Raw genomic sequence first — 144179 nt, 5'->3', positions numbered from 1 at the left:
GCATCTAAGAGTGTCTTTTTCTGATCCTCATCTTCCTGTCAGTCCCTCTTGGCACGTGCGCACATGGACTCCCTCAATTTGCGTTTCTGCAGCTTTAAGTCTAGTCCCTGCTATAGTCTCTGCTGTGTCTTGCATTTTTTTAATTTCCATTTTGCTTTTCTTCTGCCCGATCTCAGCCGTGCGGTCTGCCCTGCCCCCACGTGGTCAGTCATTGCTGCGTTGCCGTGTCCAAAGGGGTCCCACCTTCCATTGTTTGCTTCGTTCAGAGGCAATATTGCAGCACCTCCCTCCCTCTCTTTCTCTCTCTCTCTTTCAATGTGATGTCATTTACAGTTTGCTGGTATTCCAAGTCACGGTGAGCTTTGATTAGCGCCAGTGTTTATCTGCATGAATGTCGATGAGATGCTGATATTACAATACAGAACAGCTCGTAACTTTGTAACTTTTTAGAATGCCTTGTGCAAATTAATATTCCACTTCTGGTATTTAGAAATAGCTGGCTTAGTTGCCTCCTATTTATTACATTTTCTTTTTTCTGAAACTGCCTGAAATAATGCATTAAAAAAATCTTATTTAGATTCTTTGCTTGTAAAAATGGCCGTTCAATTATATCCTGCTACATCTGTTATGCGTTATAGTTCATACAAATCAAGTCAACCTATGGTATTCCCCTCAAGTTATTATTCAACCTACCACTGGGTTTTGAACTTGCAACGTTCCACCACATGGAGATGTTTCACTGACAGTTCCTACCAACCACACAGGGCTGTTGGTAGTACACATTATTGTTATTACGGATCTGGCCTTATTTAGTCTCACAATTCATGAAAATAAGGGTGGTTCAGAAACGGTGTAACACCTACCTTAACACATGAAAATAGTAAATAAAATATGTTGACCATGATCCAATTGTTAGATCTTGCTTTTGGATTTTATGTGTACCACCATGAGTTATTGTGGTCCAGGACCACGGCAGAATTACACTCATACACATATATATATATTTATATTCACCCTGTTAAATAGCTTTTTGTACTTTTTCTTTTTGTATTATGTTTAAATTTTGACTGTACAAATGTGATACTTGATTTTCTTGAAGCTTCCCATTCTGACAATGGGTGAGCTTTTATAATGTTAAAAAAATGGAGGATCGAAATCTTTGTAAATTTTTTAGGCTTTTTCTTTTGAAAACATGTGATGCAAGTGGGAGTCTTTGTAAATCGATCGTGCTTACACATTTGTGGGTTCAATACCCTGAATAAAACATCGAAAAAGATTAAAAACCTATTTAGCATTGTTTTATTTAATATATTTAATTTAACAGTAATGCATTACTTTATATATATATTAATATATATATAACCAAAATTGAAAAGAGGGACAATAATACTACTTCAAAACCAATCTTTTAAAATTATGCCTATCTATATATTTTAATTAACTTAACACTGAAATAGTTGAGACCGTCCTAAGTTACCCACCACCATAAGATGCTCCGAGAATGGAGATAGGGCGTAGACAAGAATTTGGAAGCACCTCAGCATACTATCAAAAGCTTTGGGAAAGATGTTCCAGGGGCTTCATTCCACCCGAAGGAGAAAGTAAGACAGAACACTAACCAAATCTCCACATCAACCATATAAAAAACCCATTGCCTGACGTGAACAATTCAAAGACGCTTTCCATTAGTTACACTAATCTAAAATATAACAAGCATGATACAAAGCAAAGCATCAACTACGAAAAAATTAATTGATTGACTATTGAATACAACCCCGTAATTAGATAGACTAGGTAGTTCAGATGCCCACATCTCGGTACAGTGGAACGTGTAACCCTCCTGCTGTCCCATTCGACTAAAGTTGTTCCAGTAATCCATAGCTTAACAGAACACGGAACACCAATCCAATCTCGTGGAAACTCCAGTACAAACATCTTACAACTGCAGCAACTACTGAGTGAACGGCCGCTTTCTTTTCTTGGAATGATGAGGGGGCAAAACCGTTGGTTCATAAACACAACACCACCTAGGCGCTCAAATCAGGCTTGTAGAACGTTTGCTCGTTTCATTACTTAGTCTAACAAGCCAATCCAACGAAATGCCATAGGGCCGTTAAGGAGTCCCGACCAATATATATATATATATATATATATATATATATATATATATATATATATATATATATATATATATATATATATATTATGGCTCCTTTGTCAGTGAAGACGACGACCAAAATTGAAAAGAGGGACCATAATACTATTTCAAAACCAATCTTTTAAAATTATTTGTATCTGTCTATCTATTTTAATTAGCTCAACACTGAAATACTTGGCTGGACTTGACATGATATGTTTTTTTGCTAGATGATGTCCTCGTTGTTAGATGCTTCTGCTGATGTTCTTGTCTCTGAACTATTGTTATGACTCGATGCTTGATTATTATGCTTCTTTAAAACCAAACACCTTGTTGAAAACGGGACTCTAAAAATGCATTTTCCACAGGTTTTGCTGCCCCTACGGACTTAAAAAAAAAGGCAAGGGATTGTTTTCATTTCTTGGTTTTTTTTTTATAACTATCAAATATTTTGTTTTTTTAACTTGTTCAACGCTCCCATTATTATTTGTTTGTGGGTCTGTACAAGAGTGTCTCATCGGAAACGACGGGAGACTGCTGCGCTGCTGTCATCATTGTTTCGGGAGATCAGTGTGGCTTAACTGTTGACCTGTAAGGAATAATATGACAGGGAAGCAGGGAAGTGGTCTCTATTCTCTCTCTACCAAAGACAGAGAAAGGACTCGTGGTCTATCGGCTCTATCCTCCTCATCTCTCTCTCTCTCTCTCTCTCAGGGGTGGCCCCCAGTGGGTTCTGTCCCCAACAGTCTAAGTCGTCAAATCTAGCTATAATATGTGGCCCCACGCCCCCGAAACGATATACATGTTGTACGTGGTTTTTTTTGTATTCCACCCCCGTTCATGTGTCTCTCTGACTGTCTTTCCGAAAGCGACTTTGCGAGATTTGTTGTCCCCATGTTTTACTTTTATTATGCCCCTTTCTCACGAAACGACTCTCTTTTTCGTAGAAAATGAGGCCTATTCGTTACAAGGGATAAAACAAACATATCTATGAAAAATTTGTGATAAAATTGGCATAATAAAAATAACAAAAAAATGACGTTATCCATGAGAATAATTTTATATAATAATTGGAAGATATTGCAAAATTTAGAGAGGGTGTTGCTTGTTCTTCCCAGAACACGCAGTGTAGCTAAAGTGCATGTTTCGGGGTCCGATTGAGCGCAGCATGGCGCTCGGGTGTACCGGCACACTGTAAACCCAATTGAATACCACACGGCGCTCAGTCGCCGGGGGAGAACATATAACCTGCCCCCCAAAATTTCTCTTCTACTCGCCCACTCACCCGATTTCAACTAAATCTGAGAGTATTTTTTACAAGTTTACCTTTCAACGAAGCTCACCATCTTAGCGAAACTTGATTTTCACCATCAAAACTTACATTTTTTCAGCGAATCTAAGATTCAGATTAAAATAGCAAAACTCAGATGCAAAACCTGTTGTCACAAAACTAAAGAATCTCAATTGTAAGATTTTACTTTTTTTCTACTCTATCCTCATCGTCTCCGTTGCCACCATCACTTTTCCTCAATCACCACCACTACCCAACAACCATTATCAACATTACTATCACCACTAAAATTGTCATTACATCACTATTAACACCAACATAGCCATTGCCACTACTTACATCCACCATCATCACCATTGTTACCATCTCCATGAACAATCACTATTACCATCACCACCACCGCCACCATTAGATTTTGCTGGTTTTACAGTAACTAGGTTTTATAATTGAGTTTCACATCATAATGCAATTAAGTTTCACAAGTGAAAGTCAAGTTTTATTAAAACTTTAAAGACTGGTGAGTTGTGAAAAATGTTAGATGGTGGTGGTGATGGTGATTGTAATGGATGGTGATGGTGGTAATAATGGTAATAACAATGGTGATGATGGTGCCAGTGAAGGAGGGGTTGCTGATGATCTCTAAGCTCTACTTTTGGTTGACTTGGCCAAGGATAAGTTTGTTTCCTCAAGACAAATTTAGTGGAGAGTCAAATGCACAAGAGGTGAAGGGAATAAAATAGAGAATGGAGAGAAAAGTTGAGAACAATTATGGAGAATGACTTCTAATACTTTTACTCAAAAAAGCTCTTCACACTTTGATACCTACAATGACTCTTAGACTAGGCTTTTATAGCACTAGTAAGACCTTTCTAGATGTATTGAGACTCTAAAAGACTCTTAGAAACTTGTACCTATTTAATAACTCTAGAAGACTCTTAGAAACTTGTACATACTCAATAATTCTAGAAGGCTCTTAGAAACTTGTACATACTCAATAATTCTAGAAGACTCTTAGAAACTTGTACATACTCAATAATTCTAGAAGACTCTTAGAAACTTATACATACTCAATAATTCTAGAAGACTCTTGTTCAAGTTTAATTTATTCTCAACAATGCCTCTTCTAAATTAAACTTGCTCCTTACGCCCAATCTTTCTATATTTCTCTTGAAGACTTGTCCACTAAGTGGCTTTGTGAAAATATCTTCCATCTGATCTTCCGTTCTGCAGTACTCCACATGAACATCACCTTCATTCACAAGTTCCCTCAGAAAATGATACCGAATCCGAATGTGCTTGGTCCTTCCATGAAGAACTGGATCTTTCGCAACTGAGATAGTTGAGTTGTTGTCACAGAAAAGAGTTGTTGGCTTATTTTGCTTCTGCTTCAAACTCTCCAAAATTCCACGCAACCAGATTAACTGACAACCTGCAAAAGATGCAGCAATATATTCTGCTTCCGTAGTAGAAAGCGCAACAATTTGTTGTTTCTTTGAGCTCCACGAAATTGCTCCACTTCCAAGATTAAATACATAACCTGAAGTACTTCTGCTATCATCAACACTCCCTGCTAAGTCACTATCAGTATAACCAATAAGGTTAACTGCAACATTAGTTTCATAAAGAATTCCATAATCGATAGTTCCTTTCACATATCTTAGAATTCTTTTTGCAACTTCCCAATGATTTGAATATGGTTTATCCATGAATCTACTCACCAAACTGACAACATACATAATGTCAGGCCTTGTGGATGTGAGATACATTAGATTTCCAACCAAACTTCTAAACATAGTGGAATTGACAAGTTTTCCTTCACCTTCTTTAGATAGCTTCAAACCTGAAATGCATGGAGTCGAAACTGGATTAGCATTCTCCATCTTGAATTTCTTCAAGATCTCTTTTGCATAGCTCTCCTGTGAAATAAAAATTCCTTTCTTGGTTTGATAAACTTCAATACCAAGAAAATGATGCAATTCACCCAAATCTGTCATCTCAAACTCTGTCATCATTGAGTTCTTAAACTCATTCAACATCTGCATATCATTCCCTGTGAAAATTAGATCATCAACATAAAGACTTACAACAATGAATCTTCCTTCTGAATTGGCTTTGATGTAGAGAGTATGCTCATATGGACATTTTTGAAATCCACACTTTTCAAAATATGAATTAATGCGGTTGTACCATGCTCTGGGTGATTGCTTCAACCCGTACAAAGCTTTCTTCAACTTGTACACTTTGTTCTCTTCTCCTTCCTTAACAAATCCAGGTGGTTGGTCAATATAGACTTCTTCATTAAGAACCCCATTCAAGAACGCAGATTTCACATCCATTTGAAAAAGCTTCTAATTATTCTAAGCAGCAAGAGAAATAATTAAACGAACAGTCTCAAGTCTTGAAACAGGAGCAAATACCTCTGTAAAATCTTCTCCTTCTTTTTGCTTGTACCCTTTTGCTACCAGCCTTGCCTTGTGCTTGTTGATAGAGCCATCTGGATTCATTTTTGTCTTGTACACCCACTTTACTCCAATAGAGCTTTTGTGTGGTGGTAAATCTGTAAGCTCCCATGTATCATTGTTTTCAATTGAAACAATTTCTTCTTTCATGGCTCTCCTCCATTTTTCTTCTTGACATGTATCATCAAAAGAAATTGGATCTTCACCTGCAAAGAAGGCAAAAAATATGGCATCATTTTGACTAATTTCTTCTGTGACATCATATAATTCTTGGATGCTTCTCATTTTTTTTATAGGGCTGCTTGATGAAGTACTTGGGGAAGCAGGAGAATTTCCTGCTTGGGCACCATTTTCATTGTTTTCAAATGCTAGACCATTCTCTTCTTCTTCAATCTCAAAAGGAAAGATAGGCAAATTTTCCTTTTCTGCCTCCAAGTCTTCAAATATAGAATTTTCATCAAATCGAACATCTTGACTGATCACAATCTTCTTTGTCACCGGGTTGTACAGCTTGTAAGCCTTGCTTCTTTCGTTGTAGCCTATAAAAATACACTTCTCTGATTTATCATCCAACTTGTTTCTCATAGCATCTGGAACATGAGCATAAGCCACGCTCCCGAATACCTTAAGATGGTGAACACTAGGCTTTGAACCATACCATGCTTCATGTGGTGTGCAATTTTCCAAGCTTCTTGTTGGTGATCTGTTAATAAGATAAACTGCACAAGAAACAGCTTCTGCCTAAAATCTTCTTGACAACTTCTTCTTCTTAAGAATGCATCGCGCCATCTCCATAATTGTCCGATTCTTTCTTTCACATACACCATTTTGCTGTGGTGTATGTCGGACTGTCATTTCATGTCGAATACCATTGTCCTTGCAATATTTTTCAAACTCATTTGAAAAATATTCACCTCCGCGGTCAGTCCGCAAAGTATTGATTTTCAGCCTAGTAAATGTTTCAACTTCCGCCTTGAAGTATTTGAATTTCTGAAAAGCTTCAGATTTTTCTTTGACACAATACACCCAAACTTTTCGTGAGTAATCATCAATGAAAGAGATAAAATAACGATTACCTCCCAAATATGTCACCGTCATCGGACCACAAAGATCTGAATGAATAAGCTCCAAAGGTCTTTTGAGGAGGAAATGGATTTCTGTGTTGCTTTCCAAGTTGGCATGCTTCACAAACTTCAGCAAGATGATCAATTTGAGGCAAGCCTTTGACCATCATCTTCTTTGAGAGAAGCTTTAAATTTCCATAATTCAAGTGTCCATATCTATCATGCCATAGCTTAGAAACTCTATTATCAATACTTGTAAAACAAGACAAATTTTTATTTTGAAGAGTGAGTGAAAAGAGATTATTTGAAGCAACTCCGACTCTTGCAATAATTTGCTTTTTCCTTGACAAGTAGCAAGCCATGTCATGAAAATGAATGTCATATCCCTTCTTCAAAAGATGCCCCACACTGAGCAAATTATTTTTTAAACCAGGAACGAAATAAATTTCAGACATTTTTTCAATTTTTCCTGATTTTGTTTTGAACTCCATTTCACCAACACCACTAAATTTGTAAGCCTTTCCATCTCCTACTTTAACTTCACCATAATTAGATTCAAACAACTTAGAAAATAAATTTTTGTTACCTGTCATATGTTTGCTAGCACCACTGTCTATGTACCAGACATCATCAAGACCTCCACCATGAGACACAAGCAACAAAGTGTCATGATTTTGCTCTTGGTTTTTGTTTTCATACACCAAACGAGCATCATGTCTTTCTTTCTCCTTGTACCAGCATTCACTTGCCATATGACCAGGTTTGTGGCAATTATAACATTCAAAATAGCTACGGCCTCTCCCTCTTTGATTTCCACGACCTCTTCCTCTTTGCGAGCTTTTGAAATTTTGATTTTGATTCAAGTCATTCTCCTTGCTTTAATAATCGCCTCTTCCACGAGCATATGAGGCCCTTCCTCTAAAGCTTTCACTTCTTCTACGACCACGTCCTCGACCTCTTTGATTTTTGAAAATCTCCTTCTCATTTAGAGACAATTTCGACTGGAGTGCTTGATCCAAAACTACTTCTTTCTTCTTTTTGATTAGCCTTTCTTCATGAGCTTGCAACGAGCCCGTAAGTTCATCAATGGTCATGGAATTCAAGTCCTTTGATTCTTCAATGGCTACCACAATGTAGTCAAATTTTGAATCCAAAGAACGAAGAATTTTCTCAATAACACGAACATCATCCATAGTTTCACCATTTCTTTTTAATTGGTTAACTATAGATAATACTCGTGAACAATAATCAGAAACTGATTCTGACTCTGTTTTGTGCAAACATTCAAACTCACCTCGAAGAGTTTGCAAACGGACCCTTTTTACCTTTTCACCTCCTTTAAATGAACTTTCCAAAATCTCCCATGCTTGCTTTGAGGAAGTAGCACACGCAATCTTCTCAAAAACGACTTCATTTGAGGTTACTCCTTGGTAGATTACCACAAGAGCTTTCTTATCTTTCTTTCTTGACGCTTTTAGACTCTCTCTTTGAGCCTGTGACATTTCTTCTTCATTTTCAACTTCAACATAGCCTTTTTCGACTATCTCCCACAATTCTTGAGATCCAAGAATAGCTTTCATTTGGATACTCCAATTGCCGTAATTTTCTTTGGCTAATTGAGGGACGAAAGGAAGAGGAATAGAGTTGCTCATTTTAATCGAACAAAGCTCTGATACCAATTTGAAGGGAATAAAATAGAGAATGGAGAGAAAAGTTGAGAACAATTATGGAGAATGACTTCTAATACTTTTACTCAAAAAGGCTCTTCACACTTTGATACCTACAATGACTCTTAGACTAGGCTTTTATAGCACTAGTAAGACCTTTCTAGATGTATTGAGACTCTAAAAGACTCTTAGAAACTTGTACCTATTTAATAACTCTAGAAGACTCTTAGAAACTTGTACATACTCAATAATTCTAGAAGGCTCTTAGAAACTTGTACATACTCAATAATTCTAGAAGACTCTTAGAAACTTGTACATACTCAATAATTCTAGAAGACTCTTAGAAACTTGTACATACTCAATAATTCTAGAAGACTCTTGTTCAAGTTTAATTTATTCTCAACAAGAGGTTCTTTCCTGACGACTAGTGACTAGGGCTGGTCATAGTCGATACATTCAGGTGGTCGTTGTAGTGGCCTACCATCGATGATGGTTTTTATGGGGGCGATGATGCTGGCAAAAGTTCACTTTTTTTAGTTTTCAAAAAGGTAATCTAGTTTAGTATTTTTCACCAATTTCTAACAACAAACAGGGACTTCCTGATGACAAATGGAAAGTACCCTTAAGAGTTGTTAACAAACCAATTGTCATTAACAATTCACTAACGGCACAACCGAGTGTCATCAGTAAAAGAGGTGAAAACCCCTTCAAGTGATATAAATCTTAGGTAGTAGTTCTTGAAGTGTCGTCTAACCTGACTGTTTCACTAAAGTGTCGTTAGCAGTCAACTAAAAGCTGTGAAAACCAATGTTATGGGTATGCGAATAGGCTGATTGATGTCATATTGATATGATACTAACCTGAATTGTCTATTTTTTAACAAATATAAAAAATGTTTACAATTAAATTTTTAGTATCCTTTATTATTATTATTATTTTAATGGTTTTATCTCGTCACGTTCTGATTAACACAAAAATATCTTTTTAAATATTTTAGCCAATTCAAGCCAATACAATTTTGACAACATTGGTGAAAACTACTGAGGACACTAGGGACTGCTATAAGAAGACTTTGAATTGTCGGTAGTGTTAAAGAGGGCATAAACACACTTGGGGGTGGTGTGTCAGTTTTAGGACAAAAAGCGACAAAAAATCAATCGATTAAATTGATTCTTTTAGTTTCAGGACAAAAATGGCAATAAAAGGAACCTTTTCTCACCTTAAAATATTGAAAATTGACAAAAATCAAAGGATGGCCCTTGAGTTTTATGGAAGAACACCCTTTCCGATGAACATTTTTTGGACCTTTGCCTTCCGGATTTTGGGTTGGTGGTGATGACAATGGAGAAGTGACGATGGTGATGAGGGTGGAGCGCAAGAAAAGTTATAAAAAGAAAAGCAAGTCTCACAATTGAGATTTGTTAGCTTTACGATGATTAGTTTTTGTAATTGAGTTTTGTTATTTCTGTGTATAGACCAATTTCAGTTTTATTGGCAAAAGTAGAGTTTTACTGAAACAATGTATTTTGCTGCCAAAAGTCTGAGTTTTAGTTGAATTGGAGATGGAGAAAGTCCCTTTAATGGTTTAGCGACACATAAAATCATAAAAAATGCCTCAAAATTCTGGCGAAATCAAGTAGGTGGGTATGCCAGAAATATTATTTTATAAAATATTATCATTCTCAGTGATAGTGCCATCATTTTTCTATATAAACAACCATTTTTGTTAATATGGGATGATGCTCACTTTCCCTTCAAAGTTTCCCTTTCGAAAGGGAGAGGCTTTCTTCAAGTACTCCTTGAGTAGAAACCGTCAGTCTTTTTATAGTTTTGTTTTTAATTATTGTCAATGGAGTCCTCTGTTGTTTAAAAAAAATGGAGTCCTCTGAACATCGTGGCTGTACCTACATATTCTCTCTCTCTCTCTACGTAGAAAATTTTAATTAATGTGTAAATTGAATCCTCTAAACATCTTGCAAATATATGGTTTGTTTTGTTAAAACTTAAAGATATGTTTTAGATTCTTCAAATCAATTATATAAGAAAGTTTTTTTTATTTATACAAAAATCATTAACAGATAATGCATCCGAATTTTCTTAAATTACAATGAAAGAAACCACCCCTATGGTTTAGATGTCCGAGTGTGATGAAGAGTTGCCACGTTAACCATGGACCAAGGTCATTGTCCATTGTGCACAACTCGTACTTTAATACCTTCTCATCTAAGATGGTTTCCCATTTAACTTAGGCCTGGGGCATGCACCGTGAGCATGAAGCTCTTGACTTCCTTGAACCCTTTAAGTTGACCCACTTGGTCAGGTGTGTGGAGCCTTTGTAGGCTAATGCACCATAAATTTCTTGTCAGGACAGTCATGTTCATCCGACAAAAAACACTCTATCTAAAGTGTGATTCTTAGGTATCACAGACACAAGAGTCGGAGGGGGTAGGATTTGACACTTATGTCCCACAAAAATGGGACGCAAGGCACTATTGTCTCATTTTGGCATCCCATTTTGGGTGGGATGCATGAGTACCGTGTTTGATGTAGCACCCAGGCCCACCATTGCGGGATCGCCTTGGCAGACGATGGTGTCCTGATACTAAATCTGTGATTTTTTGTTGGATAGTGTTGTCCTTGTTTTTATGGCAAGAGTGAAAAATGAAAAACAATGCAGAACAATGTCTAAGGGCAAGGGCAGTGAATCTGGAATAATGGATGGATTTAGAATCTTCGATAGTATATAACATAGCCCTCCACGTAGGGATGTCAAAAATGGGATTTTATCTTATATTCGACCGAATTTGACACTGTTTAGCTGCATTTTGTAATCCAAAACCGTAGCAGATCTGGTTTTGATTTTTTGCTACTAAATCCAACAAATATCGGACTTTGACAGATATTAAAATCTGTTTGCATATAACAAAATGGATCTGGTATGAGCTTTTCATCATCCGAATCTGTTTAGCCAACATCATGTTATCATATTGGTTGAAAATGGTATTGGCCACATCCAATCCAAATCCAAACTGTTTTCATTTCTAACGGCATGAGCTCCAATGTGAAATGCAAATCATGTGTCTATTTTCTGCTGAAAATTAGCCTAACTTAGTGGGTTAAGCAACTGAGCTTAAACTAGGTACGCTCAGAGGCATGTGTTACACGTGTTATTTTCAAGCGATAGTTGTCTCACTTAAGATCAAGTTCTCGGTACAATGGGTACTCATGCAACTATGCTATCGGAATACAACCGAGCTTTCACCTATTCGTAAAAAAATGGTCCAACACGGGGTGAGACCGATAACCTCAACATGAACCAACTTGTACAACCTCTTTACTAAGATAAGAAGATCTAGCCTCAAATTGGTTATGGATCTTGAGTTCAGATATGAGTATAGATTTTGAATACAAATGTGTATGGATTCAAACTATATGGATTCTAATAACAACATGACAAGGCATTCCAAATACAACCAAATTTAGGTCTTAAGAATGGATCTTAATTGCAACTAAATCTGAATCACAAGAAAGGAATTGAATTACAATCGGATCTAGATCTCAAGATTCAAACTGTAACTAGATCATGATCTAAACATGAACTCCAAAAAAGATGAGAGAGAGCAGAACTCATGAGAGAGGAGGAGAGCTCAATAGAGAGAAGAAAGGAGAGATCCCTATTTAGAGTTAGGTAATGTATTTGGGTTTGAATCCATAGAGCAAAAACTCAAAATCATCACTTCACTCATCCATCAAATCCCTAGTCCACTTAAACCTTCAAAATCCCTCAAAACCCTCACCAACCCCTCCTTAAATACCCTAAAATCCTTACTTACCTCCCTTCACATCCCTTGTTTTAAGCATGATTTTCTAAAATCCTCACCTACCTCCCTTTACATCCCTTGTTTCAAGCATTAAAACATGCAAGACCCTTATAAATACCCCCTTACACCCTCGCTCACTCTCAAGTCTCTCTCACTCTCTTAACACTCCCTCTCACTTATGTTACAATGAGATGAAGGCAACCACCTTAACCACCACCACTACCACCGTCTCTCCCTCCCTTTCTTTTGAGGTAGCCTTGGCCTAGCTAAGTAGTGCTTAGGTCACTTGAGCCCTTGTGTTTGATTGTTTGCCGCTCTTTCTCATACTTCTTCTCACCTTTCGTCGTGATCTCTGCTACCACCTTCATCATCGGATTCAATTAGAAGTGTGATAGATCATGCACGCACTCCTGTGCTTATGACATAAAACCCGAGGCACATGTAAGACCATATTCACTTTTGTATCCATCGACAAGCGCAATCCACATGGCATATTTCTCAATTTTTTTAGAATTCTTCACTTCTCTCTACACAGATTACGAGGTATGTTTGCTTTGACTTAACTTATATGATAGACTTAGGTTGCACGATTCAAAGTTTGTGTATTTGTAAAATATGAGTATTTTATGTATAAAATATATATGCATGAATTGAATTATGAATTCATGTTTTGAATTTTGTAGAAATACGAATACATAAATCCTAAATATTTAAAAAATATTGGTTATGCATGTTTCACATTTCAAATGATATGATATATTAACTATGCATGTTTTCGATAAGTTGTAAAAATCAAGATTTTATGAAATGGGTTAGCATGACGCTTATGACATGATATAATGCATGTTTAATGATGCATGTATGTGTTGCATAATAATTAAACTTCATCATGATGAAAATGTAATATGCATTTTTTTAATGAGATCAAGTGAATGCTCGAGCCCAAATGGGTGGCTCCTAACCTTGTGTATAATCAACTGGAACGATATGTGTTGGTGCCCCAAAGTGGTGGCCAATAACTTTATGACTGGTTAATTAAAATCATATGTGTTTGCGCCCTGTGGAGGTCATTGATCTTGTAAATGTTTAATTATGTGTAAGTATGTATGTCAAGAAAATCAATTAAATAATGAATGATGTGCATGTTAATTCTCTTATGACTTATAATGAGAAGGTACGTGGTACACTAGGCTCTGTGGGATTTTGTTATGCACGTAGGGTTGCTTCTCCAACCACGAAGATATGATATAGTTACTATTTATGTCATGCAGTGGTAGTGAGATTGTTTCAGTTGAAATTAAATTCTGGTTGAGGGTATTGGGGCCTCTTTCTCGATAGGTTCATCCCTCACCTAGAACCAGAAAAGATGTGCAAAGCCAGGATAATAAATCACATTGATTAAATATATTTTGTGGGTCGTGTCTCTAATCCGGATATTATCTGTGTTATACCTACAGAGTGTTATGAAAGAGAAACAAAAGTGTATTATGCATGTAGTGAATCATGATATGCATTATCTAAGAAAGAAAAATATAAATTAAAGAATTACAAGTTACTCATGCCTAAGGTAAATGTTTCGCTTGCACTAGTAAGTCATGCATAAATTGAATTATCAAACATGAGTAAGATTATTGCATATGATATTGAATTGTTGTGTTACAATTATTTATTAACCAGTTATGCACTAATAATTGTTTATTTATCATATGCGTATGAAAAAATAATTGTTTCATGTATGCATGCTTTTATGCATATATGTTTTATCATTGTATTCTTACTAGAGGCTTGTAGATCTGACCATTTACAAAATTTGAGGTATTGAGTAATCTACTGGAGCGGTTGCAAGAAGTTGTGATGACATCAAGAGCTAATCATTTTTCTTTCTCAAAAACTAAATTTTGGATATATATTATTACTGGTTTTGTAACATATTATGAATTGTTCTAGAATAAAAATACTCTATTTACTGGAACTAAATTATTTTAGAAATGTTATCCGTATTAAAAATTGAGTCTTATCATTATTGTATGATTTGTAACCTATATAAGGTTTTATACTAATGTTAGAGGTTTTCACTGATATAAAAAAAAAAATTACATGTTTTTTGGGTTTGAAATCTTGGGGTGTTACACTAATACCATCATCTCAAATAAGGTTTAGGTTTGGTTTCACCTAAGTCAAAACCCAACCCAACCGTTGAGAGCCCTAATTGTTGGGTAACTCAAGTTGTAACAATGGTGTCTAATTCAAGCTTTAACTGCGAGCGAACAGGAAGGTGCCCATTTTTTTTTATTTTTTTGTTGTTGCTGCTGCTTTCAAGAGGCTTGTTCCATGGTGAGATTCCTAATACTAAGCTACATGGATCTCCTACTCTTGGTTATTTAACTTAAAATCTTTTATTAAAAAATTGGTATTTAGTCATTTTTAAATTACCTGCACCAAACATGAATGATATTTGTGAAAGCAAGAACATTGTTGTATGAAAATATTAAATAAATCACACTAAGGACGATTAGTTTTCTATTTGTAAAGATTAAATATATGAAAATCAAGAGTGAGGGTACAATAAATTACAATGGTTTGACACTAGAATCTCTCTCTCTCTCTCTCTCTCTCTCTCTCTCTCTCTCTCTCTATATATATATATATATATATATATATATATATATATATAAGTAAAATGAAAACCCACAAAATACAAAACCTATTAAATGAAACATGATAGTGGGTTTCTAGTGTTTTTTTCTAAATTGGGACCCTATAGATGTGTTCATCAAAATTGATTTACTAAAAATCAATACTTGGATCATTCATTTTAGATGAAAAAAATGGTATTTGGAGCTTAAAAACACCACAACAAAGCAGAGGATTAGCGACGACCACATTCCATCGCTAACAGGCTTAGCGACGACGAGGCGACGGTATGCTTACGTTGCGAATTTTTCGACGCTAACTGGCGACGAAATAAATTGGTCACCAGGTCCGTCGCTAATTGCGACGGAATAACGAGCGATATATTCTGTCGTCAATCCGCCGGTACTAAACGGCAGCCACGGCTTGGCGACGGATTTACGTCCGTTGCTAAGCCGTCGCTAGATTTATATGCATAGCGATGGATGTTTCCGTCGCTAATCCGTCGTAAACACGAAAAAAAAAAATTTTATTTGAAAATGAAATACCGAGAACTGTACAATTTATATTTCCTGTAAATAAAAAACAAACCACACAAAAATTCCATATAAAAGGAATCTACAACAATTAATTGTTCCACCTTAAAATTAACAAGTTCAATTAACTACAATTCAATAATTACATTTAAGAAACAAAAAAAAATAGAACTTCTTCAACACAGTTCTCTAATCATCACCAAGATTTTGTGCGTCTTCTTCTTCATTGCCTTTATCTGTCCCTTCAGCTCCACTACGTTGATTATCGCTAGCAGCCTACACAAGAAAAGAACAGTCAATATTGATAAACAAAATATAATGAAATAAATTACACACTATATGTGATTCTATCATGTGCTCATATATGTTCTAAGGCAATAAAAAAACTTTATATGTGATTCTATCATGCTCATATGTGCTCTAAGGTAGGCAAAAAGTTATATATGTGATTCGATCATGCTCATATGTGTGCTAAGGCAGTCAAAAAATTGAATATGTGATTATAGCATGCTCATATGTGTTCTAAGGTAGACAAAAACTCTATATGTGATTCTATCATGCTCATATGTGCTCTAAGGCAGGTAAAGCAAAAAACTTTATATGTGAATATATCATGAATGATATATGTTCTAAGGCAGTAAAAAAATTCTATATGTGATTTTGGCATGCTCATATGTGTTCTTAGGCAGTCAAAAAACAGAATATGTGATTATAACATGCTCATATGTGTTCTCAGGCAGTCAAAAAAATGAATATGTAATTATAGCCTGCTCATATGTGTTCTAAGGCAGTCAAAAAAACTTTATATGTGATTCTATCATGCTCATATATGCTCTAAGGCAGGCAAAAAACTTTATATGTGATTATAGCATGCTCATATGTGCTCTAAGGCAGGCAAAAAACTCTATATGTGATTCTATCATGCTCATATGTGCTCTAAGGTAGGCAAAAAGTTATATATGTGATTCGATTATGCTCATATGTGTTATAAGGCAGACAAAAAACTGAATATGTGATTATACCTGAGAGGGACCTGCAATCGAAGATCCTCTATTCAGCACAAGATTGTTGATCTTATCTCGGAGAAAGGGGGCGACGGTGTCATGGAAGTAGTCCTTCATTGTGTCCTTAATGATCTGGCGTACATCATCACCTGAAAGAATAGGCTGCTGCTTGGAGCTTATGTCGGCGAAAGAAGTCTGTGAGCCGTAACTAGAAGAACCAATAACTGGTGAAGTGTTCAGATTACTCCCAAACCCGAACACGCGACCTTTTTTGGGTTCACCTGCTGCAGTCACCCATGCTGCAGGATCAAATGATGGATGCTGAGTAGCGTCATCGCCATATCACTCTACCATCTGTTGCTCATATGCCTCTTACAAAATAATGTTTAAAGTATGCATTAATAATTAATGATAACATTATGATAACTTGCATATTGCAATGATTATTAATAGAATAAATACATACTGTTGTCATTCTCGCCTTCTCTGATACGAAGACTCCTGTAGTCTTCCGTTTATGTGTTTCAACAAACACATCCTTATATGGTACATTGCCTCCTTTTTTTGCTTCCTGCGAAGTTAAAGGACAAAAGATTTAGTTCACAAGTTTGCGACCATACTTATAAAATTAATATTATATATTGATGAGTTACCATTTTCTTCAGGTGGCTCCCAAATGTCTTAGATTCACCTGTGTGTATATTGGCTTCGGGCATTTTTGCTCGATTTTGTGCAGCCTTCGCAAAGTGATTTCGAAATGCATCTCCCGCCCACTTATCGCATATTTCATCCCAATAATCTCTCCTGATAGTAATAGGGTCATCACTACAACAAAGCAATAGATTAGCGACGACCACATTCCGTCGCTAATCCATCGCTACACATGTTAGCGACGGATTAGCGACAACAAGGCGACGGTATGCTTACGTCACGAATATTTCGACGCTAACTGGCGACGGAATAATTCCGTCGCCAGGTCCGTTGCTAGTTGCGACGGACTAACGAGCGCTATATTTCGTCGCCAATCCGCCGGTACTAAACGGCGACCACGGCTTGGCGATGGATTTACTTCCGTCGCTACGCCGTCGCTAGATTAATATGAATAGCGACGGATGGTTCCGTCGCTAATCTGTCGCAAACATGAAAAAAAATAAAAAAAAGTTTATTTGAAAATTAAATACCGAGAACTGTACAATTTATATTTCCTGTACAATTTATATTTCCTGTAAATAAAAAACAAACCACAAAAAAATTTCATATAACAAGAATCTACAACAATTAATCGTTCCACCTTAAAATTAACAAGTTTAATTATTTACAATTCAACAATTACAATTAGGAAACATAAAAAAATAGAACTTTTTCAACACAGTTCTCTAATCATCGCCAAGATTTTGTGCGTCTTCTTGTTCATTGTCTTTATATGTCCCTTCAGCTCCACTACGCTGATTATCGCTAGTAGCCTACACAAGAAAAGAACAATCAGTATTGATAAACAAAATATAATGAAATAAATTACACACTATATGTGATTCTATCATGTGCTCATGTGTGATCTAAGGCAATAAAAAAACTCTATATGTGATTCTATCATGCTCATATGTGCTCTAAGGCAGACAAAAAGTTTTATACATACATATATATATATATATATATATATATATATATATATATATATATATATATGATTCTATCATGCTCATATGTGTGCTAAGGCAGCCAAAAAATTGAATATGTGATTATAGCATGTTCATATGTATTTTAAGGCATCTAGAAAAACTCTGTATGTGATTCTACCATGCTCAGATGTGCTTTAAGGCAAGCAAAAAACTATATATGTGATTCGATCATGCTCGTATGTGTGCTAAGGCAGTCAAAAAATTGAATATGTGATTATAGCATGCTCATATGTGCTCTAAGGCAGGCAAAGCAAAAAAATTTATATGTGATTCTATCATAAATGATATATAGCATGTTCATATGTGTTCTAATGCAGTCAAAAAAACTTTATATGTGATTCTATCATGCTCATATGTGTTCTTAGGCAGTCAAAAAACTGAATATGTGATTATAGCATGCTCATATGTGTTCTAATGCAGTCAAAAAAACTTTATATGTGATTCTATCATGCTCATATGTGTTCTTAGGCAGACAAAAAAACTTTATATGTGATTATAGCATGCTCATATGTGGTCTAAGGCAATAAAAAAACTTTATATGTTATTATAGCTTGCTCATATGTGCTCTAAGGCAGGCAAAAAACTCTATATGTGATTCTATCATGCTCATATGTGCTCTAAGGCAGGCAAAAAGTTATATATGTGTTCTAAGGCAGGCAAAAAAACTCTATATGTGATTCTATCATGCTCATATGTGCTCTAAGGCAGGCAAAAAGTTAAATATGTGATTCTATTTTGCTCATATGTGTTCTAAGGCAGGCAAAAAAACTTTATATGTGACTATAGCATGCTCATATGTGCTCTAAGGCAATAAAAAAACTCTATATGTTATTATAGCATGCTCTTATGTGCTCTAAGGCAGTCAAAAAACTTTATATGTGATTCTATCATGCACATATGTGCTCTAAGGCAGGCAAAAAGTTATATATGTGATTCGATTATGCTCATATGTGTTCTAAGGCAGGCAAAAAAACTTTATATGTGATTATAGCATGCTCATATGTGCTATAAGGCAATAAAAAAACTTTATATGTGATTATAGAATGCTCATATGTGCTATAAGGCAATAAAAAAACTCTATATGTTATTATAGCATGCTCATATGTGCTCTAAGGCAGGCAAAAAACTCTATATGTTATTATAACATGCTCATATGTGTGCTAAGGCAGTCAAAAAACTGAATATGTGATTATAATATGCTCATATGTGTTCTTAGGCAGTCAAAAAACTGAATATGTGATTATAGCATGCTCATATGTGTTCTAATGCAGTCAAAAAAACTTTATATGTGATTCTATCATGCTCATATGTGTTCTTAGGCAGACAAAAAAACTTTATATGTGATTATAGCATGCTCATATGTGCTCTAAGGCAATAAAAAAACTCTATATGTTATTATAGCATGCTCATATGTGCTCTAAGGCAGTCAAAAAACTGAATATGTGATTATAACATGCGTCAATGTGTTCTTAGGCAGGCAAAAAGTTATATATGTGATTCGATTATGCTCATATGTGTTCTAAGGCAGACAAAAAACTGAATATGTGATTATACCTGAGAGGGACCTGGAATCGAATATCCCCTATCCAGAACAGCGGCCTTGATCTCATTTCGGAGAAAGGGGGCGACAGTGTATTGGAAGTAGTTATTCAGTGATTCATTAACGATCTGGCGTACATCATCACCGGAAAGAATAGTCGGCTGCTTGGAGCTTATGTCGGCGCAAGAAGTCGGTGAGCCGTAACTGGAAGAACCAATAACTTGTGAAGTGTTCATATTACTCTCAAACCCGAACACACGACCTTTTTTGGGTTCACCTGCTGCAGTCACCCATGCTGTAGGATCAAATGATGGATGTTGAGTAGCGTCATCGCCATATCGCTCTACCATCTGTTGCTCATATGCCTCCTATAAAATAATGTTTAAAGTATTTATTAATAATTAATGATAACTTGCATATATATTGCAATGATTATTAATAGAATTAATACATACCGTTGTCGTTCTCGCCTTCTCTGATACGAAGACTCTCGTGGTCTTCCGTTTATGTGTTTCTACAAACACATTCTTATATGGTACACTGCCTCCTTTTTCTGCTTCCTGCGAAGTTAAATAATAAAAGATTTAGTACACAAGTTTGCAACAATACTTATAAAATTAATATTATATATTAATGAGTTACCATTTTCTTCAGGTGGCTCCCAAATGTCCTAGATCCACCTGTGTGTAGATGGGCTTCGGGCATCTTCGATCGATTTTGTGCAGCCTTCGCAGAGCGATTTCTAAATGCATCTCCCGCCCACTTATCGCACATTTCATCCCAGTAATCTCTCCTGATAGTAATAGGACCATGGCCCTTCTAACATTTCGCACTTCCATTGCGAAGTTCTGATGAGTACGATCAAAGTGCTTCCAAGTTTCAGCGTCAACAGGATGCGTGATCTTGTTTTCATCGTGTCGAACTTTATTTGCATGCCATCTCATGTGTTTAGCTGTCCTTGAAGACATATACAATCGCTGCAATCTAGGAGTGATAGGAAAGTAGCGGAGCGACTTGTATGAAACTTCCTTTGATCTCGTGTTGCCATTGCCTCTTGTCTTTGGCTTGAACCGAGGATGCCCACATGACGGGCATGATATGTTGTTTTCCTGCTCCTTGAAATACAACATGCAGTGATTTGGACAAGCATCAATCTCTTTGTAACTCATACCTAGAGCGTTGACCATAACTTTCGCACGATAGAAATTTTGTGGCAATTTCTCATCTTTGGGCAACATACTCTTCACAATCATGCACAAACAGTCAAAACATGATTGACTCAAATTATACTCAGACTTCAAATTCATTAGTTGAAGAACTGCAGACAAGATAGCGTGACTCTCACAACCGTTCCAAAGTGGCTCATCAGCATCTCTAAGTAAATCATAAAATCTACTAGCTGCATCGTTTGGTGATTCTTCATCTACGGCAGTTCTTACATCACTAGAACTCATAGCAGAACCCAGTTCTGTTCCTGCGGCATCAAATATCAAATCCGTATATGGATTATCGTGCACCACATTCACCCGTGCATCAAAATCGTTTCTAAATTCTTCTCCATGAAACGTCCAGTTCTGATAATCACTTACAAAACCCTTCATGTATAAGTGATATCTAACGCTATGAGGTTCTACAAGTCGACTATTCTTACAAATCTTGCAGGGATACCTAATCTGACCTGTGGAATCCATTGTACTGACATTTGTCGTTGCAAATTCAATAAAACTGTCAACACCATCCATATATTCATACGATAACTCATTGTCCACTATCCTACGGTACATCCATTCACGGTTTGCAGTCATTTTCTTATGATGTTACGAATAATAGCCTAACGAATTAAAAGAGAACAATCAGAATGCTACGATGAAGAAAATATCAAATTTATCATGCAATATATGATGTCATACAATAACAAGAATTTTGATGCATGCATTGATAACTTAATATTTTCATGTGCAAACTATTAATTACACGATACAATCATTTGAAGCATGCTTTTATTATAAAATTTCACATGGAAGTCAAAATCAAATTGAATGTAACTACATGCAAGCATGAATACAATTACATCAAACATTGCAATACATCGTAATCATTCATATCAAACAAATGGCAAACATATACCTGCAGCAAACACACTTTAATATCTCACTAACTACTACCATGCTTAGCATGGACTCCGTACTTCAAAAATAAGAACACTTCCATATTCATACATTAAAATCATGCTCAGCATGATCTCCAAACTCCAACAAAGCAACCCTAAATATTAACAACTAAGTGAGTGTGTGAACAATAAAGTGTTACATCTAATAAATTAAATAACATGTGATACGCTTGCATCACTTACTCACCACGAGTATTTACCCGATTTGCATTGTTTTTGTCACTTACCACGGGTGGCGGGGCACAAGCGAGTTTCGTTGAAAAATCTACACAAAAAAACACTGTTTTAAAATGAAGTCACCACGAAAAAAAACTATTCTAGCAAGGGATCGACTCCCTTACGGAACATAGGGGGTTAACCCCCTTACGGAACGTAGGGAGTTAACTGACCCCCTGTTCGGGCAGCGGGTCAACCCCCAGCCTGTTACGACAGGTGGTTAACCCCCTGCCTGGGTCGACCCCCTGCAGGAAAGGCAGTGGCAAGGGTCCCCTGCTGAAAAACGCAGGGGGTTAGCCCTCTGCAAGAAACGCAGGGGGTTAACCCCCTGCCGAAAAACGCGGGGGTTAACCCCCTCCATTTTCCGGAAGGGGGTTAACCCCCTGTCGAAAACGGGAAGGGGTTAACCCCCTACCGGAAACGGCAGGGGACGCAGGGGGTTATTACCCTTGAGTTTTCCGGCAGGGGGTTAACCCCCTGCGTGAACCGGGAGGGGGTTAACCCCCTGCCGGCCCCTGCGTGAAAACGGGGGTTAACCCCCTGCCGGAAACGGCAGGGGATTAACCCTTTGCGTGAAAATGGGGGTTAACCCCCTGCCGGAAACGGCAGGGGGTTAACCCCCTGCGTGAACTGGGAGGGGATTAACTCCCTGCCGGAACCGGGAGGGCGTTAACCCCCTGCCGAAAACGGCATGGGGGCGTCAGGCGTCCTTTACCTTTCTTCGGGAGGCGAACGTTGGGACCGACGGACGTTGGGACCGGCGAATGGCGGGAGCGGAACCGGCGAACGGTGGGAGCGGCGAACGGCAGGAGCAACGAAAGAAGAAAAGGAAAAGCTGTCTGGGATTAGGGTTATTCGAAAGTTAGCGACGGCTCAGCGACGGATGAATTTCGTCGCTAAGCCAACGTAAAATCAAATTTACGAAAATAGCGGCGGATTATATTCTGTCGCCACATCCGTCGCTAAATAGCGACGGACTAGATTCTGTCGCTAACGGCGTCGGTAAATGGTGCGATCGTAACGACAAAACAGTCTGTCGCCTAGTCCGTCGCTAATTAGCGATGAACTATCTTCCGTCGCTATTTTCATAAGATTCATTAATTATAGCGACGAATATTTGTCGCTCGCTAATCCGTCGCTAACAACGTATTTTCTTGTAGTGCATGGCCCTTCTATTGTAGTGGATCATCTATTACGCCAGATGTTTTTTTTGCTGCAGTCTTCATATTGTGCAGCATGTCTGCAAATCGATTGGCAGCCACCTTCTGCCACACCTTGTATCATTTTCTTCCACCGTAGTTGCGAAGCGATTTGAAGCCTACAAATATTTTCAGAAAGTTAGTAGACATTACTTAAATAAATTAAATATGAAACACATTAACTATGAGAAACAACTGTATACCATGAATGAGGACCACAATCTCTCTAACACCTCCTTTGGGTACTCTTTCAATTGAGCCACCGGTCCTGGTAGATATTGAAAAAGTGAATTCCTAATCTTCTGTACTACTTCTTGTGGCTCAAACCTCGTGTTGCACATGAATTGATACACAGTAAATATCAATATAAAATATTTATAAGATATGCAATAATTGAAAACGAAATACTTACGGTCGATTATCGATATACACTATTCGAATGAGTATTCTTGTGCCAGACTGAGAAGACCCTGCTTCCTGTGTTGGCTCATGACTTGTGTGATCAACTGATGTAGGTGGGTCGTGTACAAGCGAAACATCATCTATAAAAAATTACGTTAGACTTTCTCAGAATACACATTTGAATTAATCAAGCATCCAATTAGTTAAATGATATACCTATCACAGGAGCCCGTGAAGATGAAGGCTGAGCCTGGCTACTACTGGATGAGCGACTACTGTAACCTCCACGAACTATATTCTAAGAAATAACATATGTTATACAATACATTCAAATAATTCATATCAAGTATTATAATACATTCAAGTCATTCACATTAAGTATTACAATAATTCAAATCATTCGCATCAAGTATTGCAATACATTCAAATGATTCACAACAAGTATTACAATACATTCAAATCATTCATATCAGGTACTACAATGCATTCAAGTCATTCACATCGAGCATTGCAATGCATTCAAATCATTTGCATCAAGTATTATAATGCATTCAAATTATCATTCACATCAAGTATTACAATAATTTAAATCATTTGTTGCATAAATTACAATACATTCAAATAATTCAAATCATTCACATCAAGTATTGCAATGCATTCAAATCATTCGTATCAAGTATTACAATACATTTAAATAATTCAAATCATTCACATCAAGTATTACAATACATTCAAATAAAATTTTTAATCATTCATATCAAGTATTGCAATACAACTCATTCATTCGCATCCAGTATTACAATACATTCAAATAATTCAAATCATTCGCATCAAGTATTACAATGCATTTAAATAGAGGTTTGTATTATAAGATTTTGCTCACTAGCTTGAGAATTCTTCCTCGTCACTTGTTTGACTTTCTTCTGCTTCTTCTTCTTTTTCTTCTTCTTCTTCATTGTTTACCCATCCACTCAGTACATCATTTGGATCACATTCCTCTATGAATGTTTCATCGGCCAATGGAGATATGACATGCATATCATGCGCAACATCGTGACCATAAGCGAAGTCATAGACATCATCTGATTGATAGTAATCACAGTCTTCAGCTAACTCATCTTCCTGTAACTGATCATACTCAGGGTATAGTTTGGACTTCACCTTGCAAACTGCTCACCATTCATTTCTATCTGACTTTTTTATACTCGGATATGAAGTATAATAAACTTGTTGAGCTTGCGAGGCTAATATGAATGGTTCATATGTTCCAAACCTGTATTTATGATTCAACTCCACAATGCCTGAAGCTTTGTCGAGTCTTGTTGCAGTTGGATCAAACCAATGACACTTGAATAAAGTTACCCTGTTATTTATGCCTAAGTTAGTCAACTCCATTATTTCTTCTATAACACTGTAGTAATCATGTTCATTTTCACCGTAGCTGCTACCCTTGACACACATGCCATTATTCATCGTTGATTTGTTTATTCTGTAATCTTTTGTATGGAATCGATAACCATTTACGATGTACCCGTTGTAGCATTGCACAACTTTGGTCAGACCATTTTCTAAATTACATATTTCTTAATCTTTAACATCACCATGGCGGACCTACGCACATACATAAACAATGATTGTGATCACGATCAATTAAGTAACTTAGTGTTGTTTATAAGTACAAAATTTATGTTAGCTTCTTTACCAACTGTTTCAACCACTCCACAAACTTAATTTCACGTTCTTTTTGTACTTCTGCATCAGTGAGATATGAAACTTCTCTTTGCAACTCCAGATCAAATTGTTTGCAAACCACAAATACTTATATTACCGAGCCATGTATCCACATATAGAACATAAAAGGATTTATAATTGTGTTGTGTCTACATATACTTACTCGATGTATGGGTCGATCGTTGAGCAATTAAAAAGAATATAGATGTGTGTTGTGTCTTGCTCTCGATCCGTCAAGAGCCTTGATCGACAACTACCAAATGCATGCCCAAGTGGTTGAAATATCGACAGCTTGTCAGCTACAGTTACTTGTTCTCCATCATCGTTACGGGGCAGACATGTGTAACGTGTTGGAATATGAGGTTCGAAGTACATAGATGAGAAATTTGAAATCTTTTCTAAAGTGTACGCCTCACAAATAGAGCCTTCTACTCTTGCTTTATTACGAACCTTTTTTTTGAGGTCGAACATGCATCTGGCAAAAATATACATTTCAAATTTTAAATATCTATCATTAAAGAGACAAATATAAAAAAACATATACCTTTCAAATGGTACATCCATCGATATTGCACAGGGCCATCAACCCTTAGTTCATATGGAAAATGTATGATCAAATGTTGCATAACATCAAAAAATGCTGGCGAAAATATCTTTTCTAGCAGACAAACAATGGTGATGACAGAGTCCTCGAGATTCTTTACATCTGATACTACGACTTCCGATGCACACAATGTTCTAAACAATCCGCTCAACACAGACAGTACCCCCCATATAGGTTTGTCTAACATATCATGGAATGCTAGGGGTATCAATCGTTGCATAAAGATATGACAATCATGGTTCTTCAACCCATATAACTGTCCATCGTCAATCTTCACAGCTCGAGCAATGTTAGAGACATATCCATCTGGAAATCTCAATTGTCTCAACCATTGACATACATGTTTTATTTGATCAGGTCCAAGCACGTACTTTGCCTTTGGTTTCAGTACTTTGCCATTATACTCTTTGAGTTCCAATTCTGGTCTTTTACATATTAATTTTAAATCTATACGGGCCTTCGGATTATCCTTTGTTTTTCCTTTAACATTCATTACTGTATTGAACACATTATCAAACACATTTTTCTCCACATGCATCACATTCAAATTATGTTGTATCAATAGGGTCGGCCAATACGGTAGTTCCCAAAAAATTGATTTCTTCGTCCAATTGTGATCCTTTCCAAATCCACGAAAGGGTGTAGGACTGCGGACATCTGTTAATACATTTGGAAAGTATCGCAATCTTCTTAGAATCTCTATGCCAGACAATTTTGAGGATGAACCTTCTGTTTCAGTTGTGCCTGCTTTAAACACATTCTTTTGTCGTCGGAACGGATGATCGCTGGGTAGAAATCGACGATGCACTCAAACCAGCAAAACTTCCTTCCATGCCTCAATCTAAAAGCTTTGAAATCCTCCATGCAGTACGGACATGCCAACCTCCCATGTCTACTCCAACTAGATAGCATATCATATGCAGGGAAGTCATTGATTGTCCATAGAACAACGACCTTCATGTTGAAATTTTATTTTTTGTGGGCATCATACGTGGTAACACCTTCATCCCACATTACTTTTAGTTCATCAATCAATGGCCTTAAATATACATTAAGATTTTGGCCAGGCATGGTCGGACCAGGGATCAACAGAGACAAGAAAAGATTGAGACGTTTCATACACAAGCTTGGTGGAAGGTTGTATGAAGTTACAAATACTGGCCAACATGAGTATGGAGTTGATCTACCCCCAAATGGATTAAATCCATCTGTATATAGACCGAGTCTAATATTTCACACTTCCATTGCGAAGTTCTGATGAGTACGATCAAAGTGCTTCCAAGCTTCAGCGTCAACAGAATGCGTGAATTTATTTTCATCGTGTCGAACTTTATTTGCATGCTATCTCATGTGTTTAGCTGTCCTTGAAGACATATACAATCGTTGCGATCTAGGAGTGATAAGAAAGTAGCAGAGCGACTTGTATGAAACTTCCTTTGATCTCGTGCTACCATTGCTTCTTGTCTTTGGCTTGAATCGAGGATGCCCACATGACGGGCATAATATGTTGTTTTCCTGCTCCTTGAAATACAACATGCAGTGATTTGGACACACATAAATCTTTTTGTAACTCATACTCGGAGCGTTGACCATAACTTTCGAACGATAGAAATTTTGTGGCAATTTCTCATCTTTGGGCAACATACTCTTCACAATCATGCACAAACAGTCAAAACATGATTGACTCAAATTATACTCGGACTTCAAATTCATTAGTTGAAGAACTGCAGACAAGATAGTGTGACTCTCACAACCGTTCCAAAGTGGCTCATTAACATCTCTAAGTAAATAATAAAATCTACTAGCTGCATCGTTTGGTGATTCTTCATCTACGACAGTTCTTACATCACTAGAACTCATAGCAAAACCTAGTTTTGTTCCTACAACATCAAATATCAAATCCGTATATGGATTATCGTGCACCACATTCACCCGTGCATCAAAATCGTTTCTAAATTCTTCTCCATGAAACATCCAGTTCTGATAATCACTTACAAAACCCTTCATGTATAAGTGATATCTAACGCTATGAGGTTCTACAAGTCGACTATTCTTACAAATCTTGCAGGGACACCTAATCTGACCTGTGGAATCCACTGTACTGACACTTGTCGTTGCAAATTCAATAAAACTGTCAACACCATCCATATATTCATACGATAACTCATTGTCCACTATCCTACGGTACATCCATTCACGGTTTGCAGTCATTTTCTTATGATGTTACGAATAATAGCCTAACGAATTAAAAGAGAACAATCAGAATGCTACGATGAAGAAAATATCAAATTTATCATGCAATATATGATGTCATACAATAACAAGAATTTTGATGCATGCATTGATAACTTAATATTTTCATGTGCAAACTATTAATGACACGATACAATCATTTGAAACATGCATTCATTATACAATTTCACATGGAAGTCATAATCAAATTGAAAGTAACTACATACAAGCATGAATACAATTACATCAAACATTGCAATACATCGTAATTATTCATATCAAACAAATGGCAAACATGTACCTACAACAAACACACTTCAATATCTCACTAACTACTACCATGTCTAGCATGGACTCCGTACTCCAAAAATAAGAACACTTCAATATTCATATATTAAAATCATGCTCAGCATGATCTCCGAACTCCAACAAAGCAACCCTAAATATCAACAACTAAGTGAGTGTATGAACAATAAAGTATTACATCTAATAAATTAAATAACATGTGATACGCTTGCATCACTTACTTACCACGTGTATTTACCCGATTTGCAATGTTTTTGTCACTTACTTACCACAGGTGGCTGAGCACGAGCTGGTTTGGTTGAAAAATTTGCACAAAAAACACTGTTTTAAAATGAAGTCACAAAAAAAAGAGGTTGTTCCGGCAAGGGGTCGACTCCCCTACTATTCCGGCAGGGGGTCGACCCCCTTACGAAACATAGGGGGTTAACTGACCCCCTGTTAGGGCAGGGGGTCCACCCCAACCTTTCCGCCAGTGAGTTGACCCCTTGCCGGAACAGCAGGGGGTTAACCCCCCTGCCGGAAAACGCGGGGAGTTAACCCCCTGCCAGAAAACGCGCGGGGGGGGGGGGGGGTCCTTTACCTATCTCCGGGCGGTGGGATCGGCGAACGGTGGGACCGGCGAATGGCGGGAGTGGGACCGGCGAACGGCGAGAGCAACGAAAGAAGAAAATGAAAAGCTGTCTGGGATTAGGGTTAATTCAAAAATTAGCGACGACTTAGCGACGAATTAATTTCGTCGCGAAGCCAACGTAAATCAAATTTACGGAATGAGCGACAGACTATATTCCGGCGTCAAGTCCGTCGCTAATTAGCGATGAACTAGATTCGGTCGCAAACTGCATCGGCAAATGGTGAGGCCGTAACGACAAAACAGTATGTCGCAAAATCCGTCGCTAAGTAGCGACGGACTGGGCGACAGACTATTGTCCGTCGCTATTTTCGTAAGCTTCATTAATTATAGTGACGAATGTTCGTCGCTAACTAGCGACGGATTAATTCCGTCGCTAACAATGTATTTTCTTGTAGTGAAAATTAATGAAAATTGTAGGTTGTTGATTTTTTATCAGAATCCAATGTTTTTTAATTTTTATAAAAATAGATCACATTGGACAGTGAGAATTTTGAAAAAATACTAAAATTTATGAAAACCAAATGGCATGTTTCCTAGGTTTTCATTTCATATATATATATATATATGTTTGTTTGTTATGAACATTTGGATGAGAAGAAGCCTTTGGATCAGCATGGTGGAGGTTGTTTTGATACCCATAGATGGATTGAACATGTATAAAATAGTAGGGATTGACTTTCGAATCATGTTTTTCAACAATATGTCGTAATTGGATTATGCTAAGAAAACTATGTAAGTCACATCGGTAAAGTTAATTTTTTGAAAAACAAAAAGCAAAAAATACAAAAAGGGTATCTGTACCTTCAAACAACTAGGGATGATAGTGGACCAGGGCGGGTGTGGTTGGGGGGGGGACAAGGTCTCCACCCCCACCCATCTCAAAATTTTGCCCTTCATCCCTACACGGGTTTTGATTTTAACCTCCTCCTTAGTTCAAATAGAACGAGGCAGACTTGGGTCCCGTTCCTTCAGTTTTCAGTGTTAAAAAAGAGGAAGAAGATGAGAGAAATAGGAGCTATTAAAGGAATGAGAGATGAGTGGTTTAAGAAAGGGCTTTATGTGAGGGTTATATGTAAGATTTTATAATAGGTAGTATAGAATAACAGTAATTTCTTTAACGAAAATCGGGAACGGGGAAGAGTGAGACTGGGTGGGTTTAAGAGTAAGTCCAAACCACACGGGTTTTGATTTTAACCTCTAACCCCAATCCATTCCATTGTTTCATGTTGTCTATACTAAGTTCAAACAAAACACACGCACGAGCAAATGCACGTTCGGCCCCATTAGCCGACCCGTTACCCCTATTCAGATGTATTTTTCGGGGAGATAAATTAACGTCTAATATCATGGTAAAATGATGGTAAAATATTCGAGTTTTTTTCATTAAATCAACTCCAATAATATTTTTCAGTAAATAAGCAAGTGTAGACACATGAATCTGTTCAAATCAAGCAAAAAGCACGTCCAACTGCAAGTTTTGAAGAGTCCAAACAAGTGAAACAAGTTTTCGGTGAATGGGTTATCCTTGATCTCTTATAACTCGGATCGGACCCATCCAGACTTTGACCCGTCAGTTCCCGCTTTTCAGCTCCTAGTCCAGATTCCATTCAAAGCAATCACGCAGCAGCTGTGCAGTGTTTCCATACAGCGGCGCCGCATAGAAAATCCCCTTCTCTTTCTCATCTTCACGGGGAAAAGAAAACCCACCGCCGATAACGATACCCAAATGTTGCTCCTCTCCGCCTCTCTCGCTTCTCCGGCGATCTCCGGTCGGCTTCGGCGACCCTTCCACTTAGCCTCTGCCGGAACCTCCCAGAACGAGTGGACGTCGCCAGAACGCCAGATCCTCTTCAGCCGTATAGCTCCCGTATACGACAACGTACGCTCTACCCTCTACATACGTCCCCACGCTCTACGTTATCCGAGTCTCTCCCGATTTTTTCGAGATTTTTCATTTCTTCCTGTGAGTCGGAAATGATAGAGGAGGATTACGCTTCTTGTTTTGCCTCAGCTGAACGATTGGCTGACCCTAGGTCAGCACCGTATCTGGAAGAGGATGTCCGTATCCTGGAGCGGGTAGGAGTACGCATAGATTTGTACGTATTTCCCTATTGTTTCCTGAATTTTTGGGAATTTTTTGAATTTATTTTTTATTTTTGCTTCTAGGGCGAAGAAGGGGGACTCGGTGCTTGACTTGTGCTGTGGGAGTGGGGATCTTGCGTTCCTTCTGTCTCAGAAGGTTGGGCCGCAGGGGAAGGTTACTCTCTCTCTCTCTCTTAGTGGGCTAATGTTGAGAGTCTTGGATATAGATGAAACTACTTTTATCTTAAAATTTCTGGATATTGAACTTGTTTATTGCTTTTTGAAGTGAACTTTGGGTATTAGTGTTGTTTTATTGGTTTGTAGTCCTTCATGTTAGTGATGAGTGGATAGTCTAGTGTTTGGCCTGCAAGCAGTATGTTCAGACTTCATAGTCCAATATGTTCTACTTCAGTGCACTTGTCACTTGATCAGTTTAATTTATGTCTGGAACTACTAAGACACGGACAAACCAGATTTTGCAATCATATTTTACACACATTATGTTCATGCAATGGGTATTGCGATATTAATGCTCATGATTGTGCAAATACTATTAGATTAGGTAGTTCCAAGCACAAGTTTGGACGTGCTATTTATTGTCTAGGTAGATGCTCTGTAATCAGTTATGCATAAAAGATTTTCTCCTGTTACTAGTTAATTGGTGCTTAGTCCACCACGATCCTACTGTTAAAATTAAGTGGGCCTATTTAACTGATGAAGCCAATGTGTTTTAATTTGATCTAAGAGTAATTCATCTAATGATTGGTTTACCATTTCCTATTTGTGTGGACCAAACTTGGAAATCTTTGGCACAAAGATTTAATGGACAAAGTCAAACCAAACAATGACTGCTTGGAGGCCCATTGTGGAGTTGCTAATCGTTTTTATTTTTTTGGCACATCACCAACTGCACATTGGCTGGCCTCCATTTGTTACCCTTGAGGCCCCCCCTGCCCACCGGGGAGTACACCCATCTTCAACCTTGCGGCAAGGGACGCCACCCATGGGTTTCAAATTTATGATGCTGTCAACTTGGTGACATTTTCTAATCTTAGCTTTTATGGTGTACCTAAATCTGACTGGGGTTCTTGCCATATTGTGGAGTAGCTAATTTAGCTTTTATGGTGTATAGAAATCTGATTGGGCTTCTTGCTTGATGTCTAAACTCCAAAGAACATTCAACCATGTCTATCTTTTCAAAGTTGTGCTACTGGTGTTGATTGAGTGTTGAAACTTTGATGTATCTTGACAAAGAGAACTTTTAAAAGGAAGCATGCCTCTTATGACTACAAATGTACATCTTTTCATTACTCAAAAATAATTTGATAATTAGGTGCTACAATATTCGTGGCCTAACTTATTGCGATTTTCTTGAATGGGCATTGTCTGGCTAGCTGTATGTGGCAAGCCTTTGGTATGTTCTCTGTAGGCAGGTTTAAGTCAGACTCTGGTCTAAATAACCTCCTTACCAAATGGCCAGGAAAATCAAGCCCGTTTGGCCTTCTACACCTGCCTGGAAGAACAGATCCGGGATAAAATTTAACTGATTTGGACAGCTCATTTGATCTTCTGGATTATGCCAAGCCAGGCCAAGAAATTATAGGAAACATGCAAATAAAAAAAAATCTTTTTAAATATTAAAAGATACAGTAACTGTGATTTCCTTGTGATATTATAAACTTTTCTTGATATACTTTCTGCGATATTTATGATCCACAACTTTTAGTTGTTGCTGAACCTTCTTTTGTTTTCTCTGATTTTGTTTTATGTTTATAGCAGTGTGACAAATATTGCGAGATTTATGAAATTCTCGCAAAAATATCGCGAGAAATTACCTAAATATTTTAAACTTTTATTGCTCGGGATATCTTCAAAATAACACAAGTTTTTTCTTAGAAACATAAATATCGCATTTTAAACCCGATATTTATGTTTTTATTGGCTCTTTATTGTTAAAAAAATATGTTTTTTATTTTCAAATTTTTTATTTATATTTATTTATCAAAATGTATTTTTATATTTTTAATTTAATTTTTTATTACCGATATTTTGACTAAAAAACTCTATATTTTCTAAAAAAGTGTATTTTTCATGAGTTTTGGCTGCTGATATTTTGCTGTTTTTAACTTTTGTCACTATGGTTTATAAATTGTTTTTTGAGACAAGCTGCAATTATTAGATGACACTGCGGGATTGTTGGAACAGCTTAAGTGTGTGTTGTGGCCAAGTCAATGAGCTTTTTGTGTTCACCAATTTGACATGCATTTAGGTTTAAATAGCAACAGTTTTTTGTCATATGGTTTCTTAATGCTTATCTTCAACAGTTATGTAACTTGCAAATTTACCGCTGTTGGTAATGCATTACGAACTAGGACCTATTATCACTTGTTTTCTGTTATCATGTACAGGTGACTGCCGTTGATTTTTCGAGGAATCAATTGTCAATTGCATCAACTAAGCAACAATTATTTTGGAAGAAATGCTTCAACAATATCGTGTGAGAATAATGATATTTGCTCACTGTTTTTCCCATATTTCTGTATACTAAATTGAGTTTTCCAATTCTCTTTCTGTCAATATACATTGTCTTGCATATTCGGTGATTGATACCTTCTGTATATAATTTTATTTTTTATATTCTTTCCTTTTTCTGCTATTTAAAGTCAAGTCTCTGCAGGATGTGCTACAGGCATAGGTTTACATACAGACTTCTGGATACATGTTTTTTATTAAAAAATAAGCTTGAAGAAATTTTCTAAATTATATCAATACATATAGACAATGTCGTAGACTACAAGGACCAACTTGCTACGATTTGCGGTATTAGTGGGAATTACTGAATTTTCTGCAACCTGTGGAAACTACTTTTAGTTCACGGTGGTCATGAGTTCAGAATTTGAAACTCCATGAAAATATAATGGTTTATAATTATTTTGAAGGAAATAAGTTGTTAGTGAATTGTAATATCACTACATCAAGAGAAACTTATGGAGCACTTGATGTATCCACCCAAAAGATGCATATATGACGTGATGTATGAGCTGAAGCCATTTGGTAGGCTGGAAAGTGTCATTGTCAAACCCAAGAGGGAAGCATCGTATTGCAGTTGGGTTCATCAGAGATGATATATTGGACACCCATGACTAGGACATATTGCTTCTAATATCAGAGTTTTGGGGACTTATACATGAATATCCAGATAGACCATTTTGGTCCACTTTTGGAAGATATCCATGTCCTACAAAAGAACATGCTACTGTTGACCCTGGACATGTTTCTTTGACATTCTATCTTCTTGTTCTTTGCTTTCTGGTGCTTATGTAACTTGTTTGTTTGTACTTGCTTTATGGAAGCTAAACTCAATGCATAAACATCTATGTTTTGTACCTCCATGTCCAAGTGTACAAACAAATCCCTAGAAGGAACAAATGTGGGAGCAATCTCTCTCTCTCTCTCTTATATATATATATATATATATAACCGTCCAGACTCCATATGGTGTGGACAGTGCTAGTTTTTGATGTTTCAAGCCATGCTTGGCAAATCTGACCCCACAGGTGTGTTTAACATGATCCACTTGCTGGGAATTGGCTATTGGATTGTGTTTTCCAATGAAAAAATATGATTTTATGAGTTTTTAATTTGATGAAACTCCGAGTCATCATTTTATTGAAGCCTTATAAAAACCTGCTCACATGTAATAAAGTAAAAACTAAGACCATCTGCACCCTCCTAACGTTAGGAGGAACTCATATATATTGTGTGTGTGTAAAATAAACAAGATGCATGTTGGAAGCATCACAGGCTAAGTCACACGGACTCGGCTATGAGGTCGACGCACCCGCATCGACAAGCCCCGACACGGGTGCGGCTTCAGACACGGGCGTAAACGGTCAACCAAGTGTCAGACTCGGTCAATGCACTGGGGCCGAGTCCGTCCACATTTTGGACTCGGTCAACTTTGACCGAGTCTATTTTTGTCCATTTTAGGGCAAAAGACGTATAAAAACTAAAAAAATGATCTTTTTATATATTTTTTAATATATATATATATATATAGCCGAGTCTTATTATTGTTATATATATATATATTTAAAAATATATATACATATATATAGCGGTGTCCCTGTGTCCAAAATTTTTGAAATTGCTCTACACCTGTGTCGCACACGTACCCGTACCCGTACCCGCACCCGCACCCGCACCCGCACCCATGTGACATAGATCACAGGTAGGTAGCAGATAGAAGCTTGTAAATTCTATGAGGACCATACTAAGGAAGCAAATTTTTGCTTCTAATGACTTCTACCCTAATAACAACTAATAAGCGCTTGAGCAGTTGAACCAGTATAAGGATTCAGATAACTTAGATCTGATATTGGAAGTCACTTGTGTCATTGTGTGATTGCCATTCTTATGTCTCATGAATACATTAAATTAACAATTCTACTGCCATTTCCACTTAAATTGAGCATATGTTTCATATTCTGGAGGGATATCATTGTGTATTTCATACCTTTCATTGTTTGTTAAGACGTAAAGAAATTGCTCTTTCAACCATCCGCATTCCTGTAGGTGGGTTGAAGGTGATGCACTTGATCTCCCATTTGAAGATGCATCCTTTGATGCTGTTATAATTGGATATGGACTCCGTAATTTGGTCGACAAATATAAAGCATTTAAGGAAATCTATCGAATCCTGAAAGAAGGTTCTTTTATCTGTCTCCCTTTGTTTTTCTTGCCGATATTATTTTTGTAGTGAATGCAAATTAATTTCATGTACAATGAGTTTCTTGCAGGTTCCAAGGTGTCCATTTTGGATTTTAACAAGAGCACAAATGCTACCGTTGATTTCATCCAGGTTAACAATCCACAACTTCCATTTCATTTAAATTGAATAAATTATAGTTGCAACAATTTTGTGTTGATTACTCAAGCTAGCCAAATCATGCTTCTTATCATAGTTGCCAAAATGGGAATAAAAAATGGGAAGTGGTACAGGAATCAGAATCAGGAAGCAGTCAATCTAAATTTTAAGTGGATTTGGAAAGCAGTAAGTGAATAGGTTGCAGTAGGGAGAATCATTCAGGAAGTGGTATAAGAAATTATGAGAAATACTGGTAAAATGATGGATGTAAGAAGACAACTTTTAAAGAATGAAGTTTCTTTGAAGAAAAAAGTATGTCATAATTAAGAAATGATGTCCACAATTGACAATTATATCGTCTTACTAGAAAAACTACTTAAGATCATTTAATAGGATAACTAAATAACACATACAATCAATAAAAATACAAAACCTTTAAAAACTACAAGTTCATAAGTTTATTTCGGAGTTTGGATACAAAGCAATGAAATAATAAATTTTTTTGCAATAATTGATGTGTAATTCATCACATATTACAATTCTAAGAAACTTCAACCAATCTTAACAATATAATCAACTATTATATGATACCTTTAAACAATAAGAAATGTACAAGAGTGGACAATTATATATATATATATATATATAACATCTAACAACATATAGCTAGTTATGTATTGCTAATACCTTCATAGGTATAAATATAGTAATTGTAATATAATAAAGCTGCATATAAGATAAATAAAAGCTACTAGGTTGCTGTGCAAAAAGTAATACAAATTAGGTTGATAAGCTATTTCTCCTCTGTTCAAGAATTCAACAATTTGAAGTTTTGAACAAATGTAGCTATATTATGAAACAATGAACAAATAACTGCAATTAAGAGAGCACAACAGTCCAACATGCATATAGAAAAACATATCAAACTAGATATGGTAATTTTAAAAAAATAAAAGGAACTGTTTTTGCAATCAAAACAGTAAGACTGAAGTCAAGAGTCATGTGCATTTATATTCTATATACTATGTAAATTTGTGCATTTATTTGAGATGACCAAGAGAAAAAGAGGGGCATGTGGTTGCATTAGACAAAATCATGCTACAAATGCTAAGGAACTAAAATTCCTATATATGAGGAATTGAATTCCTCAACTTGAGAATTATAATTCCAATGAAAATAAAAACTCAGCCATGAGAATCAGGATTTGTATCGCCCCGAAATTTAACCCAATTTTTTTTTAGGATTTTTTTTTTTAAAAGCGGAAACAACTAATAATTCCAGGGTTAAGCATTTCAGAACGGTACAGGAAGGTAAAAGCAAACCACACCATTTATTTCCACTTCAATAATAATAAAATCCAACATCAGAGTTTTCACATTGTGAGTCTTAAAACAAAAATCTCAATCTGAAAGAAAGCAGAACCGCCAGGGAACAATTAGATCAAGTCTTGGTCAGCGCCTCATCCCGCATCGCTCAGAGAACTACTCTTCTCCTGAAAATAATAAAAATTATAGGAATTAGACTACCACGTCTAAGTAGGAAAACTGTAATTATTCTTGCAAGTAGATCATGTGTCAAGTGTGATGTGGGTGCCGTGTTTGAATTTCAGTCTAAACATAAACACATAAGGAATTCGATGCAATAGCAATAATAGACATATATCTGAATAGAAAGGTAGATTATGTAACAGTTATACTTAAGCACACAAAAAAACATTTTATGCAACTACAACAATTAAGCAAGGTATTAAGCAATTAAAGCAGAACTTACACTAACATGAATAACATCCTTAATATGAATTCAATTAACTAATATATACACAGTTTAGGATGTCGTTTCATCATAAGCACCGAATATAAAGCATGATGAAAGAGTAAGCCATTATCTCTTTAATGATTCCAACACAGTGATACCTAACTGTTCTAGTTAATGTTTATCTTTTTTTATCCCGCGGGTACACACGGGCCAAGGCAACCATCACAGAAGAGAACGTTCGGGGGTATATTATTCAAGGTTGTTTTATTAACCCGAACATTCTAACTGTGACTGAAATCCCAAGGGAGCGGCCAGTGACCGAGAGAAACTCCCAAAGGCCAAAACCAAAACAGGATGCATCTCTAACTTCTGCAGAAGAACAAAGAACTACCACCTAGGACAAAATTGGTAGTCTGGGTCCCCCAACTCCGAGGACTAGGGACCAACGAGTCACTTTAGCTCGAAACAAAAAAAATTATGTCCTCGGAGTTTTGTACCACTTACCCTCTCCAAGGTAAGCCCGAATCTGAGTGAGTAAATCTTTTCATTTAGTTAACCCTTCAGGGTGTAGGGGCATTTTCCCAAACCCCGATACTATCACTGTAGTAGATTCCCAACCTTAGTCATTTTACCCAAGTGTATGAATCAATCCCATCATTTTCCATATTATTTTCATAAACTCACTCAGAGTGCTCCGGTGCCTTTAAACCGTTCAAGCACAAAAATTAATATTTAATTCTTCTTACCAATATAATTGAATCAAATCACGTACCTACATCAGGTACCTAACCTGTATCGCCCATTGAGCAGGGTTTCCCAAACAACCCCACTCCTAATAGAAAGGGATAACCTTGACTTACTTAATCATTTACCCATTTAGGTTACCACTAGATTATTTCCTTTCTATTCATAATGCTCCAAGGAAAAGAAATTCCCCTACTCGGAGTACGGGCAATATACAATGTTAATACCTCACATTTCTTGGGTATTTCTTACTCATTCTCTACATGAAGAGATCCAGGTATTATCTTAAGAATTCAAACTATCATTGGTGTACAACTGCTACTCTAAGGTAGAAATTGGAATGTAAGAGAACTTGCAGTTTTATGTGAAATCTAATAACAAAGACTGTAAAACCCATTCAGCTTATTGCAGTAATACAAACACAAGAAAGTTCGTGCACAAGAGAAGTGACAACTAGGTATTATTCAGTTAGCATACTGAAATTCTAAAATCAACATACCAAAACATAACATTTTTATGTGGATCGCAATACAGGCCGAAAATAATAAAGCTGTAAGCCCATTCTACCTATCTCTGTTATACATCTCAGGAAATTCAAGGTACTAGATCACCCAATCATTACAAGGTATATATTTTTTTTGAATAATTAAATATAGCATAGCATGTTGAGTTACACAAGAAATCAATAAATCCAAATAGACACTGTTCAGCCATCTTAATTTAAGTATCATTTAACATTACAGTTCACTAAAATACAGCATGTACAATAGCTATCGATTCAGCCAATTACCGTACTAAGTATAGCATAGCATGTTGAGTTACACAAGAAGCCAATAAATCCAACTAGACACTGTTCAGCCATATTAATTTAAGTATCATTTAACATTTCAGCTCATTAAATACAGTATGTTGTATTATGCTGAACAAAAACAACCAAAGAAAAAAAAAGAACAACCAACAGCTAAACATTCCTCCTAGGTGGGATCAGGATGACTAGGCTGGACCCAAAAACAACAGCAGCTATTTGTTAGGTTCTCCCACAAGTTAAATTAGTAAAATCAATAACCCTACACGTATCCATACACACAGTAGTAAGACATTAATGCTATCTGAAAAAAAAAATTTATTAATTGAAGGCATGCGGTATTCATTATTCAAATATCCAAAAGGAATGCAGCTATGATTCAACGCAATATCAGATCCTAAGTTGACACAGTCATGCACATTTTCAGACTTGGAAGGATTGAAGAAAAACCCACAGACCAAGGTCAAGAAAAACCTAGTTCAAACTAGGGTTTTTTGATAAAAAGAAAGGAGATAGATTTTTCCATCTAACTTTCGGTCAAAGTATCTAATCCGAGAATGAAGCAAAACACCCAATCGGTAAGAAAAACCCAGTTTCCCCCAATCTTCGATCTTATTGACTGTCCGGCAACCAAAACCCCCTTAAATCAGTCGTTTTGGGTTTTTGACAACCCACACCCCACTCAATCCATGATCGACCTGAAGAAAAATTAGAGAAACCCTACCATTTTTCGGTGAAGTTGTTGCGGCAGCTACGAGAGGGGTCGGTTGGCCTGGACAGCACCACCACCGGAGAGGTCGGTTGCGTCTCCTGACACGGCTTCAAACAGCAGGCCCGAGCTCGGGGGAGGGGAATCCGAGGGTTAGAGAGAGAAGAGAGAGAGAAAGGGGATGGCGAGAGAGAGGAAAGAGGGTTCGGGGTCCCTCCTTTGTAGGTGGGTGGCCTCCCGAAAAGGAAGGAGCTCCTCCTCCTCCCGGCGGCTGCGGTGTGCTCCCCCACCTCCCATCTCCTTACGTGTTAGGGTTCGGCTGAACCCTAACACCCGATATCTCAGGGGAGAGGGTTTTCCCCTCTCAAAAATTTTTATCGGGCAACCCATATCGGGTTGCCCCCCCTTATTAACCCCTCTTTTAATTTAACAGGGTGTGGGTCGGGTCCGGGTCCGACCCACGACCTGCGATGCCGGATCCGATTGCGGTTTGGATCCGGGTCGCATGAATAGCAGTGGATCCAGGAGTTGGATCCACTTGAGTCCAACAATGGTTTTAAAAAAAATATTATTATTACTTATTTATTTATATTGTATTACTAAAATACTCAATTATGCACATTTTTCTTTTGGATCCAATAACGGATCCCAGGCCCAAATCTACATAATTCTTTAAGTTTTAGTGTAAAATTTGTGGTTGTTACAGGATTCCCATGCATAGAAAAAGCAATTCCATACTGCTTTCAGTTTCCTCTTTTTGGGAATCACGATTCCCACCTTATAGTAGTGCTTCTGGTAACTATGCTTCTTATCTCACTAACCTATACATAGGAATCAACTTTTATTTAAAATAGTCCCAAAGAACAAAGTGTTATCTTGTTTGTTTATGTTCCAGTGGCACTGGTGTGGATTTTTTCCCTTCTAGTTTTTATTTTTTTTCCCTATGTTTTCTTGTGATTGATTCATATTACTCTTTTTTTTCTATTAAACAAATAAAAAAATAACTAAAATAAATAATAATAATAACAATAAATTCATTCAGGCACAAAGGGATGGTATATTCCTTGACTCACAAAACAGAACGAAAGGGACCTAAAAAGATCCTGTCGATTCATTCCTAGGTCCAATTTATATGTGATTGAATCCTGTGTATCAGACACAAGGTATGTATTTATTTGCATGTCCCCCAAGGCACGTGTAGAGAGGGAAATTGACTGTAACATCAGCGAATTCCAAATCGCTGATACATATGGATCCTTGACATACTGAAACGACTCGCGTTATTGGTATCAAACCAATAGCGATTCATACAGGCTAAATGTTCTAATCGATGAGTGGGCCAAAGAAACACTTTACATTTTAGAGAGTTATTTGTATCTGTATCAAAATGCTTATCCCTATCTACAAATTTCTCAAACCCCTACGCATTAGTCTTAGCCCTATTGAAAAATACTGGATTCTTATTCACAACGTTCCTATTTCGATAATTGAAACGGGCTTATAATTCTAAATTCTCTACGATGGTTAGGAGATAAAATATTTTCAGGAACAAGCAAATCATAATTGTTATTGTCCCCATTCACACATACTTCTCCGTGGCATGCAATCGAGCCATTAAAGTAATTCTCATCAATATGTTGTTTTGCTTGGTACACTCGATTAGTTTGGTGCTGAACCTTATGTGTCAATGAAATAACTATGGTTTGATACATAATCGAAATTCCATCCCATTTGGTAGACAAATGAACCGGTTCAATAATAAATATTTCCCTTTTTATCAATTCTGGAAGAGACAGATCCTTATGAATTAGCATTACATCTAGACTCATTTCTCCTCTTTCAATAGAGGATATAGCAATTTCACTCGGATCCAGAAGTAATATATCTTTATATTATTAGTCATTCTTTGATTAAAAGAATCACCCCATCGCAGTTGAAAAAGAAAATATTTTTTCATAAGGAAGTCTAGTTCTGCTTCCTTCTTGCTCTTGATTTTTTTTTCTTTCTGCGTTTCTTAATATCTGAACCTGTGGAATTTGCTCCAACAACTTTTTTTTTGGGTTTCTTGTATCTGATATAAGATTTCCTTGGTGCTGTCGTTCTTTCTCGTCTCGGTTCCAATTCTCTAATTCAAGATATTCTTATCTTTCTTTTTTATTATATTTGACCTTTGGATCTATATAAAGATCACTTATTTTATTTCCATTAAAATCAAATAGAAGCAATTTGATTGGTATGATCCACGGATTAGTCCTATATCGATCATAAGGTGGCACAAATTATGGTAAGAACCAAGGGTCCAGATTCGATATAGTACGATCTAACATTTGTTCATTCATTCCCATCCAATAAAAAAAGAACTCTTTTTGCTTTGTCTGGATTTCTTGATGAATTCTAATATAAAGATCTTTCTTATTGGTCCCAGTCTTAGTAGTTTTATTTTTATTAGTGAAAGCTCTGATATCCGTACTGGTCCTAGTCTCAATATCGTTTCTAGGGTCAAAATAGATGATTCTCAATTCAAAATATTTTCTATCTAGATTTTGATCTGTATCAATAATATATTTATCTTCTAGGCAATCATTAATAGTTATAACATAAAATGATTTGTATTTATGTGTATTGTAATTAGATAGAGATAAAATCTCTCCATGCCTGTTTACTTGTAATGGTGATCCATAAATATTGGAGTCTTTCACATATTCATAATTAATATATTTATATGATAAAAGATCATATCTGTAGTGTTTTTTCATTTTTTTTTGTGACTCAGACTCTTTAATAAGCCCAATTTATAAAAGTCCTTTCTCTCTGAATTAATTAATTGGTCTTTTTCTTCATATGAATCCAATTTTTGTAAGTCTTTATTTTTAATGGTACGATGCTGACTGACTTTATTTCTCCATTTTAGAGGTGCTAATCTAGTCCATTTGGCACAGAATAAATTGTATTGATAATGGTTCCTTAACCAACTTTTCCATTCATTCATTCATTCCAGAATTCCGCAGTTTATTGTGTTTTGATTCAGAATCAGATATTCCTCGTGTATGGAAATAGTTATGGAAATAGTCTTTTATTCTATCCTTAATAAAAGGATATGTTCAGTAGTATTGAAATATGAATTCTGACTTATATTTGTTACTAACTTGGGTTTGCAATAATTTGTAAAACACATAGGCTTAGGACAAAGAAGATAAGTTGCAATAAATCGGTGAATGACTATTACTACCTATGTCACATGGGTGCGGGTGCGGGCCGGGAGTTCCCCTCGGTGCGGGTCCCATTTCATAGGGCAAAAAAGTTGTCGGGTTCCCGACGAGCTTCCAGGTACCCAGCCAGCTCGATTTGGGTCGGGCTGAAGCCTCAGTTTGAGAACCATGCTTGAAAAAAGTTGGGTCGGGGCCAACCTGATAAGATATCGTGTCGGGCTCTTATGGACCCATTAAACTGAAAAAAAAAAAACTTTAGTCCCATCATCTTTTAGGTTGTATTATGGGTTATGAATAATAAAGTTCAAAACCCGATCCATTAAAAATGATGAAATTTTTGTTAATGAAAAGGTCATGTTTTTATAACACCTAAGAGCTCCTCACCTTTCACTTCGCGACTGTTCTCGTGAGGTTTTGTTAATGCATGGAAACACGGTGCATCATTACAAAGCATTTCCATTTAATACTCTCTCTCTCTCATTTAATGTTTAAGTCTCTCTCTCTCTCTCCCATCAATGTGTCATTAATGTTTTCTTTAAAAAGAAGAAAGGTGAATAAGGTTTTCTTGCAATATAAGCTAAAGCCTAAAGGTGAATAAGTTTAGTCCAATATCGCTCAGTGAAGGGAAGCAAGCCCCGATACAATAGTATAAATATGTGTGTCGCGTCTCTCTTATCCAGTCCATAATGGGTGGGCTTACCTACCATAACCTGAGCCCATTTTAGGATAAATATATAAGATTTTTTTTTAAATTACGCAGCCTATTTCATAGGGAAATTTAAAAAAGAAAAATCCAAAAAATGGACCGAAATGACCCTGGGTGTGCGGTCAGCGCACCCAGGGTTAGGTTGACCGCACCCGCGTCGAGTCGCGTCGATGCTGGTGCGACACTCTGCTAGCCGAATCCCTGTGACATAGATTACTACTAATAGTAGTAGTATAAGTAGAAAGAGATTTTATAGTTGAAATGAAGGGAATTATATTTGGATTTGTTTCATTGGAAGCAAGAGGTTTTAAGTTGAGTAAGAGTAAGACAGAATACATGGAATGTCGGTTTAGTAAGCAACGAAGTAGTGATGGGAGTGTAGTGAAGCTTGTGTAATGAAAAAGAGGCGGAAGCACCAATAGAGCAAAAGTCACTCTTTAAGAGTGACCACTAGAGCCACGAACACAAACACCAAATGTGCACACACAAAACTCTCAAATATAGAAAATGACTTAAAGTCATAAGTTGGATATTATTGAAGAAGGGAAGAAAAGGGTGAAAAACCCATGCTTACAAGAGGAGAAAACCTCCTCTATTTATAGAGGAGGGAGGCTCTAAGAAGGGACCACAAGGGGGCTCCCTTGTAGACGTTGGGAGCCCCAACGGTCAGAAATCTGACTGTTGGGGCCCCAACGACTACAAGAGTGGGGCCCCTTGTGGTCTTACAAAAAGACAAAATAAAAAAAGGAAAAAAGTAAAAAGGAAAAAGGAAAAAAGAAAAAAGTAAAAAACAAAAAATACATTGGCTGTTTTACAAGAATACCCCTATCGGGTATTTCACTAAAAGAGAAACAGTATATACTTATATATATATACGGATGTATATATATAAGTATATGTATATATATATACATATTTTAACGCGCCCCCTCAAACTTTACGGGGAGAAGACCGAAAGTTTGCTAAGGAGAAACATAAATCGTGGAGTTGGGAGCACCTTGGTGAAGAAGTCAGCTAGTTGATACTCTGAAGTAACATATGGTAATGAGATAGTCCCTCTGAGGTATTCGTCTCGAACATAATGGCAATCCATTTCGATATGCTTGGTCCGCTCATGAAAAGTGTGATTGTTGGCAATGTATATCGCATTTTTGTTATCACAGCAGAGCTTGGTGGGAGTGGAAATGGGAACGCCCATGTCAGCAAGGAGACTTCTGAGCCATACGATTTCCATAATTGTCATTGCCATGGCCCGATACTCAGCTTCAGTGGATGACAGTGAAACCTTTTGCTGCTTCTTGCATCTCCACGAAATGAGGGATTCACCTAAAAAAATACAAAGACCCGTTATTGAGATACGATCATTGGGATTTCCTCCCCAGTCAGCATTAGTAAAAGCAGTTAAGTCAAGAGATGAGGAAGATGATAAGAAGAGTCCCTTGGATATAGTATTTTTGATATATCGCACAATCCTCATTACGGCTGCCATATGAACCGAAGTAGGTGCATGCTGAAACTGACTTGCTGCATGAACCACATGAGCTATGTCTGGACGTGTGATGGATAGATAGGTGAGAGATCCAATTAATTGACGATAGGGGGTTGGATCATCAAGAAGAACACCATCTCCAAGTCTCAGTTTTGCATTAATAACTTCGGGAGTCTCAACTTTCTTTTCATCAGATATTCCTGATTTGGTACAAATTTCTGCAGCTAATTTCATTTGAGATAGGATGTATCCACGCGGGGAATAAGCCACTTCAATCCCTAAAAAATATCTCAAATAACCAAGGTCAGACATGTCAAAAGTTTCTTTTAACATAGACTTTACATCATTTACTCCCTTTTTGTCACTTCCAGTAATGATCATATCATCAACATACAGTAGAAGCATAATAATGGAGTCACCTGTCCTTTTAACAAAAAGAACAGTGTCAGTATAGCAAGAAGAAAATCCTAAATTGATTAATACGTTACTAAACCTATCATACCAAGCTTTAGGAGCTTGCTTAAGTCCATATAAAGCCTTTTTTAATTTCAAAATTTTTCCATTTAAGTTCATACCTGGAGGTGGTTTCATATAAACTTCTTCATTTAAATTACCATTCAAAAATGCATTTTTGACATCAAGTTGAAAAATAGGCCATTTTTTAACTGAGGCTATAGCAATAAGAGTTCGAACACTAGTCATTCGAGCAACCGGGGCAAAAGTTTCATCATAATCTACCCCATACTCTTGGGCATATCCCTTGGCAACTAACCTAGCCTTATATCTTTCCAATGAACCATCACTCTTAGTTTTAACTTTAAAAACCCATCTACATCCAATGGGTTTCTTGCCATTGGGAGGATCAATGATTTCCCAAGTTTGTGCCTTTTTAAGAGCATTAAGTTCTAGTTCCATAGCTTCGTTCCAATGAGCATATTGCTTAGCATCATTGTAATGAGATGGTTCATGAAACGAGTGAAGAGCAAGAAGGCATGCTCGAAAGTTAGGAGAAAAGGAATCATACGAAACAAATCTATTTGGTATTTTGGAAATCCGATTTGATCTTCTTTGAGAGGTCTCTTCGATTGACTCACCTTGGGAAAATTTTTCAAGGGCACAAGGAGGATTTCTTTCATTCCTTCTAGAGTAGACTTGAATTTGTCTTGAAACATTTTCTTCTAAGTTGATCATCACTTGGATGTTCAAAAAGATCTTCACTAAGGGATTCACTAGGATCAATATGATCATCTATGATGTTTTCTTGAGGCAACAAGTCAAATAGAAAGGAATAATCAATATTTTCATTTGGTTGGTGAAAAAACCATTTTCCTCTTCAAGGAATGTTACATCTTTAGAGATATAAAGTTTGTTCTTAAGTATGTCAAAACATCGATAACCTTTTTGTTTTTCGTCATATCCCAAAAAGATACATTCAATAGCCCCAGGAGAAAGTTTATCATTTTTGTGAGTTAGAACAAAACATTTACATCAAAAAATTCTTAGTCTTTTATAATCGGGAGACATATTGTAAAGTTTTTCAAATGGAGAAAGATTTTTCAAAGAGGATGAAAGAGTTCTATTGATAAGATATGTAGAGGTTAGAACCGCTTCGGCTCAAAAGGATTTTGGAATATTTCTTGAAATTAATAATGTTCTTGTAGTTTCTATTATGTGTCTATGCTTTCTTTCCGCAAGACCATTTTGTTGCGGAGTGTTGGGGCAAGAACGTTGGTGACAAATTCCATTTTCTTTTAAATAGCTTTGAAAATCATTGGACATATATTCGCCTCCCGAATTGGACCTAAGAATAGATAGATTTCCCAAAAATTGATTTTTGACCATTGCATGAAATTCTTTAAAGAAGGAGAAAACTTCGGATTTGCGACTTAGGAAATAAATCTACGTAAATCGAGTGAAGTCATCTATAAAGACCACGTAATACGAAAAACCTCCTTTAGACAAAATAGGGGAAGGTCCCCACACATCAGAATGAATAAGTTCAAATGGCCGAGTGGTAAAGTAACTTCTTTGAGGAAATGGAGTAGCTTTAGATTTCCCAAAAATGCAATCTTTACAAGTCATGTAATTGTCTTTACAAGTATTGTTCAAAAACAGAAAAAGAGACATTTTTACAAAATTTGGATGGCCAAGTCTCTCATGCCATATTCCAATACTTTTGTCTTTTACAAGATTGCAAGATGACTTAGATGGAAGAGTCAAAAAATCCATAAAGTAGAGGTCACCCCTTCTATGGCCTTGCCCAATCAGCTTCTGACTGGAGATCCTGCACGGTGCAATCTTTAGGTGAGAAAGAGACTTGGCATCCATGATCGGTGATTTGAGAAACGGAAAAAAGGTTTAAATTAATTTTAGGAACGATTCTTACTTTAGGAACGAAAAAGTTTTTAAAGTCAAGTGTTCCAATACTTTCAATTTTTAATGATGTACCATCGGCCGTTGAAACACAAGAGGATATGGGTTCGGAAAAAACATTTGAAAGAGAGTTTTTATGAGATGTCATATGAAAAGAAGCACCGGAGTCTAGTATCCACATACCTGGAGGTGATGAAGAGTAGGCGATGGCGGCTCTGGATGTTGAAGGAGAAGTCTTGAGAAGATGTTGGAGAACTTCGGAGATGTGATTTAGAGTTTCTTTGATATCTCCTTCTTTGGTACTTTCTTCCTTCTTTGGAGAATTTTCCCCAACCGCGGCTACCTTTCCTTTGAGTTTTGGACAAGCCGGTCTAATGTGTCCCGGTTCATTACAATAATGACATATTATTCCCTTTCTAGGCCCATTACTATTTTTGTTAAAATAGGGAGGTCTATATGCTTTAACATTCGATCCGGGCCTAGTAACGACCAAAACTTCATCACTATTAATGCTCAAGCCAAGTCGAGTTTCTTCTTGACATATCTCGGCAAGGGCATCTTCAATAGGTAGGGCTTTGCTTCTATGGAGAAGAGATGCCCTTACTTGTTCAAATTCCGGGCGAAGACCATGAAGAAATTGGAAAAAATGTTCCTTTTCAATTTGCTCCCTTCTTAATTCAATATCTTCCGGAGCCACCCATTTAGGCTCAAGAAGAGCAAGTTCATCCCAAAGAGGAGTTAGAGAGCTAAAATAGTCCCGGACACTCATATCCATTTGTTTAGTGCAACGGATTTTTTCTTGACAAAAAAATTATCGAGCAAGATCCTTTTGGGTATACATACCCTTAAGGAAAAACCAAGTCTCATTGGCCCTTCTAAATTTGGCAATATTAGCACAATTTTTAAGATCTACATTATTCATAAACCATGCCAAAATTTTGGCATGGTTACTTTCCCAATCCTCAATTTTGGATTGATGATCATTAATAGCTTTGATGCGCTCATCGCCATCTAAAGCTTTTTCAACTTCATTTTCGATTTTGGTGAGAACAAGAGAGGGTTCGGGAGTAGTTCCTATAACAAAACCCCAAAGTTTCTTACCTCTAAGATGATTTTCCATAGCGGAGGCCCACATGAGATAGTTGGACCCATTTAGCTTAAAAGAAAGCTCCACTTTAGAGTCACGTTCCATCGGCACCAACAAGTCCTTCCTTTCTTCAAAAATTGAGATGCACACGTTCCAAAGAAAAGCCCAATCACCAACTGAGCTCTGATACCATGTAATGAAAAAGAGGCGGAAGCACCAATAGAGCAAAAGTCAATCTTTAAGAGTGACCACTAGAGCCACGAACACAAACACCAAATGTGCACACACAAAACTCTCAAATATAGAAAATGACTTAAAGTCATAAGTTGGATATTATTGAAGAAGGGAAGAAAAGGGTGAAAAACCCATGCTTACAAGAAGAGAAAACCTCCTCTATTTATAGAGGAGGGAGGCTCTAAGAAGGGACCACAAGGGGGCTCCCTTGTAGACGTTGGGAGCCCCAACGGTCAGAAATCTGACCGTTGGGGCCCCAACGACTACAAGAGTGGGGCCCCTTGTGGTCTTACAAAAAGACAAAATAAAAAAAGGAAAAAAGTAAAAAGGAAAAAGGGAAAAAGAAAAAAGTAAAAAACAAAAAATACATTGGCTGTTTTACAAGAATACCCTTATCGGGTATTTCACTAAAAGAGAAAAAGTATATATATACATATATGTATATATATACTTATATATATACATCCACGGATGTATATATATAAGTATATGTATATATATATATATACATACATATTTTAACAGCTTGGTGAGCAAGAAATACCGGTGGATGATTGTCTCAAATATTTGGGATCTATCATTCAAAAGTATGGAGAAATTGATGGAGATGTAAATCATAGGATAAAGGTTGGGTGGATGAAATGAAAAAGTGCAACTGGAGTGTTGTGCGATCGTAGAATGCCATTGCGGTTGAAGGGAAAGTTTTATAGGATGACTATTAGGCCCGCTTTACTATATGGTACGGAATGTTGGGCTGCTAAGAGACATCATATTCAAAAAATGAGTGTAGCTGAGATGCGTATGCTGAGATGGATGTGTGGAAATACAATAAAAGATAAGATTCGGAACGAGGAGATACGTAAGAAGGTAGGCGTTGCACCCATTGAAAATAAGATGAGAGAGAATCGTTTACGATGGTTTGGACATATTCGACGAAGGCCTAATGATGCTCCAGTTAGAAGGATGGAGAAATGGGAAAATATATTAGTTAAAAGAGGTCGGGGTAGGCCTAGGAAGACATGGATGGAGGTGATAGGAAAGGATATGAATGCTTTGAACCTCACCGAGGACATGGCATTGGATAGAAATGATTGGAGGAGAAGGATTCATGTGGAAGACCCAAAATGATTTTCTTTTTTTGGTTCATATCGCCGACCCCAATTGTTTTGGGATGAAGGCGTAGTTGTTGTTGTTGTTCATTAGTATCCTTTTCTTTTGTTTCGTCATTGTAAGTGTATCTATTTAGAATTTTTTTTGTTGAGTCACGAAAAAATTGTACATTGATCTTGTAAATGTTAGTGATATATAGAAGGATACCCATGTATATTCTTTCAATGAAAGATTTCATGAAAGAGTTCCATTTAGGAATTAATCAGGCGCTTCTTTTTTTTAGATATTTGCCAAATATATTTTTGTGATTCTGTTATTTTTTTTTTCTTGTCTTTCATAATCTTTTCTACTTGATCCCGGATTTTGATTGTCTTATTAGCCAGAGCATTAATTTTTCTTTCTGTCAGTGAATCGTTTGCCCAATCTCTAGACCCAATTCTAATGGGTGATTCATGGATGATCCTATTACTTATTTTGGAATCTTTATTATTTGGAATTGGGTCAAAGACTCGCATCAATCTAAAAAAGAAAATGACTTGATTTTATAAATAGAACTATTTTGATAACCCATCTTATTTTTTCTTTGAAAATCTCTAGAAAACCTTTTATGTTGTCTTTTAGAAATTTTAAAATGAAAAAACCTTTCTTTTTTACGTTTCTATTTTTTTTCGAGTGTTTTATGAATGGGTTAAAAAAAGAAAGGGTTTTTTCGGGGAGAGCCAAAGGGCAGTTCTGTTTCCACCCCCCGACCATTAAAAAACAGATTTTTTTTTTTGTTTTTTTCTTAGATCCCTATGATGGGATCATAGCTTAGATCTACGCCAAGGTTTCAGAGAGAAAGGAAATAGGATTTTTATCTGAATACCGTCTGTTAACCAGTCTTTTGGAAATTCTGTTTTCGATAATTGAACACCGTTATATGTGCATTTGACATGCATTTCCCTACTCCATTCCTTAAAATCTTCATACCACTCGGGGAATTGAAATAATAACATACGACCAATATTTTTAACTATTATCAATGAAGGTAATACAATGTATTTTCGAAGAATCGAGTGGGTTACTAATAGGGAACTCCTTACTGCTTGAGCAAATGGAATAGTATCCCAAGCTTCTACTATTGCTATCCGTTCATCTTCCTGTATTTTATCCTCTTTTCTTTTATACTCTCTTTTTTCTTCATGTTCTTCCTCTTTTGCCCCTTTGCCCGCATAATCAGACACTTTTATTTTTAATTTTAGGCTTTTCTCCTCCATCCAATTCCTAAAAATTAGGTTATCATCCTTGAGATATCAAAAGAAAACAAAGGTGTTTTGTCTATTTTGTCCAAAAAAAGGGGGGAATGTACATCTCTTTGAAACATTTCCCACGTCACTGTTTTACGTCTTTGAGCCCGCATCGACCCTTTGATTATATCTACGAAAAGATTGAGCAATATAATAGAGAAGTAAAGATTGTGAACATTGGCACCGTACTTCAAGTGAGCGATGGTATTGTTCGTATTCATGGTCTTGATGAAGTAATGGCAAGTGAATTAGTAGAATTTGAAGAGGGTACAATAGGTATTGCTCCGAATTTGGAATCAAATAATGTTTGCGTATATTAATGGGTGACGACTTGATGATACAAGAGGGTAGTTCTGTAAAAGCAATAGGACGAATTGCTCAGATACCGGTGAGTAAGGCTTATTTGGGTTGTGTTATAAATGCCCTAGCTAAACCTATTGATGGGAGGGGTAAAATTTTAGCTTCCGAATATCGGTTAATTGAGTCTCCCGCTCCATGTAGTATTTCGAGACGTTCCGTATATGAGCCTCTTCAAACAAGGCTTATTGCTATTGATTTGATGATTCCTATAGGATGCGGTTAGTGAGAATTAATTATTGGAGACAGACAAACCGGTAAAACAACAGTAGCTACAAATACTATTATCAATCAAAAAGGTCAAAATGTAATATGCATTTATGTAGCTATTGGTCAAAAAGCATCTTTCGTGGCTCAGGTAGTGACTACTTTCCAGAAACGGGGAGTGATGGAATACACTATTGTGGTTGCGGAAACGGTGGATTCACCTGCTACATTACAATACCTTGCTCCTTATACAGGAGCCGCTTTGGTTGAATATTTTATGTACTGTGAACGACATACCTTAATAATTTATGATGATCTTTCCAAACAGGCACAAGCTTATCGCCAAATGTCTCTTCTATTAAGAAGACCACCCGATCGCGAAGTTTATTCATGAGACATTTTTTATTTGCATTCTCACCTTTTGGAAAGAGCCGCTAAACCAGGTTCTCGTTTAGGCGAAGGAAGTATGACTGCTTTACCAATAGTTGAGACTCAATCTGGGGATGTTTCGGCTTATATTCCCACTAATGTAATTTCCATTACAGATGGACAAATCTTCTTGTCTGCGGATTTATTCAATTCTAGAATCCGTCCAGCTATTAATGTGGGTATTTCCATCTCCAGAGTAGGATCCGCAACTCAAATTAAAGCCATGAAACAAGTAGCCGGCAAATCAAAATTAGAATTAGCTCAATTTGCAGAGTTAGAAGCCTTTGCATAATTCGCTTCCGACCTAGATAAAGCTACTTAGAATCAATTGGCAAGAGGTCAACGATTACGGGAGTTGCTCAAACAATCCCAATCATCACCTCTTGCGGTAGACAAACAGATTGATTGCTTGACATTGACCTCAAAATGTGATAAAATTTGGGTTGACTTTTACCAATTTGGTTTATGTCCTTGATGTTGATTGGTTATTCAAATTTTTGCTTGAACTGCTGTAAACACGATGTTATTGGCATCATGGGTTAGTGGTAGGGGCTCTGTCTTGTCAAGTCACTAAGTGCCTGGGCCAAGATAACCAAAATTTAGCCATGTTGAAGTGTGGATCATTGAGGGCAATGGATTGAGCAAGTTGAGAGAAAGAGGGAAGCATCTAAGGAGGGGTTCTATCTTGTTAGCATCACTTGTATATGCTACGGACATCAAGAGAGATGGATATGCTGGAGCTTTCAAAGGGGCAGATGGGAGCTTGAAGTGACCTAGAGCTTGAAGCAATGCTGAAAATGTGGTGGTGTAAAATTTAGTTGGGAGCACTGGAAGAGAGTTAACTAGGTGGGAGGAGTCAATACTGAATATTCACATTTTCTATTTGGAAAATCATGAGAAGGTAAAATATAACCCACCCATCTGTAGTTTACGAACAGTCCAACAGAACATATTTCATGTTAAACTAATATAAGAGATGGTACTTTGTCCATGTTATTTGTGGTTATTCACAACGGAAAACAAGATTATTAGGACTTTGTTTCTTAATTTATTCACGATATTTTACCTCTACTGTCCTTGAGCTTTTCAAAGTATCTATTTGGGTTTTTGGCTTGATAATGTCTTGCCAAAAGATGGTCAAAGTGCATTGCCTGTCACTTTATCAAGACATTTTTATGAGATCAATGCCTACTATTAACATCATTTGATCATCATGGTAGTACTACTGCAGCAAAGAATAACAATAATAATTACATTAGTAATGACTTGGTGCCTTTTTGAGGCCTGTTTTGAAATCGAATTAGGTTGTATTTTTCCTTGGAACAATTGAGTAAATTCAAAATTTGAAATTAGTGTTCTTGAACTGGTAGGAGCGCTGAGATTGTGCGAGATTATGCGAGTAAAAGATACGAATATAAAAGTCTTGTTTCTTGTTTGAAGGGATTGCTCATAGACAATGTTGTTGTGCCTGTGGGAAGTGGATATGGACTTGGCAAGGAATACGCATACTTGAAAAGTTCAATTGCGGAGTTCTTAACAGGTTGGTCTCCTCCTCTCCTATTGACGTTTTTTATGATTTTTCCCTCTCTTCTAATTAACTATGAGATTATTGCAATTATTTACCTGAGATAAATCTAATTATTATTATTATTATTTGGTGATGCTCCTGATAGCTCGTGGTTCCCCATGCTAACAATAAAATCTCTGCTTTAAAAGAATAGACTGGATTATCGAAATTGTTTACAATCCTTTTGTGACTTTCATATACTTGTATTTTATTCAATCTGTGAGCAATTTAGACTTATGTCACAGGAAGAGAACAAGAGGAAATGGCAGAGGAAGTTGGATTTTCAAATGTCAAGCACTATGAGATTAGTGGAGGTCTCATGGGAAATTTAGTGGCCACCCGCTAACAGTAAAGCACCGAGTACATGCACCATTTTTTGCTTTAAGAAACACTGAGAGAGAGAGAGAGAGAGAGAGAGAGAGAGAGAGAGAGAGAGAGAGAGAGAGAGAGAGTTTAAAACCTCGAGTTTAACTTTTCTATCAAATTCTCTGCAATATCTTGATGGAATCATCCGTTCATTAGTCAATGCTTGAAGAAAATTATGAAAATCAGAGAAATATTAGTTACAAAATTGTACCCTTGAAAAACTAATGTAATGATTGATTAAGGAAAATTTATTTATATTTTCTAATCATCCGTACATTTGAGAAGCAATTATCTTCTTTAGTGGTCTAAACAATTTGGCTATTCTATGATTATGGGATATTTTCAAATACCCACCAAAGCTTTTGGCCTAATTCATATGCACACCGAACATTTGGTGATTTTCAATTTCCTACCAAAATTTTTGCTTGGGTTAATCAAATCACACCTAAATTAGTTACCATTAAAATTTCTGTTACTTATCTCTTAAGATGACCAATCTATCCATGATATCTTTTCCCATTGGCAAACCATTGGTATAAGGAAAATCGTCCCTCTCTCTCTCTGTTGTCTTCTATACGTCTTCAGATCATTTGAATGCCTTCTTAAAACAGAACGAAGATCGTCTCAAAAGAAAAGTGGGATGACTTCTTCAGCATGGTTTGGAAGGTATATTCTGCTGCCTTCAGGATGAATACCGTTTTATTCATCCCTTGAGTGATCTCGGTAGCTAAGTATATCAATATTAGGCATACCTGAGATAAGTCATTTAAAGTTTTCATTTTGAATATCTTTTAAACCTATCCTCGTAGCATAAACCGAAACTACACCAAGATTTATTAGCAATTGCATACTTGAAAGTAAAAAGTCTAAGAAAAAAACGGCACCCACATTGATAGGTAGTTTTTCTTTCTCAGTAAATGATTAACACAGATGCAGACTGTTTTCATCACCAACCCCATGTAAACACTAATATGAAAAGAATAAGCACCAAAAGGTAAAAGACTATTTTTTGCCCAAGCACGATAAGAAACGCTCATACAATTTATTATAGGGGTGTTAATAAATTCAAATTATATGAGTCAAGTCCCTAACCCAGATATTTGATTTAACGTTCGAAAATCTTTGGTGGGTAAAAACTCAAAAGTTTGGTGGACATATGAATTAGACCCAATGTTTTGGTGGGCATATGAAAACTTCCCTATAATTTTCCCATGTAACTAGGGAAGAAAGTCGGACAACAATTAGTTCTTAAATAAAGCTTTGATATGATTAAGGGGCATATGATCAATGACCCCACTAAACTCGGGAAAAGTACCATGGTTACCAAGGAGTGAAATTGATACGGGAACGCGTGAAGCGGAAGCGAGGAAGGGGTGTTAAAAAGTAGTGTGAAGCGGGAAGCAGGATTTGTTTTGGAAGCGTGTTAGAAGCGAAAAAGAAAAACGTGAAGAAAATGAGTGGGAAGTGAGGGGAAAGCAAAAACAAACAAACAAACAAACGAGGAAGCGATTTGAGAAGCGAGTAGAAAGTGTGTTTCTTGTAAATGGGAAGTGAGTTTTCCCCCACTTTTTACTTTTGAGTGAGGCGTGTGATGCTTTCCGCTCCGGAAGCATGCTTCCCCTATAGAGGCGTGCTTCCGGTAACTATGGAAAGGACAACCCTCTCCCAGCTGTTTGCAACAACATTATCCCTTCAGGAGGGGCAGCTCTATGTAGCACCACACTGTGTGATAATTTTAGAACATGTTTTGTTGCATGTGCTGGAAGGGCCACATTCCTCTGCCTGGGAATCGCTCCTTGTTGCCCATCACCATAACTGAATCTGCTGGGCCACCAACCTCCCACTGAGGTCTAAATAAGCCCCTTTTCGTTCTGATTTTCAAGACACTTGGATCTGGATCCTCCTCGATCCATTTGAGGTCTTGGTTAATTTATGCATAAAACTTCAATACGCAAAAACAACTAAAAAATGGCAACTAATTAATATTCGGTTAAAAGGTTCATGTTGTTTTTTCTTTCCCTTAAAAATAAAAACAAAAACAAAAATAAAAATTGCATTTGCATTAGAAAAAGAGGGGCGGAAAATAGAACAAAAAATGAGAATAAAAATTATAGAGTAGCATACAACATGCATACGTGCTTTGGGTTATGAACTTCAGGATTCAAGTTCAAGACTCGATGTGATCGGAACTTGAGAAATATGGTGAAACTGGATCTGTGATTGGGTTTTTCTTGAAAAGTATCTCTTAAAAAGTTTTCTTTGGCTTGGATATTGAAAAATACAGTTATTTTCTCTTTAAAAAAAACACAGTTATTTGCGGCTCCTGACCGAAAACAAGAAGGTATTTTCTATATAACGCCTATTATATATTCTGATGGTATCACGACTGGAGATTTTTGAGAAAAATTCCCTCAGGTGATATGCAACATTAAGAAGATGAACCCGGATCCAAATGAAACTTCAATATGTTCTGCACCCAACCTTGACAACAGAAGAACAAACAAACAGGCCTTGCCCCGAGAATCCTGGAATCCAAATCCGGTTACCACATGCCCGAATTACCAAACAACCAAACCAAAAATCCTCTGTGCCGAGAATCGCCCCTTCTTATCCAAGTCGGTCTCCTTGGCCCACACGAGCGCTTGTGGAGGGCCCTCCGACCTGGGCTTTGGGTTCGTCGGTTTCGCTCAGGGCATGATTGTTGGCACCCTAGACTGTGCCAGGGGGGACGACAGGTACGCGCTCGGGTTCGAGTTCGCCAGCTTCGCCCGAAACATGTTTCTTACTTGATAGAAACACCTATAGGAGAATCCATCATAGTGGGCACTTTGTACAACAACTGTGTAGTGAGAATAAAGAACTGTGAGTTGTCTGTGAACTTATTGCAACTCGACTTCAAGAATATAGATGTTGTCCTTGGTATGGACTGGTTGTCGGACCACCATGCCACTATTGATTGCAGAAGAAAGTGTGTTAGTTTTTAAAATCTCTAGATTTCAATATTCACATATCAAGGTGCTAGAAAACTACTCACACTGACGATTATATCATGCTTGAAAGCCAACAAATACATTCGAGAATGATGCATTGGATTTCTGGCTTACATGAAGACCGACGAAAGAGAGAACCTCACCATATCAGATATTGACATAGTTCAAGAATATACAGATGTTTTTCCAGAAGAATTGACAGACCTCCCTCCTGATCGAGAGATTAAATTCAAGATCTATCTCATCTCGAGAACACCACCCATCTCTAAGGCCCTTTATCGGATGGGACCTGCAAAAGTTAACAAACTTAAGGAGCAACTGCAAGAATTATTGGAGAAAGGTTTTATATGACCATCGATATCTTCTTGTAGTACTCCAATTATGTTCATAAAACAGGACAAATCATTGCAAATGTTTATTGATTATCGACAATTGAACGTAGTGATCATAAAGAATGAATATTTATTATCTTGGATTAATGACTTATTCGATCAACTACAAGTAGTTGCATGCTTCTCGAAGTTGAATCTGTGATCGGGTTACCATCAATTGAAAATTAAGAAAGAAGATGTGGCTAAGACGACTTTCTGATCAAGATATGACCATTATGAGTTTTTGATCATGCATTTTGGTCTGACTAATGCACCAACAACTTTCATGAATATGATAAACATATTTTTAAGACCATATTTGAATAAGTTCATGGTGATATTTATCGATGACATTCTTATTTATTCAACTACGAGGGACCAACATGAGGAACACCTAAGGATAGTTTTGCAGACAATTAGAGAACATCGACACTATGCCAAATTTTTAAACTGTTTATTTAGTTGGAGCATGTGTCCTTCTTTGGTCATATCGTATCCAAAGAGGAAATCATTGTAGACCTTGTGAAGATTGAAATAATCACTAATTGGGCTAGACTCAAGAATCCTATAGAGATTCATAGTTTCTTGGGATTGGTTGAGTACTACTGGCGATTCGTAGAAGGATTTTCTACGCTGACAGCTCTAATAAGCAAACTCACTAAGAAAGACATAAAGTTCAAGTATAATGACAAGTGTGAGCAAAGTTTTTAAGAGATAAAAAAACGTTTGACCACTGCTCAAGTTTAGTGATGCTTCTCATAAGGGATTGACTTGTGTTCTAATACAGTATGGTAAGGTAATAGCTTAAGCATCTCGCCAACTGAAAACACATAAAGTTAATTATCCTAACACATGACTTAGAACTAATAGTGATTGTATTCGCCCTTAAGATATAGAGATACTACATATGCGATGAACAATTTGAAGTACTTATTGACCATCAAAGCCTCAAATACCTGTTTTCACATAGAGACTTGAACTTGAGACATGAGATGACTTGAATTTATAAAAGATTATGACCTTGAGTTGAAATATCATCCGAGGAAGGCGAATATAGTCGCTGACACTCTTAGTAGAAAGTTAGGAGCATTGGCCAGACTCACAGATTGAGATTTATTTTTCTCAGTCATGTATTAGAAAGTAGAAACTCGATGCTTAGCAGGTCGATTATTGTTTGTGCAAACTATATTGAAGTCATAATTATGGGAGCAAATTAAAAAAAAGAAACCCTTAGAACCAGAGTTGGTCAAAGTTAGAAAGAGAATTTCTTAGGGTGAGGAGTCAGACTTTAAGGTTGATGATCCGAGTCTTCTCGGATTTCGTCATATAGTGTACATTCCTAAGGATGATCGACTTAAAAATTAGTTGTTGTACGGACACACCACTCAAGATATGCCATCTACCATGAAAGTACCTATAAAACCTATAAATTTTTAAGAGAAAAAAAATAAAGGAATTGACTCTTTTTGAGTTAAAATTGGTGTTTTTTATCTTTTAGTATCAATTTTGTGTGTTTACATGCTCAATTTTATCTTTCTAACAAAGAAGGGTAAAATGGTTATTTAAAATTATTATGGTAAATAAATTATTATTAAAATAATAAATGTAATCATTTTAATGAGTCACAAAACCATTTAAACAGTTTTGAGGTGTTTCGAACTTAACAAGATACATTTTATGGTACTAGAATAATTTTGTAGCAAGATAAAAATTAGCTTAAAAAATATTTTAATTTAATGGAATATTAACCTTAAAATCAATTTTTTGTCTAAAATGGGTTTATGTGATGAAATGAGGAGTTTACACTAATCAAACTTATAGATTTTGATATGGTAGAAAAAAACAAATTCATTAACTAATCAGGTTAGGTTTAATGAAATTCAATTCCCTTATTATCATTTATTATTATTATTTTACCTTATTATTATTTTTATTTAATTTAGGTTTGGATCAAACCAGACCCAAACCGGGTTTGATCTGGACCCGATGGCACACCCGATGTTCACCCCCATAAAACCCATGCAAAACCCTAACCCTTCTCATTTCTTCTCTTCTTCCCTCTTCCCTCACTCCATCTCTGCCACCACCACCGTGACCTACCATGATGCCTTCTCCCCTTCCCCGTCCATAGTTGGCTGAAGTCGTGCCATCGCCATGACCCCCACCTCACCTACGCTCTTCCTCCTCTTTCCCTTCCCCATCTGTGGCCTCGTCAGAGCCACATCATCGCCGACACCCCTATCGACCGTAGGGCACCACCATTGTGGGTCGTCTCCGACCTCTTCCCTCTGACACCATCTTCCCCTTCTTTCTCTCTTCTTTCCCTTCTTCTTTTCCTTCTTTCTTATGTGTTCCTTCTCCGCTCTAGTGTCGATCGAAGCGCACGACCATCGCGAGCCATCACCGTCACCAGGACTCATCCATCTCTCTCGTTGAACACCTGTCAGAGACCAGTGAGTTTGTCACCACCGTAACCCCCTCCTCCTCTTTTTTATTTTCTCCTTTTTCTTCCCCTCTCATTCTTGTTCTCTTCCTCGTTCAGACGATGGTTGGAGGCCAACCAACCTCCATTGTGACCCGACGCTGCTGCCATATCGTCAAGAGGCCCAATCACCACCAAACATCTATTTCTTCACCACCATCTACAAGATCCATCGATGCCAACCACAGGAGGTTTGTTACCTCCCCCTTTTTTTGCTACCTTAAATGAAATAGCGATCCCTATTGGTTTCCTTAATTCAATTTGGGAAGTTTGTGTGGTCGTGGGATTCGCTGATACTGTGTCATGAAAAAGTTCTTTTAGAATACATGATACGATTTGCTTATGTCTTATACATTTTTCTTTTTTTCTACATTACATACCAAACTTCAATCTTTTCAAGTTACACTGATGTTGCAGCATGATATTTGTGCCCTAATCGCATAACCCTAATCAGTGTTTTCTCAAATTTCTGCATGTTCTTCGCTTAGAAACCCGAGCCCCAACCCATCCGGATAATTTTCTTTTTGTGCTGATGATGGGCTTAATTATATACATGTGTTAGATTCGATTTTCTAATTTCTATTTTTCCCTTTTTATGCTAGCCAATTCTTATTATTTTCAGGGATGTATATGTGCACCCGATTTCGAACATAGGGAATCGTACAGGGCTGCTGTGTATAACAACAGGGGTACCTTTGCATTGTTAATTTCTTTCTAATTTGGTTTCAGAGTTTTGGATTTGATTTTAATGAGTATATATATATACATTTCATTGGAATCAGGTACCTCGATATTTATGCCATTATTGGGGTGATGCATGGGGCAGTGTGTAGGTCGTGGTATGTTGTTCAAACTTGTTTTGGGACTTGTTAGTGTGCCGTTTCAGGGTTTTCGCAAATTGGTTTACCGAATTTTGTTTTGATTTCTATTGCTCATGTGCGAAAACATATTTAGATCATAGTTATCGTTGTGTGTGCAACTGTAGCGATCTCTCTTTGTGAGAGGGACAAGTATATCGTGTTGTGTGATAATTGCCCTGAACTTTCAGGTCCCCGAGTTTCATTTTACCTTTTGTCGCATCGAAAATGAAGGATTCCTTAACTAAAACTTTAGAATGTTATTTATGTTGTATGATAGAATTTAAAAGTCAGTTAATATGCACACTGAGTTCGTAGCATAGTCACATTGCTAGCAAATGATTAGAAATATATTGCATTATTTGTATATTTGTGCATTGTAGGTGCGTAGCTGAGCAAATCGTGCGATGCTTAATGCTAAGCATCAAAAGCGGCTAAAAATGTCATGCAAAAAAATGCAAATTCAAAAGCATGCAAATCGGGTAAATACCCTTGGTAAGTAAGTAATGCAAGTACACCACATGTTAATTACTTTCTTGAATGTAACACTCTTTTATTGACACACTCACTTAGTTATGAATATCTAGGACTGTTGACAATTGTAGTTCAGAGATCATGCTGGACATGGTTGAAGTTAGCGAGATATTAGAGTGTGTTTGCTGCAGATACATGTTTGACATTGTTGTGAAATAAATGGTTGACTATATTGCTGTACTTGAATTGACTACTGTAAATGCTTGTATAATATTAATTTTTATTAAGCTTGCCATGCATGTGAAATTTATATCATTAAAACATGTCTGAAATGAATATATCATGCTTGTGAATATGATTACATTCTTCTGTGTATCTTGTTAATGTATGCAAGTATGATGTTGAGATTAAATCGTGCATGAAGTCATGTTAAAATTGAATCATGCATGTGAGCATGTATAGTTGAATCCTCACATGATAGAGTCATGCATGGAAGTGAATATAAATTTGTTATGAACATGTATGTGAGCATGTATAGTTGAATCCTAACATGATAGGGTCATGCATGGAAGAGAATATAAATTTGTTATGAACATGCATGAGAGTATGTAAATTTGAATTATGCAAGTGACAAATTTTTATATCATGCTTGAGAGCATATAAATTTGAATTATGCAAGTGGCATAAACTTTGATATCATGCATGAGAGCATGTAAGTTTAAGTTATGTAAATGGCATAGACTTTTGAATTCATGCATAAGGGCATGAGTGAGTTATCGAGTGAGAATATAATATTTGGCTGTGACCTATGACTTAATAATAAAGATAACCCTGGACCATGGGTCAATTTGAGGTGCCAGTAAGACTGGGCTCTCTGAGATGGTTAGATCCGTTCCGATCTTGTGTTTTTTCAGGAGATGGAAGGGCAGTACAAGCCTCATAGAATATGTATTTTGAGGAATGAAGGTGCCTCTTGTCCCTTTCCTACGGAGGTTAGGGAACATGTCTACCAGTGAGTCCTAGGTGGTAGTATTACAGCTCTGCAGAGTTAGAGATGCATGCTCATTTTTTTGTCAGCAATTTTGGTTTGGCATAGCCCATGACTTGAGACCATGGGTCTGTTCTCCCACTGCTGCATTATAAGGTTGAATCACTCAGAAAAGAACCAGTTAAGTCATAGGAGGACAATAAAAAATATATAGAATAATAAATACTTCTATGGTTGTTTCTGGATGCTTACACCCTCTTTTGTACCAGATGAGTTTGAATAATAAGAGAAATAATTAATTAAATTTTTAGGATAACTGCTTCCATATGCATAATCATATATTGTGAGCATATATAGATTTATAAAGTTTTGCATGAATATTGCATATGAATTGTTATATATGAATGAAAAAGATATGTTTGTGATTGGTCATGTGATTTTGACATGTTGTTACAAGCCAAGGGCTTGGTTGATGCACGTGAGGTGCTTGTGTGTGCGAGGCACACAGGAAGGGTCAAGATATGACCTATTCCATTATTATATTTGAATGCAAAGTGCATAAATGTTATGATAAATGAGATGTGAATTTGTAGTTAAAATAATGCATACCATAGTCATACGTTAGACATGAGCGTGTTCCTTTTGAGTATAAAGAAAGTGAATGATGGCATTACATGATATATTTTATTTTTACTTCACTTTGGAGTATGCTATGAATTGTTAGTTTCATATATTTATGCAAATGATTATCATATATATGAATGGTTATGAAATTGAATGCCACGAATTAAAATGAGAATAACTTTGAATTTTCATGCATACAAGTGATGTAATTATGAATTCCATGAAATGAATGATGGTTTATGTGATTGAATATCATGTTCTTATTATGATGTGGATTCCCTTGATTCTCATTTCTAAAATGATGAGAATTACACTTGATTGCATCATTTTAACTTGAATTGCATTCTTCAAGTTTAGTTTTTATTTTCTACGGGCATGTGGTTAATGTCCTACAATATTTATAGATAACCTCGTGGAGGATTGAAGTGAAGCGTTGGTTGTTGTGTGGTTGAAGGCTCCACTCTTACCTACTACGATTGTTGGAGGGATCAGGCAAAAGTTTGAGATAGTTAAAAACTTGTATATATTTTACTTTTTGTATGAATCTTTACATTTGAAGAAGTGTAATATTTTGGAATGAGAATATTTTTAAATTATATCATTTCATTCCTATTAGGTTCTTGCATATGGTTTAGAACTTTAAATTTTTATGTAACTCCTCAGTTATCTTAAATCTTGATACATTTTGTCTTCTGCATTTCTTTTTTTCACATGTGAGAAGCCCTTAGAGTAATAGTCTCAATCAAGTTGCGTTTATGGATATTTTTGTACTAGATCTGATACCGGGAGACTAATATACACTCGTGCTTGCGCTCAGGTGGACTGTCTAGTTTTTGAAACGGTTGAAATGTGGGTATAGATGAACTTGTTGGCAGATTATTTTCGAAAACCATGTGAATTGTTTATATAAATAAAAAGGTTTAAATTTTTCTCAAAATTTGGGGTTTGAAAAAGTTTTAAAAGTTTGAATTTTTAAAGAACGTTATAGTACCAAAATGTATCGAGATCTGAATGATACGTTTTGGTGGAGCAGAATGAAGAGAGACATTGCTGAGTTTGTAAGAAAGTGTCTGGTGTACCAACAAGTGAAGATTGAATACCAATGATCAGGAAGACTACTACAACCACTTCTCACACCTGAGTGAAAATAGGTGGATGTTACTATAGACTTTTCTAAAGATCAGGCATTAGATGGATTCTGTACGGGTGATTGTTGATAAGCTAACTAAGTCAGCTCACTTCTTGGCTTTTAAGGCGACTCATACTTGTGGCCAGTTGGCCTAACTTTTCATTAGAGAAATAGTTAGACTTTATGGAGTACTCGATTTGATTGTTTCAGATAGAGATTCTAAGTTTGCTTCGCGATTCTGACAGAGTTTCCACAAGGCAATGGGGCCACATTTCACCCTTAGACAGATGGACAGTCAAAGCAAACCATTGAGACCCTAAAAGATATATTGTGAGCATGCACTTTAGAGTATAGTGACTCATGAAATGACATCCTGCCTCTGATGAAGTTTGCTTACAATAATAGCTTTCAAGAAAATATAGTCATGACTTTCTTTGAGACACTCTACGATCGACGATGCCGAAAACCATTGTGTTAGAATGAGGTCAGAGAAAGAAGATTGTTAGGGCCTAAATTGGTGCAGCGTATGACAAACCAAGTTGGATTCATTCGAGAGTGTTTACTAACAATGCAAAGTCGATAGAAAAGTTATACAAACTAAAGACATCGTGACTTAGAATTTAAGCAAGGTGATCATGTGTTCTTGAAGATATCTTTCTTTAAGAGAGTAATGCATTTTGGTTGGACAAAAAAATTGAGTTCAAGATATATTGGACCCTTTGAGATACTCGCGAGAGTTGGTCATACATCGTATCGATTGACTTTGCCACATTTCTTGTCTAGAATTCATAACATATTTCATGTATCTATGTTGTGAAAGTATATCTCTTTCACATATTGGATATAATCGAGTCAGTATTAGAAATCCATAACGACCTGAGTATGAGTGAGAAACCCATAGAATTCTTAGATGCAAAGTGCAGAAGCTGTGAAACAAAATTATATCGCTAGTATTAATTAGATGAGGTTATCACAACAAAAATGAGGTCACATGGGAGCGTGAATCATACATCTGTGCACAATTTTCTCAATTGTTTTAAGGTAAAATTTAGGACTAATCTTCTTTTAAGGGGGGTAAAATTATAAAACTACCCAACAATGTCAGATGAAAAGATTAAAAAAAATACGAGAATAGGGGAAGACAGTTTCCCCCAATTACGAAACCGACTTTTCCTGTTCTTGTCATGGGGGTGGTGTGTGTGTTGGAGGGGGGGGGGGGGGGGGGGTTGAGGATAGACCCCCCCCCCCCCGCGATCACCGGCTGGGGTAAGGTTTATCCTCACCCACTGTGAGGGCTCTCTCACATTGAGACTCCCTACCCACTCGACACATAAAGATTTAAAATAATATATATATATATATATGTATATATATATATATATATATATATATATATAGAGAGAGAGAGAGAGAGAGAGATTACCTTGAGGGGGGGGGGGGGTTGAGGATAGACCCCCCCCCCCCCCCCCCGCGATCACCGGCTGGGGTAAGGTTTATCCTCACCCACCGTGAGGGCTCTCTCACATTGAGACTCCCTACCTACTCGACACATAAAGATTTAAAATAATATATATATATATATATATATATATATATATATATATATATATATATAGAGAGAGAGAGAGAGAGAGAGAGAGAGAGAGAGAGAGATTACCTTGAGACGTTGGGAAGGAGGGAGGTAGTCGTGAGAACGCCACCGACGACCACCGTAGGTAACTACCATCTCTCCCTATCTTGCTTGTTCTTTAAGATGGCCGGCAGCCCTGGCTGCCGACAGGTTGCATAAAATAAAAAACAAACAACAAAATCGGTAGCTATGGCTGCCATCATTGTTGTAGAGTAAGAGAGAGAGGACTGACAATTAGAGGTTGCCAGCAACCTCTATAGACTTAGGATTTTATATTCACACAATATCTGAGACTCTAGACAACCGTGGATGGTTGAAAGTCATTATGGTTTGGATGTAGCATGAACCATGCCAAGTTTGAGTTTGATCTCTCAGCTAGCTGTCGATGGGGTCTTCTTTATTGTTTCACTGTAGTGCCTAGTGATCTGGGGTTCACTAAGAGTGTGTGGTTCATAGTCTGACCAACAATGTAGAATTGATGTGTTCTACGCGAGTTACTATGCCTATAAACGGCTATGACCGGTATAGCCAACCTATGTTATAGTCTGTTGTGAGTGTGTATTTGATTGAGAGATTTAATGAGAGAATTTAAAACATACAAACCTTGTGTGGTGTGTTGAAAATTAAACTCAGATTAGGGGCTTATAGCCCACTACAATTGTAAGTTAAAGTCATTTATTGCTTATAAATTTTATTTACTGAGTTGTAGACTTACCTACTGTATAACTATAGGCTCCAAGGACACTAGCATAGGTAGGACGTGATCAACTACTTCAACTTTGCAGCAAAGTACTTGTTAGTTTTTATTTATTTTCATTAAACATTCATATAATTATTATTTTCGTATGTTATAAATGATGAACTTTGTAAAAAAAATGAGTTTATTAGAAAAAAAAAAATTAGTCATGTTTTCTCTTAGTGAACTCTGTATGCTTTCCTTCGAGAAAATAATATCAATTAGACTTAGACTCTCGATGCCCCAAATTGGGGTGTTACATGTTTATATGATTTTGTACATTTTCATGATGAACTTGGATAGCAAGGTAAGGCTACCCACATAAAAGTAGCTATGAAATCAACTTCTACCTAAAAAAAACTGTGGATATGGATGTAGTGGGCTGGGTATACCCTGCTTGACCTTGATATACCCACGGGTTTGGGTTAGGTTTAAAATCTAGACCAGCTTAAAAACCGAGTTGGTTCTTGGCTACGAAAAACATAGACCTAGAGGCATACCTCATTCGTTTATATTCTCGAGATAACAGTTCTATGCAATTTGTACGTGAAGCAGCCATAACTGAGTTTGTATCCTTTAACCTGTTTGATGCTTGCCCCAAACGGTTCTAAATGTATATATATATTTTTTCCTCTGAGAAACCGCTCCATGCAGAGAGACCTAGCCCTGCTGACTCAGCCAGCCGTACTACGGTCTCTGTCCATGTTAGTATAAAACTCCAAAAGCTTACCCCTCGACGAAGAGAGTTGCCAATCTTCGGCTTATACAGGGGTGTGATGCCCATGGGATTTGAACCTAGACTGCCTGTCAAACAGTCTAGGCCCCATCCCACTACGCCCACACACCTTGGGTCTAGTTCTAAATGTATATTTGAACCAACCTAAACCTGAACTGTTTATACCCAAAGCTATACCCAACCTAAACCTGAACCCGTTTGGAACCCAACACATCACTAGAACTGGTCCCAGACCCAAACCTGTTCCTTATCCCTATTTGCTCTATTTTTGTATAGAAACTTTCTTATCAATAATCCAGTAAGCTTTCCAAGCGTTTTATAAAAAGTTGTTTTTTTTAATCTTGTTAAAGGGTAATAACCGACTTAATTAAAATGGGTCTGTAAAAACCCCCCACCTTCTATACTTGATATGATACTGAAACCCTTTAATCCGAACAAGGTCTATAATCTTGGTCTAGACTTGAATCAAAATTGGGTCTGAACTCATTTATACCTGACCCAACTTGTAACTGAACACATTTAATCCGTATGTGCACATCAATTTCAGCCATACCTGGACCCCAAGCTGGTGAATCGCAGGGGTAATTTGTAAACCATTCCATGCAGAGGCTCCCATGTCCCGCTGGCCCTCCTACAAAGGCTGTAAAACAACAAACAGGGAGTCAGAAGCAAGTACCAACTCAAATTGGATCAAGTTTGGGTTTATTGCTTATGTCCAATTGAAAAATGGGCCCATCTAAGAACCGACTTGATTAGTAACCAACCCCATTAACCCATATGAGTCAATCAATTTCAGTCATTCCCAACCGGATGTGGACCCAATTCAAATTGGATTAGGTTTGGCTTAATTTCTTTACCCTATCCCAAACTAGGATTGACAAAACTCGACATACTTATATCATACTAAGCAAATAGCATCTTATTTTAGAATTAACAAAGTTGTAACTTCAAAATGCTCATAAATTGTGGCCTAACGAGTAATCCAAACCTTGAGCAATATTAGCATATTTTGAAGTTCTTTATATAATACCATATTACATTTAGTTTTGACTTTATTGTACAAAATAAAAGATATCATAGTTTCATTCATTAGAATATTCATCTTAAAATCAATTTTGAAATAGAAAAAGAAAACTCGGGTGGGAGAGGTTATTTTATGTAAAGCGACGGAGGTCAAATAGTTTTATATTATTGTATAGTTTCATAACGCAGAAAACGTTTGTATGTTTTTCAAGCTATAAAATTTTTAAGGTTAACGTCCTAATAATTATTTTTATACGTAGATGATATTAATTTTTAACTCAACATTCTAACTGACTGCGAACTAAAAAATGCAACAAACATGACCAATTTACTGTTCTCTTTCGTTTTGCTCCTTTATTTAGTCGAAATTATGGCCCTGATTTTTATAAGGCAACTACTTGCATGAGGATGGTTTTTCCAGTTGCATGACGTTTGATTTTTTCAGGCCACAACTTACATGTACCTAATTTTTTTAGGTGACAACTTAGACAAGTGACTAAGGTACCTAATTTTTCAGATGACAAAAAGGTAAAACCATTAAAAAAAATATCATAATTTGAGTATTGAATTGACCATGTTTGTCACATTTTTTTTTTAGATCTCAGCCAAAACACGGAATGATACCAAAAGTAGGGATGGCAATGGACCGTGGCGGGGGACAAGGTCTCCACCCCTGCCCGTCTCAAAATCTGGACCTCCATCCTCGCACGGGTTTGGATTTTAACCTCCACCCCCGGTCCAAACAGGAGCGAGGCAGGATGGAGCTCTATTTTCCCTCGGTTCATTGTCATCCCTTAGAAGGATTGGGTACGGGGCACGGCAGGGCGGGACGGGGCAAGGTGGGGATCGGGATAGGGACGAGACGGGGCAGGGTGGGGGAAAGCATAAGTCCATCCTCGCATGGATTTTGATTTCAACCTTCATCCCCGCCTCCATTCTCGGTCCAAACGGGGCGAGGCAGGGCGGTGCCATCCCTAACCAAAAGTGAGTGCCATCTACGTATTTGTCAATTATTTTTACTAGAAAACAGACCAGATCCAGGACTAGGTCCATATGGAAAGGTTTGTCGTGTTGGATACCGAGTGATTTAAGGAGAGAGAGAGATGGGTGCAAGTTTTCATTGTCTTATTTTATTTTGACTGTGAAGAGCAAATAAAGAGAGGGAGAAACGCTTAAAGCGATACAATTGATAACTTATTACTTGTTAGAAAAATTACCAACTGCGATGTAAGTAACATTCCTTTCTTTTTGAAAAAACTATATGTAAATGCCCATACAAAATTTTAATTAAGTTAAAAATGTCAATTAGAAAAAAATTGTAAAGCATGTAATTTTTGACACCTCTAACCCTTACTTCTGTTTTTATAATATTTAGGATTTAGAATTACGATACTATGATACTAAGGCTTATTTGAGGAAAAGCGACAAAATATAGAAGAAAGGAGTTTAGGGAGAAAAAAACGGGTCAGTTATCTTTTTATTTTTAAATGGAAGAAGGAAACGTTAATACATTTCAAAACAAGGCCAAGGAATTTCCACTTAAAGCCCCTCCATTTAACTACAATTCTAGAAATTGCCTCATTTTTTTCTGAAAAGACATTTCAGGAACCGTTGGTGTAACTGTCAAAATAAAGACATCGGTTGGGTTAACTAAGATTAACTGTGAGGTATGTATTGTAAAATTACTAAACTGCTTCTGTATAAAATAAGCAAAATACACCTTTTAAACCAAAAACTAAAAGAAATTACATTTTATATGGATCTTAACCATGAGACTAACGTCAGATCCCTATTCAACAGTTTCAGTGAGAAATTAGGTCTTAAAACGTCTTTTCACAAAATACAACACCCTTTTTGAAATATCAACCAAAAGGTAGGCCGTCAACTGGAAATTTCCCGTTTCCTTGGCCCGAATTTTGCATCTCCAAGGCATAAACTTTACCGGTGGAACCAGCCTATAATTATAATTAACTAAACAAAACCCGTTAATTGTGAACAACCGAGAAGAAAGTATCAACTTTAGCGATTCGGTAAACAAAGGACATCCAAAATTCCACCTATGGGCCATATTGAACCAGCCATCCTCAAATGAGATGGTCTCTCCTTCCATCATCATCACCACCACCACCATTGTTGTAATCATCATCTTCTCCTTCTCTTTGTTCTTCTCTTGGATCAAGATTGTGTCATATCCCGATCCCCGAATCACCCAAGCTGGCATTTTCTGTAATGACAATCATAGTGACAATTCCTCCACCTTCATTGAGAACTACAACGCAAACATGAAGGCCTTGAGCCAAATGGTGGTCTCCAATCGGTTCGGAACGCATGAAACAAGCAATTTCACCACCACCAACATGTACAGTATGGTGCAATGCATGTCAGATCTACCACAGTCAGAGTGCCAACAATGTTTTGAGGTGGGTCGCCAGAAGCTTCAGCACTGCTTCCCATCAAACGGTGCAAAAGTGTTCCTTGATGGGTGCTTTGTACGCTATGACAGTTACAGCTTCTATTCTGATGCTGTAAACGCAAGCGATGCAACTGTTTGTGGTCCATTGAGCTCTTCAGACCAATTTGGGATTGATCTCAAGGACGCTCAATCCGTGGTGTGGGCAGAGCTTGCTGCAAGCGTCATGTTGGTGGTCAAGGAGGTTACTGCAGCAGCAATAGCAAACCATTATGGTATGGGAAGGTCTTCCAGATTTCCTGTGGTGTATGCGCTTGTGGAGTGTTGGAACAGTTTGAGCCCGGAAAGGTGCAGAGAGTGCTTGCAGAAGGCTGAGGAAGAAGTTGCAGAATGTTTGCCGGCTACTGAAGGGCGGGCACTGAATGCTGGTTGCTATTTGAGGTACTCTCTGCACCGACCCTATCTTGCAGGTGCTGAAAATGAAGATGGAGGTGAGTGGTGTTTCCTAAGTATTGCAATCTGTTCCAATTAGCGCAGCGTAGAGATTGTTGAGAATCTCTATTGAACAAAGGGCATAATTTATTTTGCAGAAAGAATGTGTGCATTGAAACATTGGCTGCATAAAACTAAGGTCTGCTTATGGATTTGGTGTCATATCGTATCGTGTGCTTTTCTGCAACATAAATAATGCCCGTTTAGTGTTTATGGAGGGAGGGAGGGAGGGAGGGCATGGGTTGCTAAGTGGATTTTACGTACAATCAGATTGTCATCATCATCATCAAGCCTTATCCCAACTACATGGGGTCGACTTTACGAGTCCTGTTTCTCCAATCTTGTCTATCTAGAGCTAACATTTCATGTCACTTCTAACTACCTCTTTCCAAGTCTTCTTTGGTCTTCCTCTTTTCCTAACTCTCTCTCTTACCATGCCAATCTTTCTCACAGACACCATTAGAGGTCTTCTTGTAACATGACCAAGCCATCTTGAACGACATTCACTTATTTTATCCTTTATTATCCCGACTCCTAGGAGGCATTCCAATAGATTCATTTATAATTTTATCTCTTCTTGTCAACTTCAAACATTCATCTTAACATATGCATCTTTGCAACATGCATTTTGTCGTCATTTTTTAATCGCCCAACATGCAGCTCTATATAATAGTTCTGGTTTTATGACAGTCTTATGGAAACGTCATCTCACTAGTAGAGGTACTCTTTTATCACATAGCACACCAGTACTTTGTCTCCACTTAATCCATTTGACATTGATCTTATTAGTGATAGTTTTTTCAAATTCTCCATTATGTTGTAATATAGAACCTGAATACCAAAACTTATGGCATTGCTGAATATGCATCTCTTGTATATGAATGACATTGCTATCAATAGCTTCTGTACTAAATTTGCACTCCTTATACTCAGTTTTTGTTCACTAATTCCTAAATCATTTCTCTTTAGCATGCTCCTCCAAAGTTCTAGTTGCTTCTATACATCGTCTCTATCTTAACTAACTAGTACTATATCATTGGCAAAGAGCATACACTAAGGGACTTCTACATGGATGCGAGACATTATTTCATCTATAACTAAAACAAAAATGTATGAGCTTAAAGCATACCCTTGATGTAACCCAATCCTAATTAGAAACAACTTTGTCTCACCACATGTAGTTCTATCGGTCATAACGGTTGGGAGTTGTGTGAAATACTATATTACTACATGTGTGTTGCCCCTCTTTGTACCTATTTCTATATTTTATTCTTATTTTTGTCCTTGTATCATTATGTTAGAGTCGACAATGCTTGTTTTGTAGTGTAGGAAGAGGGGGCGTCTTGTTAAATTGTATCTCCTATGTATATATATTTTTATATGCATGTAACGAAAGATATATATATATATATATCCTTTATGTAACCTTCAGGGGTATTTTTGTCTTTTATTCTATTTTACGCATATTTACATTCGTAAATATGTTTGTAATTTCTTTTTTTTTCTTTTTTTTCTTTTTCTTTTTTCACTAGTTGACTTAGTCAACCTTAGAGGGGATCCAACACTAGTCGTTAGACCCCTCCAATGGTTAGATTTTTAACCGTTGGAGGGGGCTCAAATAACTAGTGGGAGCCCCTCCAAGACTTCCTCTCCTCTATAAAAGGGGTTGAACGGGTATTGTAAAATTCATTCAATGCTTGGAGCATTGTTCTCCAATTGTTCAATAAAATTCTTTATATTTTTGCATTTGTGTTCTTCATTTGTACCTTGGGTACATTTTGTTCTAAGTGTTCTTGTGCCTTTGTGGAGTTGGAGCCTGGTTTGCACATTATCTCTTTTTGAGATATTTTTACATGGTATCAGAACAAGGTTGGTGATAGAGGATTGTGGGAATCTTCAGTTTTTGAGTGCCTCAAAAAACATGCCTTCGGTGTTTTGAAGATTGTAGTGGTGGATCTTGCTTCTCCAATATTTTAGAAGAATCTTACGTCAAGTAAGATTTGAAAAACCTTTTGTGGTACATATTTTTTCTCCTCTCTTCTCTCTCTAATGGGTAAAAAAGAGTCGCATTTTTCACATGGATTTAAGTTAAATGTCTCCAACTATCATGTTTGGGTGGGGAATATGGAGGTTCACATTAAGGGAAAATGTCTTTGGGGATACATCAAAGAAACCATTCTCAAACCCGAACCTAAGATCACCATTATGGAGAAAGGAGAAATCAAGGTTCTTGATGGTGAAGAGAAAAAAAAACTTTTGAAGAATATAACAAAAGACATGAAGAATGGGAGATGGAAAACTACTAAATTCTCTCGTGGTTCTTTTCTTCCGTTGAAACAAAAATAAATGCCAATATTTTGAAGTTCAAGAAAACCTTTCAAGTATGAGAATATCTCGAAAGAATGTATACTTCGAGAGATTTGTCCCATAAATATTACCTCTAAAAGAAGGCATTAACCCTTCAACAAGGGGAAATGCCTGTTAGAGAATATTTTGCCGAGCTATCCACCATTTGGGATGAACTTGCTCTTCAAGAACCTAAATGAAGTGGAGAGGCTATTGAATTAAAGGCCAAACAATTTGAAGAGGATCACTTCTTCAAATTTTTAAACAGGCTTAGACCCGAATTCGAGCAAACTAGGTCCTTTCTCTTGTCTTTTTTCTCTTCTCATCCGTTAGAAGATGTACTTACCAAGCTAAGTAGAGAAAAAACTTGATTGTGGATGAATAAAACCAATCAAAGTGTGTTGGTCGTTCCCTCTAAAGATGAAGATGAGAGTGCTTATGTCGTCTCTAGACCGGAGAATAATGTCAAAACATATAAACTCCCTCACTTCAACAAAAATTAAGGAGGAAGAGAAAATGGTGAACAATATGGAAGAAGAGATTATAGCAAAATCATATGTCACTTTTGCAAAAAACCGGGTCACATCAAACCGGTTTGTCCTAAATGAAAAAAGATGGTGGCTATGTCTACAACTTTTCAACAATACAGGAAGAAGGACCGTCAACTTCCAACAATGTTATATTATCTCTAAATCAAATAATGGATCCATTTCTAGATCCGCCATGTCCACCTTCTCTCCTCCCAGTAAGATTCTTTGTCTCTTAGACTCGGGTGCAACTTTCATATGACTCAAAATAATTTTGCACTTTCTAAATACTCAAAAAATTTGTCACACTCTTTTGTTTCTATGGCAGATAGGGATTCTCTTGAAATAAAGGGAATTAAAGATTTTGAAAGTCAAGGTTTTTTTGTTCCTAAAGTTAGATTTATCCTAAAATTAAATTTAAATTTGCTTTCCGTCTCTTAACTATCGAATCATAGGTGTGATATCAAATTCTCATCAAATAAATGTTGGATACAGGATCGTCAGTCTGGGAAGTTGATTGGGGGAAGGCTCTAGGAAGGGAGATCTATACTTTATGAAATTTCTTCAAATTTCAAAACACGCTTTTTGTAATGTTGCCCAGCATAAGGATATAAATGTTTGACATAAACGCCTTGGGCATCCAAATATTGTCAAGCTTTCTTATTTACATTTTACCAAAACCTTATGTAAAGACAACTTTAATTGTAATGATTGTATTCTTGGTAAAATGAAAAGCTTACCTTTTGGATAAAGAACTATGTTTTTAACTAAACCTTTTGAAATTGTGCATTCGGATGCATGTGGATCGACACCTGTTGTATCTAAGGGAGGATTTTTATATTGTGTTACATCAAAGGTATTAAAAACACTTTAAAAGAAAGGTTTGAAATGTCAGATTTGGGGTATCTAACTTATTTTCTTGGTATTGAAGTAGCCTATTCTCATAGAGTCTATTTTTTGTCTCAAACTAAACTTGCATGTGAGATTCTTGATAGATCTGGTATTACTGATGATAAAATTTGTGAAACTCCTGAAATTGTGGGATCAAAGATGAAAATCGATGATGGGATTTCATTGAAGGATCCTACCCCCTACCGGCAACTTGTGGGGTCTCTAATGTATCTTAGCATCACAAGGCCAGACATCTCACATGTCGTGCACACTGCAAGCCAATTTCAGCATGCTCCTACATCTGTTCATATGGGCACTGTTCTCCGAGTTGTCAAATACATAAGGGAAACTATCAACAAGGGAGTTTTTCTTTCCTTATCCTTTGAATTAAATTTGATTGCATATACTAACTCTGATTAGGGAGGTGACCCAAACAATCGTCACTCCACTATAGTCTTTTGTATTTTTTTAGGTGAATCCCTAATCTCATGGAGATACAAGAAACAACAAAAGGTGTCTCTGTCATCCATAGAAGCAGAATATCAAGCCATGGCTTCTACAACTATGGAAATTGTGTAGATTCATCAACTGTTACAGGATATGGAGATTCAAGTTCAAGGACCCACTAAGTTATGTTGTGATAATAAGAGTGCAATCTACATTGCCAAAAATCAAACATTTCATGAACGCACAAAGCATATTGAGATGGACTGCCACTACGTTTGAGAAATATACTTGCAAAAAATTATAGATCTTTCGTACGTGACTTCAGAATATCAGTTGGCAGATTTCTTCACCAAGGCTCTATGCTCTCCCAGATTCAATTTTCTTCTTGGCAAACTCTCGATCATTTTGCCCTAAGTTTAAGGGAGGGTGTTAAATTGTATCTCCTATGTGTGAAAATCTTTATAAAAAGAGATTTTGTGTATAAACATAATGCCAGAACCACGAACTGTGCACAAAGGCACAAATGAGAACTCTCACAAGTGCACAAAGGCACGGATACACATGCACAAGGGCATAAAAAATATCAACTTTAATAACTTGAGTCCCAAAAGGGGCTTTACGAAAAGAATTGTTATTGCATATACACTCACTAAAAGAGTTGAGTTTACAAGGGCCACTAAGGCCTATTTATAATACAAAGAAAAGCCACATGGTGCAGTTCTATATGACCGTGAGAGTTGCACCCAACAGTCATATTTGTGATCATTGGGGCAGCTCCAACAGCTATATGGAGTTGTCCCTTTCACAACAGTGAAAAAGAAAAAGGTGTAAAAGGAAAAAATAAATAAAAAAGAAAAAGTAAAAAAGTTAGCCCATTAGGGTGGCTGACACTTATTGAGTAAAAGGTATGGGTATTTCAGTCTACTGTGGAGTATATTTACATGAGAAATACCCCATGTGACATCTCATTAAATGAGAAGAAAAGAACAAAAAATAAAAAAGAAGAAATACAAAAAGAAAATAAAAAGTAAATACAACATATTCTCAAATGAGAATATGCGTAAAACATGTGAATTTACATAAACACCCTTATCAGGTATATATATATATATATATATATACACACACACACACATATATACCTAGATAGATACACACACACACACACACACACACACACACACACACACATATATATATATAAGAGACATAATATTTTAACACCCCCCCTCAAACTTAGGGTGACACAACCGAAAGTTCGCCAAGAATGAAGTTAAATCTTGGAGAAGACAGTGCCTTGGTGAAGTCTGTCAGTTGATATTCTGATGTAACATAAGGAAGGTCAATGGTTTTTCTTAAATATTCTTCACGATCATAGTGGCGGTCCATCTCGATATGCTTCGTGCGCTCATGAAATGTGTGATTTTTTGTAATGTAGATTGCACTTTTATTATCACAACATAATTTTGTGGGCCCTTGAACTTGAATATTCATATCTTCCAACAAGCTGCGAATTCAAACAATCTCCATGGTAGTAGATGCCATGGCTCTATACTCAGCTTCGGTGGATAAAAGCGATACTTTTTGCTGCTTCTTGCATCTCCAAGAGATTAATGATTCACCTAAAAAAATATAGAAACCAGTGGTGGCGTGATGGTTATTTGGGTCACCTCCCCAATCAGAGTCAGTATAAGCAATTAAACTTAATTCAGACGTAGAAGATAGAAATACTCCCTTGTTTACTGTACCCTTTATGTATCTAATGATGCAAAGGATGATGCTCATATGGACTGTAGTAGGTGCATGTTGAAATTGACTTGCAACATGTACTGCATAAGAAATATCAGGCCTGGTAATGCTGAGATACGTTAGGGATCCAACCAGTTGCCGGTAGGGATCTTTTAGGACAATCCCATCATCAATCTTCATTTTTTAACCTACTATTTCAGGAGTTTCGCAGACCTTGATATTTGTGATTCCTGATCTGTTAAGAATCTCACAAGCAAATTTAGTTTGAGACAGAAAATAACCTCTGTGAGAATAGGCAACCTCAATTTCCAAAAAAATATGTTAGAAATCCTGAGTCTGACATTTCAAATCTTAAAGTCAAAATAGATTTAATACTCTTGATTCCTTTGATATCATCACCTGTTATTAACAAATCATCAACGTATAACAATAATATAACGATCCCTGCATCAGATTTCTTAACAAACAATGCAGTGCCTGTATAGCATGAAGTGAAACCATTTTCAGTCATTACATTGTTAAACCTATCGTGCCAAGCCTTGGGAGCTTGTTTCAAGCCATAAAGAGCTTTATGAAGATGAAGAACTTTATTTTTAAGAATTTTCATACCAGGCGGAGCATCCATGTAGACTTCTTCATTAAGATCACCATTTAGAAAGACATTTTTGACATCCATTTGGTAAATATTCCATTTTTTAATGGAAGCAATAGTGATGAGGCATTTGACAGTAACCATGCGAGCTACTGGAGCAAATGTCTCTTCATAGTCAATCTAGTATTCTTGACTATACCCTTTAGCTACAAGATGAGCTTTATACCTCTCAAGAGATCCATCACTCTTGGTTTTGACTTTGAACACCCATCGACATCCTCTAGTTTTTTTTCCACTGGGAAGCGTTTGAAATTCCCAAATGTTGGCTTTTCTAAGCGCTTTAAGTTCACTTTTCATGGATTCTCTCCATTCAATACATTGTTTGGCATCTTAAAAAAAAATCGGTTCAAAATATGAGTGAATGACACTTAAGCAAGCCTGATATTTAGGAGAGAAAGAGTCAAAAGACACGAATCTAGAGGGAGTTCGTCTAGTTCTTTTGGTTCTTCTAGGGTTTGAATCATGTGAGGGGATAGATTCGCTAGGTTCACTATACTACTCAATAACACTTCTAAAAGTGCGTCTATCTCTATGAGTATATGTGATAGGGTCTCTAGTTATATTTTCTTCTTGAGAGGTAGTAGGGTTAGAGTTATTGTTGATTTCAACCACTTCATTGTCACTGTTATATGTTGATTCATCATCACTGGAGATATCATCATCTTTAGATAAAAGATCAAAGAGAAAGGAATAGTCAGCATTTTCTAAATGAGATTCATTCTTTTCAAAATCACTATCATTTTACAAAAAAGTTACATTCTTTAAGACATATAACTTATCATTTTTAGTATCATAATATCAAACCCCTTTTTGGGTTTCGGAGTAGCCAAGAAAGGCACAAAGAATGACTTTAGGTGAGAGTTTATCACTCTTATCTGTAAGGACAATGCGCTTACAACAAAAAATTCTCAATCTATTATAATCAGGTTTTTTTTCATATAGAGTTTCAAAAGGAGAGATTTTATCTAAATTTTTTGATGGGAAACGATTAATAAGATAAACTGAAGCAAGAGTCGCTTTGGCCCAAATTTGTTTTGGAATACTTTGAGAAATAAGAAGGGTTCTAGTGGTTTCAATGATATGCCTATGCTTCCTTTTGGCTAACCCATTTTGTTGTGGGGTCTTAGGACACGATATTTGATGGACAATACCATAGTCTTCAAGATATTTCTTAAATTCATTAGAAAGATATTCGCCTCCGTAATTGGTCCTAAGTATCTTTAAATTACTATTAAACTGATTTTTAATTATCATATGATATGATTTAAAACATGAAAACACTTCATGCTTATGTTTAAGAAAATATATCCAACAATATCGAGAAAAATCATCCACAAAAATTACATAATAGGCAAAGCCTCCCTTAGATATGACGGGTGTCGGTCCCTAACATTCGAATGAACAATTTCAAAAGGTTTTGTGGTAAACATAGATCTTTGTTCAAAAGGCATACTTCTTATTTTTTTAAGAATACAATCATTGCAAGAGAAAGTATTTTTACAAAGGTTTTTAATAAAATGCAAATAGGATAACTTGTTGATGTTGGGATGACCAAGTCTTTTGTGCCAAACATTTATGTATTTATGTTGGGTCACATTACAAAAAGGGGTTTTAGGGATTTGAAGAGAATCCACATAGTACAAGTCTCTCTTCCTAGAGCCTTCCCCAATCAACTTCTCAGACCAGTGATCTTGTATTAAACATTTATTAGATAAAAATTGAATGTCACATCCAAGGTCCGAGAGTTGAGAGACGAAAAATAAGTTTAAATTTAATTTAGGTATAAATCTAATTTTGGGAATAAAGAAATTTTGATTTTTAAAGTTTTTAATCCCCTTAATTTCAAGAGAAGTGCCATCCGCGGTTGAAACAAAAGATGGTGACAAACTTTTAGAATATTCGGAAAGAGAAGAAAAGTTTGGAAACATATGAAATGAAGCACCCGAGTCTAAAAGCCAAGAAGTTTTACCTGGAGGGGAAGGGGTAGATACGGCGACACCGGAAATGGATCTCTTAAGAAGAGGTTGAAGAGCTTTCATAATTTGATTCAAAGAGAGAGCTTCATTTGTGAAAGTAGATGCTCCTTCTTCTTTTTGAGGTTGGGATGTGGTAACCATAGCCAATAATTTCTTCCATTTGAGACAAACTGGTTTGATGTGTCCCGGTTTCTTGCAAAAGTGACACACAAATTTGCTATAGTCCCTTCTACTGCCTTGTCTTCCATTGGATCCTTGATTTTGATTTTTAAAATGTGGAGGCTTATATGTCCTCAAGTTGTTTTTGGGCCTAAAAACCGCATTCACCCCATCACATTCTTCTTGATTTGTGGGCATTGCAAGTACACTTGAACTTTGCTTGCTAATGCCCATCTGAGTTTCCTTTCCGCTTAATTTTGTAATGACATCTTCTAGAGAAAGAAAGGTGGAGGAGGATAGAATAGAAGATCTAATTTGCTCAAACTCGGGCCTTAGCCCATTCAAAAAATTAAAAAAATGATCTTCTTCTAATTGCTTATGACGAAGCTCTATAGCCTCTCCACTTTAGTTCGAGCATAGCAAGTTCATCCCAAATGGAAGAGAGTTTGGCAAAATACTCTCTTATAGTCATTTTCCTTTGGAGAAGAGTTAACACACTCTTTTGGAGATAATACTCATGGGACAAGTCCCTAGAGGTATACATCTTTTCAAGATACTCTCATGCTTGATATGCCTTTTTAAACTTTATAATATTGGCATTGATTCTTGTCTCAACGGAGGAGAAGATCTATGACAAGATTTTGAAATTCTTCATTTCTCACTCTTCATGTTTTCTGCTATATTCTTCAAGAGCCTTGGTTTGATCATCTCCCTCAAGAATTTTTATTTTCCCTCTTTTGACCAAAGTGATTTTAGGCTTCGATTCTGGAATTGAACCTTGAACGTAACCCCAAAGACCCTTTCCTTTGATGTGGGCTTCCATATTGCCGGCCCAAACATGATAGTTCGAACCACTAAGTTTAAAACCAAGGGAGAAGTGAGAGTCTTTTTTGTCCATTAGAGAGGATAGAAGATGAGGAAAAACACATACCTCAAAAGTTTTTCACATCTTTCTTGACAAGAGAAGCTTCTAAAATATTGCCCGAGAAGGACGACTCACTTCAATCTTCAAAATCTTGAAGGCATGATTTTTGAGGCACTCAAAAATTAGGATACACACGATCTTCCTTCTTCAACGAGGCTCTAATACCATGTGAAAATCTCTATAAAAAGAGATTTTGTGTATAAACACAATGCCAAAACCACGAACTGTGCACAAAGGCACAAAGGAGAACTCTCACAAGTGCACTAAGGCACGAATACACATGCACAAGGGCATAAAAAATATCAACTTTAATAACTTAAGTCCCAAAAGGGGCTTTACAAAAAGAATTGTTATTGCATATACACTCACTAAAAGAGTTGAGTTTACAAGGGCCACTAAGGCCTATTTATAATACAAAGAGAAGCCACAGGGTGCAACTCTATATGACTGTGGGAGTTGCACCCAACAGTCACATTTGTGACCGTTGGGGCAGCTCCAACAACTATATGGAGTTGTCCCTTTCACAACAGTCAAAAAGAAAAAGGTGTAAAAGGCAAAAGTAAATAAAAAATAAAAAGTAAAAAAGTTAGCCCATTAGGGTGGCTGACACCTATTGAGTAAAGTGACTGAAATACCCCTGATGGGTATTTCAGTTTACAGTGGAGTATATTTACATGAGAAATACCCCATGTGACATCTCATTAAATGAGAAGAAAAGAACAAAAAATAAAAAAGGAGAAATACAAAAAGAAAATAAAAAGTAAATACAACATATTCTCAAATGAGAATATGCGTAAAACATGTGAATTTACATAAATACCCTTATCAGGTAGATATATATATATATATATATTTACATATATACCTAGATAGATACATACATATATATATATATATATGTATCTTTCTATATATATATATATGAATATATATATAAAAACGACAATATTTTAACACTATGTACATATATTTATATATATATATATATATATATATATATATATATATATATATATATATATATATATATATATATATATATTCATGTAACCTCTAGAGGTATTTTTGTCTTTTGTTCTATTTTACGCATATTTAAATTCGTAAATATGTTTGTAATTTATTTCTTTTTTTTTCTTTTTTTTCTTTTTTTTCTCTTTTTCTTTTTCTTTTTTCACAAGTTGACTTAGTCAACCTTGTTGGGGGGTCCAACACTAGTCGTTGGACCCCTCCAACGGTTAAATTTCTAACCGTTGGAGGGGCTTCAACGACTAGTGGGAGCCCCTCCAAGGCTTCCTCTCCTCTATAAAAGGGGTTGAACGGGTATTGTAAAATTCATTCAATGCTTGGAGCATTGTTTTCCAATTGTTCAATAAAACTCTTTATATTTTTGCATTTGTGTTCTTCATTTGTACCTTGGGTACATTTTGTTCTAAGTGTTCTTGTGCCTTTGTACACATATCCTTTTGTGGAGTTGGAGCTTGATTGCACATTATCTCTTTTTGAGATATTTTTACACGTCCCCCTATATTGTTGCATCTTGCTTTCCAAGTTAATGAAAATACTCTATACTTCTCTCTCTTTTGTGTTTCTCCTTGTGAAACCCTGATGCATCTTTGAATTTTGTATATATGGTATCAGATCCATACCAAGATCAAAGAGGGGATTGATAGTTATGTTTTGGAGGAGTAGAAAGCTTCATTCAGTGTGCTTGAGGTTCGGTGTTAGGGTCTCGCCGAAAAGTGTTGTCATCACCGACCATACAGACTTTGAGGTTTGGGTCATATAATGCTACCATTTGGTAGATCTTGATTTTAGAAGATCAGCGAATAAAAGATCATGGTCATCAATGCAATATTTGATTTTATTTGAATTTTTCTTTGAATTTCTAAAAAGGGTGTGAATGATGACCTGATTTGCATTTTTGGCCCATTTAGATCTGATCAGTGGGTTTGGAATTGAATAGGTTGGGTTTTATCCTTATTGATCATTTTTTTACAGTAGAATGTGTTGTCAGTTGGGTGAGAGATTTGGTGTTTTTGACAAGTATATAATGCCTTTGGTGTGTCCTTTGGTGGCAGTAACTATATTTGGCTATATAAAGGCATGTTTAGCTGATTAGTTTGTGTTGTGCTTGTTAGCAACTGACTTTGGATGAGTATATACAAATTTTGGAGCATGATTGTGTGCTTTTGTCAAGATCACTTAATCTTGTGTGTTCATGTATGCTTTTCCTCTTGTGATCGACATTTGCAAACTGTGATAGTTGCTTTGTATCGTGGTGCTGCTTTCTTCTCACATATTTGGTATTGTTTCTGTTGTGTGGTGTTCTTGTACAACTTGTGATTGTAGTTTGGGGGTTTGGTGTTGATATAGAGAAGGGAGATGATATTCAGCTTGTTCCCGTAAAAGTTGACGGGGGCAAACTATGCCTATTGGGTTGATTTTATAACGGCAGTCATAGTTGGAAAAGGTCTTGGTGGATATCTAGATGATTCTAAATCTAAGCCAAAGACCACTGATCCTGATCATGTCAAATTGATGGAAGAATGGGTAGTGGACAATGTTAAGATAAAGGCATGGATCTTGGGTTCAATGGAGAGAGAACACCGATGAATTTATCTAAATTTCAAGATGCCAAAGAAGAATGAGGCTATCTTTGTTAAAATACATGTAATCAATATATATATATATATATATATATATATATATATATATATTCAGTCATACCCGATAGGGATATTTTAGTCATTTCACATGTACCCCATAGGGGTACTTGTTTTTCTCCTCTTTTTATTTTTTGTATTTATTTTTTTATTTTCTTTTTTATTTTTTTTCTTTTTACCCACTTAAAGGGGCCCCACCATTGAGTCGTTGGGGTCCCCAACAGTCACATTTGTGACCGTTGGGAGCTCCCAACGACTCCATGGGAGCCCCCTTTGTGGCTCTTCTTTTGAGGCCATTTGGCCTCCCCCTTCTCTCATTTTATTTTGTATAAATAGGGGTGAACCCCTTTGTATATTTTCATTCTTGAGAGTTTCCTCTCTTTCAATAAAGAGGTATTTATATTTTGTGTTGTGTTGACCCTTTGTGGACTTGGGTATTGTCTCTTTTATTTGTCCATTGGTGGACATTATATGTGCTTATCGCACTCTTTGTATTTCCGCATATCTCATTACAATCTTAAGCATGTATACAAGCAAGAGAATTGGGCTAGGCAATACCAACTTATGCAAGAATTGAGGGTTATGCATCAAGAAAACAAGTCTGTGGAGGAGTTTTACTCTGATATGCAAAGAAATCATGATGCACTTGGACTCATGGAAGGTTAGACCAAATGTGAGAAGTGTGTTGCATGCTAGACTTGTATGGGTCTACTTGCTCAACATAAGGAGACAACCCAACTTATTGAGTTTCTTATGGCACTTAGGCCTGAGTTTGACACTGAGTAGTGTCATATTGCATTGGCCTCTATTGCCTTTAGTTACCTATGCTTTATCTGAGTTGATCACAGAAGATACCAAGATAAAGTCTCTTGAGACCTATCCATCTAGCGATAGTGTTATGGCAGCTCCGGTGGTAGAGAAGGTGATAGAACTGGGGTAGAGGTGACATGAGTTTAATTTAATGGGATATGGCCATATTAAGAATTCTTGCTCATGACTGAAGAAGAAAAGAGGTGGAGCTCTTATAGCTGCATCAGATGGAGAAGGTGCTAAGCCCAATGATGCACTTGCTGACAGTAGTACTAAGAGTGTTGTTGCATTATCATAGAGGTATGTAGATCATTCGAGTGCTAGTCAGATCCAACTAGGGGTGTCAACGGGTCAGGTTGGTTCGGACACAGGTGAAACCAAACCCATACCTGATTTGAGAACAAATCCACCATAAGAGAAACCATACCTGGATCTTATAAGGATTACATGAACCAAATTCGGACCATACCTAGTAAAATAATATTTTTCATCTTTTTACATTGAAAATTTATGGATCTAAGTTGGAACTTAGGTTGGGCCTGGGTTTGGTATGAAATTTCACAAACCATACTTGGTTTCATATATTAATCGAACCCTTTGGGTTCAATCTAGTGGTAGAGGAGGTCATAGAATTGGGGGTAGAAGTGACATGATTTCAGTTCAATGGGATATGGCCATATGAAGAATTCTTGCTCGTCACTGAAGAAAAAAAGAGGTGGAGCTCTTATAGTCGCATCAAATGGAGAAGGTGCTAAGCCCAATGATGCACTTGCTGACAGTAGCACTCAAAGTGTTGTTGTATCTTTAGTGAGGTTTGTAGATCATTCCAGTGCTAGTCAGATCCATCTAGGGGTGTCAACGGGTCGGGTTGGTTCAGACACGGGTGAAACCAAACCCATACCTGATTTGAGATGATAGTATTAGGTCTGGACTCGAGTCCAATCAGACCCACCATAAAAGAAACCATACCCAGATCTTATAAGGATTACATGAACCAGACTTGGACCATACCTAGTAAAATAATATTTTTTTATCTTTTTACATTGAAAATTTATGGATCTTAGTTAGAACTCAGGTCGAGCCTGGGTCTGATATGAAATTTCACAAACCATACCCAACTTCATATATTAATCGAACCCTTTGAGTTCGACCCAGATTCTAATTGAACTTTCTTATTTATCACAAACCATACCCAGCTCCATATATTAATTGAACCCTTCAAGTTCGACCGAGATTCTAATTGGACTTTCTTATTTATCACCAAACTCTGATCCTATAGGGTTTGGTACGGATTGGGTCCGTGTCAAACCTGACCCATTGACACCCTTAGATCCAGTTGTTGGAGAAGATGCAACAACATATTCAACAATTACAACTCCTTGCTCAATCAGTTGTAGCATCTCCTACTATTCTTGCCTCTTCTTCTAGTATTGCTTCCATAGGTATCTCAAATTACTCCTCGGATTGGTTAATAGACTCAAGGGCTTCTCGTCATATGACAACCCACGAGCCTATCTTAACCAACTATCGGCCTTGTAGTGGTGTTTTTCATATTGCAGATGGTTCATTTATGTTTGTTTCAAAAGTCAGTTTCATTACTTTTAGCTCATCCTGGTAGTAAAATCAATATCCCTCAAGTTTATCATGTTTCATCTCTTGCTATGAATCTTATTTCTATTGGTCAGATTACTGAACATAATTGTAATGTTATCTTCTCTCCCTTTGACTGTGTGGTGCATAATTAGTTTTTAGGAAAGAAGATTGAGATTGGTCATAGAAGAGGAGATCTATATTATCTAGATTGGATTGACATGAGAGAGTAGAGAAGTTCTGGAATTGGTTTGGGAGCATCAGTTATAGATGAGTTTGTTTTGTAGCACCAGAGACTGAGCCATATTTCTAGCTCTATGTTACGGAAGTTGTCATCTGGAAGTATTAGTATGTCTCAATTAGTAGTTTCAAGTCATGTTAGGGATTATGAGAGTTGTAAGTTGACAAAAGGGTATGCTTTGCCATTTGGGTCTAATGGTAGGGAGTCCGAGAGTCCTTTTGATCTTGTATACTTTGATGTGTGAGGTCCTTCACCGGTATTATCAAAAGAGGGATCATCATATTTTGTTACTTTTATAAATGATTATACAAGATTTACCTCGTTATATTTTATGAAAAATAGAAGTAAACTTTTTGAGATCTTTAAAAACTTTTGTATTATGTAATTAGGATTAAGAAACCATGAAATTACTCTGGTGGTGAATATGTCGGCTTTGTATTTGAGAAGTTCCTGCATGAGAAGGGAATAAATCATCAAAAGTCTTGTCCCTACACGCCTGAGTAAAATGGAGTGGTTGAAAGGAAAATACGCATATTTTGGAGGCTACAAGAGCTCTTTTTTTTGGAGGTGGAGTGTCCAAATCTTATTGGGAAGATGCAGTTTAGTTGGCTATCTATCAGATAAACATTATGCCATCGAGTGTTCTTAACAATATACCTCCATTTCAAAAATTCTATGAAATTTTTTCAAATTATGATATGATGAAAGTATTTAGTTGTACATTTGTTGAACTTTTACCTGGTAGATATAAAGATAAGTTATCCCCTCGAACTATTAAATGTTGTTTTCTTAGCTATGTTAATGGTAAAAAATGTTACAAATGTTATAATCCTATTGAAAAAAGAGTTTGGATATCTCAAAATGTTGTTTTTCATAAGGATATGCTTTACTTCAATCAGATTGGAGAAAAGGAAAAAGATGAGTAAGATTCACCATTTTTGGTGAGAGAGAGGGTATATATGAGAAGGATAATATTTAGACATAGCAGGTTTAGCTAAGAGGTTGTAGGTTTGGGAAAACTTATGCGATAAGACATGAACATGTTGAGATTCCCTTCTCAGATCAAGTGGGAGGTGAAGAGGTCGATCCTGATCCTATTTCATTGTCAGTTGAATCTAACCATTCAAATTTAGTCATTTGAGTTGCCCTCCTCTTCTCCTCTTTAGGTACATAGAAGTACTAAAATTCCAATTCCTTCACATTTTGTATAAGTCTCACTTCTAAACATCGTGTATTTCTGGCATTGATTCATTCCTATGTTGAGCCTATCTTATATAGAGGCAACTAGAAAAAAGGAATGGCAAAGAGCTATGGCCAGGGAAATGAATGCACTTGAGAGGATGCATGGATGAGAATTGGTAAAACATCCACTAGGAAAGAATATTGTTGGAAGCAAGTGAGTTTATAAGGTCAAAATCAAGACAGATTGATCAATCAAAAGATACAAAGCAAGATTAGCAGCAAAAGGCTATAGTCAACAGTTTCAAATTGATTTCGTTGAGACTTTTGCTCCACTAGCTCATATGCCTATTATACGAACTCTTTTTGTTGTAGCTACAGTGCAACAATGGTACTTGTGACAGTCAGATGTCAAGAATGCCTTCTTAAACGTAGATCTAGGAGAGGAGGTTTTTATAGAACTACTGCAAGGATACTTAGATTCAAAGAGTAGATTCTACACATTACATAGAGCACTATATGAACAAACATGCATCAAGAGCTTGGTTTGAGAAGTTTAGTTCAACTATGAAATCTCTTAGTTTTGAGCAAAACTACCATGATGCTGCCTTATTTGTATCTTCCTCTATGCATGGGAAGTGCATATTACTCTTTTGTGTAGATGGTATAATCATCACAAGAGATGATTTGAAAAGAGTGGAGGATACCAAGAAGAATTTGGCCATGTTTGAGATGAAAGACCTGAGACATCTAAAATATTTTTTGGGTTGGAGATAACATACTTACGAAGGGGATTGTATTTGTCCCAACACAAGTATGCAACTGATTTAGTAGTAACAACAAGGTTGACAGATGACTTGAAGAAGATTAGCTCTTCTATGGAAGCAAATCTAAAGATGAGGGCCTTAGATGGTGTGGAGCTAGAGGATCTTGTTAGTGTATAGATAGTTAATTGGGAGTCTCATATACTTGACTATATCCCCAGGATAATTCACCTGTCTGCAATACTCAGGATTATTAGATATACAAGGGATACTATGCACTATGGCATGTTTTTCTCATCATCATCTGCGATAGTTTTAAGAGCCTATCGTGATGATGACTTTGAAGGTTTTACTCAAAACCATTTATCTACCATTAGATTATGTATTTTTCTTGATAGCTCACTGATCACATAAAAAAGTAAGAAACATAAAGTTATCTTATCCACAACAAAAGCAGAATATAAAGCTATAACTCATGTCGTAGTTGAGATAATTTGAATACAATGGTGATTGGGTGAGTTGAGAGTGTTAGAAAATAATACATATATGTGTATACTTGAATATATATATATATATATATATATATATATATATATATATATATACACACACACACACACACACTTAATACGAGAGTATGTATATGTATAAGTATATGTATATAAATATATACATTCAAGTATATACATATATATGTGTAATCTTTTCTTTAATTCTATAATTTTCCTTTTTTATTTATTTTTACCTTTTAAATTCTTTTTATGTAATTTGTCATCAACGTCAGCTACTGTGTGTTGCACAGTCTGACAGCTAAGAGACGTTGGGACTGTACCTAACGACTCTAATTAGAGTTGTTGGGTACAACCCAACGACTCCCTCTATAAATAAAGGCTTCTCAGTCCATTGTATAGACATTTAAGAAGGGTTTTTTATCCCCTAGTGTTTGTTAATGAAATAGTGCATTTTATGCACTTTCTTGTTTTTGTGGTGTATAGTATTTGAATGATACTTTGTGCTAGCCTATGTGTGTGTATGTTTAAAATATCAAGTTATTTGAAGACTTGATTGTTTGTAAGGCTCTTTACATGGTATCAGAGCAAGGTTTATGATCAACGGTGCATTGGTGGGTTGCTTCGTAAAGTGTGCTAATTCTACTTCGTGGTGGTGACTTCCTTTCATTCTCTATTTTACCGTGAATCTTTTCCACACAATATAAGCAACTCTAACTTTATTTCGCCGTTCAAACTTGAAGGAAGCAACTATAATATTTGGGAGGGACACTTAGAGACATTCATCAAAGGTCAAGGGATTCGTAAGAGGTACTATTTTTTAACCCACTCTCAAAATTTCATTAGGTGAAAATGGGGTTGAGCCTAGTCATGAAGAAAGAAACAAAGCCATGAAAGAATACTACAAGAGATTAGATGAATGAGAAATGAGAAACGCAAAAATTCTTTCATGTATGTTAAGTGGAGTTGAGACAAAAATTGCCTCAAATCTATTATGCTACAAAAAAATAAATGAAGCGTGGGAATATCTTAAGGGTATGTTTACCGAAAAAGATATGGCTCACAAATATTATCTTCAAGAAAAGGTTAAAAATATCAAACAAGGAGATAAAAAATGTAAGAGACTATTTTATGGAATTTGTCTTCCATTTGGACCCAGCTTGCCCAATTTGAACCCAAATGGGAAGTTAAGTGTATAGAAATGTGAAGAGTTCAAGTTGAAGAAGATAGACTCTTCGCTTTTCTCTATAGATTGAGACCCGAATTTGAACAAACAAGGGCCTTTCTGCTATCATCTTCATCACCCCCTCCTATTCATGAGATTCTCACTAAACTTAGTAGAGAAAAAATTAGGCTAAACATAAGTAAAAATGTTAGTGTTCTTGCTATTTATAGCAATGGTTAAGAAGAAGACTGTGCTCCTGCCACATAAAAACCAAGACATTATATTAAGCCATATAAACTGCCCCACATTAATAGGAATAGAGAAGAATAAAAAATCATTTGTCATAAATGTAATGAGCTTGATCACATTAGGCCTCAATGTCCTAAATACAAATATAGGCCTCAAGAAAAACGTGTTGCCACTGCACCATCAAAACAAGATGAAAATACTCTGAATCTCAAAGATCTCACCAAATCATTATCTCAACTAACGGAGGCTTTACAACCATTGCTTAAAGGATCTATGTCAAGAGCAGTCATTACATCCTCTTTTACTCTTGGTATGTGTTCTTGGCTTCTAGATTCAGGAGCTTCTTTTCATATGACTCCACATAGGTCTATATTATCCTAATGTCAATCTAATTCAAATACATCATTTGTTTCCACTGCTGATGGTACTACCTTAAGAATAGAAGGTGTTGAAACTTTTAAAAATGATTTATTAAAACATAGCAAATTTTATATTTCAAAAAAAAAGATTTATACCTAAACTACATCTTAACGTACTTTCAGTTTTGCAAATCTCAGATCATGGATGTGGTGTTATTTTCTCATCAAATAAATGTTGGGTGCAAGATCGTCAGTTCGGGAAATTGATTGGGAAATGTTTTAGGCAAGGAGATCTCTATTATATGGATTTTCTTTGTATTCTAAAGGAATCATTTTGTAACATTGCCCAAACAAAAGATATACGGACTTGGCATCATAGACTTGGGCATCCAAATATAAAGAAATTAAATTTTGTACCAGTTACCAAGGATATTTGTAAAGAAAATTTTGAATATAAAGAATGTTTGCTTAGTAAAATGACAACTTTGCCTTATGGCCAAAGAACTCTTTATTCTTCAATGCCTTTTGAATTAGTTCATTTAGATGTGTGGGGTCCTGCACCCGTATCTTCTAAAGGAGGATTCTCCTACTATGTTGTGTTTATCGATGATTTCACTAGATATTGTTGGATTTACTTTCTTAAGTTTAAATCTGATATATTCACAATCTTTAAAACATTCTATAACATGATTAAAAATCAATTTGAAAGTAAACTCAAAATCCTCAAAACTGACTCTGGAGAAGAATATTTGTCAAATGAATTTAAACAATTTTTAGAAAATGAAGGAATCCTACATCAAAGATCATGTCCTAGAACTCCACAACAAAACAAAATTTCAAAAAGAAAACACAAACACATTATGGAAACTAAAAGGACCCTTCTTATTGCTAAATATGTTCCAAAAAATCTTTAGGCTGAAGCTGCATTAACTTCAGTATATCTTATAAATAGGATGCCTCTTTGGTTGCAAATGTTATGTTTTAAATGATAAAGGAGATAAGTTGTCCTCTAAGGCTATTCCATGTGCATTCATTGGCTATTCAGAAACACAAAAAGGATTCAAATGATATGATATAAAAAATGATAAACTTCTTGTATCAAGAAATGATAATTTTGTTGAAAATGAAAGTGGATTTGAAGAAAACATGTCGCAAGACATAAATTCTGATTACTCATTCTTGTTTAAACTGTTGTCTAATGATGAAAATGTTTATATAGAACCTCCTATTGAGAATATAACAACAGTTAAACCAATATTATACACTAGAAGGAATCAAAATTCAACTAATGAAAGTGTAAATCAAAGTAATCATGAAGCTTTAGAAATACCCTCATAACAAACAACTATTCATAGATCTGAACGAACCTCAAGGATCCCAAATAAATTTGTGTATTATGACTCATTCTCTCCTAAACATAGAGAATATTTTATAGCCATTCATTCTTACTTTGAACCCTCATATTACAATGAAGCAAAAAATTTATCCGAGTGGATAAAAGCTATGCATATAGAATTAAATGCTCTTAAAGCGGTTGATACTTGAGAAATTCTAAATTTACCCATCGGAAAGAAGACCACAGGTTGTAGATGGTTTTTTAAGGTAAAAACCAAAAGTAATGGATCCTTGGAAAGATGTAAAGCCAGGCTAGTTGCTAAAGGATATTTTCAAGAATACGGAGTCGATTATGAAGAAACTTTTGCTCCTGATACTAGGATGACTACTCTTCGAATGCTTGTAGCTATTTCAGCTATTAAAAATTGAAATATATTTCAAATGAATGTTAAAAATACATTTTTGAATGGTCATCTTAATGAGGAAATATACATGGATATTACCTAAATTGATAATTCCTTCAGGTAAAGTGCTTAAATTAAAAAATGCATTGTTTTGGTTTGATACCTTTAACAATGTTATTACAAGATATGGTTTTAAACCATGTTATATTGATACAACTTTATTTATCAAGAATTCTTCTGCAGGTATTATAATTTTACTTTTATATGTTGATTACAGATAGTGACAAGGAAGGAATCAAGAAAGTAAAACAGTTTTTGAAAAATTCTTTTGAAATGACGAATCTTGGGTTTCTAATATACTTTCTTGGTATAAAAGTATCCTACTCTAACAGAGGATACATATTATCACAAACAAAGTTTGCTTCAGATATTATTGACAGGTCAGGACTATCGGATAATAAAGTTGTTGACACCCTAGAGACAGTAGAAATGAAGATACAAGCCGATGATGGAGTTCCTTTGGACAACCCAACCCCCTTCAGACAACTCGTGGGATCTCTTATGTATCTAAGTATTACAAGATCAAACATAACTCATGTTGTACATATAGCCAGCCAATTTCAATATGCTCCAACATCAGCTCATATGAGTGCAGTCATGAGAATCATTAAATATGTCAGAAGTATAATAAATAAGAGAGTTTTTCTATCTTCTTCTTCCTCCTTAGATCATATTGCATACTCTAATGCTGATTGTGGAGGAGATCCAAATAATAGGCACTCAACAACTGGTTTTTGTGTGTTTCTAGGTAAATCATTGATTTCATGGAGATGCAAGAAACAACAAAATGTGTCTCTATCATCTACAGAAGCCGAATACAGAGCAATGATAAATACTACTATGGAAATCGTGTGGCTCAAACAACTAATTTTAGATATGAAAATTCATCTTCAGAATCCTACAAGATTATGTTGTGACAACGAGAGCTCCATATACATTGCTCAAAATCATATGTTCCATGAAAGAACTAAGCATATATAGATGGATTGTCATTTTGTTCGTGAAGAATACTTAAAGAAAACTATTGATCTTCCTTATGTAACTTAATATCAACTTGCGGATTTCTTAACAAAGGCGTTGTACTCACCAAGATTCAACTTTTTACTTGACAAACTTTTGGTGATTTCACCATAAGTTTGAAGGAGGCTGTTAGAAAATAATACATATATGTGTATACTTGAATATATACATATATATACATATATATATATATATACTCTTCTTAATACAAGAGTATGTATAAGTATAAGTATATGTATATAAATATATACATTCAAGTATATACATATATATTTGTAATCTTTTCTTTAATTCTGTAATTTTATTTTTTTATTTATTTTTACCTTTTAAATTCTTTTTATATAATATGTCATCAGCTGAACATTGTCAGCTAATGACAAACTGTGTGCAACACAGTCTATCAACTAATGACAGATTGTGTGCTGCACAGTCTGGCAGCTAAGAGACGTTGGGACTGTACCCAATGACTCTAATTAGAGTCATTGGGTACCGCCCAACGACTCCCTCTCTTTTATACCCTCTATAAATAAAGGCTTCTCAGGCCATTGTATAGACATTCAAGAAGGGTTTTTTATCCCTTAGTGTTCATTAATGAAATAGTGCATTTTATGCACTTTCTTGCTTTTGTGGTGTGTAGTATTTGAATGCTACTTTGTGCTAGCTTATGTGTGTGTATGTTTGAAATATCAAGTTATTTGAAAACTTGATTGTTTGTAAGGCTCTTTACATAGAGTTCCTATTGTTTGTAGTTCTTTGTACTATGATAATATGAGTGCTATTCATATAGCAAGAAATCCTGAGTTTTATGAGAGAACCAAGCACATCGAAATATATTGTTACTATACCAAGAAGGCCTATGAATATGAAATTATTGCTCTAGATCATGTGAGCTCTAAGGATCAAATTGCAGATGTGTTCACAAAGAGCTTTGCTTCATCTCACTTCAACACTTTCCTTAGCAAACTTGGGATGATTCCATTGCATCATCTTAAGTTTGAGGGAGAGTATTGAGAGTTGTGTACAATATTGTATTACTACATGTGTGTTGCCCCTCTTTGTACCTATTTGTATATTTTATTCTTATCAGAGGTATTTTTGTTCTTGTATCAATATGTTAGAGTCAATAATGTTTGTCTTGTAGTGTAGGAAGAGGGGGCATCCCCTTATATTGTTGTGTCTTGCTTTCTTTCCAAGTTAATAAAGATACTCTGCACTTCTCTCTTGTGTTTCTCTTTGTGAAACCCTAATGCATATTTGAATCTTGTATAGTAACTACCCATGCATACATATCTTGAATTATTTTAATATAACTATACAAAATCAGTTTCTTCTTTAAAATTGACTAAATTAAATCCCTTGGAACTCTATCATAAGCTTTCTCCAAATCTATGAAAACCATATGCAAGTTTCTTTCTATAAGTTGTTTTAATAAGAAAATAACTTTTATCATTGACCTACTTGGCATAAAGCCAAATTGATTCTCTCATACACTTGATTTTCTTTTCAAACATTGCTCTATTAACCTCTCCTACAGTTTCATAACGTGGCTTATAAGTTTAATACCCTATAGTTAAAACAATTTTGAATATCACATTTATTCTTATATTTAGGAATCAACATACTCCATCTCCATTCTTCTGATATTTTTTTTTTAGACAAAATATTATTAAAAAATTTAGTTAAATATGCTATTTCAATATTGCCCATGGACATCCAAAATTCAATAAGTATATTATTGTTTGACCCGAGTGCTTTGTTCTTTTTTATTTTCTTTATATCCATTTTCGCTTCCTCGTCAATTCTATCCACCATTTCTTGGTTAAAATCTTCATCTTACTCTACCTCATTCTTTCATTCTTCAATTAATAGATGAAAAAAAAATATTTCCCATCTTTCTTTAATTTGATCATCTTAACTAGAACTTTTCCATTGTCATCCTTAATATACTTCACTTGGCTTAAATCTCTTGTTTTGCTCTTTCGACTTTTAGCTAGCTTATATATATATATATCCCTTTCACCCTCTTTTGTATCCAACTTAGTATACATGTTGTCTAGGCAGCATATTTCGCCTTATGACTTTCTTTGCTTCTTTCTTTGCCAACTTATATTTTTCTCAATCCATCACACTTCTTGTCTTTTTCTATTCTTTAAAGGATACTTTCTCCTTGATTGGTTTTTGAACTTCTTCATTCCACCACCAAGTTTCTTTATGCATATGACATCTGCCCTTAGTCTCACCAAGTACTTTTTTTGCAACCGACTTAATTCTACCGGCCTCAGCATTTACCATCCAATTTCATTCTTCTTGTTCAAGTAATAATTCCTTCACTTTTTTTACAATATCACTTTTAAGGTCCCACCACCTAATTCTTGGATTTCTCTTGATATCTCTTCTAGTTATCTTGCTATATACATATAAATCCAAAACTAATAGTCTATGTTGAATATCAATACATTCTCTTGGAATTACTTTGCAATTTCTACACATTCTTAGCTCTCTTCGTCTCAAAAAAAAATAATCAATATGTGTCGATTGTGTTCTACTCTTAAAAGTTATCAAGTTTTCATCTTTTTTTTGAAAAAATGTATTTGCTACCGCAATATCAAAAGCAACTGCAAAAACCAAAATCCTTTCACCTTCCTCATTTTTTTCTCCAAATCCATATCCTCCATGAATTTTCTCAAATCCATTCTTTGTGTAATGAAATGAGAGCAATCTCATAAACCACAACCCAATAAGGTTCATACACAAGAGACAAGAAGAAGATCACTCACACAACCCAAATATGGGTTCAAGCACACAAGATCACTAAGACCCAACCCAACAACTTAAAAAATATAATATTATTGCAAGTATTGTGCACATAAAATGCATAACATACAAAGGGAGAAAGCCCCATATTTATACAAGAAATAGGGAGTGAGAGGCTCCCTTCTAGCTGTTGGAGAGCTCCCAATGGCTCTATAAGTCAAAGACTAAAATGCCCTTGACTCAAATCATATTCACAATGATAAATAAAAAATAAAGAAAACAAATAGGCAAAAAACAGTTCTGCCCCTAATGGGCAGATCCTATTACAAGGTGAAAAAGATCAAAATACTTCTGGAGGATATAACATATTACAATTACAAATAAATAAATATATATAATGTATATATACATTATATATATTATATATTTATTATACACATACATATATATGATATAATCATATATATATAAATATATATCAAGTATAATATATTAACACTGTTATTCCTGTATGTCCATTCAAATCTCCACCTATAAATATGCTTTCATTCTTTGATATCTGTTGAATTATTTTCTCTATCAATTCTCAAATTTCTTGTTTGACACTTTCACTTAATCCTGATTGAGGTGCGTAGGCACTGATAACATTAAAGATCTCTCTATCTAAAATAATTTTAAGCCTAATGATCTGATTGCTCATCCGTTGTACCTCAACTTTGTCTTGTAAAACACCATCAACCAAAATCTCTATTACATTTGTGGCATTGTTCTTTCCTATATACCATAGCTTAAATCCATCTCCCAGGTCTCTAGCTTTTTCTCTTTTCCATTTTGTCTTCTGTAAACACATAATATTTATTTTCCTTGTCTTCATAGTATCCACTAACTCAACATTCTTTCCTGTTAGTGTTCCTATATGCCATGATGCCATTCTAACCCTTTGACTAACCTCTTTTGCATATACGTATGTCTATTTCCTACTATTACTGGGAGGTACAATCAAATTGTAGCAAATATTAAACCTAAAAAGCTATAGGACATGGGAAAGTTTACATTATTGAAAGGCCAAATTTCGGTTCTAATGCCATGACTCAGAAATTCCTACTGGTAGAAGGGGAAAAGATTGAGGAAAAAACAAGAGACTCTTTAGCATCCAAAGGAGCCATTAACTTTTCTAAAAGCTAATCCAAAAAATTATATTTGGTGACAGAAATTAAAAAACGTAAGGAATTCTTAAGTTTCTATTGAACCAATAATTCAATATGAGAGCAACAGCTTCAAAAAAAAATCAGGGATAAGCACATTGAGTATGTCTAGTTCATCCACTTGGCTATTGTCTCATAAAGGTGATGTATTTACAATGGTCAATGTCCTTGCAGATGATTCTGTTGGGAAGGCTGTAATGTATAGGGCTGCTGCAGCATCATTACTGTTCTTGCTATGTGGTTTTGAGGCAGCTATATTGCTGCTATGTGGATTCAGAATTTATAGAGCTTACACAAAGAAATCGAGGAAGAAAGGTAGTAAACCCAAACTTTACAGTTGCATGTATGGAATCCTGACCAAAAGGTTCAGTTGAAATAAAACTTGGTTGCAATTCCTTGCACATATGATCCTCTAATACCCTGTTAACAATTATCACCACACACACACACACATATAGCCTCTAGAATATGAGAATTGAGAATATGATAACTACCACATGAACCGCGATTTTCATGGATTTTTTTTCTTTTCTCTTAAATCCAACCATATGGATGTGATCTACATGCTTGTTTTTTTAAGGCCCAGCTCTTGAATCATCCGATTATGATGTATAAACAAGATTTTTTAAGGCTTTAAAATCAACGGCTCATAATCTTTATGAATATTCAACCATTAAAAAATCACATTTTTTCATCGAAAATACACAATCCAACAGTTGATTCCTAGCAAATTTACCATGCCGAACATATCTAAATGGTTGGAATTGCAAAAAAAGCATTTAAAATGCCATATTTCTAGCTCTCATATTCTAGTGACTCTCTCTCTCTCTCTCTCTCTCTCTCTCTCTATATATATATATATATATATATATATATATATATATATATATATATGGTCTTTAGCGGCGGTTTTGGACCGCCGCTAAAGAGCTGAAAAAAAAACTGTGTGCCGCTGAACGTACGCACAATCAGCAGTGCACCAGTGTCCGAAAATCATCAGACACTTTGTGTCTGATGATACGCCCTACTTTATGTATATATATTTGGAAGTATAACTTGACACTTGGATAGACATGGTTTTTCAATTTTAAGTTTGATACTTGATGGCTTTGAACAAGCACACCTGAGCTAGTCAATGATAGTGCTGGTTGACAAGCGGCCTAGAAAAAAGGGGAAAAGTGGGGGAGAAATGGGGGTTGAATAAATGAAAGGAGGGTTTGCTTGAAAAATAAAAACATAAAAGATAGACTAATTGAGTACAACTAAGTACGGTTAAATGAAAATTGATGGAAGGCCCTCTTTGACTACTGTGAATCTGTGACAAAATTAGGCTCTAAAATGTCTTGTTTAGAGAGGGTGATCTTTTCTCATAACTATTTCTAATGTAAATTTTCCTTTCAATTTATATGATGATGGACTAAGAATGATCTTTTTCCTAATTTATTATTTATGTATAAGAGTTAGTTTACTTGAATGCTGAACCTGTCAAGAAACTACGGTCTCCTTCCCAAGCTTTTCACTCTAGTTTTTCTTAATTCCAACTTCTAGGCCATATTCAGTTGACTCCGCTATCCAGTGCTATGAAAAATTCACATTTGAACTTCAGATATGAACTTCTGGAGGGAGCAACAGACATGTTCAGCACTGCAAACAAACTTGGCCAAGGAGCATCAGGCTCTGTTTACAAGGTAAATTTCATGAGAAAGAGAGAGGTTAAACAGAATATAATGTATGTATATTTTGTTCCAGGGTGTTCTCACCGATGGAAGAATGGTTGCAGTGAAGAGACTTTCATTCAGGTCTAGACAATGGGCTGATGACTTTTTTAATGAGGTAAACTTGATAAGTGTAGCTCAACACAAGAATCTTGTTAAGCTTTTGGGTTGCAGCATTGAAGGCCCTGAAAGCCTTTTAGTCTACGAGTATGTACCTAACAAGGGCCTTGATCAGCTTCTCTTTGGTAAATCTCTTGCTCCTTTTATATTTCTTGCCTAACATGGATGCATTTGATAATCACAAATATCATCGAGATTTCAAATTGATAGTCAATTAGTAATCTTATTGCAATAAATTCACAAAATATTAAATTCTTGAAAAGATCACTACGAATTCAATATATAGACTACTTCCAATATTTTACAAATTTATCGCTTTTTAAAGTTTCTTTTATTTTTCTTGGTAGTAATTTTTTATTAAAACATACTATTATTTTCCTCCTATATTCCCCAAAAGCGACTTTGTTTCATTTATCGTGACAATTTCCCTTTCCAAAAAAGTCCAATATCAAGAGTTTTAATTATGTTTCCAACACCATAATTTTGAAAATGGTTAAGATACCATAGAGTATGTTTTGGTTATGCAATATCCTTAATTAGTCAGATAGGTTTTCCATTTATTACCAAACACAGAATATAGAGAATGATTTCTTGGCCCAGTTGATTGGTTTTAAAAAACAATTCTTGATGGCTGACTGCTGCAATGTGCAAGGCAGTGGAAGTTTTCCTTGAATGCCTTGAGGTAAATCAAGATTTCCTTGGTTAAGATGCTCTAACTCTCCATTCACAATTCAGAAACCCATTCATTTGAACTGTTTTTTCACAAAGACATAAATGATTTCAACGCTATACATGGGAATAATGTCATGTCATCAACTCACCACTGATATATTTCAGGCCACTTACCAAATCGGTGGCCCACCTTATAGATGAAATGACAGATACCATCTTCCAAGTGAATATCCCTTGATGCAAACTCTATGGATTCTGAAGATGGTATATCACAGCATGCGCTTTAATGAATGGAATTCATGCTAATATATTGCTTACTGAATTTTCTCTTGATAAACTCGAAATTGCTAACTTTTCATAGTTAGGCATAGGTCTCCGACACTAAATTGGAGGAAACGGCATGATATCATCATCGGTATTGCTGAGGGATTAGCATATCTTCACGAGGGAATGGATCAGAGGATTATCCATAGAGATATAAAAGCAAGCAACATTCTGCTAGATGAGAATTTACAGGCTAAGATTGCTGACTTTGGACTTGTCAGATGTTTTTCTGCGGATAAGACTCATCTCAGTACAGGCATTGCAGGAACGCTGTAAGAAAACTCATAACCCTTTTACTATAAATCTAGTACTTCTGGGAAGAAAATTACATTCAGTCAGGCACACTTTTTCAAATAAGATGGTGTTTCTTGCAGTTAATCCTAAATAATGGGTCGTTACTTGCACTTTCTTTAAGAACTGTGTTAAAATATTTTTTGCTTTAAGAAAATCACATTAATGCAAAATTTTCAGCTAAATCACATAGATCTCTTGCTTTATTTATTGACTAAACATCTTCCAGAAGCTTTTCATGACCAACGATTAACCACAAACTTTGTGTAAAAATAAATGCTATGTGGATTAAATCTTTTCTGACATGTAAGAAAATATTGGGTCTTGACCATCTTCATGCATTTGACCTATTAGCTTTCACTTCTTGAGTCATCTTCTTATTTTTAACACTGGCTGGTTTCTTCATGACTTTACTTTGGAACAGTGGGTACATGGCTCCAGAGTACCTTGTTCATGGACAGTTGACAGAGAAGGCTGATGTTTATAGCTTTGGTGTGCTTATACTTGAAATCGTGTGTGGCAGAAAGAACAGCATCTATGTGGAAGAATCTGGTTCTGTTTTGCAAGTGGTAAGGCCCAACTAAAACTTGAAAGAATAATCAATCATTTTTTAATGGTAATGCTAGTAGCTGAATACTGCTTAATGAACTTCACTGGAATGATGACATTAAAATGTATATACATATATATAATGTATGTATATGACATATGTATATGTGTATATATACACGTGTATATACATATATATATTATTATTATTATATATATTTGTTGTATGTATATTTTTTTGTATTTTTATTTTTCTTTCTTTTTAGTTTTGACCAGTCAACATAGAGTTGACTGTGGGATGACTAGCCAGAGCTAGTCTAACGGCTACAATTATATCCGGCTCTATGAGCCCTTGCTCTTGTATATAAAAGGGGTTGAAACCCCACTTTGTAATGCAATGCTTCTTGCATATTGTTCCAATAAAATATTATTTTTTTATATTGTTCTTTGTGTGTTCCCTTGGTGACATTTGTGATTCTGCTCTTTGTAGCATTTGTGCTTGTGCCTTTAGTGGCATTTGTGCTTGTGCACTTTGGACTTGTTGGTGGACACTTTGTTCGTGCTTAAAGGTGTCTTACCTCTCTTTACAGTCCTAGCATGAGTTATCTCAGTAAAAATGCTGAATTCTATCCCAGTAGCATGATTTTCAGTGGAACTACTTAATTTGATGACAGATTACAGGAATTTATATTCTCATCATGATCCAGATTGCATTCTTTGGCCAGATCTGTCATAAGTAACTAAATAACCTAGCTTATCTATAATAGGCTATGTAGTAGTTTCCTCAATTCATATGGCTGATTACTTTATGTGAGTAGAGCCTGCTTAGCTCAAGGTTAAAGCATCACATTTGCAAAACGATAGTCATCAATTCGATTTCAATGGCTGGCTTTAATCTATCTATTTGTTATTGATGATTTGTAACATCCCCTTGAGATCAAGGGATAGTGATGTTAAGTTATATATATATATATATATATATATATATATATATATATATATATATATATGTGTGTGTGTGTGTGTGTGTGTTCATATCATTGTAATAAGTAATACCCAATAGGGGTATTTTAGTCTTTTCACTGTATAGGCTGTGCCCACTAGGGGCACTTGTGTCTTTGTATACTTTTTGTTTCCTTTATTTTTTTCTGTTTTGTAAATTCTGTTTTTGTAATTTGCAATATTGTCATTGCCCAAATATAGCTGTTGGGATATGCTCTCAACAGCTATATTGGCTCTCCTTTGTGTATACATAGGGATGCTTCCCCTTAGATAAGTATTGATTTCTCAAGCCCCCATTCTCTCAATAAGATCCATTATTTTTACATGTGTTTGCAGCCCGTAAGTGGCTTATGTGAATGTTCTTTTGTATTGACCCATTAGTGGTCATTGTGTTCTTGTACTCTTGTAAGCTCATAAGAGACATCTACTTGTATTTTTCCTCTTTCATTACAAGTGACTGAAAAAGTAGAATTTTTGAAAAACAGAGAGTTGCTTGGAGATTCCAACAAGAATTCTTTTATGAAAGCAGGGCACATAACACTTCTAAATTCTAGTGTTTATGGTGTGATATTACCTTCTTACACCTTCATTCACTTGTGATCAGGCATGGAAGCATTATAAGGCAAGGACATTGCTTGAAACTGTAGATGAAAGCATAAGAAATGATGATCATATTGAAGAAGCTTCAAATGTCCTTCAAGTCGGCCTTTTGTGTACGCAAGCTTCATCTGCACTCCGGCCACCCATGGGCACTGTAGTTAAGATGCTTACTGAAAAAGACTTCTCCATTCCCTTGCCAATGCAACCTCCGTTTCTAAATTCCAGTGTGGTTGATCAAGATTTATCATCAACTACTTAATTAGAAAAGCTTCCGTATCCTTAAATGGTGCAAATACAGAGTAGTTAGTGATTAGAATCAAGGTGAACCGTCATCATTCAGGAGTTTGATTCCTAGAACACTTCAGTGTTCATGTACATCGTAGGCGACATTCTTCCATCTCTTGAGATGACAGTACAATAGACACAAAATTATGATTACAATAGATGATATTAACTGCCACCTTGTACATAATATGGGAAAAGAACAGATGTAACTATGTATAAAGAAAGATCACATTTTACCAGCAGAAATATCAGCAAGTTAAGCAGAGGTTGTCAGGCACTCTTTTTTGTGTTCTCATTCCTGTTAAGTGCAGATCCTGGAGCAAATTGTTTTATGTCAGTCATATCTGTTCATTTCTGTCAGTCATTTGGATGACTCCTCTTCTCTATGTCTGTCAAAAAACAGAGGAGCCGCTTGATGAACTCTATCAAATAGTTTCTCTTAACTGTGCGCATAACATGCACTTGTATGTCTCTACACAGCCAATGCATGGCCATGCCAGCCATGACTGGTTGCTATAAGACTGATATTTTACAGGTTCACTATTAGCATGAACAAATGAAGAAAAAAGTGAACATTTATGTTTGGAACAGATTTTAAGGCATGCATAAATTGAATTGCTGGACAAAATCTAGAAAACAGACATTGGCGGTACCACACAATGTACAAAAGAATATTTTTGTACCCAATAACCTTTAAAAAGAATGGATCACACGGAGCTTCAGAAGAGTGTCAGATTTTGTCACGTCACCATGTGAATGGCACGACGGAAAGATCTTTAATGAGGGCAATATGTATCAATGAAGACTGCATTACAAGCTGAAATGATATTTGATGGGAGAATCCATATCTTCAATCATACAATATACTCCTCTTTGGTGTTATTAGACTTCCCATATTGACTTTTGGTAGAGCATGCTTCGGACGTGCTTGGATGTAGTCTATTTGTGCTCTCTTTTGATAAATTTGTCACTTACAGAAGGGACTAGGCTCAAGGCACATGAAGCACAATCCATCTCTGACTCAATACGGTTTGTTCTTGCGGTACACAAATCCTCCAAGAGAAATATTTTCAAGTGGCACATTCTATCGTACATAAATCTTCAAAGAGCAACATGCTTCATCTTGTATCAAGCACCGTGATTGTCATGCTATTTATTGAAGATTGTGTGGCAGTCTGAAAGTACACCAGGCAGAGGGAAAGGAATTTCTCGATCTTCCATATTAGAGTTCAGAAATGGAGGCCGTCTTGGAGAAGGAATGGTGCAGCTTTTATTAGTAAGCATCTTCACCACATAGCTTCTTGATTAGAATATATTGTACCTTATGAAGCCTCTTTTGAACTATTTTAATTTGTAATAGAAAAGGAGGAAGGATAATACGACCTTGTTGGACCTTAAACTTCAGATCACATTAATAAGTAAAATTATTACCACCATAGGGGATGCATGTTTGCGTGTGCTTGTCGCTAAACGACAGGGTAGCGGACTTTAACCTCTCCTGCTGTTCTTGGGATTTAATGAAAGGGTTTGAATCACAGAGACGTTGTGCAGCTTCTTGTGCTCCTTTTCTTGAAGAACAGAAAATGAGCGCAGATTTTCCTCTGGAATGTTGCATGAGAATGTCTGTTTTAACAAATACATTATCAGGTTCTTTGTCATCATAGCATACATGCACAAAGACTATTGACAGTAATTTGTTAATTCATCTTGCTTACCAAAAATGAGGAGCTGAACAGCAAGTAGCACGACAGTTTGTCACAAGCAAAAAATTTCTGCTAGCTCAGCCTAACAGCCAGGGCCTCACACAAACTCTTTATGTGTGCCGAATTGATCATTGGCACTGTGCACCACCCCGTGCACAGCTGCTTAAGCAAAAGTTTGGCCTCATGCATCAACACGTATGTAACTGTCTTGCCCAAGCCACTGGGTTTGTGCATCTTTCTTGAGTGCATTGCCATTGTGCTACAATGAATGTTCAAAAGTAAGCGTAGTCTGAGTTTCCATGACAGGAAGACGCTTGGGCCCATACAAACCAGCAACCCAATCCAACAGCAACGTAACTCCTCTAAGGCTGCCCCATGACCTCCTGAAGGTGTCACTCAAGAAGGCCTTGCAGATATCTCAACGGACTAAGTGAGGTTATTCCCTTACCGCTAGTTGATAGATGTGTGTCTTAGCAATCAACATTGCCCAAATTGCTCACCAACGTGATCCCAAGTAGAATTAGTCCTAACCCACACGCACCCCTTGTGCGCACCAACACTACACTTGAGATATCTTATCCAAGTATAGATGTACTTAAACAAAATCTTCAAAGGCAACATCCTTTAATCCGCTTGCTCATCAACGGCGATATTGTGGTCCATTGCATGTCATGCTACCATCGCACGTCACTGATAGACCAATGCATACCGACACATTTTTCACTCAATGGAGCTCAACACCGCACTTGCCGTATTCCAAAAGTAACCAGCATCCCCTTCAGAAAAGGAATATGGTGCTAGATGAGAGAAAATACTGAAGGCAAGAATCACCAATGACAAGGCAGGAAAGGGAAGGCAGATGTGTTAACAGTACCAACAAAAATGACCCCATGGGCTTGTTGCAACGAACCAGCACTGCTGCAGGGGCGAAGGAAACAACATAACTAACCTATCATATTAGTTGCTGCTATGCACAGTTGGTCAAAGAGACGCAGACACTTCTTTCACATTCAATCATTTACTGCTGGTGCAAAATGACCTCTGAACCCCGATACTATATTGGAACATATTGATCTAGTGTGACTAAAATGGATCGGTTTGGTCAGACCTATCCTAATCTAGCACTTTATTTTTGGATGGGGATTCCAAAAAATACAATCCAAAAGTTTATTCATATAGAGTTCGGACTGATATTTAGATTATTTTGGAGTTCACATCAAATTCGAATCAAAACGTTTTTGAGTCTGATCTATTTTTGGATATAATCCTGTCCATTTGCATTTATTAATTTTAACCTGCGAAGGCCTTGATTTGAATCTTTTTTTTTTACCCAAGCCAGTACTACTATATATGTTACACTACGTCAATGGATTTTATTCTAATTCAGACTCGAACACCTAATGTAGTGCACAAAAATTCAGGTTCACATTCAAATCATGCATGATCATACTTGTGTTTGTGGGACATGAAAGGTTTTGTTATTCAGTTACACAGAGAAACCCAAGGCCTGGGAACGGGTAGATCATAGATCGACCCCCGGGGGAAACATTCACCATGGTTAATTGTATTCTGATAGAAAGAACCTTGTCAATCTCGGAGGAGTTGAGAGATGTCATCTGATAAGATTTACTTTGTAAAACTTGGGCAGTTTGATGCATGTAAGGTCCTTGTGTTATTGGGTAGGTTAGCCTTACAGTTTACCCCAAACACAAAATCCTGCGACAGTTTGAAACTTTTTTGTTTTTTAAAATCATCTCAGGGAAGTAGGTGAAAAATAAAATAAGAATAAAAATACAAAGGAAAATATAAATACCATAAAATCATCAAAGGAATGCTTGTGTTACATTAATATCAATGTCAAATCTCATTATAGATATTTTCTTGGATTGGAAAACCTCATGGCAAATTTAAAACTTTTCGTTTTGGGATAAAATCTGAAGAAAATATTGTCAAATGTAAACTCGGTTTTTATGGAGCATATATCAAGGTTAATATCATGACATTTTGAAAATAACAGTAATAGAAGTATGAAAATATCACGATAAATCTATATTTTCTCTAAATATAGGTTTATTTGTCAGATAGGTTAACATCAATGTAAAAAATCACTATATTTCAAAGCAGCTAACCTTTTGAAAATCATGATTTTCCTAAGACAATAGTGCATTTTGCAAATATGACATGATAAATTATGACATTGTCAAAATATTGACGTTAGTTAGCTACATACCAAAACAAATTTGAACAAATAACTAAACAATGTAAACTTTCATTAAGAAAAAATTACAGTAAGTTCAGGGCTACCAGAAAATTAAATGCCATCAAACGCTGCTCCTCTGTAAGAATCCAGCTGTTACAAACTTACAACCCGCGCCACACTTCATACATTTCTTCTGTGGGTGCAAATAACTCAATTAGATCGAGGAAGTTCTCAGGAGTAATATCATCAAGCAGTATGCCTTCAAGGATCCACGGAAACGATATTGACACTTCATCGAAGGGCTTTGTGGTCGTGGTGGCTAAGAGCGGAGATATTCTGTCATCAAATAAGGACGGATCAATGATGCCTTCGTGCAGCCATGGCCAGAAATGCACATTGAGCCACTCCCCATTGGTGTCATTACTATCAAGTTCTTCCTCCTTACGAAAATGAAGCAAGCTTTCCATTCTTCCAACCAAGGATGGCATTCTGAGCTTCTTGCATCCGTTTAGCGACAATATCTCAAGCTTCTCAGATGATAATAAAGAATTAGGCAGCTCCTCAATGTTGGTAGCATCTAGGAGAAGCTCAGTCAGGTTTACTGCATCCCCTATAGAAAGAGGCAGTCTCTCTAGCAACCTGCAAGACTTCAGGTCCAGCTTCTCTAGCTTGGTCAGGGCTCCCATTGAGCTTGGCAGCTCTACTAATTGTGTACCACTAAGAAGAAGCTCGCGTAAGGACACAAGATCACCAATGGAATCGGGCAATTCAATCAGCTTATAACACCATGCAGCATCTAACTTTTCAAGCATCTTTAGTGATCCAATGGAATGTGGCAGCCCTTTCAGTCTGGTATTGCAAACTGAGAGTTCTTTTAGGAGGCTTAAATCTCCAATCCAATCTGGTAGTTCCTTCAGACATACGCACCGATCTAGACGTAAGTGACAAAGGTTCCTTAGGGATGCTATGGAATCTGGTAACACTGTCATGACAGTTCGTGAAAGAGCAAGTTCTATCAAGTGCTCCATATTCCATGGTTGCTTGCGCCATGCAGCACAACCAGCTAGGATAACGCACCTCAGAGAACTCGACTGAGAAATGCACTGTGGCAATTCCATTACCTTGTGGCAGCTCCTAAGCTCAAGAAACTCAAGTCGACTTGAGTTAGATGTACTATTGGACAGTTTCTCCAGATTATAGCATTTGGAAAGGTTTAGTATTTTAAGTGAAGCTGATTCAAAGATACATTCTGGTATTTCTTTTAGGCCAATGCAGAAGTGCAGATTGAGGGTGTGGAGGGAACTCAGTTGATTGAAAGAGTTGGGCAGTTTCTCCAGTGAATAGCATTTGGTAAGATCCAGTATTTTGAGTGAAGCTAGCTGCGACATACGGTCGGGAAGCCATTTTAAGTCAACACAGAGTTTCATACTTAACAAGACCAAGTTCTTGAGATCAGAAATGGAGTCATGGACCGCATCCAAGAACCGACAATTATCAAGGATCAGTTTTACTAAGCTAGGGAAAGCAGAAAAATCAGGAGTGATAGCCAGGCTTTTGCAGCTGTGCAGATTCAGAACCTTCAACTTGTCATAAACCTGCCAATTAGATAAAAAAAAGTTTGTAAACATTCAAAGAAAACAGAATGGCAGCAAGTACCATGTTGCAACAAACCTTGCTCCTCCCTTGCTTCTTCCACAATTGAGTTATCTTGCTATCAGAGAGGTCAAGAGCCACAACTTCTTTGAGATTAAGGTCACCAGGTAGGGATTCTCGGGGACAGCCTTGCCATTGTAACCATTTCAATTTTTTCGACAGATGTTTAAATTCACCTCTTAAATCCAGATTATCAATAGTAAGCAATCTGAGTCTGTCCATTTGTGCAAAACCATTTGTTCGTACAGGTCCACTGTCATCATCATCGCTGTTGTTGTCATCATCGGCATCTTCATCATCATCATTGCTACTACCAGAAGCAGTATCACCACTATCGTTATTATCCCCAAGTCTTGATGGATAGCCTTTCGTTTTTCCCATAACAAGACTGATTCCTTCTACCTTGCTGGTTCCCTAAATTTAAAATGGCAAAAAAAAAAAAAGATAAAAGTAGGAGAGAGAGAGAGTATGCCTGCAGCATTTCGCTAACTTTTATAGGGAAAAGAAAAAAATTTATGGCCTTGTCTTTGAAATCTCAAAATGTTGTGGCATAAAGTGCAAGGAAAATCAAGTTTGACAACCAATCATGGACTTGAACACTCCACAGATATCTTTGGAAAAGATCATTGAAAACTGAATGGAAAATGTTCGTGTTTAAAAATCAATTATTGTCCAGAGCTTACGATTGACAACTTGTTCTCCAGAAAAAAAAAGACAGGGTACTTACCTTTCGATGCTTAAGGACATCTAGTACTTCTTCACGAATCCACAGTCTACTTCGCATGCCAGGCTCTAATTTACTTTCTTCTCCAACAATATGCCACCCCATTTCTCGTAATAGATCATGCATTTCCAACCTATCTATGTCAGTAATCTTTAACAGAGACTTGTGACAGAGTGTAGCGATTGAGAGATTTGAGGAAAAACCACAACCCTTCCATACGTAAATTGCAGTTTCTCTATCAATCCCATTAAAGAAGCACGCAATGTCAAGGAAAATGGCCTTTTCATCATCATTTAAATGGTTATAACTTATCTTTAGCCTTTGATGAACGTCATCACGAGGAAATTGCTTTAGGGTGTCTAGCATTTCTTCCCATTCTTCTATGTTTCTCCTATCAAAAAACAATGACCCTAGTACTTCAATAGCTAATGGCAACCCATTAGTAGCTGAAACAACTTTCTTAGACACCGATAGATATTCATCTTCCGGATGGTCTTTCCTGAAAGCATGCCAACTAAAAAGTTGAAGTGACTGATCTGGATCCAATTCTTTTGGCTTATAAACATCATGCTGATTTACTTTATGGACATTCAATACATGCTCGTCTCGTGTCGTGACAATGATCCTACTTCCTGGACGAAACCAATTTTGCTCTCCAGCCAATGCTTGAAGTTGGCTTTCATGATTGATATCGTCAAGAATAATAAGCACTCTCTTACTACGAACTCTTCCTTTGATTACATTGATTCCTTGACTAACATCATATATTGGTGTAGCTTGACTTTTAAAAATGTCAGACATAAGCTGATTTTGTAAGGCACAAAGCCCTTCTGCTCTGTTGGATGCTTCTCTAACATTTGATATGAAACTAGCACCTTCAAAACTATGATAGATTTTATTATAAACAGCTTTGACAATCGTTGTTTTTCCAATTCCTCCCATTCCAAGTATTCCCACAAATTTGACATCTCTAGCATCAGGCTTTAGCAGCTTCATCAAATCATTTACACGAGAATTGATTCCAATTGGGTACTTGGCCACATCAATGACAGCATAGTGTAGTTTGTTTATGACTCTCTTAACAATAACCTGAACCAGCCTTGCCTCGTGTCTGCAAGTAAAATCAACATCAAACAAAACCAACAAAAACTTAAAATAAAAGATTTTAGAATTAAGCAACATCCATTATCCTTTTTCTACATTTTCAATGAGCAGTGGTTAGTTATTTAGAGCCTTACGGTGCAAAAATATACATGAAGAAAATCTAAGAAAGGAATAAAGGGAGAGGGAAGAAATACCATAGGAAGGGAGTGTTTGGTTATTTAGAAACATCTACAACACATCTATATAGCTTGGCCCTATATATCTAGTTACAAATAGCCAACCTAAATGTCTTAGCCAAACATGGAAAGGATCGGCCGCGCACACAGAAAGAGGGTGAGACTCTCAATCTCGTTCCTCATAGGACCAATTTGATAAGGTAAGGCTCCAAGATCAACCCATCTCTACTGATATGATTTCGAAAATCTGTCACCCTGAATGAACTACGAAACTCATCTCAGAATTATAAATTCAGAATTGAAATAAAACATAAGATGGGACACTAACACAATATCCTGCACAATTAATGAAAACATACAGAGCAACGAGAGAATGTTAACAAGTCTTTGGGGAGTTGAGATTTCGATCATTTTGCTTAAGACTCCTCTTTATCTATGGCTAAATGGGAAGGAGTTATTACTTTGGTATGTGGTCTGAGAGAGAGAGAGAGAGTACCCAAGCTCCATATTATCGATATCATACCCCGAAATCTCCCCTGCCTTCCTCAAAGCTTTCCTCCATTCTTTCACCTTCTCATCGCCCAATTCCTCATTCTCTTGGTAGCGACGGAACGCGGCCTCGAAAGGCCCCGTTTGGCTGCGCACGTCGTGAGGATCGACATGGAAGAACACGGGAAGGATCAACCGCTCGCCCTTGCTGCTCTTCGCAACCTCCACGATCTTTGCGATCTCTTTGAGGCACCATTCGGAGTCGGCGTAGTTGTGGGAGAAGATGGGTATGAACATCTCCGACCCCTCGATCGCTTCCATCAGCTTCCCGACCTCCTCCCGCTTTTCCAACTGCTCGCTTTCTCGGAATGCCTTCACTCCGTTCAGGGAGAGGGCGTGGTAGAGATGGTCTGTGAAGCTCTGGCGAGTATCTGAGCCTCTGAAGCTCAGCAACACGTCGAACTTGAACCGAGACGCCGGTGAAGATGAAGCAGGCAGCCGAAATCGGCTGGTTTGCTCCATTTTTCCTGTTATTGCTCCTTCTGCTTGACAAAGAGAAGGGCTCGCTTCCGTGGGATTTGCTGCACTAGCGCAGCGGCTACCACAGATCATGGTGACAAAAGTTTAAAACGGAAAAATATCGGCAGCCAAAACTCACGAGAATTTGTTTTTTTTTTTTTTAATCTCGCACTTTTTTTAAGCCAAATCTCAGCAATAAAAAAACAATTAAAAATATAAAAAATATTTAAAAATAAAAAACTACACGGTTTTTGACGATAAAACATAAATATCGAGTTTAAAATGCGATATTTATGTTTTTGACGAAAAAACTCGCAAAAAATTATTCACAAGGACACGCTTAAGGAGATACGTGATACGCTATTTTTTATCAAATTCTCTATAAAAATGGAACACAAAGAGCACGACACGAAAGCAAAGTTGAACCCACGTATACTACGTGGGGAATAATTTACAAAACGCCCATTAACTGATAGGATTAACAGAAAAACACCCAAGGTTTGAGTTACTACTTATTACTAATCAAAAAGTTTTTTATTTTTTTATAACGAGAAACCTTCTCCGATCTAAGTCGTAGCAAGGAAAACTCCGCGTGAGCCCCACGACCACTCTGCCCTACGTTTCAAACTCCCACAAAGTTTTGTCTTATTAACGGAACAAGTCACCTTAAGTCATTTGATGCTCTTTTTTCAGGAACCGACCCAATATATTTTTGACTAGACCTAACCAAATTGGGCTTGACTGCCATATAAGTCTTGGTTCAAGGTGGTTAAAGTAAATCGTCCCAATATACTTTTGACTCGACCTATCCAAATTGTGTTTGAGTGCCATATAGGGATGGCAGTGGACCGGGGGAAAGCGGGGCCCCGCCCCGCCTCGCCCCGTTTTGGACCGGGGATGAAGGGTATGAAACGGGGATGGAGGCGGGGGTGGAGGATAAAATCCATCCCCGTCGCGGAGGCAGGGCGGGGGTGGACGTGCACTTTTCCCCGCCCCGTCCCCGCCACGATCCCCGCCTAATCCCCGCCCCGACCACTTTTCCCCGCAATATCCCCGCCCTGCCCCGCCTCATCCCCGTTTGGACCGGGGATGAAGGGTATGAAACGGGGATGGAGACGGGGGTGGAGGATAAAATCCATCCCCACCGCGGAGGCGGGGCGGGGCGGGGGTGGAGGATAAAATTTTGAGGTGGGGCGGGGGTGGAAACCTTGTCCCCCACCCCGCCCCGCCCCACTGCCATCCCTAGTGCCATATAAGTCTCGGTTCAAGGTGGTTAAAGTACGTGTATATGGGTCTTGGTTCAAATCGGTAAGGTATGTACTTTGTTAATGGGTTGGGTACGAATTGGTTTGTTAGCATAAATGGTTATGCTTATGGGCTGATGATTCCGAGGACAGGGTTTTTTGGAGTACTAAATAAAAGAGAGAAAAAACTTATTAGAGGCCTGCTAATGTCTGTGATGGGAATCTGATTCCTGATATTTGAGTCCAACACAGGTCTTGTACTACTCAAGCTAGGTCCAGTTTGATCCAGATCTAAATTAATACTAGTATCGTGAAGTGGGATTTGGTGCAAACCCACCCCTGTCTGACTAAGTCCAATGCATTATAAACCAAAAAAAGTTATATATCAACCATACCATCATCCTTTCATCATTTGGATATAGTCTAGCATTGAGGAACTCCACTGAAGATATAATATTATTTTTGAAATGTTCACTAAAATAAAAGAACAATTATATTTGAAATTTTTATTTGTTAAACCAGGGTGATCTGAATAGTTTTAGAACCATGTTTGTAATACCTCTGAAATTAATTTATTTTAACTTTTAAATTTGAGCAAAATTCAAGATAGATTAAGGTTAAATTCAAGCGAAATTCAAGAATTTAGGTTGAACTAGGACTCTAGCTAAGTCCGTTACGAGCAGTAGATTTTGTGGGATATCAAACTTGATGATTTTGGTTAATGGTTGGTTAAAAATATGTAATTTTTAAAATTGACATGCCTCTATTTTGAGTTTTTCAACTTGGATAGGATTCTAAATCATTTTGTTTTAAATTGACTAAGCTCAGGTTCTAAGAGAGGCACAGTGGGGTGTCAGGTACTGCTAGGGTGGTCCATAGGGTTGACTAAGGGTTTTATGGATCCTAAATGAGTTATATTCAGATCCAAACCTAAGTTTTAGATTCAATATGAATTTGGATCTCATGTTAGGATATAAATATTTAAATTTAAGCTTTAGATTCGGATTCTCTTTTGGTTCTTGGATCCAACCCCAACTGAGTTTAGATTCTAGATTCTAATTGAGAGTCTGGATCTGAATCACTTGGATCTAAACTCAAGTGGGGCGCCACTTAGGTGAGACCCACTTTACTTTTTTTAGAGATTATTTAATTAATAAATTAATTAATTTAAACCAAATTAGAGGGTTCTAGAGAAGGTGTGAAGTCTCCCTCTTGTAGACCCCACATTATGTATTAATGAGAAAGTTTTTTCAAACAGGACTCTTAAGAGTTCATAGTTTGTTTAAACTCTTCTAAAAGAAGAGTTTGTTTTTAGATAGAAGTATCTTTAAGAAACCTATACTTATAGTAAGTTTAAAAAGCCTAAAAAGGAGGGGATGCCTCCTATTTTAATTAATTATAAAAAAAAGAGAGTAAAAGTTATCTCAATCTCTTCCACTTCTTTTGTTATTCTTCTTTTTTCATCTTTTTCTTCCTTCTTGTTGAGGTTTTTTTCAGCAGCCATTGAAGTTGCTCCAAGGTGCTAAGACAGGAGACGAAGGTGTTGGTAATTTCGAAAACATGTTTTAGGTAGGATTCATCCTACTCGTAGCATAGATTGGATGCAGACGCATAAACCGTACATCTTGCCGATTCTATGAGCTGATCCATGGTGGATCAGATCTGGAATAGGTTTGAAAAGGATTTTAAAAGTGTTTTTAATTCAATATCATGCTTTAAAATAGAGTTACAAAATCATTTTTGGTAAATCTATGCTCGGATGGCTAAACTGGAAAATCGGGTAATGTGAAACACATAATTTCATGTTTCTACATAATTTTAGATGGTTATATCTTGGTTTCTAGCACGATTGCACGTATATTTGCTTTCTTTCATGTGTTTACAATATGAATCATATTCCTGCAAATTTATTTCATGTGTTTTGTGGTGTTTTCACATGATAACAAATTAAACTAATTATTCTATAAAAAAAATCATGATTTATTTTGATAGTTTAAATTATAAAGCATGTGTTATGATCATGTGATGTCTCTTTATGATTGTAGATGATGTTTAGATACTACCCAAGTATTTATGCATGATTTAAAATAAAAAATTTATGTTTATGTTTGAGTTTTCTTGTTTTTATCATGATTTATATTATATTTTCTATGTTGTTTTGATTTTCTTGACTGACTCATTGGAGTAAAATAAATATAACTTTTAACTAAGATCACCAACGATCAAACGCTTTTATGGAGACTTTCTAGACACTTGTATGTCTCATAAAAAAATTAGGCCTTATTGGTAGTATAAAAGTGACGGTTATGGTTGTTGCAGCCCAAAACAAAAATTGCCTTGTGTGCAGAGTGATTCTTGATAGTCGATTTTGCAAAAAATCCAATAAATCAATGGTTTTGAGTTTATGCCTAATTTTTTGATATGTTATGTGCATTATATAAATAGATCTTTGAAAAATAAAATAAAAATATGTTTTATTCTTTGTAAATCGTAAGGACTCACACAAATCGTGTAAACTCAAGATTTTTTACAGAAAATATGAATATGAAATTGTCACAGATAGGGTCCAGTCCAAAAAATCTTGAAAATGCATATAATAGAATTTTTTGGTAAACTTAGATGCTTTGAAATTTAAAAAGTATAGTTGATGGTTATTTTTGCAATTGTATTTTTAAAATATTATTTTTATTGTTGAAAGCGTTTTGGAAAATCATCAATCAAGTAATAAAAACCGACTTTTCACGAATGTGGCAAGTACGGGTCGAATCCACTGGGAATGACATACACTCAGATTAAAACTAAATATTGCATTTGATTGATATTGAGCTTGTCCAATTACAGAGAATATTACAATGGAACCAAAATTGAACAAGAACAGAAAAGAGATGCGCAATGACTTAAGCCTGCGAATACAAGAGCATTTTCGTCAGTTCACTTGATGCGATAATCTATCATTGAGACGAGATGCTTTTACTGCAACTTAATATCACCTGCACAACACAGAAACGAAGTTAGCAAAACTATTTAAAGAACTCAAAATAACTATTTCTAAATTAATTCTAAAGTTAATCGCTAACCTAATTCTACGTAAAACGAGAAATTGCCAGAAGCTAATTTCCTAAACTAAGCATCATAACACTACAATTAACTCTAGACTAAGGTTAGAAACCTAGTAAAATACTAAAAATCATACCTAGAAGAACTACGCAAAATCACAAATGACTATTTTGACCCCGCGCTACTTGAAACCCTAATTTCTTATAGGCGATCGGAAAATGAATCGTGGACGGCTCAATCGAAGTTTGATTGAGGTGATTTTTGTTCTATTGGATTCCTGACAGAGCAAGAAATTCAGAAACGCTCACGGATCCCAAAACTCACTCTCAGAACTCCGAATATAAGTGTCACAAATTCAGTTAGAAATACACAATGGATCTATCGAGAACATCAAATGATTTGATGGGCAAAACTATGTAAACATGAGTCCTAAAACACTAATTCTCCAACGTAAACACCTCTAACACATGCAATCACTAATCATTACACTAAACACACAGAAAGATCACAGAATCTCATAACCCTAGATACGCAAGTTCTTCTCACAAGCCATAACACCAGATGGTGGTGAAACCCTAGTCGGTTTTAGGCAAACAAGCAAAATTGGGTATGACGCAGCTCTAGAACGTAAGCAAACCCTAATCTAGCATAACTTAACTATTTAACAATCTAAATAGTAACTACTTGACAATAAAACACGTTGCCAACCCAAATCTAATAAGCAATGCAAAAATCAATAAAAAATGAAACTACTTCTAAACGATATTGGGATTAGAACTGAACTAATTATGGTTAATCTAAATTGACTAAAACAATCAATGCAGCAACTGCTAATCATTTGCTATATACTAAAAATAGAAATCTGCCTAAAAATGTACAACCCTACCCTCTATACAAGGATAACGTTGGCTACATGGAAATGAAGCTAGTTAAAACGAAAACAACCAAAACTAATTACCTTAATCGAAATCCACAAAATCACCTTAATGTTATCCAAATTACTTTATTACAGCAAGGATCTAAAGTTAATACCTATACCAAAACAGACAAGAGCAACCTAATATAGTGCGTAATTCAAATAACATATAAAAACATCTAACATAAAAAGAAACTCCAAGAAACAAGATTGATGCACGATACCACATGAACACTTAGGCAGCAGCACTACTACAATATGGATTAACGCACTAACAAACCTATAAATAACTGCCCCTACTACTAACAGTCACTCACCATTTAACTAAGAAAATCGAAGTTACTCAAAACACCTAAATCGCCTATGGCAACAATATCTATAAGCAATGCAGAAATATAATTCAAATTCAAGCACACTTAAAACAGTACTACCACAACCTAATTCATTCACTAAATAGTAATTAAGATACCTATAGGGATGCTGCTAACACAGAAAAATAGATTGAATTCAATAGACTACATGCTTCTCAACAATGCGCCCAACTCGGGTAGAAGGGGTTCTAACCGAACAGTGGCAATAAGGCCCCCACACATGCTTAGTCGAAAACCCAATCTAAGTATACTATTGTAGAACTGTAAACAGCTAACAAGGGTTTAGAATTAATGGGTTTTGGGCTAATACACAGAAATAAACAACTGGGCTAATTGAACTATCGTTGACTATAGATAGTCTAGCCGGTTTTGGGCAATCTAGAGGAAATCGCCTACAACTAAATTCCAACACACAGAATGATTAAAAATCTCTAAAAGCAATCTACTTAGACTCAATCCAGGGTGTTGTTTGACACACCAAATGCTAAACTAAGGCTGGGACACAATTAAAACATAGATAAAATAAAAACAGAAAAATTAATGGACCACACGCACATTGGGTTTTATACTAAAAGAGAGGGGATGCGAGGACTTACCAGGCTAATCCGACGATTGAAGGGGTGCGAAGAGAGGTGGTTCAAGCCAATGGGGACGACCTTGTAGCTGCCATGGTGTTGTGCTACACGATGTAGCAGATCTAAATGACGCCGAATTGTGAAAGGGGGAAGAGAGACTGACAAGAGAGGGTCGGCGTTCCGGGAAGTGTGGACGTCACACCGGATTGGACAGGCGTCTCCAAATGCTGCTACAGGGTGATGCTCTTTTGTCCATGGCTGCACATGACTGGGCTAAAGCTCATGAGGGTGGTGCCGAAGATGGAGCAATCTGAGCTTTCCTCGGTTGGGGGAAGGAGGCCGGCAAGCGAGGGTCGGCGGCCGGACAACATGGGCATCACACCGGACGACTGAAGCATTCCTCCATGGTTGCAACCTGCACAACACAAGCAAAGACAAAAGATTAGCACGAGAATGGTGGGAGAGGATAAAGAAGGAGAGGACGAAATGAAGAAGGGGAAGAAGGAGCAATGAGGAAGACGATGTTGAAGGGTTTAATGACGATTAAGCTATGATAATAGAGAACAATGGGGATAGGCTAGTGAGGAAGACAATGGAGCAGAGATGGAGACGATAGAGAGGAAGAAGGCGAGTTGGGTTGGCGCATTTCCCAAGGCAAGAACCCTCTCTTAGGGTTTTTTCATTCGTTTTATGGAGAAGAGCCTCTTTTCTGGAAATTCTAGAAAAGAAATTAAAATAATCTTTTTAGTTGGGCGCCTCTTTTGAGGGGGTATTTAGCAAATCTTTTCCAAATTCGGGTTTGGGTCTAATGTGGGCTGGATTGGGCATGTTTTGGCCTAGATCCAAGGCTCAAATGGCCATTTGGATCCACTTCTGACCCGTATTGCCCCGAGCTCCGACCCGTTTCACTAAAAATGCGATATTTTTTTTGTTTTGAGTCGGATTCGAACGAAATTTGAACTGTAGCTTAATGGCATCTATATGCATCTAAGTGTGGGTTCTAAACCTATAAATGATGCATTTATGCAATAAAAATTTATTATGATTATGAGTATTTTACGCATCATCAAATACCCCCATGCTAGAATAATTGTTAGTCTCTAGCAGTATACCCTACCCTCGCAATGAAGATATGGACTACCCGAATAAAATGCAAACTTGTATTAAACACCTAACTCACTTTCGTAGGATTCACGGTTGCATTTAGCACATGCAACAAGCCCTTTAAACCCATGGGTTACCCCAGTGGACGAGCAAGGTCTCGTAAGGGTTTGCAGAGATGCTACCCACAAACATCAGAAATCATGCAGAATTTCAAATATATATATATATATATATATATATTTTAAATGCTAGGCAATTCCAGGAATCAAGTTTAGCAAACATTTCATGTAATTTTTCACTTCTCAGAACATAATTAGAGATTCTATGCCTCCACAATAAAAATTTTCCTTTCACTCTTCTAAAAATTGCATTTATCTATGATTATTTCTTAGAAGATTGTATATTATCATGTTATTGTTCATTTTTCATCACTTGTATCTTTTTCTGCACAGTTTTTTTTTTCTTTCTACAAGTAATGATTTTTTTTTTCATTTAAGCTCCCATTTTCTTTTTCATTGGATTTTCAATTTTTCTAATCTTCTAGATTCTTTTCTTTTCTTTTCTTTTCTTTTCATTTGATAGCTTGCGTGTGGTTTGCTTTTGTGCCCTGTGTAATGTTAATGCCTTCTTATACCACTATCTGTATGTCGAGGGCGTTAACTAGGCACAAAAGTGACTTCCTTCATTTGCCTCTTCGACATGAGGTTCAGACATTTCAACTTGTGTCTGGTCTCAGCTTCCGAGGCGCACAAAGTTTTCACTCTCCTTTTCGGGTGGAATTCAAACGCTTTAACTAGCTTCTGAACTCATCTTACTCGGGATTGTAAAATCATCCAAACAACCTAACGCAGGCTCTTTTCTTTTGAGCTCGAGCTTTTTCTTATATTTTTCATTTACTTAGTAGTTTATTTCAAATTGTGCTTACTTATACTTTGTGATTCAAAATTAGCTTTTCACAATCAAATACAGTCTTTTCTTTGAACTTTACATAAATACTCACTCTTTTTAGCTTTGTTCAGAAAAAAAATTTCCTCATGGGGCTTCTAAAAATTTATAACATGTCAGATTATATCAAAAACATTCATATATGCTAAAAAAAAATTTGAAACACCTAATTTATGAGTTTTAGTTACCGAAATATGATAAACAAGACAAAATAGTGTGTATCTACTAAACTACCCCCCCATGTTTGAATGACACTGTCCCTAGTGACATGCAGAGATATAAAAATGCAACGTAGATGCACACTAAAAGAACTTGAAATCAAGACAGAAGAACGGATAGATACAACCTGATATGTGGGACGACTTGAGCGGATTCAAGACTGGATCATGCTCCACCACTAAGCATACGTCGATGCTCAGTTTTTAGCTGACCTAATCGATTGTCTGCTCTGAAAGCCATGTCCTAAGTTCAATAACCTATACTCACACAGTGAATGTCAGATAAGCCTGCATGAATCAAAGCAAATGTAAGCTCATATAAAATCAAATAACGAAACAAAAACAAATGCTAAACTGAAACTTCTACTTCTAGCATACATATAATACATTGTTTCTGCTCAGACCCTATTCTTTGCCTTTAGGGTTCATCACAGCCTGACCCGACAAGCTTCCCTCAGATCTCCTGTTTAGCGCTTTTGCTAATTGTCTCATTTGCAATTCTAATTTTGCAATCGACTACGTATGGGAACTCAACATCTGGCTACACTGCTCAAAGGCATTCTGGCTCGAGGTTTTCACCTTGTCGAATGCTTGGAGCAGTCTCTCCTCGAAAGAAGTCTGCGGGGTAGACTCTCATGAAGACTGGGGAGGATAAGGAGTGGATTGAGGATAGCTCGGCCTCTGGAATGTCTGAGTGAATTGAGGCGGCCGAGTGGGCTGAGTCTGGGTGGAAGACTGTGGGTTCTTCCATGAGAAGTTAGAGTGATTACGCTGCCCCGGATTGTATGTAGACGAATATGGGTTGTTTTGGGGCCTAGTGTAATCCTGAGTTGCCTGAACTTGCTCTTGCACAAATTCAGGGTACTGAGCTGCCGAAGGGCAGTCAGTAACAATGTGTGCTAGGCTGGCACACAACGCGCACACCAGATGGGGTTGGAATGGGGTCGAGAGGAGTTGGTCCAACATCCAAGAGAGCATATCAACTTTGCTTTGCAACGCGGCAGTCGAATCGATCTCAAGAACCCCACCTTTCTTGGAGGTGCTGGGTGTGATTGCGGTTCTCTCAGAGCGAGATGTAGAGGTATGGTGCATTGAGTTCTCGGCAAGAGTGTCAAATAAGTTTCAGGCCTCATCCTCGCTCTTCAACATAAATGTGCCCCCACATGAAGCATCGATCATCTGACGATTCCCGTCAGACAATCCATCGTAGAAGCACTGCGCCAGTTGCCATCTTGGCACCTGGTGGTGAGGGCATTTCCTAAGCAGGTCCTTCATCCTTTTCCATGTTTCATGAAATTGCTCGCCATCCATTTCAGAGAAACTGGTGATGGCTCGCCTGAATTAGTTCGTTCGACCGATGGGAAAGTACTTCTTCAGGAACTCCTGCTAAAGTTGATCCCATGACCCTATTACTATCGTATCGAAGGATTTTAGCCAATTCTTAGCTTTATCCTTTAGTGAAAATGGGAAGAGGGTCAATTTCAAAGTGTTGTCCTCAAAATTCTGAATTTTTACCGTAGAACAATTTTTGAGGAACACATCCAAGTGTCGGTAGGGATCTTCGTGACTAAGGTCATAGAAAGATAGAAGCATCTGAATCACACTGGCCTTAATCTCGTAATGAGGCGCCCCAATAGCTGGTCTGCGAATGCATGACGCCTGGGTGTACTCCGTAGGTAGGAAGTACTCTCTGAGAGGGCGCACCGGAGCCTTGGGTTCTAGGTCCCCCATTTCAGATTGGGTCCGAGAAGAACATAGAATTCTCTCTGGATCCTCAACGAACGGTTGGAGCGGGACACCCAAGTTCCTGCGCCCTTGCATACACTGGAACTAAGTCCAGATGTGTGCAACGTAACCTAACCTAACTAACTGACCTGACTACGTACACAGAAAGAAAAACAGAAAGCAATAAACAAATATCAAAGCGAGAATTAAAACTAAGTACAGTTAAACTACGCTAAGCATGTTCAAACAAAATTCAAATGCAGAATCGAATCTACTCTAAGTATGCTTAAGTACAATGATAGAAATGCATGCTAAGTTATCTAGAACTCACCTGTCTAATCGTTCCAGAAGAATGCAAGTATGTGAATCCTAAATATGCAGAGTGTGAATCTTATATGTACTTACTATGTTAATCCTATTAACTAAAAAGTAAAACAATTAATCTAAAACTAACTAAGCAAATATCAACAAATCACAAACTTAGAATTAACAAAGTATAATCGTCGTTCCCCGACAACGCCGCCAAAAACTTGATGGTTATTTTTGCAATGGTATTTTTAAAACATTATTTTTATCATTGAAAGTGTTTTGGAAAATCACCAATCAAGTAATAAAAACCGACTTTCCACGAATCTGGCAAGTACGGGTCGAATCCACAGGGAGCGAGATACACTCAGATTAAAACTAAATATTGCATTTGATTGATATTGAGCTTGTCCAATTACAGAGAATATTACAATGGAACCAAAATTGAATAAGAACAGAAAAAAGATGTGCAATGACTTAAGCCTGCGAATACAAGAGCATTTTCGTCAGTTCACTTGATGTGATAATCTATCATTGAGACGAGATGCTCTTACTACAACTTAATATCACCTACACAACACAGAAATGAAGTTAGCAAAACTATTTAAAGAACTCAAAATAACTATTTCTAAATTAATTCTAAAGTTAATCGCTAACCTAATTCTACGTAAAATGAGAAATTGCCAGAAGTTAATTTCCTAAACTAAGTATCCTAACGCTACAATTAACTCTAGACTAAGGTTAGAAACCTAGTAAAACACTAAAAATCATACCTAGAAGAACTACGCAAAATCACAAATGACTATTTTGCCCCTGCGGTATGTGAAACCCTAATTTCTGATAGGCGATCGATAAATGAATCATGGATGGCTCCATTGGAGTCCGATTGACGTGATTTTTGTTCTATTGGATTCCTGACAGAGCCAGGAATTCAGCAACCCTCACGAATCCCTGAACTCACTCTCGGAGCTTCGAATATAAGCGTCACAAATTCAGTTAGAAATACACAATGGATCTATCGAGAACATCAAATGATGCGATGGGCAAAACTATGTAAACATGAGTCCTAAAACACTAATTCTCCAACGTAAACACCTCTAACACATGCAATCACTAATCATTACACTAAACACACAGAAAGATCACAGAATCTCATAACCCTAGATACGCAAGTTCTTCTCACAAGCCATAACACCAGATGGTGGTGAAACCCTAGTCGGTTTTAGGCAAACGAGCAAAATTGGGTATGACGCAGCTCTAGAACGTAAGCAAACCCTAATCTAGCATAACTTAACTATTTAACAATCTAAATAGTAACTACTTGACAATAAAACACGTTGCCAACCCAAATCTAATAAGCAGTGCAAAAATCAATAAAAAATGAAACTACTTCTAAACGATATTGGGATTAGAACTGAACTAATTATGGTTAATCTAAATTGACTAAAACAATCAATGCAGCAACTGCTAATTATTTACTATATACTGGAAATAGAAATCTGCCTAAAAATGTACAACCCTACCCTCTATACAAGGCTAACGTTGGCTACATGGAAATGAAGCTAGTTAAAACGAAAACAACCAAAACTAATTACCTTAATCGAAATCCACAAAATCACCTTAATGTTATCCAAATTACTTTATTACAGCAAGGATCTAAAGTTAATACCTATACCAAAACAGACAAGAGCAACCTAATATAGTGCGTAATTCAAATAACATATAAAAACATCTAACATAAAAAGAAACTCCAAGAAACAAGATTGATGCACGATACCACATGAACACTTAGGCAGCAACACTACTACAATATGGATTAACGCACTAACAAACCTATAAATAACTGCCCCTACTACTAACAGTCACTCACCATTTAACTAAGAAAATCGAAGTTACTCAAAACACCTAAATCGCCTATGGCAACAATATCTATAAGCAATGCAGAAATATAATTCAAATTCAAGCACACTTAAAACAGTACTACCACAGCCTAATTCATTCACTAAATAGTAATTAAGATACCTATAGGGATGTTGCTAACACAGAAAAATAGATTGAATTCAATAGACTACATGCTTCTCAACAATGCGCCCAACTCGGGTAGAAGGGGTTCTAACCGAACAGTGGCAATAAGGCCCCCACACATGCTTAGTCGAAAACCCAATCTAAGTATACTATTGCAGAACTGTAAACAGCTAACAGGGGTTTAGAATTAATGGGTTTAGGGCTAATACACAGAAATAAACAACTGGGCTAATTGAACTATCGTTGACTAGAGATAGTCTAGCCGGTTTTGGGCAATCTAGAGGAAATCGCCTACAACTAAATTCCAACACACAGAATGATTAAAAATCTCTAAAAGCAATCTACTTAGACTCAATCCAGGGTGTTGTTTGACACACCAAATGCTAAACTAAGGCTGGGACACAATTAAAACATAGATAAAATAAAAACAGAAAAATTAATGGACCACACGCACATTGGGTTTTATACTAAAAGAGAGGGGATGCGAGGACTTACCAGGCTAATCCGACGATTGAAGGGGTGCGAAGAGAGGTGGTTCAAGCCAATGGGGACGACCTTGTAGCTGCCATGGTGTTGTGCTACACGATGTAGCAGATCTAAATGACGCTGAATTGTGAAAGGGGGAAGAGAGACTGACAAGAGAGGGTCGGCGTTCCGGGAAGTGTGGACGTCACACCGGATTGGACAGGCGTCTCCAAATGCTGCTACAGGGTGATGCTCTTTTGTCCATGGCTGCACATGACTGGGCTAAAGCTCATGAGGGTGGTGCCGAAGATGGAGCAATCCGAGCTTTCCTCGGTTGGGGGAAGGAGGCCGGCAAGCGAGGGTCGGCGGCCGGACAACATGGGCATCACACCGGACGGCTGAAGCATTCCTCCATGGCTGCAACCTGCACAGCACAAGCAAAGACAAAAGGTTAGCACGAGAATGGTGGGAGAGGATAAAGGAAAGGACAAAATGAAGAAGGGGAAGAAGGAGCAATGAGGAAGACGATGTTGAAGGGTTTAATGGTGACTAAGCGATGATAATAGAGAACAATGGGGATAGGCTAGTGAGGAAGATGGTGGAGCAGAGATGGAGACTGTAGAGAGGAAGAGGGCGAGTTGGGTCGGTGCAATTCCCATGGCAAGAACCCTCTCTTAGGGTTTCTTCATTCGTTTTATGGAGAAGAGCCTCTTTTCTAGAAATTCTAGAAAAGAGATTAAAATAGTCTTTTTAGCTGGGTGCCTCTTCTGAGAGGGTATTCAGCAAATCTTTTCCAAATTCGGGTTTGGGTCTAGTGTGGGCTGGATTGGGCATGTTTTGGCCCAGATCCAAGGCCCAAATTACCATTTGGATCCACTTTAAACCTGTATTGCCCCGAGGTTCGACATGTTTCACTAAAAATGTGATCTCTCTCTCGTTTTAAGTTTAATTTGAACGAAATTTGAACTGTAGCTCAATGGCATCTATATTCATCTAGGTGTGGGTTCTAAACCTATAAATGATGTGTTTATGCAATAAAAATATATTATGATTACGAGTATTTTACGCATCATCAATAGCTATCACTAAAAAAATTTGGAGGACAAAATATTTCTCGGATTTGGTTTGGTGACTGCTTCTTTATAAAACAAGTTTCTAGCAGCTTGTTCTGTCAAAACAGAAAAACAGTCTTGAGTCCGTGAATTTTTATGAGCAAACAAAATCATTTTATTGAGATCTATCACTTGGTTTTGAAAGTTAATAGCTTTTGATACTACTATAAATTTTTTAGAGATATATTTTTCATTTTGATGGTCTGGCAGACCCATGAACAACATGCAAATACACTTCTTGGTCTTAGATAATATCTTGACTTGTGAACCTATTTTGCTATAATCATATATTTGATTCTGATATGAGATATTAATCATGTATATGTTGATGTAACATTTGTCATGAATATGTTGTATGTAAACATATGTATTATTTGTGCATGATGGCATATAAGGTTGTATGTTAAACATGAGAATTATACATGATAATTAAGCCAAGTGGTATGCATGCATGTGTTATTTTATGAAATTCATGATTCATGCTAAATTGAAATGAGTCTTATGTATCATAGAGAGTGATATGTGGCATGTGATATGTTGTAAGTCATGTGGGGTATGCATACATGGGGCTTGAATGATAGTAAGGTTCAGTGAAACTAATGAGGTGCTTGTGAGTAGCTGATTTAGCTATGTTAAACATGCTCATACACACACACTTTAAGTGGACTCTTGGGTGCTCCTTATAAGAGAGCACATATCTTGAGTTGAGTTCAAATGAGTTATTTTAAGACACCTCGGTGATTGTAAGAAGGTGTGAGTTTTTGCTTTGTGAGGTCATGGTTTGAGCAACCCATAGTGGAGCTTAGGGTTGTTGAGCCTGGTGCTAAGTACATGAAGTGTTGTAATTGAACCTAATGTAAATAACACCTAATAGCTCATTTGTTCCAGTGGCTTACTTTGGAGAGGGTAAGAGGTACACACACTAACTGACATATTTTAAGATCATAGACACCTCTTGGGCCTCCGATCATCGGTGTAGGGGGCTAAGACTGTCAATTTATCGCAAGAAGGCAGTCAGGCTCTATAAAGTAGTATTTGATTTACTGGACCGTTGTTAAGTCTCTCTCTTGGTTAAAGATTGCTTCAGTGAATGTTTGAATTGACTCTTCAAATTGATGAGTTAATTAAAATATATAGCATAATAAATCTCAATCTGATTGCTAAGTCAGTATTAGGTCTTAAGTTTGTACCTTTCAGGAAAAGAAAAAAAATACATTAGATTAAATTCACAAGTGGTTAAATAATTCATTAAATGTTAGCATAAAATTCTATGCATGTTATGTATAATTTTTAGTTCATGCATATGTTGGCATATATGGATTTGTTTGATTATGATCTTGATTACTAATGATATGATGCAAGTATGCTACTTAATGGTAAAAAACTAAATTATTGCATAATTTTGCATGATTAAATTATTATTGCAATCATTAACTATGTTGAGTTTATATGCTATAATATGTTATGATTTGTTTATATTAGAAAAGATGTATGTTTTATGTTTTTATATTCTTTCTATACCTACGTGTAGGGTGTTTTCCTATTGAGCTTGTGGCTAATACTCCTATATTTTAATACTTTAGGTAATGAATAAGCTAGAGGGCGGTGATAGGAGGCTAGGGGTGGTGTCAAGAGGGTCACACTCTTTCAGGTTGTTGGATGGATTAAATAATTTTATTTACTTTATTATTTTCTTTTAGTCTTGTAACTATGTTATTTGAAAAACTAGTATTTGATTTAATGTAATTCAATTGATAGTTTGATTCAATTTATAATTTTATGTGTGTGAGTTATAAATTGTAACCTTCACAAGGCTTGAACCATATTTAAAATGAGTTTTCGCTGTTTTTGTAAAAATTATGAAAATTAGATTTTAAAAAAAAAGCTCCCTAAAATTTTTGCTTTCAAAAATTGAGGCGTTATAGTATTATCCAAGGGTCCAGCCAGGATTTTAAACTAGTTTGGACACAAATGTAAAGTAAAAAGGAAATAGTAATAATATGTTTAAAAAAATCAAATAGTCATTCTAAAAGCATACCTCTTTTTCAATTGACATTGTTAATTTTTTATATTTGAAAAACAATTTATAGTTGACTCATTGGTAATTAATAAAAAAAATAGCAATTGATGAAAATCATGAATCTCTCATCTATGTTAATTGATAAAAAATAAAAACAAACAAACCAATTCCCTAATATTCTAACCAAAATCAAGCATTCATTATTCATGGATTCATGTTTAATGCTAATTGAAAAAGAAAAACACATAAAACTTCTAAAATCATCAATAAAGGTTTATGTCAATTTAAAAAAAAAAACATATCAAAACACTAATTCCTACAAACATCATAAATTGTGTATTTATGTTAATTGATAAAAAAATAAAACCACTAATATTTTACTAAACAAAGCATTTATTATTAATGGATTGATGCTTAATGGTAATTAAGAAAACACAAAAATATAAAAAAACAATAACCAAACATTTATGTCATTATAAAAAAATTAAATAAAAACCTTAAATCATAACCAACATCATTCATAGATATGTTAATAAAAAAAGCCCATAAAATTCTAACCAAAATCAAGCATGTATTCATGAAATCATGTTTAATGTTGATTGAAAAAAATATAAAAATACCTAATTAAATATTTATTTTATTTGAAAAAATAAAATAAAAAACTCAGATCCTAACAAAAATCAAAGATTTAAGGGTTTAATAAGTGATAACTAAAATCAAAGATTCAAGGGTTTAATAAGTGATAACTAAAACCAAGCATTCCATTAATGAAATCATAATTTAAAAAAAACATAAAAAAAACCTAAAACCCTAATTAAACGTTCATGTCATTTAAAAAAAAATCTAAAATCAGCCTGCATAGTTTAGTTTTTCTTAATGAAATTTATTGAATTATACCTCTAAATTTTGTTCAACGGGTGTGTGATTGCTCTATGAGGGAAAAATTCTCCTCCCTCACCTATTCATACATCACCGCTCATCACTGGCCAGTCGAGAATGTATTTCTCCCTTTTAGTCACACCATCACCATTTGCCTCATTTCTTGAACTCGCAAGGTGAGACTTTCCCATCTCTCTCTATCGTTTTCTCCCTTGGTTGTGTCCCCCTGCCCTTGAACATGCCCTAGCATTTTTCTCCCTTCCATGCTCTTTTGACAGTGTCCCTTACCCTGAAACACACCTCTCTTATCTTATTGCCCAATTATGTCCCTTCCTTGCAGCATGCCCTGTCGCTTCAACATGTCCGACACCTACTGGACATATCACACCCGCCTCTGATGTTGCCTCCTTATTGTTCTTGTTGCAACAACCCATCCATGACCTTAGATCCAGTTAACCTTTAGTCGTGCAAGGGTAGTTTTTGTTTTAGTTTTGAACCACACTTCGCAAGGCCCGAACCGATAAAACAAATCCTTTGGGAATCAGGTTCTATCATTTGGTATCAAAGCAAATGTTCTCGGGAAGCCATATCGATCAACTGCATTGCACTGAGCAACACAACAAGGGTCCACACCATTCTCAATTTCTGTACAGCAATTTTAGCATTTATACAACTTTCTCACTGTTTGTGCCATGATTCAGTAACCGTATATGTTCTTCTATTCTCAAACTTCTAAATTAAATTTTGAATTGTTAGAATTCGATATCTATTGACCCCGATCCGACTTAAAAAAATTAGGCTACATTTCTACCTGTTCTTAGGAAGGATGGGTACAGGCCTGGATTCCAGTTCGATTTTAAAAATTTATGTTTTTGTACTTGGGCAGTCTTAAAAATCCCAAAAAAATTATCCTAGATAGTTCAACCTCTCTTAGACCGAACCCAATTTTCAAATCGTGAAAATCAATTTCCAACCTATAGATATTGTGTTTTTACCATACCATGTCAGAAACTGCACCTGGATCTTGATCGGTTTTTGATCGACTATTTTCAAAAATCTTTTAGGTCAGGTCAAAAAAGGGTCTTTAGTGGGGGTCATGACCATCGCTAAATGTGTTTTTTGTGTTGGATACTTAGACCTCTCTCTCTCTCTCTCTCTCTCTCTCTCTCTCTCTCTCTCTCTCTCTCTATATATATATATATATATATATATATATATATATATATATATATAATCGAATAAGGGGAAGCACGGTCGCACATAGTGCGTCCGCTCAAAGGGTCTTTAGTGGTAGTGACGACCACACTAATGACCCTTTTGAGTGGAAAATGTTTTCCATTGCTGATTACATGCGTGATTAACGATGGGGATTTGTCTGACCTTTTTGTCCACTGCTTGAAAGTTTGGCATTACTCCCATCCTTACACACACACACATATATATATATATATATATAGAGAGAGAGAGAGAGAGAATTATGTTGCTCTTTTTTTGTTAGGACATGTCAGGACTTTCAAAATTTTATAGTTTAAGTGTTTTATGTGAGATCTGAACCATTAGGTACATTTATCATTACTTATTAAGAAGCAAGCTTTGTTTCAAATTGATTTGGCTTAAAAATAAGAATATTTTATCATCAAATTTTAGTACAATATCAACCAGTGTTTTTTTTTGCACCCTTGAAATGCACATCTGAGCAAAGATGCTTAACCAAACACGTTTTCTATTGAATAACCAATAAAAAACATGGTTTCTATTATATATATATATATATATATATATATATATATATAGAGAGAGAGAGAGAGAGAGAGAGAGAGAGAGAGGGGACGAGCATTTCGTCCACTGTTGCTCGAACATGTGCACGTTAAAAGTAAAAAAACACCTTTAGCGGCGTCCAAGACAGCCGTTAAAGGTGTTTTGGACGCCCAGATCATTAGTGGCAGTCAAAAGATTCATATCAACGTTGGACGCCCATTAGGGTCCACTAATACTCCATTTCCTATATATATATATATATATATATATATATATATATATATATATATATAAAGACCTTTTTTACGCTAAATTGACGCGCTGGCGCATCCGATTCCCGAGCACCTATTCCAACGATGATATCGAGAGTTAAACATTGCATGTTTTCCATTATTGTTGCTGGAATTTAAAAAAGCAAATGAGAGGATGGGAGACGGAATTTTCAAAGATTAACATTAAATGGATTATTGACTTTTGGGTGAGTTTCTCGCTTTTCTCTCATGCATACACGAAGGACAATACTCTTTTGGGAAGTATCCCTTTCCTCTGCATGGATGAAGGGAAGGGATATATATACTGATAAAAACAATTGACATGCATGCTATGTACATGTTGATCAACCCATGCGGAGCCCATTTTATCTTTCTAAAGGACCTCTATATGCGTATATACTATGTGAGCATGCCATGGATGAATTGACATTATGTACATGCTGACCAAAACAAGTGGACTCCATGGACAATGCTTTATCATGCTTTCAATTTAGTGGTTGATAAAACTTATGCGAACCCCACTCTATCTTTCTAAAAGACCACTTTGACAAGTGCATGTGCACATACCTGTGTATACCATGCATTCATGTCCATCATTCACACATAAATTCATGGAGAGAGAGAGAGGCATATGAGTCCATGACAGTAAAACCGTAGCCAGAGAAAGCGAGGAAATAGAAACAAAGCATGATCCCTGTAGGGTGCTTGCCCCTAAAAACAAGCGAAAGCAGCAATGGTATTTCGCAAATAATGGCTCCCATTCCTCTATAAGAAGGGAAACGATGGCTCCCCACCAATCACGATAATCACACAAAAACAATCACGCCTTGTGAATAGCTTACCTCTCCAGCAAAACCCATTCTTTCGCCATCTCTCTTTCAGTCCCTCTTTCTCTCTCTCTCTCTCTTCCCTTAGCCAAGGCCTTCCAGCAAAGGAAAAGACGAAAAGAAAAGAGAGAAGATATAGGGACCAAGTGCGGGCCTCCATTAATAACAAGAGAATATGACTAGCCTCTCCTTTCTCCTCCTCTTCATGGCTGCCTCGGCCGTGCTCATCTCCGGCACCGCCAAGGCCGTGGTGGCGAGCAACCACATCAACCCTCACCACGTCCTCGGCATCGGTCAGCCTGCCAATGCCCTCGCCGCCATCTGCAGGGGCACCGACTACCCGGCCGTCTGCATTTCATCACTCAGCTCCATCCCGCCGGCGATGCTAACCACCTCCGTGGCCGTCGGCGCCACCATTCGGACGTTGGAGGCAGAGACGAAGCTCGCACGTGCGCGTGGCCTGCATCTGGCCGCACGTGCTAGGGACCGCATGACGAGCTCGAACCTCAAGGTGTGCACCAGCGTCTATGATGATGCGCTGGATAACATGCAGAAGGCGTGGAGGAACCTGCAGGCCCGGGCCTTCGCTGACCTGGCCATCAACCTAAGTGCTGCCTTGGCTGACTATGGCGCCTGTGATGGTGGGTTCACCCGGACCCGTGGCCTGGTCTCACCCCTGGCGTGGTACAACGATCTGTTGCACAAAACAGCTAGCAATGGGATAGCACTGGCTCGCAAATTGCAGTAAAAAATGAGAGAGACCTAGAGAGAGGTGGGTGCCTATGTTTTTCCTTTTAGAAGAATAAGGATTTGGGGGTGGTGGTGTTTTTTGGTGTTGGGGCAAATGGGTGTTCGAGCTTATGGATCTTTGTTGTTGTATCTTTTGGTTGATTCACGGAGGGAGTTCTTGGTTTTTATTTGGAAATAAATTATAGGATGTTTTTAATTTTGAGTCTTTTTTTTTGTGTGTGTGTGTTTTGATTAGATAATTTTTTCTCTAACATAAAAGCTTTGAAAATTTATACGATCTTTTCTCTAACATGATTTTTCTCTTGATTAATCTAGCTTTTTAGTCTCCTTGCTTATTTAAGGGAAAAAAAAGCCTTTTTTACTATCCTTGGTTGGTTGATTGACTATGCATTTATCTAAATGTTGTCTTGACGGGAATATATAGCTTTTCTTTTCCCCAAAACGGATACAGCAACCAGTAATGAGAATAAGCACAGGAAGAGAGCCCCCAATTCCTACCACCTGTCATTCTTGTGGCGTTTCTCACCAATTTGATTCACAAAAGCTGAGGACGAATCAAAACAGGTTGCATCTGAGAAGCCTTCAGCCAACTGGGGCTGGTAAATGAACAGAGCAGCTCGTGGCTTGTCTCGAGTCAGTTGGTTCATTTGAATGTCTAGCTGACCACAAGCTTGTTCGGTATAGATAGCCAAGTCCAGTACAAACAAAGGATCGTCTTCTATGCTCGGCTCATATATAGGCTTGTTTGGACAGATTATATAGAATTTATATATCATACATAATGAAAACATGTTGGCTCATCTGGTATGATTACATATGCTTGCATCCAACAGGTCTAGGGTTCCATTCTCACTAGAGACCCTTTGATAAAATATATTTGTTTATTTAGGTGAGCTAGCTCAGGCTCGGTTGTTTGGAGCCATACGAGCCGAGCCTAAATACTACATGGCTTTAAACCAGCCAAGCATGAACAGCCCTGTTCAGTTAGTTTGGCTCGTTTACCAGCCCTACAGCCAACACTCTCATCATCTCCTAAGGTGAGCTGATCTGATCTGTGATCAACAAGGTACTCAGTCCAATCAATGGATGCCACACATCCTTGTGGGGAGGAGTGGGGATGGCATCCATACACATCGGGCGAGTACCTTTGTGATGTACTCGCCAAGTACTGGATCTGCTCTCAACTCAAAATCAGTTGCCTAGTGTCTTGATTGTTCCTTTTTTTTTGAAAGAAAATATCATTAAGTAGCAGAATAGAATACATAAACAGGAAAACAAATCACAGAAAAACAGAGCAGGATGGTAAGTAGTCACAGCCATGTCTTAATTAATTAATACTTGCTACTATTTGCTGACGTCCGCTTTATACATGCCTGAGGAAGGGGAAGAACAGTAATAACACACATTCTCATAATTATCAACTACTAACTTTTGTCAGGAAAATTCGATTATCGATATGCAAGATGTATGTTACTCTCTGTCAACTGGTAACCATCCCTTGATACCGGTATGATCCAATGCCCCACCCCAAAATAACCTTGTATATCATCATCCTCTCCAAAATATACAACAAGATGGTCATACCAATGAATGTGTACCTTCCCTTGTGGTCTCAAAGACTGGATTGCCATTTTCCATGACCCCAATATGAACAAGTGCTGGACTCTTATCTGAGCCCCAGTATAAATCCAAACGATTTATAAGCAATTGCTTGCTTGTGGAACCTTTTGGAAACACAAAAGTTACTTGTTGTTCCACATGTCTGCTCTCAGTTAGACTTCCTTCGATAGCGAACTTCTCCAAATGTTCAAATGTGTCCTCCTGTACCAGAAATACTAACAAAATCATACAGAAAAATAAGAAAATTGCGTAACACACCGACACACCTGTACGCGCAAACACATAACAACAATAAGAGCCTGGTCCGGGTTCAGCCCATATAGAACCTGGTCAGAAATTTTAAAAAAAAAAGAGATGCTGAGACGATAACCTAGACAGGCTGAGTTGGGTCCTATCTCGGTTCCTCGTGATGGGTCTCGATTGAATTGGATCAGAACGGGTTTGAGTCCAGTTCAATAGAATTGGGCATAAACTAGTTCAAGTTGGACCAGACCCAAGTTGAACTGGGTTTGGATCCAGTCTATACCTAAGCGAGTCAGTTTTGGATCTAGGTTAGAACTGAATTGGTTCCAACTCAGCTTGATATTGACTAAAACTGAACTGGATCCAGTCTAGTCTGTACCTGACTGAAATTGAATTGGATCTAGTGCAATCTATCTCTAACTCTAACTAAATTGGATTCAATCTAATTTGTCTATGATTGAAACTAAACTGGATCGAGTCCATTTTGTTTCTGATTGGAACAAAACTAGAACCAGCTCAGTCTGTTCTCAGTTGAAACAGATTGGGTCCAGTCCTACACTGAACTGGGTGTTGCATTACTTAGTGAATGGATCCGATATGGGACTTAGAGAGTTAAGTTGAGTTCAGACTAGGTTCAATAAACCCAGTATACTAAACTCAGACTGAGCTTGATTTGACTTGGGGTCAAGTCAGATCATAATAAGTTGAAATGACCAAATTAACCTTGTAAGTGACCCGATATCTAATTAGTAAAATGATCGTAACTTCGCACTCTGAACTCATAATTGAGTGAAATTTAGTGTGTTTCATTTGTGTCAAAGAGAGGAATCTACTTGTTACATGATTTTGACAAAAAAATAGACATAAAAATTGAGGTCTTATAGACCACCTCGAGAGCAATATTTTTTGATAATTTTGATAGGTATAAAAAATGACTATTTATTAATATGAACATGATTACGTTATTATCAGATTCTATTATTATAGCTATGAGAGACTTGACTGTAGACTAGAGTACAATGTTTGCATTAGAAGAAATTATAAGCATTTAATTAATAATACATTCTATGTTGACGTATTTGCGAATTAGACTACATAAAATCATGTTTACTTGATATCACAACTGTATTATAATGAGTTTTTCTTGTGATTATAGAATGAATGCATGAAAATTAGCCTTAAATGATTTCATGTATTTATGATTCTTTAGCATGAGTTACATATATTGAATTGTTGTATTTTATATAAAATGCATATTTAAGATTGTGAAGAACTTAAAAATACATAAAAAAAAAAATCATAATTAAGATTGTAATTTTTTTGAGTTTTTATTATTTTTATTTTTACTGATAACGTTTACTGCCCATTGATGCAGGTTTTACAATTCAGGACTGGGGAAAGGTCGTTAGGGTTATTAGTATCGATATCCCGATCTTCTTTTGCTCTAATTTTTTTCCTATCGTTGTCTTTTTGTTCTCTTCCTCACACTCATAATAACACGTGGAACTTTTGTGGCCATTTTTTATATTTGAGGTCCTTGGTAAAATCAGCCTTTAGTATTTGAAAGAAAAAATTTCATTTAAGAGCAAACATTTTACCCTTAATTCCTAATATTGATTTCACGTTTCTGAAATTTCAAATATGAGCCTCTGCTTTCGTAGAAACTGTCACATAAGAGTGACAAGACCAACCGGGGGCTTTCCTTGTCTGGTAGGAGAGGCTAGTGCACGTCACCTTGTGTTGGGATGTTGAAGGTTCAAAACCCAACTGTATAACCCAAGCTTGCCTTTTAAAAAAAAACTGTCGCACAAGAACCCACTTTTATTAGTGTCCTTTAACTCAGGTGAAATCATAAGTCAATTACAATAGTAATCTTCATTATTAATTTGTGAATGTTTCAAGTTCACAGAATGTCACCCAGTGTTTATGTGAAAACCCCCTACTGGGTCTGAAAATGCCAGGGTTGAGTACCCCACCCTAGGGCCTAATGCTTGCTTCGGCTCAGCACATCAAAACAATAAATTTCCAACGTGGATGGCCAAGGAGTGAGTAACGGCACACTTTATGTAGACACCCAGTTGAGGTTGCTTGGTGAAAAAGCATGACACATGCCACCCATGACGGCAGCCCATGATTAGGGATGGTAGTGGACCGGGAGAAAGCAGGGCCCCGCCTCGCCCTGTTTGGACCAGGGATGAAGGGTATGAAACGGGGATGGAGGCGGGGACGAAGGTTAAAATCCATCCCCGTTCGGGGATGAAGGCGGGGATGGACGTACACTTTTCCCCAACCCACCACGATCCCCATCCTCACCACTTTTCCCTGCAATATCCCTGCCCCGCCTCATCCCTGTTTGAACACGGGGATGAAGGCGGGGGTGGAGGTTAAAATCCATCCCCGTGCAGGGATGGAGGTTCTAATCTTGAGGCGGGGCGGGGGTGGAGACCTTGTCCCCCGCCCCACTGCCATCCCTACCCATGATTTTCATCTCTCTCTCTCTCTCTCTCTCTCTCTCTCTCTCTCTCTCTCTGATTAAATGAGACATTAATTTATTTTTTACAGGTTTTTAATCTTCATCTATCTCATAATGGAAAATGATAAAATATGACAATTAATCGGAACTTGCCAAACAAAAAAGAGTTCGGCTAGTATTTTTTTTAAGAGAGGTAAATTACCGAGGCAAGATCGAAATCTCGAAGGGTAGTTAGGTCAATATTGAACACCAACCCAGCTACCGCAGACAGGGTTGTATTTGTTAAATCATGGCCGGCCTTAGGAATCCAAAGTCAGATTGGTTAGACACTTTCACTAATTGTAGTCAGTGAAATATTCCATCTCAATGCAAATTTAGTTTATTGCTTTTTTATTACGGAGAACCCACGCCAAAGCGAACCCCAGGTGGGGGCCCAGACCACCCTGCAAGCCACACCTAAAAATCCTTTCTCTACCAAACCTATATATAATTCTTCTACAAAGTGTTATTTGTTTTTACAAGGCAGGATTAATCTACAAAGCAACCATAGAAGACAGAAACTACAAAGTTTACGTGAAGATGAACATAATTGCATTTGAAAAAAAAAATTAAATCATAACCTAATTTAATATTTCTTTATGCAAACAATTCCATTCCATGACTGATGAACTAGAAGCTTCCACAATTGTACGCTGTCATAGACAAATATGACAGATTTCTTCCAAACTTCTCCATCTTTTTGTTGATACCGTAAATCACCCTGAATTTGCACACATGGCAGCACAGCAATATTTGGCTTGATTATAAAATTCCGGGCCACTCATATTCCATGTTCTTGAGGAAAACCTTGCTCTTACTGACTTGTGATCCAATTCAGTAAGGAATCTTGCCATGGATCCATCACCATCCAACTGGTTAGACTCTATTGAAAGCCACCCTGCGTATATTATTTTCTAAACAAGTCACCTGAATAATAAGCAAAGCTTGTTCTTACTGAATTGTGATCCATTTGAATCATGTATCTAGAGAAGGGTCTATCAGCCTCTAACTGGTTAAGTTTTTCATCCCCCTAGTCCCAATTGTTTAGGAAAAACGATTTTTACAAACTATAATCGACAAAATAGAAGCCTGTGCTTCAGCTTTGGCGATGGCATCGTGCCCATGATAAGTTTACCATTTTAACCATCACTTTGAATCACTGTGCTTTCTAATCCATGAAACCTATCCTTCCGAAAGTGACATCTCTGAGATCAGAAGGTCAAGGATCACATAAATCTCCACTGACTCTGGGTGGCCTTCATCGCCGACTAAGAATGCATGGACCTGATTTTTAACCTCAATCCAGCTGCACCCTGGAGATTTCTTCAGACCCTGTTCTTTCATCAATCTTCTAATCCTTGAAACATCACTCCATCGGCCTGCTGCTGCATAGATATTTGAAAGTAAAATATACCCAGCTGAGTTTCCCTTCTCCAATTCCCAGAGGTGCATCGCAGTCCTTTCTGCAATTTCCTCATTCCCATAAATACTGCAAGCATTCAACAGAGCTGCCCATGCATTAGCTTCTGGCTGAAATGGCATTGCCTTGATAAACTCTTCTGCCTCTGTTAATCTTCCATCGCGAGCAAGAAGATCAACCATGCACGAATAATGTTTTCCTCTTGGTTTTATGTTATATACATTCTGCATAGATTTAAAGTAATGCAATCCTTTCTCTACCAAACCACAATGAGCACAAGCAAACAGTACACCTAAAAATGTCAATTCAGTAGGAATGACACTTTCTCGCTCCATTTCCTCAAATAGAGCAATGGATTCTTCTGCAAGCCCATTATCAGCCAGAGCTTGAATCATTGCAGTCCAAGAGATTTCATTTCGCTCTGGCATTCTCCTGAACACTTCCCTAGCACTGATGATGTCTCCGGATTTTGCATACATGTCTAGGAGAGCGGTACCCATGAAAACTCCATACTGTATTCCAAGTTTTACTATCTTCCCATGAAAATTTTTGCCTTTCTCTATGGATGCCATGCTTGCACAAGCTCGAAGAGTGCTGGAGAAGGTAGACATGTTTGGGATTTTCCCAGACAATTGCATGTCGTTAAAAATTTCCAGTGCTCTCTCACAATGCTCATTCTGTACATAACCTGCAATTATTGCATTCCAAGAGACGATGTTTTTCTCTGGTATTTGGTTAAACAATTCCAGTGCTTCTTCTAATTCATTATTGTAACTGTAACCAGAAATCATAGAGTTCCAACAAACAGTGCTCTGGTAAGGGATGAATTGAAATGCTCGACGTGCATCTTGAGTCTTTCCAGATTTAGAGTACATGTCAATGAGTGGGCTCCCTATAAAAACATCAGTTTCAATACCAATTTTAACAACATACCCATGGAGTTTCATTCCAATCTGCAGAGATTCAAGTCTAGCAGATGCACTCAACACACTGGACAATATTGATAAATTTGGCTTGAAACCTGAACCAAGCATCTTCTGGTACAGATCCAAAGCTTCTGCAGCATCCCCACTCTGACTGTACCTTGCAATCATGGCACTCCACGAAATCTCATTCCTTTCAGGCATCTCATCAAATAACTGGCGTGCTTGAGCCAACTCCCCTGTTTCTACATACGAATCAAGAATTGCAGTCCACGACACAACATCTTTTGTCTCCATCCCATAAAAAATTCTCCTTGCAACATCGACATCCCCAAGCCTAACATGCAGTGTAATCAACGAATTACACACAGATGAATCATGTTCAAACCCAAGTTTCACAATCATCCCCAAGACACTCCTCCCTGCCACAAATTCATGCAAACCAACATAAGCACTGATAGCAGACACAAAAGTAAACTTGTTTGGCATAATTCCCCACCCAACCATCATGAAGAAGACATCCAATGCATCCCCATAATATCCATTCTGCACATATCCACTAATCATGGCAGTACAAGAAACAACACTCTGCTCAGGGATCCTCTCAAAACACTCCAAAGCATCATCAACCCTGCCAAACTTCATCAAACCGCTAATCATGGCAGTCCAACTAATTATATTTCTCTGAGGCATTTCATCAATCAATTTTCGGGCCTCATCGAAACGCCCAGATTCAGCATGGCTAGCAATCATGCAGTTCCATGCAACGATATGAAACCCAGAAATATCACTAAAAGCACGAATTGAATCAATTGGACTATTGCATTTTATGTACATGATCAGAAGTTTGATGGAAACGAACGTATCTGAACAAAGACCCATCTTGATAACATGGTCATGGAGGAGTCTACCTGCTGAAATGGCGGTTTCTGAGGCACATGCCTTGAGCAAACACCCACATGCATCCGCATAGGCGTTGAAATTGTGTGGGTTTGTCCTAGAGAGTCTCTTGATGCCATCGTTGATCTTAACGTTTAAATTTTTGAATTTCGTATGAGGAAAGGAGGGTGAAGAACAGAGCAGAGGTGAAGAGTTATGTTGGATTATGGGGAGGGAGGAGTGAGAGAGTTTGAACCGAAGTAGGTTGGCTTTCATTTTGACCTGATCGTGGGCAACCAGGTGCTTAAAGCATAAATTTTGTGCCACGTGATTGCACCCGATCCGGACTCAAGATCTTATGTCAAATAAGGACCAAGTGCTAAACTCCCTCACTCACCACGATGAAAATCATTTTGAAGTATCCATTAAAATAATGGGTCCTTGCTAAACCCCGTGCTAAATGGGGTTTTCAGCTTTTTTGGTGCTTTTTATGCGGTTTCGGCCTTATAAATGTCTTGGGCATGGTCGATTTACTAAGAATTCACACCTTGTTCATGTGTTTTCAATGAAAAAAATGATATTTGGAGCTTCAAAAATTTATAAAGATTTTGAACCGTTAATTTTTTGAACTTTATAAAAACCCACCCATGTATTAGAATCAAACACTTCAAGAGCTGATCCCTATAAAATCAAGGACATAGATCGCACCTGTACGGTCAGAAATTAAAAATAAAATGAAAAAAACCCAAAAACCTATTTAGCATGCGGTTTAGCACCAACCCATTACTCTATAAACTTATACCAACCCACCCAATAACCAAAACCGTTCAGACTTCACCTAGGTTATATATAAAACTCACCCCTAGGTGGGGAGAGAACACCCTTGAATATGCAACTGCAAACACTGGATTTGCTTCCTCAAATGGAGGGTTAAAAAACGGTGAGTGATATAACAATTTTAGAATTTGGGTGATCTTAACTTGTAAATTTTGTAACTTGGCTTATTTTCCATCGGTGAAGCGGTAGTCTCCTGGGGCTTGCCTAACCCATACAAAAATGAAAAAGAAAAGGAAAAAGAAAAGTTCAATCTCCATTTCGTGTATTTTTTGCATCTAAGAGCAAAGGAATCATTAACGTTGTTTTGACCAAATTTGACCTCATGGATGTGTGCATTATGGTCAAAATAATAAGAACCAATCCTTGGATCTTAGTTTTTTGATGTAAATATATGGTTTTTTTGTTTTAAAGTTTGAAAATTTTATACATTGTAGGTTGTTGATTTTTGAACTCTTGTAAACTCTGACACATAAGTCAGAAAAACATGATCCAAATGTTACCTTCTACTAAACTTAATATGTAGATCACATTTAGAAGGTCCAATGTGCAGAAAAGCTAAAAAAAATAAAATGTTACATTCTTTCGAATAGAATTTCTTTACCCATGAGTGTAGCAAATGTCATCCCAAGATAGAGTACATTCTTTATATTTACTGGTTTATATGTGTAATACTTCAAGTCCGGGTTCATAGGTATTACTTCCTAGGGAGAAGAATAAAAAATATATGCAGGGAAACCATGACATAAAATTTTTTATTTAAATTAAAACATCATAATATCATAACAAAGGTCTCATCGGCTACATCATCTATAACTAAAGCACAAACTTAACATAAGGTTCAATAAATCAAGAAAAAAAATAAAAGTCTCTACTTGGCTCTTCAACCATCCATGAATACCTGCTAACAGAGACAGCTACGTCAGGTCTCAAGTTTTGCTTTGAACGGTGTTCTTGGAACCTACAGTTGTAATTATTAAGAGGATAGAGTCTACAACTCAATAAAAAACAATTATAAATAATTTAAAGCTCATACTTACAACTGTAGTGGGCTCTAAGCCCCTAATCTTAGTTTAGTTATTCATTTCATATATAAAAGTTTATTTCTTTTAAATCCCCTTATTTACCTTCTCAAAAATCATACGTTAACACACACCCAATACTAACTAATGCACTAATTTGGCTATACCAATAATAACCTAGTATGGGTATAGCAACCCGTGTAGAATACCTCAATTCTACAGTATTAGCTAGACTATGAACCACTTTTTAGTGTAATCTTGAACAGTTGATCATGAAGCACTGTAGTGAAAAGACCCACTACCTCAAGTTTATTTTTTGTGTATTTCAATTAAGTTTATCAAAACAAATTAATGTTATGATATTTAAAAAAATCTAAACATGCAAAAGATATAGTATCTCTACATTAATGTAGTGTTTGATATGGAACATGTTGATTGTGCCTTGAATGAGTTTTTATTGGACTAGGACTCACCTTACCATATAAAAAAGTCTATTTTTTTACTCTTGTTTATAATATTATATGATATGAGAAATAAAAACCACATGAGGTTTACTTCTTGGCTTGAAAGATAACGAAAAGAGAGGGTATCTTTCTTTTGGTTCTCTTAGAAGATATAAGAGAAAGAGGGTGGTTTTGCTCATTTAGGTTTTGAGAAGGGTGTGAGAGAGAAGGAATCAACTTTTTGTTGGTGATAGAGGGCTACACATCAATCTTCTTGGTAAGTCAAACGATAAGTGTGGTTGTTTTCATTTGTGAATTTATTTACTCTTTATTGTAACTATGATTGATTTATTAATATTAATAAATTCTTTCAGTACTCTTTTTATGGATGTAGGTGATTTTGCTAAACTACGTAAAATGCCCTTGTTTTGTAGTTATTTGCTTATGTGCTGGTTTAAATGTAATTGTTTGTGTTTCCTAATCACATCAATATCATATCCGACCTAGTGTGATCTTGAGCACTGGTCTCAAAACTACAATAGAACACAGCTTTGTGAGTGCCATCGAAAGATAAGACCTCTCTCTCTCTCTCTCTCTATTCTAGCAGATTAATCGAGGGATTGTGCTCTCTAAAAGAGATGATATTGGATCACAACGTAGTTTGTGAAATACCTTCCTCTATAGAAACTCTAAAAGGTATTCAGATTGATGCAAATAGGTGCAGGTTGCTTGCTTCATTGCCTGGCTTTTTGGGAACATTGGAAAAGCTTGAGATGTTATTAGCTGATTGCCAAAGGCTAACTGCTCTACCTGTTTCTATTGGAAAATTTAAAGTCTTGCACCATCTAGACATCAGGGAAACTGTGATAATTGAGATGCCTGATGATTTTGGGATGCTTTATGAGCTGGCAGTACTGAAGGCAGATAAATGCTGGGCCAAACAACTGCCTGAAGGCTTTGAAAGACTGACAAAATTGAGGGTCTTGAGCCTTCAAACTTCATACTGCTTCCATCTAATTTTTATCTGCTATGATCTTTGGAAGAGCTGACCCTCATAGATTGTAGTACGTTGCACGGTCGAATTCCTAGTGACAGTGGAATCTTGACTTCATTGAAAAGCTTGAGCTTGAGCACAAGCAGCTTGCCAGCAAAACATGAGTTTCTTCTCTCAGCTCAAGTATATCTTCTCCTACACTATTGCTTTCAGCTGGAGACGCTCCCTCAACTGCCCCCTTCTCTGACCAGGATTGAGGCCCACTTCTGCTATGCTTTGGAAAGAATTTCAAGTGTTTCAAACCTGGAGAACCTACAAGAATCGGTTTTTTACTGCTGTAAGAGTCCAAAGGATGCCAACGGCCTCGAAAGAGTCATCCTTTCGGCTGTTAAACATGATAGATTATGGAATCCTACCGGACAAATGTAAGTCTTGCAGAGGTAAACTAGCATATGGTCATTTTTTTCATGAAAGATAGGGAAAACCATCCTTGGAATCAGGGACCTAGTCATGCTGGCTAACCCTGCCATACTTACGGTCATTGTTCTGATGGTGTAAATCCATGGTGCACCCCTTACCCTCAGAGAGTCATCAAGCTTTTGCTGAGCAAAGGGAAGGGCTTGTCTTCCTTACCCTCATTAATGCAAGAGGCTAATGCTTATGTGAATGAAACCCTGACGACATGTCTAGTGGCCAGAGCCCAAATATAACACATTATGTTGTACATCTCGAGAAGATTGCATTGCACCTGACCAACTATGAACGAGATTCTTATTCGTAGTGAAGATTGCATGACTTTTATCTGCAAATCTGTCAAGGGTGCTATGAATTTGCAATCAAGAGTATTCTGGGTAATAATGTCCCTATCATATTAATGCACAAAAGACCTAGAATCGGTAAGTAGCATTTGTATATTGGATTCATACGACACAAGTTAAGAGCAATAATTTCATCTTTATAGCTGATGTTGA

At 36.7% G+C, this 144179-nt stretch overlaps 4 protein-coding genes and 1 pseudogene across 5 annotated transcripts; 3 read left to right on the top strand and 2 right to left on the bottom strand.

Moving 5' to 3' along the window:
- Positions 1–31015: 31015 nt before the first annotated feature.
- On the top strand, positions 31016–54967 carry LOC149832204 (2-phytyl-1,4-beta-naphthoquinone methyltransferase, chloroplastic-like). Its single transcript, XM_090014362.1, has 8 exons — positions 31016–31199; positions 31332–31396; positions 31487–31577; positions 33811–33899; positions 35978–36111; positions 36202–36263; positions 54210–54309; positions 54582–54967. Exons 1-8 carry the CDS (start codon positions 31047–31049, stop codon positions 54680–54682), a joined length of 795 nt encoding a protein of 264 aa, XP_089870488.1. The 5' UTR covers positions 31016–31046; the 3' UTR covers positions 54683–54967.
- A 15868-nt stretch (positions 54968–70835) lies between these two features.
- LOC149832203 (cysteine-rich receptor-like protein kinase 42) lies at positions 70836–103596 on the top strand. The gene is made up of 11 exons (XM_090013189.1): positions 70836–71643; positions 83666–83718; positions 84502–84640; positions 84798–84901; positions 84983–85055; positions 97798–97938; positions 99172–99311; positions 99373–99583; positions 100492–100726; positions 101170–101314; positions 102901–103596. The coding sequence occupies exons 1-11, from the start codon at positions 70836–70838 to the stop codon at positions 103153–103155; spliced, it is 2304 nt and encodes a 767-aa protein (XP_089869315.1). The 3' UTR covers positions 103156–103596.
- A 3527-nt stretch (positions 103597–107123) lies between these two features.
- LOC149832202 (disease resistance protein RUN1-like) lies at positions 107124–111784 on the bottom strand. Of its 2 annotated transcripts, none has more exons than XM_090014359.1 (4): positions 111238–111784; positions 109465–110572; positions 108756–109151; positions 107124–108679 (listed from the first exon to the last, which is right to left on the bottom strand). In XM_090014359.1, the coding sequence occupies exons 1-4, from the start codon at positions 111750–111752 to the stop codon at positions 107246–107248; spliced, it is 3453 nt and encodes a 1150-aa protein (XP_089870485.1). In that variant the 5' UTR covers positions 111753–111784; the 3' UTR covers positions 107124–107245. The 2 variants fall into 2 exon arrangements, with proteins under 2 accessions (XP_089870485.1, XP_089870486.1); XM_090014360.1 differs by having other exon boundaries at positions 111265–111784.
- Positions 111785–131527: 19743 nt separating this feature from the next.
- On the top strand, positions 131528–132387 carry LOC149832201 (putative pectinesterase/pectinesterase inhibitor 26). Its single transcript, XM_090014361.1, has one exon. The coding sequence runs from the start codon at positions 131744–131746 to the stop codon at positions 132314–132316; it is 573 nt and encodes a 190-aa protein (XP_089870487.1). The 5' UTR covers positions 131528–131743; the 3' UTR covers positions 132317–132387.
- Positions 132388–137875: 5488 nt separating this feature from the next.
- Positions 137876–140191, bottom strand: LOC149832200 (pentatricopeptide repeat-containing protein At2g22070 pseudogene; annotated as a pseudogene).
- Positions 140192–144179: the final 3988 nt, after the last annotated feature.

This window comes from Nuphar pumila, chromosome 7, assembly GCF_984573655.1.
Source record: "Nuphar pumila chromosome 7, dmNupPumi1.hap1.1, whole genome shotgun sequence".
Classification (NCBI taxonomy): Eukaryota; Viridiplantae; Streptophyta; class Magnoliopsida; order Nymphaeales; family Nymphaeaceae; genus Nuphar; species Nuphar pumila.
Note: the sequence above shows the minus strand (reverse complement) of the source record. Positions and strands in the feature narration are given on the sequence as shown.

Excerpts from the sequence above, each read along its gene's own strand:
- LOC149832203 (XM_090013189.1), top strand. The coding sequence starts at position 70,836 with ATGGTCTCTCCTTCCATCATCATCACCACCACCACCATTGTTGTAATC. Across the intron at positions 84,641-84,797 it reads TGCACTTGGACTCATGGAAG|TTACCTATGCTTTATCTGAG; the intron begins GTTAGACCAAAT and ends TATTGCCTTTAG. Across the intron at positions 100,727-101,169 it reads ACAGGCATTGCAGGAACGCT|TGGGTACATGGCTCCAGAGT; the intron begins GTAAGAAAACTC and ends ACTTTGGAACAG.
- LOC149832201 (XM_090014361.1), top strand. The coding sequence starts at position 131,744 with ATGACTAGCCTCTCCTTTCTCCTCCTCTTCATGGCTGCCTCGGCCGTG.
- LOC149832202 (XM_090014359.1), bottom strand. The coding sequence starts at position 111,752 with ATGGAGCAAACCAGCCGATTTCGGCTGCCTGCTTCATCTTCACCGGCG. Across the intron at positions 110,573-111,237 it reads ATCGATAATATGGAGCTTGG|ACACGAGGCAAGGCTGGTTC; the intron begins GTACTCTCTCTC and ends TTTTACTTGCAG. Across the intron at positions 109,152-109,464 it reads ATGTCCTTAAGCATCGAAAG|GGAACCAGCAAGGTAGAAGG; the intron begins GTAAGTACCCTG and ends TTTTAAATTTAG.
- LOC149832204 (XM_090014362.1), top strand. The coding sequence starts at position 31,047 with ATGTTGCTCCTCTCCGCCTCTCTCGCTTCTCCGGCGATCTCCGGTCGG. Across the intron at positions 31,578-33,810 it reads AGGTTGGGCCGCAGGGGAAG|GTGACTGCCGTTGATTTTTC; the intron begins GTTACTCTCTCT and ends TATCATGTACAG. Across the intron at positions 36,264-54,209 it reads CTACCGTTGATTTCATCCAG|GGATTGCTCATAGACAATGT; the intron begins GTTAACAATCCA and ends TCTTGTTTGAAG.